This window comes from Camelus ferus, chromosome 1 (genome assembly GCF_009834535.1).
Source record: "Camelus ferus isolate YT-003-E chromosome 1, BCGSAC_Cfer_1.0, whole genome shotgun sequence".
Lineage (NCBI taxonomy): Eukaryota > Metazoa > Chordata > Mammalia > Artiodactyla > Camelidae > Camelus > Camelus ferus.
The window spans coordinates 109459305-109575176 of record NC_045696.1 but is presented as its reverse complement, the minus strand read 5'-3'; the positions used below and the strand labels follow the sequence as shown (position 1 = coordinate 109575176).

Sequence of the window (115872 nt, the reverse complement as noted above, 5' to 3'; positions counted from 1 at the left end):
TGGGACTCTGTCATGATTCTTCAGTTCAAACGACAAAACCCAGCTCCAACCACTTTAAACACAGGGGCATGGGCTGTAGCTGGAGCAAACAGTGGCATGGCTCACAGAATGTGGTCATCGTGCCGTGAGAGTCAGAGTTGGCTCCATGTCCCTTTCTTTCCCCACCTTTTGTCATTACTTGCCTCCCCTGATTTGGGGTCTTATTCTTAACCTGCCCTGAAGAAGACAGGCTTTCTCTAGGTGGCAAAAAGGTGTGAAACGTGGCCACCGTGACACTCAGTTTGGCAACCTTGCTAGAACAAGTTTCTCCCACATGGCATCTTTGTCTTCCATTGTTTGAATTTTTTAAAGCCTCTTTTTGAGGATGTACAATGTATATGTAAATTGTGAAGAAAACCTACAATTCTGAATGCCCATTTACCCTCCCCCAGCTGGAGAAACCAATATTATAAGATTTTGAGGCCTCTGTGGTTCCCTCCACTGCACCCCCTTCCCTGCCCAGTGCAGAAATCCAGACCCCCAGCTGACCCTTCTTTGAGTTTTATCAAATTTGGATGAGTCCTTCAATAACACTTTGTTTTATTTGCATCTTTTGAACTCTATGTAATGGCGTCTTCTTTCCAATGACTTGCATTTTTCTTAATATTAAATCTGTTCATGCATATAGCAGCAGTTTTTAAATTTTTCACTGGGATTTCGTACTCTGTCTTCTGCCCCAATTTTAAAATCATTTTCAGTGAAATGTGTCCAGTTTAAAAATCTGAAATACTTAATGATAATATCTCACATAGCCATAGTACACTGGTAAAACCAGGAGATTAATATTGGAAAAATGTGCCCAGTTTTCTTTCTGCTACTACAAATAATGCTGCTGGGACTATTCTTTACTCCTGCGGGGAGTTGTTCTAAGCTACGTATTGAGGAGATAAACTGAGGCACAGAACCAAGTATATGTTTTATCTTATGCCAAACTGTTTTCCAACTATAGCCCTCAGGTTAAATAGTTCTATGTCTTCACCTGTGTTTTTTATTTTCTTCCATAAAGTCTTGGCTATTCTCAGCTCTTTGCTATTATAAGCACTTTTAAATTAAACTTTTACTTTTGAGATCCTTGTAGATTCACGAGCAGTTATGAAATAAGACAGATCCCACGTATCATTTATCCGGAGTCCCTCAATGGTAACATCCACATCTTGCAAAACTACAGCACAACATCACAACCAGGACCTCGACACTGGTACAGTCAGGGTGCAGAACATTTCCACCTTCACGAGGTCCTTTTATAGCCACAGTCACTTCCTCCTGCCCCGCCCCCATCCTAACCTCTAGCAAACACTGAACCTTTCTTTGTCTCAGTAATTTTGTCATTGTAAGAATGTTATGTAAATGGGCTTATACAGTAGGTAACCGGTAACCTTTTGGGGTTGGCACTTTCCACGCAGCGTAATTCTGCGGAGGTTCATCCAGGTGGTGTGTATGAATAGTTGGGTCCGTTTTACTGCTGGTAGAATTCCATAGGCGGGATTACCTCGGTTTGTTTACCCATTCACCCATTGAAGGGCACCGGGTTATTTCCAGATCGGGGCCATTATAAGGAGAACTGCTATGAACATTCATGTACAGGTTTTCGTGTGAACATAAGATTTTATTTCTCTGGGACAAATGCCAAGGAGTGCAGTTGCTGGGTCGTATGGTAGCTGCATGTTTGTTTTTCAAAGGAACAGTCAAACTGGCTTCCAGAGTGACTGTCCCACTTCTCAGTTCTACCAGCAACGTCTGAGGGGTCCAGGCTCTTCACATCCTCACGAGCATTTGGTTTTGTCACTGTTTCCTTTTCAAGTCTTCTGCGAGGTGTGCATAGTGATATCCCACTGTGGTTTTAATCTGCATTTCCCTCATGGCTAATGACTGTGAACGTCTTTTCACGTGCTTATTTGCCATCTGTATGTCCTCTTTGGTGAAATATCTGTTCATGTCTCTTGTGTACTTTTTGATTGGATTGTTTGGTTTTTGCTGTTGAGTTTTGAGAGTTCTCTATATATTCCAGATACTAGTCCTTTGTCAGATACGTGGTCTGCAAATATTTCCTTCCAGTCTGCGGTTTGTCTTTTCTTCCTCTTAACCAGGATTTTTGCAAAGGAACAGTTTTCAATTTTGCGGAAGCCCACCTATTGATTTCTCTCCTCTTGAGAATTGTGCTTTCACTGCCATGTCTAAGAACTCTTCGTTTTAAGCCCTAAGTCCCAAAGATTTTCTATGTCTTTTTCTAACGGCTTAAAAACAGATTTATGTTCTACATTTCAGTTCCTGATCCCATTTGAGTTCAATTTGTATGAGCAGCGGGACTTAGATTGGAGGTTTGTTTTTAGTTTTTGTTTTGTTTTGGGTTTTTTTGCCTATGAATGCCCAGTTGCTCCAGCATCATTATTGCTCTATCAAATTCCTTTTTGCACTTTGTCAAAGATCAGGTGGGTCTTGTTTCTGTGGGGGAGGGGGTGGATGTCCACTCTTCACGTGGTCTTCGCTGGTGCTGCAGGTGGGAGGCCCCCAGAGCGCCCCGTGGGGACAAAAGGCCCAGCTCCCCTCTTGACCTTCTCTGACACCCCCATCCTAGCCCAAGGGTTGGGGCATGTTGATCTAGCTGTAGATATAATCAGCTGCTTTTGTAAATATTAAAACTAAGCCTTTGTGAATATTAAAACTTAAGAAAATGGCAGGTGATGTTCCTTAAAACACTCAGCTGTTCAGACTGGACATAGTTCTGCCTTTCTCTCTTTAAAAATGATAGGAGCCTTGGGGGTCAGTATTGTTTTTCAGTTTCTAACTTGCTGCTGGTGATGTCTGTGAATCTAACATGGCTGTGTAAGCTGTGTCCTAGTTACTGAGCAGTTTATACAGTGCTGCTTTGCCAAATACAGTCTAAAGGGAAAATAAATGACCATGGTGGAAGTCCAGAGTCACCCTTGGACTTTGGTGGGGTAGGTAGGTGGTGGTGGGGAGACCTCACGGTTTTTTCTGTGGTGTTTGACTTAGAGTTTTCTCCCTTGCTAGGCTGCCTTGTTCCTGGTCCATTGACTACAGAAAATGAGCTATTGTTGGGGCTTTATTTTTGTCCGTGCTTCGTGGTGTTTCTGAGTCACCAGCTTCTTCAGCTCCAAGTCCAGGATATATGAGATAAAAAAGAAAACCCAAGGAACTTAGCACTGTGTCATTCCTCAGATCCCAAGGTCCAAAACTGGTCTACCTTCTTCCCTCCACCCTTTAGAGTTTTCTTATGTTTGTTTTGTATATAATACCTAGTTGTGCTTAGCGGGAAGAATAGGAAAATATGTTTACTCCACCTTTCTGCCTACATTTTTAATGTACATTTTATTGAAATATAACATGCATGCATAAAAGTCCACAAATCACAAGTGTACAGCTTAATGAATTTTTGCTGTGTAACCACCAGTCAGATCAAGAAAAGGAATATTACCTGTACCCCCAGAAGTTTCCATCACACCTGCTCCCAGTCAGTAATCTGCTCCCGCGAAGGAAAGAACTATTCAGATATTTCAGCAAAGATTGGTTTTGCCCAATTTTTTTTAGCATTTTTGATGTTTTTTTTCCCTTTTTAAAATTGAAGTATTGTCAGTTACTATGTTGTGTCAATTTCTGGTGTACAGCATAATGTTTCAGTCATCCATATACATAGATTCCTTTTCATACTCTTTTTTATTATAGATTACTATAAGATATTGAATAGACTTCCCTGTGCTCTACAGTAAAAACTTGTTGTTTATCTATTTTATATATAGTAGTTAGTATCTGCAAATATCAAAGTCCCAATTTATCCCTTCCCACTCCCTTTCCCCACTGTTAACCATAAGTTTGTTTTCTATGTCTGTGAGTCTGTTTCTGTTTTGTAAATTTCTTTTTTCAGCGCAGACAGAAGACAAAATCTTTAGAATGGTCAGCCTCAATTCCTGAGCTCATTCTCTGTCCTTGAAACAGTCATCTCACATCCATGAGGCTTTGGAGGACACTGGGATGGAAAAGTAAACGCCTGGGTATCTGGGCAGCCTGCGTCTGTTTTTGGATCCCAACACAGCAAGGCTCTGATATTACCTTTGCCCCCCTGGAGCAGCCAAGCTGTTGCCGCCGATTCCTTTCCTCCGATGGCAGAGGCCACCCATCATCTTCTGGGAAAGAGGACCGAGAGGAATGACAAGAACGTAACATCTTTCGTCCCACCTCCGTACCTGCCACCCCCACCTCAGACTGCTACTAATTTTCACATTAGTCACCCAGCTTCAGTCTCCCAGGGGTTGGTCACAGTGTTTCTATTAGTTCCTCCATCTCAATTCTGTAATTTCTCTATCGTTGATTTTTTGGGGAGGCAACCAGAAGACCAGGCTAGTTCCCTAACTTGTATTCCTTAGCATTATTATTCATGTCCTCTTCTTCCTCCTTCTTCTTCTTTCTCTTTTTGTTTTTTCAATTTTAGGTTTGATTATAGTTTCCTTTTTTTTTTCTTTGCAAATTATCTGCGAGAGTCTTTCACATTTATTTTTCTTTCTGTGCTCTTTCCTCTTGATTAGTCGTGACTTGTGTTTTTCTTGAATCGCCTTGATCCAATCCTTCTAGCAGTGAATCATTCATCTGAGTGAGGAACTGAGCTTCTCTCCCATCAAGTTCTCGCCACGGTCCATTGAAGTGGTGCTTCCTGGCTGCTTAACCTACAAGGTGGGTGAGGAAAGTGATTTTAAACTATGTATAAATTGGCAAGCACATTCAGTGCTGGGTGGCCAGAGAACTAAGCAGTGGGTGGATTGATGAAAAGTTGTTCCCACAAGGAAAATATCAGGCCAGTGATGGAGGAAGTCTAAATGAGTCCAAATATGGGTAAAATTTCTGCCTCATGGTCTGTGGCTGTCCTGTTTGCTGATTACTCTTCAGTAAAAGGGATTGGTTACTGTAAGAAGATTAGAGGATTCACTTATTGGGAATATAGTTAACAGAGGGCTCCATGTTTAATAGGATACCATAAGACCCACATTCTCTGTTGCAAGAATTTTCATATGGCTGTGAGACAGTTAGGGTGCGGCTCACAGACCTCCTTGTTGTGTCTGTGGAATGCTGCGATCTTCTCTTGATGGATGGGAAATGGAATGAGACTAGAAGAGCATCTTAGAAGGATATGGCTCCCTGTTCTATGGAGGGTCTGAGTTTCAGTGTTATTACTGGTTGGATCAATTGAGAAACTGGTTGGATAAATAGATTAATTAATAGGATAAAAGGATCCAAGGGACATGAGATGGACTGATTTTTGACTGGGTGGCTTTGTGGGTGAATAGATGAATCAATGAAAGTCTGGATGAGTGGATGTAGGTAGGTACATATCCATGTATGGGTGGATGGATGCTGGAGAAAATGAATGTAGATAAATGGATGGATAGGTGACAGGAGGGGTGGCGGGTGGACTGGCAGATGGAATAGGGGAAACATCTGGACAGATAAATGGCTATGTATATACATGTAAGTTTGCATCATGGGTGTGTGAATGGAGTGAAGAAGAAGGAGGTAGATGGATGTTTGATGGGTAGATGGTGTAACAGATGGATAGAGACAGAGCTGCATCAGTGGGATTGATTGGTAACGAACAAGTGTGTAAGTGAATGAGGGCAGTGGGTGACAGAGAGATGACAAGAGGGTGCACTTTGAAATTAGGCCCATGTTTGCCTCTTTGACTTTGCGCCCTTGCTGTGTGACATTGGGGAAAATCTTTTTTATTTCTCGAAATCTTGGGAAACCTTTAAATATTAAGAAACAATAAATCATAGTAAGTTAGAGGAAAAAATTTAAGGGGAAATAGTGTAGTAGATAAGTACTACTGAGAGTAAAAACATCCAAGAAATAAATATTATTAACAGAAAGGGATAAGGGTCTTACTTGAAGTTAAATGTCTGTAAATCAAAGTGAAGATTTCAGGAGTGGAGAAGCTGTGTAAGGAGTTGGAAACATTGAACTCTGACGTAGTAGTAATATAAAACATTTTACAAGTTATAGTTACAGACTAAAATAGAAATACTATTTATAGAAGAATATTATTATCCCAATATGTGATGACGTGGGGGGACAGGAAAGAAAGGCTCTGGATTTGACGTCTTCATCCTTCACGTCAGGGAGTCAAGTGATAATGCCTACACTGAAGGATGAAGTGTAAAAACAATTACTCTCATCTCAGTGTGTTCCCTGCCCCCAAATCTCTTTTCATAATTATAGAAGGATCTTTAAAAAAAAAAAAACTCTCTTGAGGTGAATAAATATTTATGTGAAATTTTACAATTCTTTCATTTTCCTTTTGATTTCTCTTTCATTCAAAATGAAATGAAATGAAATAATGAAATGAAATAATATAACCAGTAATGTACAAAAACAGTCACATATGTATCACCATATTTCAATATATCTTTGTAGTCTTTCTGGAACACATGCATGAAATAATGTCTAGAATGATACCCTCCCAATGTAAATACTAATTATTTATGAGCAGTGACATTTGAATTTTTTTTAACCTCTATGCAGTGCTTGTTGAATAATTTATAATAAGTATGCATTCTTTTTTTCCAAAACTCGTCCTGGTTTTCCTTCATATAAGAGAAAATTTTTAAAAATTAATTCTCTGCTTATTTGAATCTTGTCATCATTACTGTAAGTAGTCTATTAGCAGGAGTGCTCTGCAAACTTCTAAGTTTAACTCTAGGTTTACTGTTACTTCTCTTTGGAACTTAACCCTTAATCTCAGGACATAGAAACATCTGCGCTTGTTTAACTTTGTATATTTGTTAGAGAAAAGTGTCATTATTAAGATGCTTGTTATAAAAAACTATGAATATTTATCTAGAGTCGCAAATCATATTTGTGGTAGGAAAATGAATTTGCTCACAACCCCTTGACAAGTAATCCTTGACCGTGTCCCCTCCAACCTTGCTGTAATTAACCTGAGAGTATTTAAACTAAATAGAGTCTCTGGGCAATAAGAATTTTAATGGTAAGCTTTCTTTTCTAAAAATACTTATGCAAGAACTAGTAGCATATTCACTTTTCGATAAAAACATAGCATCTTTTTTATGACAATTATGGGGTTTGGGGCATAGTGATGCCCAGTTCCCAGCATAGGGTGTCATTTCATGGGGGGGCCGGGTACACAGCAGACCCCACCCCCAGCTCCAGGCTAAGATTGTGCTTTACAACCACAAAGTTGTATAAAGAAAGGAAATCCTTCCTGTCTGCTGGCCAATTGGGTTGAAAACCAAAATTGTAGAAACTGTCAAGGGGAAGTTTTAAGAACATAGGTTTCTGGCTGAGGTGCAGTGTACCAGCTTCCTTCGGCGGCTGTGACAGATGACCACAGAGCTGGTCAACATTTGCTTGCACCAACAGAGAATAACAGCAGTTTCTTCTGACAGTTCGAGACGCAGCACTAGGATCGCTGGGCTGAGATGAAGACATCAGGAGGGCGGCGCTCCGTTGGGAGGCTGCAGGGGAGAATCCTTGCCTCTTCCGGCTTCTGGTGACTGTCCGTGTGACTTGTCTCGCAGCCATTTCAGTCCAGTCTCTCTATGGTCCACCGCCTTCTCCTCGTGTCTCATCTTCCTCTCTCTATCTCTTAGAAGGACACTTGTGGTTGTATTAGGGTCCACCCAGATAATCCCATAGAATCTCTTATGTTCAGATCCTTGATTACTGCTGCATAAAAGTAACCTTCGCAGGTTCTGGGATTAGGGAGAGGATATATTTTTGAGGGCCACTTAGCTAATCCCAGGGCCTACGCTTGGGAAAGAGCTAGCAATGTCTTTCTCTTCTCACACTGCATAAATTAAGATTTCCATCTGAAAGCTGTGAATGTGTGAATTTACTCTGATCCGAGTTGTGAAGCCCTGGCCTGGGAGGTCTCCATCACTGCCCCAGACCAAGGAAGAGCCCGGCTCTGCCCAGCAGCGCTGTGCGGGGCCCACGGCCTCTCTTCCTGAGGCCTCTCTGCAGGGAGAGGGGAAAGCCTCAGCCAGAGAAGATGCCCACACTGGGGGCCTGAGTCTTTGCCCTTTGGGACCCTGGGTGAGGACAGGGAGGCAGAAAGGGACGTACTGATCCACAACTGGCCATGCTGGGCTTTCATGCTTCCAGCCCCGACTTGTTTCCGCCGGAGTCAGTTCTGACCACACGTCTCTCTCCTTTTCCTGACTGTGCCAGGGCCTGGGCGGGCAGCATCGTTCACATTGAAACAATGGGGCCCACAGTTTGTGAGCCAGAACTGAAAGGGGGCGCTCGCTGGGGCTGTGTCAGGGTGTGTAGCCCCTTTCTGGATGTGCGTCCTCTGCTACGCACCCCAGGAAATCTCCATTCTTATTTTTTTTTATAGCCTTCTTTTTTAAATTTTGTTTTTCATTGAAGTGTAGTTGATTCACAATGTTAGTTTCAGGTATACAGCAAAGTGATTCATTTATAGGTATATATACATATATATTTTTCCAATTCGTTTTCATTATATGTTATTACAAGAAATTGAACGTAGTTCCCTATGCTATACAGTAGATCAGTTTTAGTTGTAGTTGTATTTTTTATTTCCTTGATGACTAATGATATAAAGTACATTTTAATATACTTGCTGGCCATTTGGACATCCTCTTTTGGGAGGTACGTGTTCACATTTGCTGTCCATTTCTCTAATGGGTGCATCTTTTTCTTGTTTATATGTATAGGAGTTTTATGCACAGATTCTGGATACAATTTTTTTCCTGTTCTATAAATTGGAAATCTCTTTTTCTTCTCTGTGGCTTCCTGTTTCACTCTTTTAATGGCATTTTTGATGAAAAGAAGTTTGTTTGTTTGTTTATTTATTTAATGCAGGTACTGGGGATCGAACCCAGGACCTCATGCATGCTAAGCATGTGCTGTACCACTGAGCTCTTTCCTTCTCCCAAAGGGTATTTTTTTTTAATGCAGTTCAATTTATCAGTCTTTTTTTTTATTGTTAGTGCTACTTGAACTCTACATGAGAGATCATTACCAGGGTCTTCCACTTCCACTTCCACTTTGGAAAAAGGCAGCTTCTTAGAAAGTTAAACACACACACATGCTATGATCAATTTTTACTACCAGGTATTTCTCCAAGGGAAATGCATCCACGAAAAGACTTGTGCCCAAATGTTCATAGCAGTTTTACTCATAGTAGTGAAAAAAAATGTTAACAACCAAAATACTCAGGTGAATGGGTAAGCAAATTATGGTCTATTCATCCAATGGAATACTAACCAGCAAGAAAAAGGAATAAACTGTTATGTATCCACAATCACATGAATGAATCTCAGAACCATTATGCTAAGCAAAAAAAGCCTGGCACTTAAGAGTATGTATTGTGTGATCCCATTTACATGAAATTCTAAAACAAGTAAAGTTATCTGTAGTGAAATAAAGCATATCAGTGATGGTTTACATGAGGAAGGAGGACGAGGTAAGGAGGTGATGGTAGTATTGACTGCAAAGGGATATCAAAAAATTTCCTGGCGGTCATGGAAATGTTCTATATCTGGATTAAAATGATGGTTGCATGCTTGCAAACACTGGCCAAAACTCACTGAACAGTAAATAGGCTTAAAATTACTGTCTTTTGTTGTATGCAGATTGTATGTCAATAAAGTTGATTATTTTAAAAGCTTATTTTTTATTGTTTCCAAGTTTTTGGTCTGATCAATAGGAGTGCCACTAAGTGAGATGGGAAAGTTGGTGAAAGGAGGTTTGGGGAGCAATATGGGAGTTCTGTTTGGACCAAACCAACCCCCTGCAGTCAACTGTCTCTAGTGGCTTCAACCAGGCAGTCATCCACCTGGCAGTTATTTCTCAAACGCAGCCCTTTGCTCCTTCTCCTGGCCCCAGTTCTGGACCAGTCCTTTCCAACATTCACCTGGATTTCTGGTGGCTTAGCTTGACTCTTTAAGGGTGGGTGTATGCAGGTGATGTGGGGACCGCAGCAACCCTCCGAATAGAGACCACCTGAAAGGGTGGTCTCTACTCAGCTCCAGTCCCTCAGTGTCTGGCTGGAGTGCTGGCCCAGGGTTTTTCCCAGAAAAAAAAAAATACCCAAGATACAAAGTCTCCCAATGTTTGCAGCTAATTAAAAACATAAATGTCATGTGGGCTAATTAGAACCCATGTGTTGGGCCCAGAGACAGCCAGTTTCCAACATCTGCTTCTAACAAGGCACATTCTGGTGCAGGGACCCCACTCCAGCTGGTCTCATGCTAACCCCCAGCACTCTGGGCAGCTCAGCCAGGCCACTGGGAACCTGTGGGTCCTGGAAAGCTCTGGACCCACTGGAGCATCTCAGCTCTGATCTCCTCTAATGCTAGTGCCCCCAGCAGCGACAATGACAAGAAGGAGGCCTCCTTCCTAAGAACCTAGCTTTGTCAGCCAGTCTCCCTTTCCCAAGTACACATCCAGAGCCAGCAGCCTTTTAAACCCAGAAGTCTGGTTGCATCTTGCCTCTTAAAAACCTGTCAGTAGCTTCCTGTCACCCACAGGCAGCACCCAGTTACTAAAAGAGGTGTACATGGTGGGCCCTCCCTCTAGAGTCTGCCTCCTGCTACACTCTGCCTCCTGCAGCTTGTAACTGTGCCACCTACCCCTGCCCTCCAGGCAAACACACCTTAAGCTTCCTCATCTCTGAGTCTTCACTCCTGCAGTCCCCTGTGCCCAGAACACCTTTGCTCTAAGTCCCCTGCTCAACAGACTTGCTCTATCCTTCAAGATTCAGCCGGAGGGGAGCAGCCAAGAAGGCAGAGTAGGACACTCTTAGCTCACCCTCTCCCACAAATACACCAAGAGAGACGTCCACAGACCCACCCGTTCACTCAGAACACCTGCTGAACTTTGACAGCGCATTGCTTTCCTCAAAAGACAAAATTCCTCACAAACCTGGCAGGAGAAAAAAAAAAAGAAGAAAAAGGAAATTAGTGCAGGACTCGCCCTGCAGGGAGAGAGCGGCAAAGCAGGAATAGCTCTCTTTCGCTGGCATGCCCCATCTGCAACGGGGAGGTCAGCGGGGATGGAGCGGGAAGCCGTGAGGCTTGGAGAAGTGCACAGCAGCCTCTTGGCTGACAGAACTAAGAGAAACGGGTACAAAGGTTAAAAAACTAAAAATAGACTTACCATATGATCCAGCAATCCCACTCCTGGGTATGTATCCAAATGGAACTCTAATTCAAAAAGATACATGCACCTCAATGTTCATAGTAGCACTATTTACAACAGCCAAGACATGGAAACAACCTAAATGTCCATTGACAGATGACTGGATAAAGAAGATGTGGTATATTTACACAATGGAATACTACTCAGCCATAAAAAAACAATGCCATTCGCAGCAACATGGATGGACCTGGAGATTGTCATTCTAAGTGAAGTTAAGACAAAAAGAGAAAGAAAAATACCGTGTGATATCACTCATGTGGAATCTGAAAAAGAAAAAGAAAAAAAGAAAGTACACTATGAACTCATCTACAAAACAGAAATAGACTTGCAGACATAGTAAACAATCTTATGGTTACCAGGGGAAAAGCGGGGGGTTGGGAACGGATAAATTTGGGAGTTTGAGATTTGCAAATGTTAGCTACTATATATAAAAATAGATTTAAAAACAAGTGTCTTCTGTATAGCACAGGGAACTGTATTCAATATCTTGTAATAATCTTTAATGAAAAAGAATATGAAAATGAATGTATGTATGTGTATGTATGACTGGGACATTGTGCTGTTCGCCAGAGACCGACACATTGTAACAGACTGTACTTCAATAAAAAAATGAAATAAAATAAAAGCTAATTTAAAAAAGAGAGAGAGAGATTCAGCTAGAGCGCGCCTCCTCAGCTCCTGATCCCCAGTGCCCTTAGGGAACTGGCCTGTATTACCTTCGTGTTACCACCGCATACCCCACCTTCACCCTGCATTTCGATCCACGCATCTGTCTACACTTTTCTTTCGTGGTACTGCTGCACCTGTAATTGATTATTAGCAAACTGCAGCCACACGATTTGTGAACCTTCTTGGTTATGTCAGTCTTCCTTCCCAAAGTGTAAATTGCAGGGGAGAAGGGGTTCTGTTTGTCTTGTTCACCGCCACAAGCCTAGTGCCCAGCACTTGCCTGATGCGACAGGATGGGCGACAGGGTTCGGGATGTAGACTTGGGTTTCACTCTGGTGCCCGCTCCTATCTCAGGGCCCAGGAGGTGCTCTAGGAACGAGAGGAAGGAGGGACCCGAGGATACCTGAGCCCCCTGCAGTGGCGGAACTGTGGTCCCCAGGCGGCGGCGCTGGGGGAGGGACCCCACACGGAGGGCTAGGGTGACCGCCCGCCCTGCCCACGACACGGCGGACAGCATGGAGGAAGCCGGGTGTGTGCCCGCGGGCCCTTTCGCTGCTTCCTGGCATCCTTTTCTCTACTTTTCTCATTCTGTAATGTGTTTATTACACTTTTGTAATATATATATTATATTTTATATATTTATCTGTATACAGATAAACAGACTAAATGGTGCTTTATCGCGGGACAGGAGAGGGAAACCTCAAGGCCACGTCCGGTGGGCAGGCGCAGGCGGGCTCAGACCCGGGCTGCTAGGGGAGGTCAGGATGGGAGGGTGCATGCGGGAGTGGGATGGGCGAGAGGAGCCCAGTAGGCCCGAGGACGCCGGGGCGAGGACGCTGGTTTGAGAGAGGAACGTGGGGCCAGGTGGCGGGGAGCCCACGGCAAGGTGCGCGGTCGGGACGCAGAGCGGGGCTCCCCTGCGTCCGTCCGGCCGGGGGGCGTGGTGCGCCCGCGTGTCGCTGCAGGGCCCCGGCGCGGCGGGCGGCGCCCCCTGGTGGCCACCTGTCGCTCGGCCTGGCTCCCGCGGCTCCGGTCTGGGCTCTGCAGACCCCAGCCGCCTGTCCTGCGCCGCCTGTCTGCGGTGGAAAGGAGAGAAAAGGAACCTGGACTACAGCCCGCTGTGCCTCAGGTTCCTCATGGCAAACGGCCTGATAACTGCATCTCAGTGGACTGTGGTGACGATTAAATGTGCAAACGTATGGGAAGCTCTTAGAACCATGTCTGAGCGCTCAACACACCTGAGCTATTGAAAGGCTGGGCTGCAGGAGCCCTTCTGGAATCTCAGCGTGTCTGGGGAGGCAACCGGGGCGAACGAGCTGGACCGGAACACTGAAACCTGCCTGGGTCTGCTAGTGGGGACCCAAGGGAAAGCTTCTGCCTCATAATGAAGACCAAGGTTTAAGCAAATGTTGGCCCCTATCTGGGACCTCTGAGGTCACGTTTATGGATTTGGTGTCTGTAGAAGGGGACACCCGACGTATCGCACATTTATGGACGACAAAGCAAAGAGAAAGGGGTTGACGACAGACACACCGGGGGCCTGAATGGACACTCCTTTGAATTAGCTGCCCCAGTCTGCCCTGAGACTGTCTTTCCGATTCCCAGCTCCAAGCCTGGACTTTCAGCACCCAGAAGGGAAGAGAGAGGAGGTGGAGGGGGAAGGGAGGGGATAGAGCAGCTTCCATCCCACCAGACCCTGCCAGCCCCTGCCCCGGGGCTGCGGCAGCCCTGGAGCTCCGACCAAGAAGGAGGCTGCAAAGGCGTGGTTCCTCCCAGCACCAGAAGCGGGGACTCCCTGGGAGTGTGCTGGGTGGGCTGGTGTGTGCTGGGGGTACTGGGGGCCCCTCCCTGAGGGATGACATGGCCCATGCAGGAGCCCCTTCCCAGGGTAGCCAGAGTCCAGGAGGTGACCCAAGCTGGAAGCACCTCCCTGGGATCGGTTGGCTGGGGCTTCTAGGCCCTCCTCCCAGGCCCTGAATGGGAAGAGGTGGGCTTGGGCCCTGAGCCAGGAGACAGGACCAGGCTGGCCCCACCACTCATGGTGCAAGGCAGCCCTCAAGACCCTCCAGTTCTAAGCCGGGACATGACCACCTTTCCAGAGATGACCCTGGCTCTCCTTCACACACCCTGTGTCCAGCAAGTTCTCAGAACTGGCACAGGTTTCCTTGCTTCCTGACCTACGCCTGGAATGTCTTCGCCTGCACTTTGAAATCTCTTGGAATCTAGTCTATCCTGCAAGACGAGGATCAAGCCGCTTCTCTGACCTCTCTGAATGAGCTCGCAGCACTTGGCCTTTGCCTTCTGTTAAAGTCTTATTCTTGCTCCTAATTATGTGCCCTTGAAGGTTGGGGACCAGGTGTGTGTTCCCTTTTGTCCTCATGGACATCAGGTACTAAGTGAATAAATGAGGCACAAGTGACAACTCGGAGGGGCTTTGTTTCCTCCATCTGTAGGACAGGACTAGTTGTACCGGCCTCCCCGGGGCTGGGGGAAGATCTGGGTGAGACTCCTCCACTGGGGATCAGCTCACCAACCCCCCTCCTCAGGGCCCTTCTCTTTGACTCCTCAGCCTCCTCGATCCCATGGCCCTTTGCCCCAGCACATCTCTACCATCTCGGGAGAACCCTTCCCTGACCCTCCATCGCCCTCTGCCACCACTCCACTCTGCTTCCTCAGAGCCGGCCTCAGAGTGCAGGCGAGGCGTGTTACTTCTGGGCCAAAACATTTCCTTAGCAGTGCAAGACCTGCGAGGACTTCCTGGCCCTGCCCCGTCACCTGCGGCAGGACGTTATGAAATAAAGGTACTCAGCTACCACATGTCCCGGAGAGTCACCCAGACCCACAGTAGACTTTAGGTGAGCAAGACATGCACTCCCGTTGTGTCACATGACAGATGGATGACGTTTGTTACCACAGCACAGCCAAGCCTATGCTGAGTTACAGTTAAAGGAATTTGTTTAATGAATGGGTGGTTTTGCAAACCGTAAAGGTCCGTGCACTGTTATTGAGTCGGAGCAGGTGCCCGGGGGGCAGGGACGCCAGCAGGCTGCGGTGACACCATGCTGTGTGGCAACAGCACTGCAGGGGCGGGGACGGGGCAGAGAGTGGATGAACGGGCAGGGTGTGTCATGGGAGAAAAACTTTCTCTCCGGTAACGATTTGCCAAGGGCTTGCCCACGACCTGTTCACATATTTAACCTCTGATGGAAGTTTATAGTGAAATCTGTGCTATTAGCAGGAGGTAGACACTTCTCCCAGGTGTGTAGTTCCTGTGGTTGTAAAAGATAAGGTTTTTCTCTTGGATTCACAGGTTTTTGGGTTGTTGTTTTGGGTTTTTTTTCCCTGTTTCTTTCTTTCACACACACACACACAGCACCTGCCAACCCCTCTGGGAATCTGTAATATAATATTTTAATATCAACTTGATACTGACTAGATCCAGCCCCAAACTTAGCTGTATCTCTCCATCTTCGAGGACGGTTGGAGAAAATCACAACGTGGCTTCATGAGAATCTGCCAAGCGAGAATCTGCTAACCCGTCACCAGGTGGAGGTGTCCCCTTGAAGGTCTGTCTGTGTGCAGCCCTCTCGGGGCCTTTTCTCCTGATGGCCTTTTTTCCCTTTGTCCCTTTTCTCTGTGACTTTCTTTTGACTCTGGGTGAGATAGGGCTGACGCTGCCTTGGTTAATGAACAGTTGTAATGTTGTGACCTGAATAGAAGGTGGGTAAGTGAAACACTACCTGGCTCTCTCCACCTCCATCACCCACTTCCCTTCACCCTCAGTAGATGCCCCCACCTGCCCCTGGCGGTCCAGTGAACTCCCGTGGGAACAGAGGCACTTCCACCCGCCTCCAATTTCAGAATAAGCTGGAGCTGGAGCAGACAGACAGGGCTGGACAGCCTGGTTTGAGTCCAGGTCTGGCCAGTTATTTGCACAGAGTTGACCCCAACGGTTATTTCCTTGATTGCAAATTCCTCATCTTCAAATGGGGCTTGAAGACCAGTCTGGCCTCTACCATGGGGCTATGGGAAGGATCACTCCAGAGGGCTTTGGGCCAAAGGATAATTTATGACAATATGGTGTTTAATTATCACTGCATTTTCTCTCTCTGGAGCCAAGAAAGGTCAAGGAAGGATGCAATTAAAAGGTTCCTGCAGACTCTTCCTTTCCTTCCTTTTCGTTCATCCCTTGAGGGACTGGGAGAGGGAGTGAGGCAGAGGGCAGGCTTCCTAGGACTGGACGTGTCATGGAGCATGGCTGGGGTGTGCCCAGGGAGCTGGCCCTAGTCTTGGGATCTGGCCTCTGCAGGGTTTCCAGGCTCTGGGGAGAAGCAGGGCTGACAGGGGGCCTCAGACTGGGAAGGGACCAAAGACCCCCGGTGGCAGGATCCAAGGACCTGTGGATGGCTCTGGGAGCCAGGCCCAAGGCTGGTTGATACTGAATTTCCAGGCAGCCAGCAGCATGAAGGCTTGAAGTCAGACACAACCGATTTAAAGAACTAACTGTGACACATTTCGCACTCCCAGGCTTGAATTCCCCTCTCAGGACTGGTGAGAACCTAATATAAATGTGAGCTCTTGCACCGTCTTCTGAGCCCACTGGCCCCTGATGGCAGCCACCCAGGAGATCAGATTCACCCTGTCCTCTTCCACTCACATCTGAGCTAACCAAAGGCCTACTGAGTGTCAATGTCTCGGTGGTCTAAGCATAAGTGGGCGTCCCTGACGCTCTGAGGACCCACCACACTGGGTTTGACCACCACCCGCATCAGCCTCACACAAGGGGCCGGTGAGAAGTGTCACTCCTGGGTCCCCCTCAGACCTAAATAAATAGCCCTGGAGCTGGGTGGAGAGGGCTGGGAGCCTGCTTTAACAACACCCTCTACGAGAGTCTGACACTCAAGGAGGCTTGTTAAGCTTTGCTCCAGACATGAAATGAAGGTGAGTGTTACGGTCCCTGTTGGCAGTTGGAAAGATTTGCTGCGGAAACAGCAGGATTGGCTGTGACCAAGTGATCGGTGATGATTATGACATTAGTTCTGTTCTGTATCGTGGACTTAGCTGTTCGTGTCCAACCCCACTTCTGCACAGAAACTCAAGGGCAGGGATCAGGTCCCCCAGAGCCCTGCACCGTGGGCATTTGACAGTCCCCTGCAGAGATTCACTGACCAAACAAAAGGTGTCTGCTGCCTGCTCTGTACCAGGCTGATGGGTTGAGTTGTGTTACCTCCCATCCCCCCAGCCGTGGGCCCCTGAGGGTCGTGTCAGGGCATCCCCTCTGGCCAGAGGCACAAGTTCTGTTGGCTCTCTGACAGATATACATGACAATGCAAATTCATGACCAAGTTACATCAGTAGCAAAATTATACTATATTAATAGCAATATCATAATAGAATAAAGGCTTCAGAGGGCAACCATCTTCCAGAATCTAAAGGTTGGCATTCTCTGTTGATGAGCTCAGCTGAAGGCAGCGCCTTCAGAATTTGGTTAAATTGCAGCAAGAAGGACCAGGATTAGTCGCAGGGAATCATTTTCCAAGCAGGACCATTTTAAAGGCTGACACTGGCCCCTGAGGTTGCATAGAGCCTCCCTTCCTGAGTGAGAGCTTAGGAAACAGAGCTGGTGGCTTTGGAATCAGGTTGTCTGTAGCGGTGGCCTTCACAAAGACTTTGGTCCCATGGCAGAGTGGCCATTGACATTCTACCATATGAGGCCTTCCCCAAAGTGGCTTCTGGAAGGGTCTTCCAAGAGGAGAGACACTCAACAGCTCCATTCACCTGTGACCATGACCAACGGCCAGCTGCCCCAGGGGACAGGGTGAGTCAGCTCTCTGTCTCTGAAGGCCAGGTGTGGGCTCAGTCCATCTCTGGTTCCTGCTGTGAATCCCCCGCGTTGCCCAGCAAGCCCTCTCTACAGATGGAGGGCGGGGAGGTGAGACCACAGGGAAGCTCAGGGGAGAACCACACACTAGCGCTGCCTTATACAAAAGTCAGTCTCCAATAAATAAAGTATTTGTGGATGAAAGGCCTCCTTTGTTGGCTTCTAACTCTGAACCTCCACCCCACAGCAGCAGCGCCTCTCTGCCCTGGGGGGTTGAGAAGAGGCTGAGAAATGTTGACGATTATAACAGGCATGTTGGGAACCCGGGAAGTCACCTTCTGAGGCCTGTCCTTTCTGGGCTCAGCTGGCCGTCCAGCTTAGGCAGCTTCTGACAACCTCTCGGTTTCGGCACTTGTTTGGCTGACATCTCTGACCACCTCTTTACTCCACGACCCACAGGCTAAGTCCAGACAGGGGAGCCAGTGTGAAGCCACGGTCATCTGCACCCGAGGAAACTTGGGGAGGGTCTTCCCATCACTTTGAGAGGAGGAGTCTTGTCTTCACACTGTGGGGCGGGGGTGGCATCATGGCCACCCACAGCCTGCCTCGGCTTCCCCAGGATGTGGCTTTCCCAGTTTGAGAAGTACCCCCGGAAAGACAGATAAATGTGCGCAGAGCCGCGCACGGCAGGGTCCAGAGTTCATGGGAACAGCACTTGGATGACCCATTCTCAGGGTGTCTTAGTCCCAGTTCTGGTGCCTGAGTGTGGGTGAGAGAGGGAGCAGCTGGCTGGCCACACTTCCCAACCCGGCAGTTCCCAAAGTGGCCTCTCGGGGCAGGGAGCGAGCATCTGAGGGGAAGGGAGCCAGCCCCTCCTGGGGTCTGTGCTGGTGCTAAACCCAGATGCAGAGGCGGCTGAGCCAGGCTACCCCTAGGCTGGTTCGGGCCAATAATAACTCAGCCCCTCACTTCTTCCTCTGGGCAGAGACCCAGAGGTCTCCCCACTTAGGAAACCATCCCCTGCAGGGTTGGTGGGGGACAGAGCTGCCTCAGTGAGCATCCTCGTCGGGCAGGGTGAGCCTGGGCCTCTGGTTGGGGCCCCTCCCAAGGAGCCAGGGAAGACCCAGCCCTCCAGCTCTGTGCCCACCGGGCCCAGGTGCACAGCAGCCCTAAGGGACCCTAGGGGTGGGGGTTTTGGGAGGAGGGGACAGGGAGGGAAAATGGCAATGGGGTTTTCTTTCTTATTTAGGAAACAAAAAGGAGACGCCATGTTAACATTAGTAATATAGGCAGGTGTGGGGCAGGGTCCGCTCCCGCAAGCAGGGCGCGGGCCGAGGTCACAGTCAGATGAGGCCGGCAGCCTTGTCCTGCACATTGTACTCCTTGTTCTTCTTCACCCGCCAGCTGATGAAGAGGAGCAGCAGCGTGCCCAGGGCCTTGTAGCCCACCTGCAGGCCCAGGTACCTGGGGGCAGGAGACGGGACCGCTGAGGGGTGTGGAGGCCCTGGGGCCTGCATCCCAGGGCCAGGGCCACCAGGAAGAGTGGCATCATTGTCACAGTGGCCTAGACAGTGTGTCGTCACCACCCAGGTAAGGACCCGACCCCAGCCAGGTGGGGACCAGGTGGGGACCGCTTTCCTCATTGTTTTTATCCTCAAGGGTACAAGCCTCCCAGGGACTGGGCGGGGAGTAGACATGGAGCACCCAGTGCTCCTCATCCCTGCCCTGGCGCCCCCCAGAGGGCCAGAGGCAACACTGCAGCCTCAGTCAACCTGCAGGGTCCCAACTTCCCAGCAGAGCCAGAAGGAGAGGGTAGCTTCCCGCTGCCCTCTCGGCCGACCCTCTCCCGGCCTTCTATGCCACTCCTACAGCACTTCCAGACCCCATCCAGCCCCTCGAGCCCACTCTCCCCACGGTTGCTTTTTGTTTGTTTGTTTTCATGTTTTTGTTTTAAGTTTTTTGAGGGGGAGGTAATTAGGTTTGTTTGTTCGTTAATTAATTAATTAATTAATGGAGGTACTGGGAATTGAACCCAGGGCCTTGTGCATGCTAAGCACATGTTCTACAATTGAGCTATACCCCCACCCCCTACCTCACTGCTTCTGTCTGCATGAGGCAGCAGGTGAGGTGGCCAGAAGGGGTGCAGAACTCAGGGTGCACTGCAGCTGGGCTCGGACACCTGAGGCAGGTTGCACCCACCTGCCCTTGGCCTCTGCCAGGAGCCAGGAAGGGCCACCTCTTTCTGAGCAGCAGGAGGCTGGCCTGGCATCATCACTGCACAGCCATGGCTTCTCCCTTGGGCTCCAGCCACCCTCTGTCCCTTTGACAAAACTCTTTCTGCTGCTGTCCCTCCCAAGAGCCAGGGGGGATCACAGACAGGGGGCCACATCGGAGCAGTCCCTGGGGCTTGTTTCTTGGACGGCTCTCTGTGAGCCCCAAAATGCGTGTCACTGGTGGCCCCCGCTCCCTGCCCATGGCAGCACCCCTCTGGTCCTCCCAGTCAGAGGCCTGACAGCTCCCTGACTGCTAGAGCAGACAACTGCCCTCAGCTCGGGCCTGGGGCCTGGCCTGGGCACGCGGGGCCCTCACCTGTCTCGGAGAGCATCGTTGTCGTAGTAGGCGCAGGCCCCTCGCCTCCCTGAGCACTGTGAGCTCCACCGGATGCAGGAGTAGTCGATGGTGAGGCCGTAGAGGGCTGGAGACGGCAGCCAGGCTGGCACCAGCGGGAAGAGAGTTCAGAGAGCCCAGGTCACACGGTGCTGCTGTCGGCGAGCCCCACCCACATCCCTTGGCGCCCCTGCACGGCTCACATGCATGAGGGCAGCTCTGCCCCACCCCAGGATCCACAGCAACTTTGCAAAGCAGAATAGCTTTCCGTGAAGCCTGAATTACTCTCTCACTTGAGTCTTAGGAGAGAAAAGAGACCTGAGCCATCCTTTCAGGGCCATGTGAGTCACAGATGTCACCGTGCGCCAGCTCAGACAAATTACACAGTTCCCCTACTTGGAATCGGCCCAAGTGGAGCCGTGCTGGGCTCCACTGGGTGGCAGGAGGCTCCTGAGGGCACGAGTCCTTAAGGCCTCCCAGCAGCCGGGAGGTGGGTGGGCGCCCTCATTTTAACAGGGAGAAAGGTGGGCTCGGCCGGCTCACCACGGCGTAGCGGGGCGGGATCAGGGCTGGACTTTGAACTCTTGTTTTTGGAAGTTTGAGTCCCATGTTCTTCCACTAGGCCAAGCTGCCCTGCTGGCTTAGACAACACCCTCCGAAGACCCTCAACACCCTGGCTGCTCAGAGCCTCTGCCCCAGGCCCCCTGAACTTCCACACTGCTGAGAGGTGAGACCCAGGCCCTACAGCTGCCAAATACTCACACCAGCCCCTGCATCCTTAGCCACAGTTCTGGGCAGACCCTGGACTGGGGAGCGGCTTGGCTGGATCCGCACCTAGGCCAGGCCACCCCATTCTCAGAACCACTGTGCTGAGAACAGCCTCCCTGATTCTGTTTAGGACCCTGTGAGATGCTGCTTTAGAGGAAAGGAAGAGGCAGTCTTCTGCTGCGGCTCCATCCAGAAATGAGAACCTTCAAGAACCAGCCTCTCTTCTCAGACCCTGCTGATTCCCGAGTCTCCAGGTTAATTAGGGGTAGAAACTGGCCACAAGAACTGACCTTCCTGAATGATGTTCCCTGAATAGAAATAAAGTCCAGAGAAATGTTCAACCACTGAAAAAGCTGGTTCACTCCTCACCCAACACCTTGCACAACCTTGGTTGGAGAGGGCCCCCTGGGGCTTGCATGCAGCAGGCCCCAGGAGAGACGTCTCCCCAGAGCGATCCCGGAAGCCACTGCGGGGTCAAGTGCAGACCAGACTGTGGGCTCCACAGGGATTTCAGCGTTCAAGGTCAGAAAGTGCACCGTGATCGCAACAGAAGTCCCTCCACTGCAGCCACCAGACTCCCCACGGCCATGTGGGCCCCCGGGTCTTTAATAAACGTGTCCAGTCCCTTTACTTTGAGTACCTGTCACTGCAGGGTCTCCACATTAGTGTGCTGTGTTTAATCTGGTGCCTGTAAGTGTCTAGAAGGGACAGTCTAGCATGAGCCATCTGGGAAAGGCCCGCAGTGTCCCCACTCCCAGGGAGGGGACCCCGCACTCAGCTCACACTCCCTTCCACGCACACAGCACCCTTCCTCCGTGGGCTCCAGGCTGCTGGAGAGCATGCAGGGTTGCCGGCAGAGGTCCCCGCTTTGCTGAATTGAGGTGGGAGGAGTGGGTTTTGTAAAATGGAAGGGAAGCCAGGGCAGGGCTCTGCAGCTGTTCTGGCTGGGACAGGAACACGAGGTTTTTGTTCCTACAGCGAATTCTTGGAGAGAGATGAAAAAACACCTGCCTTCAACGTGCTCTTAGACATTCTCCACTGTGTCCACTTTTCCTTTTTCTTACATAATTTAGTTTGGAATTAATGTCTGAGATGGAATCTTTCCTAACCTCAAATGACAGGGAAACCGCCCATACGGGGTTTGGCATTTGCTGTTGCGTTGGTACAGCTTCTCTTTACAACAGAGATGAGATGGGGCTTTCCCCCATCCGCGTCCTGCACTGCACAGCCCTCCGATTTCCCCTCACCTGGGGTCACTCGTCAGGAAGGGCGCGTCTGCAACACTTACCCAGCAGACGCATCAGCAAGAACTGCACCCCGATGGCAAATGACTTCTCCTCCTGGTTCACCACGCTGCCAAGGAAAACAGGCAATCAGCAGCGGGAGGACCCAGAGCTGTGCCTTCCCTCCGTCAGAACCTGCCCTCGCGTGGCCTGTCTGGCTTCCCCTTGGCCAGCGCTTCTGTTTTTGGTTTCAGAGATTCTCAGAGCAGGATGGCTGGACCAGCCACATCTGCATCCCTGGGAACGTGTTGGAGATGAACATTCTCAGGCCTTGCCTCAGAGGACGAATTGGACACTCTGGCGGGGGGCCCGGCAGTCTGTGTCGCGAGGAGCCCTCCGGGAGAGTCTGTGCACACTCAGGTCTGGGAACCACTGGTTGAGGGAAAGCATCTGGGGCTGAGGTGACAGTAAGGAGGGAAACTCAGATCTCGGCGTGGGTTTTGTGTTACTTCCATAGTTCTGCTAGCAAACGGGAAAGGGACCCTCTTTCAGTTTCTCAGAATGCCCACTGGGGTGGAGCAGGGGAGAGGTACCTGCTGGGATCCCCCCAGTGGAAAGCGCCTCAGATCTCAATCTAATGGACGCGCCCTTTACTGCCCACAGACCCCTCCTTTGGCCTAGTCCACAGCAGACCTTCCATGTTGTGGTCCTTAACCCCAGGCAGACTCCCTGCATTCTCAATCAAGTGGGTCTCGGGAACCTCAATTTGGTTCTGATGGAGATCTTGGGCCCCTCCTGGTCTCTGCCCCTTCAGCCCTGAATTAACACTGGCCCGCTGACCACCCCCTCTCCTGACATGTTTCTGGCAAACCTTCACTCCCAACCTGTATTTCTGTGCCTGGCCAGGGACCAGGATGGACACAAAGGAGGCTCCTGTCACAGACAAAGTCATCTTTAAACCTCAGCTTCTCCACATTACACAGCATCCACTCTTTTCTCTTTCTCAGAGGGATTTATCTTTAAACCATTTTGGGATCCTGGGGCCTCTTCTCCAGATTCAGTCCAGCCCCTGACCAGACTTCGAAGGGAGAGGTTTTCCAGAAAAGCCCATCCTGTGCTCTCCCTCCCTCCTTCCCCACCACTGGGGCTTGAGCGTCCTCGGGGAAGTGATCTGACGCACCCCAACCCTCAGCCTCGCTGCTCAGGGATTTCCTTATGAAATCTCTTTCTCCTATTCCCGCTCCTCGTCATGGCCACCCACACACCTGTCTAAGGATTCCTGGGTCCACCATGGTCCATCTGACGCTGGGTGCCAGAAGGGAGCCCCACAGGGGCCTTGGGTGAAGGTGCAGGTACTTGGAATGCGCGGATGGGGGCAGCAGAGGAGAGGCTGAGGTGGTGCTGGGAGAGGAATACTCCCTGGGCTCTGAGCATCCTAGGCGGTCTTGCAGAGTATACTAAGAATGCAGGATCTGACTGCTCGCTTCTGGCTCACTTCTCAGGGTCGTGGTTGCAAGGAGCAACCTCGAGGCCTGAGGACAAAATCTTCCCCTAGACCAGGCGCAAGCTTGCTCTGTACTAGCAGTGGCTCTCCCAGGCTCGGTGCTCCTCAGCTGTGACCTAACCCACTGCAGGTGAAACATACACCTGGGCCCCTCCATGTCACCCAGCAGGACTTGGCGGGGCACAGATAAACGATGCAATAGGGGGTTCACGCTGTTTGCTGTGCTGTGAGCAACAAAGTCCTTCGCCTTTGACCCAGGAGTCTCCTGGCTTCTGCCAGCATCCTTGTGAAGCAGTAACAGAAACAGGAGCTTGGTAGTTTGCAAGTTAACTTGTAAACAGGGTAAAATCTCAGACCCTCCTCATCTTCTAGCCTTCTGGGAAATAGGTCATTGCTACTTAGCTAGCTAGTAATAATAATAATGTTAATAGTGACAATCAATATGCAGAGTACCTTGTCTTTACAAACCATTTTACCATATAAACCCTCACACCCATCTTTTGAGGTCAGTATCATTAACCCACTTTCATAAATGAGAAAACTGAGACCCAGCGAGGCTGGCAACACCCAAGCACATTCCGCCAGCGTAGGGGAGAGATGGGCCTTTGACCCTGGCCCTGGGCTTCCAAATCCTGTGGTTCTCCCTCTCTGCGTGCGTGCGAGGCAGGAGAGGACAGGAGGGAGGCGAGCAGGGGGTGAGTATGCGAACTTGGTTGAAATGTTATTTCCTCCTTCACAGAGTGTGAGGTGAAGGGAGGGTCATTCGCTGTCCAAACCTCAGGGACACCTCTGCCCTCCCCCACTCCTGCCTGGTCAGCCCCGCCCTTCTGACCTGGCTCCTAGCACACTGGACTTTCCTCATTTGCATCCTTCCCATAGTCATCATTCTGCCCCTAGAACCTTCCTCATTTTCCTTCCTTGATTTTGTGCATCCAACTGAAATTCTCCTCCCTCCTCTCAGTTCTTTTAGGACTTAAAGATAAGTGAATCTATAGGCGAGTCCACAGTGTGGAGCCAGGTAGCCTGGCGTGGTCCCTCCACGTGCAGGACAGAAGTGCACGGACGCCGTGAGACGAGTGAGGCTGCAGTGAGGGATGTCACACGGGCCCCTGGCACTGCTGCACCAGCATTATCTCCCTGTATCACCCCAAGACCATCACACATCCGTGTCCGGAGGACTCTGAGGGCCAGGAGAGCCGAGATGGGGGCAGCTGGGTACATACAAAGTGAGGGAAGCACGGGGAAGAAGAGGCACACTCACCGCAGAACCATCATGTAGAGGGGGTTGTGAGAGATGCAGGCTATGAGGGCCACGAAAGAGATGAGGAAGACGGTCGGCAGCAGGAAGTGGGCACAGGGGATGGGGCAAGGGCCGGTCTTTGCTGAAGCCTGATCCCCCGCTCACGCAGCTGCAGTTCAAGTAGGTCTTGGAGGGAGAGGGAGGGAAACGGGAAACCTGCTGTTACTGTTTTGCCTCCCCACACTTCAAATGCCTTCTCACCCCTCTGCCCTGGTGATGCTGGATGCAGAGGCTGAAGAGACCAGGTGAGAGTTTCAGGTGCCCCCTGGAGCCCGCGTCTGACCACTGTTTGGGCAACAGAAATCATCTTCACCAAAAGCAGTTGACCAGGGTGGGCTGGGCTCCTCCCACAGTTCCACCCACAAGGATACACAGGATTCCACCACCAGGCGAGGCCCACCCAGCTAGGGACCAGGAGCTGGGAGGGCTCTCCTCTGGGCCAGGCCATCCTGTGCCCAGCAGTTGTGGTTTTGTGGGTTGTTGTTTTTGTTGTTTGTGTGTTTACTGCAGGGATGGTTAGGAAGATAAAAACAAGAGGACATAGCAGTGGGAACACAGTGGAATCCACTGAGCTTCCTGCCTGAGAGGAATTCCTCCTATCTGTAAAGGATTCTGTTTCTAGTCTGCAAGTCTCACTTCCCTTGGCAGCCACTGCCAGTGTCAGGTGGCCTCAACTTCCCTCTCACAGTGTCTGATGGACCAGCCTACGACTATTCAAGTGTCAAAGCAGTTATAGAGCCAAGATTGGAGCTAATGAGCTGGTATGCTTCCTTCTATCAGACATTGGAACTACATACCCTCTTTACTTTGGCTGCTGGGAAGCTCAGAATTAAGTTATCTACACTGTTGCTGCTACTTCCCTCAGTCTGGATTTTTTTAAACATCGATATTTTTCCTTATAATTTGCTATTCTTTTTTCTTGATATGATGCTAATGGGTTTTGGTCCTGATGTGCTTGTGCTGTTATTGGAAACTTGTCAAGATTATTTCTGGAAGTAGATGAGTCAGAGGTAAGTAAATAAAGATAAGAAAGCCACAAAAGCCACCACAGACTCCTCCGGCAAGGAGGCAGCCGAGGGAGCATCCTGTCCCAATTCTCTGGCCTCCTGCTGCCGAGAACCATGCTCCTCTGCCCACACAGGTGGCTGTGGATGCAGCCTTGCCCTGTCCTCTCAGAGGAGGATAGTAATCCCTGCCTGTGGATGGGCTAGCCTTGCCCCTGCCCTCCACACAGGCTTAAAGGGATAAGACTCAGTCCTCTCCTTGGGGCATCCTCAGGGAGGACAGACTTCCCAGTGCTCACAGGAAAAGGACACCCAAGTCCTAAGCCTGGCCTGCCGGGCTCCGGCCCCTGCCTGTTCCCTGGTCAGAGCACTCTGCCACTGCCCCTCACTCCGCACCAGCCCTGGCCTTCTCTCTCTTCTACACCAGCTCATTCACACCCTGGGGCCTTGTGCTTGCCCTTCCTGCACCTGGAACACTTTACTCCCAGGTCTTCATAACATTGTCTTCTCTTGGTTGTTCAGTTCTTAAAGTCACCTCCTCAGGAAGGCCCCCAGGCACTCTCTGTCCGATTAAGTCTCTTCATGGGATGGGTTACTTTCTAAATTTCCCTTGTGCATTTATTTGGTAGAATGCAAACTCGTGAGGGCAGGGACCTGGTCTGGTGGGTTCCTTGCTGAATCCTCAGCACCGTGGCTGTCTGGTGTTCACTAAGTATTTGTTGAACAACTTGAATTGGCTTGCAGCTGGCTGATCCCAGAAGGCCGGGAGCTGCAGTGCTCAGAAGGCTGGCCAGGACCTTGCCAAGTGAGCGCAGTGAATGTGGGTTGTGTGATCAGAAGACTGGTGGCTGGGAGATACCTGATCTTGAACAGATGTGCCCCAGGCTGAGGCAGGGCCCTGGGTTCTAGTCCCAGATTTGCCCCTGAACAGATGTAGACTTCAGGTCAGCTGCGGAGTGTCAGGAGGGGTGGAACTAAATGCCCTCCGTCACTACTGCCAGCTCTAACCATCCGGGGCCACACTGCAGAGGTCTTCTGCCCTTTATTTATCTGGGCCCACCCATGTGGCTCGGCAGTAAGGCCAGGGTGCAGGACTGCAACATGCCCACTAGCACCCGTCAGGGTGAGACTGGCAGGCCTCCGTGGAAAGAGTGCTCTGGCTCATTTCTGCTCTGAGCACTGTTGGGCCTCAGGAATGTGAATTTTTGGACATCAGCCAATCGTTAATTGACTTTGGGCTGTAGGAATCTGGTCTTGACCTTAAAGGAGGGAGGTGCAGAGAAGATGGGTGTGTCCAGGATGCTGGGAATTAGTTGGGTGGAGCCCCGCCCATCCCCGGAGGAGCAGGCTGCGAGGACACACACTGCCCTGGCCCTTACCGCCTGCTTGGTGGCTATCGAGCTGACATTGATGTAGCTGCAGCCGGCATGGCAAGGGGAGAGGTACTCAACCCCATTGTCTCCGCAGACCGGGTGGAAGATAGAGTCCGGGCACGAGCAGTGCCTGCGGCAGGCGGGAGGCTGTGGATGTATAGAACTTGGTGTCCTGCTAACAAAACAGGAAACGGGAATCAAACAAAGCAAGACCAAAGGAAAACCTCTCCTTTCCAGCCCAGTGTGAGTTCCCCGCCTGTTAGTGTGCCTGTGCGTCTCTGTTTGTCTTGGGCCAGCGCCACCCAGGGATCCGAATTATGCCTCTTGGAGCCAACGGGGAGTTTGACGCTGGCCTGTGCTCAGGGCCCCTCTCCATTTCTTCTACCAGGAGGAGCCTGAACCTATCAACTAGTTGTTGGAAAGTCTCGGTTGACAAACCCCTTACTGTAGAAGGGTCAAGACAGCCAACCAATCAGGACTCTGATGAGACAGATGGCAGGTGCTATGGGAGAGTCATGGGCGATATTTCCCTTCCCTTCTCTTTCATCTGGGCTTGGGCTGCGGCCCCTTGAGGCCATTCAGGGTCTAGATGGCTCCTGCCTCTGGGTCTACGTAGCCAGTGTCCAGGTCACTCCATCCCCCAAGCTTCAACCAAGGGGTTTCACTGGCTGATCTCATCAGTCTCATTGTCCCCCATATCTGAAATTCAGGATCTTCTTTGGGGAAAGTTGGGATAGGAGGCCGATAAACCACAGTTTGGAGCTTTGCTGAAATTATAATAAAATTATACTAATGCCAGTTAACAGTAATGGAGCATCTCTTAATGCCAGGCACTGCGCCCGAGGGCTGTTCATGCACCGTCATCACTGTAAGTCTACAATGAATGACACTCCTTTTGTGAATGAGAAAACTGAAGATCAGATAAGTTAAGAAACTCTCCCCAACTAATAAAGAACAGGGCCAGAACAAGAAGCCAGTCTGATGACAAAGCCCTGGGCTAACCTCCCAGTGAAAGCTTTCTTGGTCTCTCAACTCACAGTCAAAACACCAATACTAACGGGGGGAGGGGGCGTTCTGGGGGACCCTCCCTTCCCTCAAACCCACCAGGGACAGGAGAGGTTCTTTCACAGTGAAAGACAGAGGAAACAACAAGGCTGAAAAGTAAGGCATCTCCAAGTGTTGCCACCTCATTAGGCAAAATCTAAAAGAAGAGGTGTTGAAAGGTGGCTCCCAGTGGAAAAAAAGTTAAGTGCTCCTTCTCAGCACCTCCCCTCCTGGGCCTCAAAGCCCTTCCTGAACACGAAGCCAGACCTAAAACTTAAAACCCTGCTGCCTTGTGCAAACCGACAGGTGTACTTTACCTGCCCTCTTCCTCACCTGTCCTAATTTTTCAAGTCTGCCATCACTTTCATTGTTCTTTCTCAGATCTTTTCAAATCCCCATCTCTCATCTTTCTTTGGCAGTTCAATGAGACCCTGTAATTCTAGCCAGTATAGAGCTGATGCTAAACATAGCTATTTCCTGGTTCCTGAGGCTCACAGCCCTACAGATTTATCCTGAGACCAAACCAGTTCGTTTCTGGTGCTTCTAAAAAAACAGAACCCTAACCCTGATTGCTGGTGGTCCACTAGGACTCTCTGGTTTCTTCTCATAATTGAGCATACTATTCAAGACCTGATTTTCTCTTTCACCACATAAGAGATAAGGTCAAAAGAGGAAAAGAAGAGAGGAGAGTGGAAGAAGCAGAAAGGAAGATGTGTGGCAGCCACATCTGGGTTCTGGCCTCAGCAAAGAGCATCTCCTCACCATTGGCTCCCATTACCTGGGGGGATAGACCTCTGCCACAGTGGGGGTGGAGCACCCCATGAAGAAGAGAGGGGCACAGAGGATCATGGAGATGGTGATGATGGTGGCGGCCACTCGGGGAATGGTTTGCAGAGAGAAAACGAAACGCTTCATGAGGATTCCTCCAAACAGCATCCCCAAGGCTGCAGCAGGGAGGTTCACAGCACCTAGAGATAGAAAGAAGCTGGTCTGGGTGTACAGGCCTCGGAGTGGGTGGGGCTACCCACAAAGCTGGACCACAGAGAAGGGGGCATGGTCTCCTGAAAGGACATTCGGTATGTTTTACTGCAGTAACTGCAAAAACCAGATGTCATTAACTGAGCATCTACTATTTGCACGTTGACAGTTCTCTTGACATGGAGGCTTGCCCTACCTGTGCAAAGAATAAAGAAAGTGGGGCCCTTGCCAGAGGGATGTGGGCAGAATGTGCATTTATGAAGCACCTTTCATTACCTGTCCCCTCACTGCATCCTTACTATGACCACACGGGGTTAGCAAGACACTGGTGGTGCCTCCTGCCTGATGTGCTAGACAGAGGCCAAAGGCTAGAGGGGTGAGGTCACAGCCAGGAGCCACACAAGAGGTCAGAGGACCTTGACCACATCCATATGGTCAAGCTCACCTGTGAACTGGGCCCCTTAATTCACTTGGGCATTTGGTGGGACCACATTAGTGCTTCTAAGCCTCAGCTGCAAAAAACACTGGTGCTGGATGCTGGCCCCCCCACAGAGATTCTGCTTTCACTGATCCAGGGTGGGGCCTGGGTGTCTGCGTGTTTTAAAGCTCTCCAGGGGAGCCTAAAGTGCAGCTGGGGTTGGGAATCACTGGGCCACATACCCCTCATCCAGGTGAATGTCTTCAAATCCTTGGAGAAGAAGGAAAAAAACCCAGAGGCATTTTTCTTAACCCCCAATTCAATCCTCTCTTTCCTCTGTTGCCCCAGTGATGTCAGGCCCTTTGGGAAGCAGTCAGGCCTTCAGCCTCTCTGAGAAAGACAGCCCTCCTCCACCCCAGCCTCCGCCCACTCCTGCCTGGAATGATAGGGACCCAAGAAATCTGCCAAGAACATTCTAGATTGCCAACCAGGAAAAATGTCCTTAAAATTCTTTCTCCTGGGCAAGAACCCTATGGCTCCTGTCTGCGTCCGGTCTGGTCACGCCTGTCTCTGGATGGGCGACAGGAGGGCCCAGAGCCGGCAGTGCCCGGGGGAGCTCACCGATGAGGAGGTTGGCATAGGCTGCAGAGGCACCGTACTGCTTCTCCAGGAACTTGTTGAGGAAGGTGGAGAGGCCGGCAATGACGGAGGAGAATGTGCACTGGGCCAGGACCACCAGCATGAAGAGCGGGTTCACCAGGAGCCGCAGGAAGATGCGGGGAAAGCCTGCCGACAGACTGTCGTCAGGGCCGGGCCTCTGGGCAGCGGTCACCCTGGCCGCCCCCAGGCGGCTCCCCTCTCTCCTTCAGCGCAGAATCCAGCGGCCGGAGCCGTCCAGCGGCCAGTGGGGGGACACGGCCACTCAGACTCGCACTCAGCCTGCTTATGGGCTAAATAAAATGAGGATGGGCCTGGAAGAAATCAGGCGGCGGGTGGATAGAAATAGAACAAACACGGGAACATTCTCCTCATGTGATGGCCGCCTCCACAGGAAGGGAGGAGAGAGGAGAACGTGGGCCAGACCATGGGGCTGGGGCTGCCTCTGCCTGCGTGTGGGTCTCCTGCCCTCGGCAAAGCAGCAGTCACCAGAACCCCCTGAGGGAACGGCCAATTTTAGACCACCCGCTCTTCCTGTGCCTCGCCACACCCTATACCCCACGGGCTGGGCTACCCTTGACCGTCCCCCCCCCCACCCCCAAGCCAGCCGTCACTCAGTTACGTTTAATGAAATCCAGCAGGGAGCTTCTTGACTTGGCCTTCTCCATCTTCCTTGCCTCATCCGTGATGGCAGGAGTCCTCTGAAGGCAGCAAAGGGGCTGAGTGTGAATGGCCCAGGTTCCCTGCAGCCACCCTTCCCTGGGCTCTTGATCTCGCTGGTCTTGGTGGCCCAGGACTGGGCAGCGGTCAGCTACCCCAGGTGGTGGTGGGGGGCACTGAAAGCCATCACCACCTGCATGTCGGTGAGCCTAGTGCTCTGGCTCCGACCAGAACGCATCCACGCCATTGCCTTCCAAGGCAGCCTTGGGCGTATCACTTTGTATCTGGTTGCTGACTGATGCCAAAGGTATCTGAGTGGACCTCACTCCCTGACTGTCTGTCATGGCCACTGACATGTCCTCAGACATGTTCTTCCCTGTCCTCAGATTCCAGGGGCTGCTGGCTTCTGAGACACTTGGGTCTAGAACGACCTCTGTTCCCAGATCTCTCTTTCAGTCTCCCCTGTGGAGTCCCTGCTCCAAAAGTTGAGTCCTGCTCACAGCTCTGACCTGGCTCTAAGCCTGGACTTTATGTGCAGAGCCCCTCAGTGAACTCACCAACCACTTCTGAACTCATCAGCTGCAGCCTGAAGCCCCAGCTCTGAACCACCATACCTGCACTCAGACACCATTAAGAACCCCTGGGGAGACTCATCACAGGCCCAGGAGCTCCCGTTCATTTAGGGCTCACTCCACGGTGGGCACCATGCCTGGTGTCCCACACACATGGTCCCATTCCTCATAGCCTCCTCCAGAGACACGCTGCTCTCCCTCGTATCTTAGAGGAGAGGAAACTTAGGAGCAAGGAAACTTGCCTAAGGTCCCTTAACTAGTTTATAAGTAGCAGGGCTGGATTCAAACTCAGGTTTACTTGACTTCCAAAACCACCATAATATGCTGCCAACCTCTGAAATTCTTCCCTAAGACAAGCCAAGAAGCCCCTCCCCCATCGCCCCTCACCCCCAAGCTGGGTCTGGATCGCACACACCTCACTGCCTAATGTCTAGCTCTGCCCCTGGCTCTAAACTTTGGTACAAACTTTAGCTCCTCTTCTCCAGTCCTGCTCACTGCTCAGTCCTTCTTGGCTCCTCCTCCAAGAACATCTACCCCTGCCTTTGTCTCAGTTGTCTGGGAGCCACTGCCCTGGTCCTCAGCTGCAGCCCCCATCTCTCCACTGGTCTCATCAGACCTCCAGCTTTCATTCCTTCCCGACTGCCTGACCTCAACTCGACCCAGCTGCCATATTGTCACCCAAGTGGTCACCATTCACTGCAGCGCCTCAGAACTTCACAGGATCAGAACAAGGTTTAGAACCATCAGCCTAATGTCAAGACCCCCACCCAGACTTCTCCCTGTTTTCCATTCTCAGCCTTCCCTGATTTTTTTTCCCCAACAGAGATGACTGGAAGATGCATGGTAGGTCAGTCTGCCCAAAATACGTTCCACTCTCACACTCCTCAGCACTCGGAGTCCTCTCCTGACTCAGTCTTTTAGAATTAGACATGATGGGCCCCATTGAATGCAAATGTCAACTGCATGAGGTTACATATTCGGCTTTTATTGGCTCTTAACCCTTTATCCCACTTTAGATGAACTCAGTGGTTCCCAAACTACATTCCCTGGAGCCCTCCTGATCCCTGGGATGCTAACATGGTAAGGGAACACTGATGTGACACCATCTTTTGGAAATTCACAAGCACTCTCACCTCTTAAAGCCTCTGAGAAGTCCTGCATCATGAAACTGCTTTACGTTTTACCGAGAATTTACTTAACTTGCTGTAGCTTCTCAGCTGTGTTTATTTTCTATACATATCTCCCTTTCTTAAACTCCTGTAACAGGTAGAACTGTGGGTTCTCAGAAGCTTACCTCCACTCCTCTGGGTATAGCTCGAGGAAAGAAAAAAAAGGGGCAAGAGGTGAGAACCAAGGAGGCTGAGGAAATGAGTAGGCCCAGCCACCAGGCTCCTATCCAACGAGGATCTCTAGGGCTCAAGTTGACTGCAGCTGAAGAGAAAGCAAAGGACACAGTGTTTGTTGGATGAATGCATGATTTCACGTTACTAGAAAGAGACCCTCTGATCAGGGGGACCTCTCTTCCCACCCTGGAGAAGAGGTGAGCCTTGAGCTAGCACCTTGGTCAAGACAACACTCCTCTCCAGGCCATTCTGGTCTTCCCAGAGAACAGAGGCCACTGGGAAGATCACTGAGGTTAACCTTGGTTTGTCCAAGGTTAAGGCTAGCAAGCGCCCTTCCATTGGTTAATTTCAAACCTATGTCTCCACGGTGTCCAAACCTGCACTCAATCACTGAGTGCTACTGCCTCCCAATTTTATTGCTCCCTAAGAAAGGAGGCTTCATAATCTTCAGATGCTCAAAAAAACCCAACCATCTACAGAGTGGGCTACCAGGCCTCCGAAAGAGATTGCTTTCTCCTGGCAAGTATCCATCCACATCTAAGGGTCTGCCATTGTGTTTCTCTTTGTAAAGAAACTACATGGGCATGGAAGGAGGGAGAAGGTAGCAGAACGGCCCTCAGCCCAGCCCTGTCCTGGGGTACTGTCCCCGGGGGCCCAGGGGCTCCGTTGCTACTCTCTGGGCAACTCAGAGCCAGGTAACAACTCAGGAAGTGCCAGCGAAGGGTGAAGATGGCTTGACCCTGAGCAGAGAGCTGCCCCGTCAGTCCATGCCCTTTCATTTGAACTACAGGTGGATGATGCTGAGTAGGTGAAATCATGGCCAGACAGTGCCAGGGACAGGAGTCTGTGGGCTCTGGCAGCATGACTGGGTTTAAGGCCTGACCACATTCTTTGTGAGATGGGCAGGCTCTGACCTGTGTGCTGGACACTGGAGGCTTCTTACTCCTGAGGGTCTGGCTGAGACCTGCCTTCCAGCCATATCTTCCAGCTGCTGGGAACTTATGAACCCACACCCTCTGCTTGTGATCCCCCTCTTGGCTTTGTCCAGATGGTTTCCCCACCTGGGAAGGCCCCTCTCATCACTACCTGCAGAATTCCCACCCATCCACGGGACTTGATGCAGCCGCGACCTCCCTGGGGGGCCCTCCCTGGTCACCCCACACAGGCATGCTCTTCCCGCCTTGGGGGAGGCTGGGGGTGTCGAACAACCGCTCAGCGGCTCTAAGCCCTTTCAGGATCCATCCTGGGGCGGCTGCCTGAACGGTTAACTCAGCACGTGTGCTCTTGTCTATGGATTCTATTTTCTCATCCTAAGATACACAATGGTTTAATCCATATCATTTTTTGAAGAGCTCACTCCTGTCAACCTCAATATCTATCAGGCATGTTCTAAACATTACAACAACTCTATTTCACTAGCATCAGCTCCATTTTACAGATGAGGAAAACGAGGCACAGAAAGATGAAGATACTTGTCCAAGATCACTCAGCCAGTAAGAGGTCGAACCAGGATTTAGACACAGGCTGTCCACCGCCAGTGTCTACATGGTTAAACATGATGTTATGCCTTTCTGCATTTAAGTCATAGTCTGTGTGCTTCTTCTTTTCCCCAAAAGAGCTCTTATTAAAATTGTTTAAACAATCAAGATCACCTTAAAATCAAAGAACTGTAGAGCTGTCTTTAGTACCACCACCAAGCTGTGGTGGCAACACCTGAAGCCTCTAGGTCTCAAGGTTTGCCGGTATAACCTGGCAGCTCCCAAGGATCAGAAGGAGAGGCTGAATCAGAGGGTTTCAAAGTCCCTTTAGGCTGTCTGAGGGACTGCAGGACTGAGGGAGGGACGGAGGGAGGGAGGGAGGGAGGGAGTGGGCCAGGGAGCAGTGAGCTTCATCCTCTGCCCTGATTGGCTGGGGGTTGGGGAGGCTGCCACATGGACCCGCGGGTGGGACAGGCATCCATGCACACACTCACCTGTATCCACCCTGCCGTAGTCCACAAAGATCTGCAGCATGACAGAGCCCAGCAGGTACCCGAAAGCCGGTCCAAATACAGAAATGGCAAATAAGATGGCTGGAAAGGGGAGAGAGTAAGGAGGCTGAGGGTGATTGAGATGGTGGCAGCTCTGGGCTTTCCCTAGCTGAGGGATTCCTGAGAATCCCTCATGTGTCCTCTGGCCCTGACATGTCCAGAAACACCAGTGGCATTTCCCACAGACAAGGCCAGAGTCGCTCAAGATCCTAAGACATGCAGAACCAAAGTTGTTTCACTCCAGCCAGAAGCCAGAGAGATCCGCTTGCCAGGAGGGCAACAGCCTCACCAGTATTTACAGGTGCCAGCCCGGGAGTGTGCCTGTGGACCAAGCTCCCTGCAGGTAGGATGTGGCAGCCCTGGCGGCAGCTCGTGAAACCACAGAGCCCGTGGGTGTGGTCTGTCTGGTCTGGGGTGTGGGTCCTGAGGGTGTGGCTTGTTCACAGGGAAGGATATGAGCATCTGCTATCTGCTTCGCACGTGTTTCTTTGAGGCCAACTTGTCCCTAAGTGGACAGATCAGAAGACGTGTGTGCCCAGCCTGAGCCTGGAGGACTGTCAGCAGCAGTAGGTACTGTGCCCAGCCCAGGGCCCAGTGGTCACACATATCACCTCAGGCACTCCCACGCCCCCAGCACACAGAGACTGTGGGCCCCGTCCTGCTGGTGAGGAGCCAGGGGCTGGGCTCAGCCACTCAGCCCCGATCACACAGCTAGCAGGTCCCAGAGGCGACACTCAAACCAGGTCTGTGAGATCCCCAAACCTCTGCACGCGGTGGCCGAGCCACATCAGGACCAATCCCCGCCCCACCGCCCTCTTCGAGCCCGACTCACAGATGTACAGGGGCGAGTTGTTGGGCTCCGAGAAGTCGTCCACGTAGGAGATCCCAAACGGCTGGATGGGCACCGTGCCGATGCCAGCCAGCAGCTGGGCCACCACCATGAGACCCCACATGCTGCTGGTCTCCTTCCGGGAGTCCTGCGTGCTGCTGTGGCACTTGCTGGGGGGCTGGTCCTGCCTGGGTTTCTGACAGAGCTCGGCCTGGAGGCGGCTGCTGTTCCCTGCCAAGAGAGAGCACGCGCCAGTCACGCCCCGCCCACCGTGTTGTCCTGGCCTCAACAGCTGGCCTCCAGACCTGGTCTTTCTCCCAGGTCTTCTGGGAGTGGCTCCAGAAACAAAGGTGAGAGGAGGGGAGAGTGTGGGCTCCCTGCTTTGGGGGGGTGCAGTCCTTGTCTGGTGGGAGAGGCACCCTCCTCTCCCGGGGGTCCATTCCTCTCTCCGGGTGCAGGCATGGAGGGATCAGTTCCTTCCTCCCCGGAGGCAGGATGACCCAGCTGGGAAAGGGGGGACCATGATCAACACCCGAGCTTGTCGGCCTTCAGCACCCCTGTGGGCAGCCTCAGGCTCTGGCCCCAAAGGGGTGGTTCTTTTTAGAAGGACAGAGGTCATTCTGTCCCACAGAAGATGGTGTCCCCCTGGCCTGGGATGTCCCCCCAGGGCTATGAATCCCAGAGCCCTCACTACTGGACGAACCCAGCACTGGGTCACGCTGGAGAGCCCTACTGCCAAAGGCACCAACATCTTTACCAAACCTGGCAGCTCCCAAGGATGAGGAATGTGGGAAGATGAAGGGACTCTGAGACCTTCTGGTTCAACCTCTCCTATTACAGAGGGGGAGCTGAGGCTGCACCTTGAGATCCTTCTGTGATGGCCTGTGGGCACCTGTGCCTGTGGCTGTGGGGACCTGGCCAGGCTGGACGCTGCTCCCAGGCCGCTGCTTTTAATTTGGCTCACATAAACAAACAGCACTGTCAGCTCTCCAAGGCCCTTGGGCTCTTGAGGGCTCCTTTCCATAAGATGCCTTCTTTTCCAGCCTTGTAGGGGCCAGCAGAAATCACTGACATCACTGATTCTGCTCCGTGGGGTTCAGTTTCATTCTTATTTGTGGTCCTCCCAGACTGGGTAGACCTCTGAGCTAGGGGGGCCTCAGAGCTCCACAGAGAGGAAAAATGAGGGCTGTGGACTAGATCTGCCTGTCACCCTGGACTCTGTGCAGTGCCGTTAAGCTCAGGGCTTGCCCTGGACAGTGGGGCTGAGGGTGGGGGTCTGCCTTCCTCATGGTCCTCTCCCCTCCCCCAAACACACAGGCTTCGTTCAGTTTGGCTCCACAACTCCTGTCACATACACTGGCCTTTACATAGGACACATTTGAAAACGGCCGGCTTGGGGGCTCCCCATCAATCAGGGAGACCTGTCCCAGGAAAAGCAAAGGGGGCCAAGATGTCTGTCGGGTCAAGGTCAGAGCCGACACCAGCCCTGTGCATGGAAGCTCTGTGCACCCAGCCCCGCTGGTGTCCCTCGGTACCTCCCCCTCTGGCCCCACACCCATTATCCTGCCTTTCAATGCAGGGTTCAGATAGAGTGGTCCACCCACACGGTGAAACAGGAGGCAGCCTCTTAGAATTAGGGTGAGAATGTAGCCTTATTGAAAGGGAAAGACATCTTGTAGATTCAAAAAATAACTAGTAGTTTGGAGAAGAATATGAGCCCTAATTTATAAAACTTATGCAGCCTAATTGAATATCCAGAGAACAAGTCTGGAAGATCATGGCTCCTTCTGGGTGATGGGACTGCAGTGGCCTTTGTGTGTACGTGTGCTCACCTCAGCGTACTTTCTAATTTTTCTATAACGAACACATGATACTTTGGAAATAGAGCAACAGTAAAAGCTTTTAAATTAAAAATATTCTTTCATAAGAAAATATAGCCAAAATTTAACAATGTCTTTCTCGTTTCTTGTTTCTTTGTTCCAGAACCATTGCCCCAGGCCTGCAAAGGTATGCATCACACTAGGGCCATGAATCTTGGCCCACCTCCACCATCTCTCCCTAGGGGAGTGGGGGGTGGCGCTGGGCTTTTCTCAGACTTTTGTGCTCTACTGAAGGGATCCAAGTTCTAGCGCCAGAATTTTTAAACTTCCATCTCCTGCACAGGCAGACTCTGCCAAGGCTGTGGCATACACTGTGTGCTGCTTGCAGAGGTTTCTGGCCCACCCCGCCTAAGTGGCCACTTTGGGGCAGAACTGGTATTTGAATCCATGCGTGCCTGACTCAAAGTCCTTAATGAAACCAAGTCTGAAAGGGCAGCTTTGAAAAGCACAACACACATTTTGCAGGGACGGAGGAGCCAGGCTTGGGGAGATTCCTCTACCCATCCCCAGTTACAGCCAAATGCCTGAGCCCTCTGACCTCTGTAGGTGGCTGGGACCTTACCCCTACTTCCTCCCAGGCAGAGCTGTTCTGGAAAGGGGCGGGCTGGGAGTTTTGCTGAAATCCAAGACGAAGAGATGAAACAAACGCACAGTATAAAGAGTCAAGACGTTGGTTTTGGTGAAATAAGCCAGACACAGAAAGACAAACGCTGTATGATTTCACTTAGATGCAGGATCTAAAAGAGTCAAACACATAGAAGCAGAGAGTAGAATGGTGGCTTGGGGGAGGGGGAAATGGGGAGATGTTGGTCAAAGGGTAAAAGGTTTCAGTTATTCCAGATAAGTTCTGGAGATCTACTAGACAGCATAGTGCCTATAGATAACGATACTGCGTTGTAGACTTAAAATTTGCTAGGAGGGTAGATCTTAAGTGTTCTTAATACACACACACACATACAGACACACACACAGTAATAATAAAGGGGCAGGAGGAAACTTTGGGAGGTGATGTATTATGTCTGTGGCCGTGATGGTAGTGATGGCTTCACAGATGCATACTCATCCCCAAACTCATCAAATTTTATACATTAATATGTACAGCTTTTTACATGTCAATCACACCTCAAAAAAGGCATTTAAAAAAAAATAAATAAATTGGTTTTAGCCCTAGGTAGCTGTGTGACCTTAAGTAAGTTTCTAAACCTCTCTGAGCCTCAGTTTCCCTTGAGGCAGAGACCATAAGGTGAATGGATAGAAAGAGTCCCTGTGGGTCATTAAAGGGCTGGAAGACTGTGGTTCCAGAAAGGGGCACAGGCCTGAGTAACTGGACCCAAGGGTCAGTCAGTGTGGCTGAGGGCTGTCCCTGCCCTCTGGTAGGAAGGCTGGGGTGACTCAGTGATGCTCCAAGGGCCTGATTCTCAGGATCGTCATGTTAGTCTGGAAGCACAAAACTGTTAAATGTTCCTGCTGAGAAAGAGACCATGAGTGGCCCACCCGTCACCACACAGGAACCCTTCCGCCAGCACTGCCCCGGGTCCAGCACTCAGACACAGGGGTGTGGTGCTGGCAGTCTCATGCCCACCCCCAGGGTGGCTGTGGGCAGGCAAGGCCCAGAGATATTGGAAGGGCTGGATTGGGAGCCTGAGACCCAAGTTCTCATCGTGATCTGAGACTCCCATGTCAGTGATCTTGACTTTGAAAGACCTCAGAGGACTTTGGGGAAGGCGTCAAGCACTGCAGAGGGTGGGCGGTTGCCAGAGGGCCAGCGGGCCAGTGTCAGGCTCACAGCTCACGCCGTGCACTCACTTCAGCAGCCACACAGGACACCCCAGAGGCTGAGCGTGCACCCGCCCTGGGCTGTGCCAGACCCAATGGTTCAGGAAGGAGAGCAGAGCAGCTGCGAGGCCTGGGAAACCCCCCCTCCGATCCTCGCTGCCAAGTGCAGCTGCACAGTCCCGCAGCCCGGCTCACTTCCCTCTGCCAATTCTCACTGAGTTGATGCACATCTAAAGGGCTCGTAAATAGAAAAGCTGCTGCCAAGTTTTCAAATGGGCATTTCTTTTTAGAAGAGTCAAACAAATTTCAAGTAGATTTTTCAGCAAAGTTTGAAGCTCCCTAAAACCGTGGGCTGCTGTCACTTGTAAAGGTGCCTGGTTGTGCTGTCTCTGTCCAGGGGGTGACAGCAGTTCCCTGTCGCGTGTCATCTTGTGAGCTACAGGAGGGCAGGGCCAGGTCTACCCTATACGCATGAGAGGCTTAAAGATCACCTGAAGGCAAATGACATCCTGAGAAAGACATGCAAAGAATCGACCCCTGCTTCCAGTTTGGCCAGGGAAGGTCCACACCCAGGCCCGTCAGCTGCCGGGGAGGATGCCTGCTTCACAGGGGGAAAGCTTGGAGGGTGGGTCCTGAAAAGAAACCTGGACCAAATTTGGCTCACTCTCAGCTGTTCAGTTCTTTGGTAGTGGGCTTGGGCGGGCACTCTGCTGGGGTGACTGAGACAGCATAGGTGCTGTCCTTACAAACCCTCGTCTTCTGTGTACGCACATCATCAAAGGAGCCACCGCAGCATTGTCTGGTCAAACCAAAACCTCAGCGAGATACCGCTTCACAGCCATCAGGACAGTTATTATCAAAAAACAGAAAACAACAAGTGTTGGGTAAGATGTGGAGAAACTGGAACCCTTATGTCTTGCTGGTAAGAATGTGAAATGGTGCAGCCACTGTGTAAAACAGTGTGGAAGTTCATCAAAAAAATTAAAAAATAGAACTACTACCTTATCCAGCATTTACACTTCTGGGTATTTACTCAAAAGAATTAAAAGCTGGGACTTGAATGGATATTTGTACACCAGTGTTCACAGTAGGATTATTTACAACAGTCAAAAGATGGAAACAACCCAAATGTCCATCAATGGGTGAATGGATAAACATAATGTGGTATACACATACAATGGGGTATTAGTGAGCCTTGAAAAGGAAGGGACTTCTGAAACACCCTACATACAAAATGAATAAACCTTGAAGATGCTATGCTAAGTGAAATAAGCTTGACACCGAAGTACAAACATTGCATGATTCCATCTATATGTGGAACCCAGAAGAGACAGATTCATAAAGACAGAAAGTAGAATGGTGGCTGCCAGGGGCTGGGGTTAGGAGGAATCGGGAGTTGGTGTTTGATGGGTCCAGTTTCACTTGGGAAAGACAAAAAAGTTCTGGAGATGGACGGTGATAATGGTTGTACAACAGTGTGAATGTACTTACGTAATGCCACTGAACTGGACACTTCCCAGGGGTTACAATGGCAAATTTCATGTTATGTATATTTTACCATGATATAAAAATACAGCCTGGTACCCACTGAGTTGGGAGAGGACAGGGTACCAGAGAGCACGTGGGGAAGGCACCAGACCCAGAGCTGCTGGCGAGAGCATTTGTGAAGGACTCCTGGAGGAAGCGGCTTTTGAGCTGAGAAGATCAACAGGAGGAGACAGCAGATCAGTGGGGAGGAGGGGGGAGGAGCAGCTCACAGGTTCAGTGTGGTTGCTGTGCAGACACAACCAGGGCGAAGTCTGGGCGCCCCTGGGGGCTGGTGCGTCCTGGGAAGGGGCCTGGATTGCATCCTAAGGAGAACTCTGGAGGCTGAAGATCAAAAGCGGGTGGTGTAACAACACACTGAAGGGATTAAGACCGGTTTTCAAGATCTGTGTGTAAAAAGCAGAGTTGACCCAGTCGAGTTTAGGAGTTTGAGGTTTGCAAAGTTTAACCACTATATATAAAAACAGATTTAAAAAAATTCTTCTGTACAGCACAGGGAACCATATCCAATATCTTATAATAACCTTTAATGAAAAAGAATATGAAAATGAATACACGGATGTATCTGCATGACGGGGACATTGTGCTGTACATCAGAAACTGACATGCTGTAACTGACTGTACTTCAATAAATTTTTTAAAAATTTAAAACTTTTTAAGAAGAGCTGCTTCGGTAGTGATAGGTGAGGCTATGCGCTGCAAGAGAGGCGGGCAAGGAGCGCTGGTCTGCTCCACAGCTGTGTGGACAGGGGCGCCCAGCCCAGAGCGGGTGTGTCCAAGATGCCCAAGGCCAGGCTTGCTGTCGGGGAGCAAGAGCCTGAGAAACCAAGGGCCGGAGAGTAAGTAAGTGCTTCTTTTAAGAGTTCTAGTTCTCGATTTTGCTGATTCTTATTATTTTACTAAATTTGCAGTTCTTAGAACATTGTAGTTGACTTGGCTGGCAAAATTATTTTTTGTGAGCCATTTAACAGTCATCAAAGATCGTAAAAATGTTGACTGGCTTATTAAGTCTTCACACGGCACTTTGCATAGTGCACCAGTGCCACAAAAATCCTCATGAAATTTCACGTAGTGAAGTGTCCAGGAGGCAAAACTCTCTGGGGATGGTTTAACTGTTATCATTAACTTTTAGAATGTCAGATTACATGTCAGAAACTGCCTTTATTAAAAATGTGTATTTAAAAAAAATGATCAATGGGCCCCCATTAAATCCCAGTCTCCTGAGTTGTTCTTTGGCTATTCTGCATTCCAAATTGATTCAAGATCTCTCAACACACTCTATTTTTCCTTCTGCCAGCCCTGAATGGGTCCAAATCCACCCTGGACCAGGCTGTGACACTGGTGAAAGGAAAGAGCAGTTACAATCACCCCTGGAAGGCCACCTTCCCCGACTCAGGGAGGGAGGCAGCAGCTGGCTGTCCGTCCTGGAGGAAGGGTGTGGTGATGGTAGGACCTGCTGCTTCCTGGTGTGATGCGGAGACAGGTTTTTGTGTCAGAGGCAGACGGAATGCGGGCTTTCCAAGAACTTGTGCCTGGGACTCCCCGCAGTGGGTAGCCGTAGCCAGCTAATTCTGGTGAAGACAGAGCCTTCTAGAATTTAGATCATCAGGCTCTTTTCTTGAAAGTAAGAGGACAGTGATGGGGGAGTGGGAGGAAAAGATCAGGAGCCTTTGGCAGAACTAGGGGGCTTGGCTTTCTTCAGCCCACTCCACCCCTCCTCCCTGGAGCGGATTCAGAATTTCCGCCCACGTGAAGAAGGAAGAGCGCCCTCTCCCCATCTCCCACGCATTCCAGCAAAGGCCCCAGACCCAGTTCCCTCCAGTGGCTCCAGAGGCTCACCGCCCACCTCCTCCGACCTGCCCACCGTGTCAGATCCTGTGGTAAGGTCAGAGAAATGCCTGCCCAGTCCAGCCACCACAGGCTCGGGGCCGCCTGCCTGTCTGGAGGGGCCTGGGAAAGGGCAGACGGCAGTGTGATCGTTAGCTGGCTGTCAGTCTATGTCTCATCTTTCCCGAGGCCCACTTCTGGAAGGCTCAAGTTTATCAGAGCACATTCTTCTTCCCACAAGACACCAGAGGTCTGGCTGTGCCAGTTTTCACAGGGCTGTGAGAGGCTAACCAGAAACAGGCCGGGACGCCCCCGCACCCCCGGCTACCCCTGCGCCATCCCAGCTACACGCGAGTCAACCCTCTGCCTCATCCCACTATTTAAATAAGAATTTTGGCTCGAATTTCTGGACAGGTTTGGAAGGGCAGGGACACAGTGGCAGGAAGGTCTATCTCCCTGGAATGGAGCCCACGGGGGTGGGGCAGATCTAGGCAGACCAAGGTCTGGCCACTCCATTGTTCAAGGACCCATGCTCCAGGCTGAGGCAGGTGGGAGGCTGTCAAGGGTTCAATAAGAGGTCTCTTCACAAAGATCTAGCACTGAGGCCAAGAGAGGGCCTTGGAAGGGTCGAGCAACATAGGAAGGCCATGGCAAGTGGCTTTGACAAGTCCTTCCTGTCACTCTGGTAGAAGAGAGAATTCTGCCAGGAAGCAGAAGGGCAGCCCCGAGTTCTCCTCCAAGTCATGGTTCTCGAGAGCCACCCACTACCTCTCTGCTCTGAAGGGGGCACGATTTGTGAATGAGCAGAGCCAAAGGAGGAGGAGGTTAGCAAGACCCAAACCTCAGACGCGATCCATAAGAGAACAATAGGGAAAGGCAGCGGTCTTCCGGAGGGTTTTCTGGAAGTGTGGCCAAGGGGCCAAGGCTATCAGCAAACTCCTGGAACTTCATTCAGAATTTCCTCTCTGAAGGACCTATTTCCTCACCCTCCTAAATTCTGCTCTTCCACAGTTCTTCCTGAAACCCTGGCAACACCCACGGCAGGTCTGGAACAGCCTGTCTCAAACTCACTCATGATTGAGATCTCGAAGTCATTTATAAAGTGGATTGTTTGCACATCAGAAGTGATGGAGTTTCCCATGGAGTTCACAGAGCCTTGTTAGTTCATAATGCCCCTGTGATCACGTGTGTTGTCTTCCCATGAGGCTAAGCCTCCACGTATACAATGACTTCTATGTGCATATGCATTTGGAGTTTCATTTTTGGGCAACTAGGAGAACATATTCTTCTGCACCAGCAGAAACTAACAGAGTTGGGGTTGACAGCCTGAGTCACATGGTGAAGCAATGGAAGGATCCATTCAAATCTTGGTTCTACTGCTCACTGGTCAGGGAACGCTCAGAGCCTCAATCTCTTCACCTCCAAAATAGATACAGATATTAATACCTGCCTTGCAATATTCTTATTCAGATTGAAACTAATGACAATATTATAACCTGGATCATCGCAATCCTACAATAAGATCAATTTTTATTCAAAGAGGCCAGAAACTCAGGGAAATTTAAATGAATAAGGGAGATGGCAGAACCCTAGAGACAAGCAATATTGCCCAGGTTTTTAAGAACTTGGGGACTGTGTTCAGAAACAAGAGACAAGTAGGATCAACGCTGGCCACCAGCAATGGATGGATGTAATAAAGGAGTGACAGGGCAAGTGGGCTGCTTGCAAGGCTTCACATTCATGAAGGAAAAGAGTGAGCTCAAGGGAGTGGAAGAAGAGGGTTCCTCGGCTCTGCTCTCAAGACTGAGTTTCCCAACCCAAATGTCCATCAACAGATGACTGGATAGAGAAGATGTGGTGTATATATACAATGGAATATTACTCAGCCATACAAAGAATAAAATAATGCCATTTGCAGCAACATGAATGGATCTGGAGACTGTCATTCCAAGTGCAGTAAGCCAGAAACAGAAGGAAAAAATACCATGTGATATTGCTTATATGTGGAATCTAAAAAAAAGGACACAAATGAACTTATTTACAAAACAGAAACAGACTCATAGATATAGAGGACAAACTTATGGTTACCAGGGGTTAAAGGGGGTGGGAAGGGATAAATTGGGAGTTTGAAAATTGCACTTCTTGGGGAATGATGGAAACGTTAGCTATCTTGATTGTGGTGGTGATTTCATGGGTGTACACATCTATGAAAATTCATCAAATTGTACATTTAAAATATGTGTAGTTTACTGTACAGGAATTATACCACAATAAACGTTAAATAGGTGTTTTAAAAAAAGAGTGAGTTTCCAAGACTAGTTCTGAGGCTGAGGCTGGACGCTCCCTCCCACATGGCCACTCTGGCACTAGAGGGACCGTGGAAAATGCCTATTTGTATTGATGAGGCCATGTGACCAATGAGCTAGGTGCGAGAGGGCAGGTCCACTGTGCGATACAACAGGCTGGGTGCCACATCGCTGGCAAGGGGCTCGCCCCTCCCCCCACCCCCAGCCCTGCACACGCGCCCACCCCTGAGGAATTGCCACCAAGCTGAGGAAAGAGGCATCACCTGGCTTGACTTACCATCAAAACTGTTTCTTAGTGGACAGGAGAGAAAGAAGACATACCTGAGGGAGCAGGATGGCAGCTCAGAGATACTTAATTTTCATGTTCAAAGAGATGTGCACTGTGGGGGAAAGTATAGCTCAGTGGTAGAGCATGTGCTTAGCATGGATGAGGTCCCGGGTTCAATCCCCAGTACCTCCTTGAAAAAAAAAAGAGAGAGATGTGAGCTTAATTTGCACCCCCAATTGGGAGTGAAGCAGAACTTACTTTTCACAAATTTAGTAATAGGCTGATGAGCAACAAGTTGAAGGGGGAGAAAAAGGGGACTAGCCGAGCCAACATGAGTTCATCTAGAGCCAGTCAAGCCGAACCAGCCTCATTTCCTTTGTTAATGGGGCTCCCAGACCAGCAGGAAGCTGTAACACAGTGTTACTCTACTGGAGGAAGCCTTTTGACAAAGTCTGTCGAGATATTCTGACAGATACCCAGACAAGATTCAGACACGTGGCTGGAGAGGCCTCTGGGGACAACCAGCTCAAAGTGTACCCAGGGCCCATGTGACCTGGAAGATGGTGGCCCTTGCAGAACACCATGCAACACCACTGTCCCAGGCTTGGGGGAAAGCTGAGAACAGCTGACAACCTTGAGAATGACATGAATTACACGAAGCCGGCTGGGAGCGATGGCTCAGGAAACAGTCCACAGGCTGAAAATTCAAAATCAGAACCAAGGCTAAAAGGAGGGGCTCCAACCAAAGGGAATGAATCTAATGGAGTCAGCTGGGGTTGCTGGACCAAAGAATCACAGACTGAGCAGCTTACGAACAACAGAGTAAGTCCTCACGGTTCTGGAGGCTGGAAGTCCAAGCTCAGGGAGCCAGCCTGGGCGGGTTCTGGTGGGGGTGGACTGCTGGCTTCCCATTACATCCTCACAGGCCAGCCCTCCAGCCTCTGCTACGAGGGCGCTAATCCCCCCTCGGAGCTCCGCTTCCGCGAGCGCCCCACCTCCAAATACCTGACTTCTCCCTGCAGTTTCCCCGCTATGAGACCTCGGAGCCACACATCCTCTCATGGTGGCTAATCCAAGGTCTGAGCCCTGAAAAGTCCTTTTGTTCCTGAGAGAAAAAAACTACTCCTGCTGGTTTCCTGCGTCCGGGTGGGCAGCTCACGCCCCAAATGTGCCTGGCGGTTCCCACGTCAAGCCTTTGGGCCACAGGAGGCATCTGAGCATATCTGGCAGCTTCGGCTCTACCAAGCACGGCAAGAAGAGCGGAAAGTACCTCCCCGTGTCCTCTGGGATCCTTGGGGAGCCCAAGGCCTCTTGCAGGAGGGATCAATGGTTTCTTCAAACCCCATTCCCCAGCAGGACAGGGGCTGGCATCCTGCTTCTGTGGCGCCATCTGCCACACCCTGATGGTTTTCCTGGGGTGCCCAGAGCCACTCGGATAGTAACCTGCCTTCCTTTTTCACCCTGGGTGCTGCCTCTGTCAAGGAGACCTTCCCCCTGGCCTTGGGTGGGCCTGAGACACACAGTCTGCCAAGGGTCCCCAAGACCCACACTCCCCGGGGAGGGGGCAGGATGCCGTTGGCGCCTAGGCTTCCCCCTCCACCAACCAGACCTGAAGCAGTCCTGCCCCTCAGCCTCAGTCCTCAGCAGGGAAATGAGTAAACCAGCCTCCAGGAGAAGGGGAGTCACGCTCAGGTCCAGGTCCTTACTGGGGCCTGAGCTGGAGACCCAGCAGAACACGGGGATCTTGTTTCCAGGCCAGCTAGGGTAGAGGGGCAGAGTGGCCTCTCCCACAAGTCACATGTTATGAGAGCCTGACAGAGGCAACCCCCGCCAGGCCCGGTGCTGGGGCCATGGCCACAGACATGCCCGGTCTCCCGCGGCCCTGGCTCCTTCCCTGACTGCCCCTGATGTGCCACACAGCAGCCTGGGTTTCCTGTCATTTCTCCACACGCATTTCTGCTCTTTCCTGTATTGTGCATTGGAAATATGTTCCACATCAAGTCTCCGTAGGCTTTGTTGTGCTCATCTGTTTGAGGCTATTTTTCTCTCAGCTGCCTTAATAACACCCATGTGTTTGGTGATTTTTTTTGTCCCCCTCTTATTGTTTTCTCTTCCTTTTCAGGTTAAACAGATCCAACTGGCCGGGCTGTGCAAATCCCCCGTCCCCCACCCAGACCGCCCACCCCCTCTCCCGCCCAACACTTACACACTTAACCCCACACACCCCCACCCTCACACTCCCACCCCAAAACCTGCCACGCTTCCTCTTCACGGTTCCCCCTGCCACTGTCTCCACCCTCACACGTCCACACGGACCTTCGCATACATCCATCTCCACACGTCAACCCGGACCTCACACACGTCCTCACCCCCACCCTCTCCACCTCCACGTACATCCACCTCCCATCCTCTCCCTGCCACCTCCTCACACTCAACCCCTACACACAGCCCCCCACAAACACACTCCTCTCCCTGCGCATGACGTGTCTTTCCCTTCCCCCATGGCTTCGGGTGCACCCCTCTCCCACCACAGCCGGGTGTTCACCACTGAACCGCCCTGAGCTCGTGATCTGGGAGCAGTTCCCTCGGGGGAAGGATGCCGGTTCAGTGGAGTGGGCTCTGCTCTGGCCCTGCGTGTCCTCCACCGAGGAAGGGACTCAGTCACCTCGAAAGCCCGAGGCGTCCCCTCCCCATGCCTTCCTACCCGCTCCTGCTGGTGAATGAGCGTGGGTGAGGCGCTGGCAACCTTAATGATAAAGGAGTAGAAAGGACTCTTCCCTTTCTTTTCTGGACTGCTCCAAAAATACCGCTGACTTGCCCGCCCTGCTTCTACAGGAAGCCCCCTCCTGTGCGCATCCATTGTCTGCGTGGCGCCCGCTTCCCTCTGGACTTGGCTCAAGAGCTCTCCCAAGTTACACCTAGTCCTACCAGACACCGGTTTCCGAAGAACCTCCTCTTATCTCCCAGGAGAACTGGCCTCGTGTTGGCCTGCTTCCCACCCACTCAAACCTCCCCGAGCCTTCAAGAAGTGGTCTTAGAGGCTTTGGCTGGATCTTTGGTCTAAAGGCGCCAGGCACATTTCTGGACCCACTGACATTTGGAAAAGGTAAACATTCATAAATGTCTGCGTGGCCTTTTTAAAATTAGCAATTAGTTGTGAAAGGTCTCCGTGATTCCCACAACGATCAGCCCCTGTTTAATTTTGCTTCCTAAAACACAGAGATACTCTTCATTTCCCACATTCATTTCTGGAGTGGCTTTGCTCCAAGGGGAGGAACTCAGCAGTCAACACGTGATGATAGGTTTGGGGGTCAGGACTTATGAGTGAGAGATTTCAAACACTGCATCAGGACGGGCAAAGAGAAGTGTGAACAGCGGGCATGGGCTAAGCACTTTACTTCCATGATTGTTTTACTTTTGCCCTCAGTGTGTTTTTGAACACGCTGAACGTGGAGGTGTTATTGCTCCTGTTTTACAGATAAAGAAACTGAGGTCCAGAAAGGTGAAGCAGCAGCTTGCCTAAGGAGACTTGGCAAGTAAATGGCTGAGCTGGGATCTGAATGTTGAAGTTCACGCTCTCTCTATCCATCATACCCGGCAGCTCCAACCTGGAGGTCTGGGAGTAGACTAGAACAGCAGCCTAAGTTTCATCTGAGAGGAATCCTGTGGTCTCACAGGTGAGGATGCAGCAAGGGCGACGCCAAGGGAGGGGCGCTGTTCCCTGCTGGAGGTGCAGTGAGGACCAGGGAGAAGCTGCCTTCAGATGTCCCCAGGACACCCCACCTTAGGCCATGAGCTGTCACACTCCTCATAGGAAGCAGGCACTTCCTCATCTGGGACCCTAGTTTACCTGGCATAATACCTGTATTGTTCCCACCACCACTGGTTGTAAAAGCCACGACTTAATTGTTCCTGCACATGCCAGCCACTTGGCTAAATCCTGAGCACGCAGCCTCTCAGCCCGTGCAGCCTTGCGAGGGAGGGTCCATTTCATACAGGGAGGTACTGAGACTCAGGTGTGGAGGCAGAAGCCAAGGCTGTGCCATTAGGAGGTCTCAGAGCCCAGCGTCAGACCCAAGACCACCTGACTCCAGAAGACCTTTCAGATTCATGACACCAGTCAAGGTGGCGCATGTAATGAAAATCGTTTGTTGCCAATGACCTTGCATAATTCAAAACTAAAGTCCCCATAGGAATACATCTGAAGTAAGAGTCGCATTTCAAACTTTTCCCAGGAAGTGAGACTTTACGAATATTTTAATTTGCACCTATCAGCCTAGCACATGCCCACGCTGCACTGGCACCCGCTAGATCCCACTGATGTGGCTCCTGGGTCCAAGTCCTCCTCGTCCCACCCCCGGCACCAGGAAGATGTCCTGAAGGGAGCTCAGCCCTGAGCACGTCCAGCTGCTCCTCTGGTCCCAGCCAGCATGAGGAAGACTGTGTCTTATTGTTGCAAGAAAAAACAACGAAGCTCATTTTCCTGGCCCACGATTCCTCCCTGCAGGCTGAGGGGCAAGCCGTGGTCCCTCTCACAGCCCCCCTTTTAGCTCTCAGGGGAAGTGGGCTGAGAGCACTGAGGCAGAGTATTTCCGTCGGAGCAGGGAGGATGAGGATGGAAATGACCCAAGTTGCCCAACTATCCCTAACAAGGAGCAGAGTGATGGCTCCCAGAGGCCCGTCCATCTCCATCCACCCTCTGTGGTGGCTGCTTTGTGTGAAGCAAATGATGTTGGTTTATGGTCCAGGTTTGGGGAGCCAACCCTCCAGGCTAAGCAGGCCGCAGTGTGTGGTGCCTGGCTGGATGCCCTCCCCGCAGCCTGGCCCCAATGCCCCAGGCTCCCTTGCAGATTTCATTAGCCCAGTCTTCATGCTGATGGAGAAGGGCAGGGACCATGGGTTTGGAGCAAACTTGGCACACGGCTCTCTGAGGGTGGCCAGTACCTCTTGGTTCTCCTTCAGAGCTGGCCTCAGACTCCCTGTCTAGATGGAGGTGGGGGAAGAGCATGTCAGAACGCCTTGGCTTGGGTCTATCTTTCTCTCGGGCCTCTTTGAAGCAAGACTAGGTCCTTAAATAGTCCAAATAGACACAAGGCCACAAGGCATTTAGGAGAAATGATTAGTTCACTGGTGATTTACATGGAGGTGGGGAAAAAATTTGCATGACCAGAACCCAGCAAACATTTCCTCATTACACATCACTGTTCCTGCTCCATTCTTTTTTCATCCCAGCCACCTACATCCCCTCACCGAAGGTCTCACAACCTATGACGGAATCCCTTCTAGCATTCTCAGTGATTCTTCTCTTGAAACTGATCTGCACATAGGACTTTAAAAAAAAAAAAGCCTGGTATTTAAGCAAACGGGAATAAGTTATTCCCTCAGTACACCCTGGGTGGCCCATCCATCCTCAGATACCTTCTACTACAATACAGTGGGCGATGGATGGGTGTTTAGCGTGTCACTTGCTCCTCCCCACAAAACCACCGCCACTTCTTACATCCCTTAAAACAAGTGCAAATTTATCCCAAGCCAATATATTATCATAAAATTAGCTCCAAAGCAGTGGAGCTTCCCAGGGTGCCAAGTAAATGAAAGTCCAAAACCACTCTGTGGGGCTATTCTCCACTCAGACAACACAAAATTTCCACAGAGGGAAAAAAATCCCACTGCCACAGTCAAACATTACAGAATGTACAAGGAAATAATCCAACCACAAACAAGAGCAAGCAGACACAGAATGAGGGAAGATGAGCATTCTTAAAACTTGTGCTAATAGAACAATCTGGAAAAGGCTTTAAAATAAATACATTTAAAATAATTGAAGAGACCAAAATAAAAGTAAAATCATAAGGAAATACCAAGAAATCATGAAAATAGGGCAGAAAAATTTGAAAAACTATCATAATAACTTTTAAAAATTAGCAAAACATGTAGAGACATTCATATGTACAGTGTAAAGTATGGGTTAGACGTCAATGAACAGAGCTGGAGAGAGACTATGTGAACAGAAGGACATAGCTGAGGAAATCACACACAGGAAGCACAGATGAATGCAGCACTGGAAGCTAAGAAAGAGGAGTTAACAGATAAGGAAGCCAGAAATGAAAATGTCCAGTACACGTTAAAAAGGAGTTCCAGAGCAAAGAATGGAGAAAAGAGGAGTATGCAACATCGGGAGCAATTCTGGATAAGAATGTTTCAGAATTAAAGGAAAACCTTAATCTTTAAAAGAAACAGTACACTGAACTTCCAAATAGATAAGTAAAATTAACCCCTACTCGGACACCTTATGGTGGACAGGCAGGACAACAAAGAGTGAAAACCTTAAAGGTACCTGGAGAGAAGAAGGGATGGCAGTTCGACTAATAAAGAAGCACCATCAGGCGAAGCCGGAAAACAGAAGCATGGTACCTTCAAAGTGCTGAGAGGGAATAACTGTGTATTTAAAATCCTCTTCATAGCAAAACTATAATTCAAGAGCCAGGGGAAATTAAGACATTTTCAGACAGAGATTTTCTCACTCATAGGCCCACCTGGAAGTAATGCTGAAGGATGTACTTCAGGAAAAAGGAAATGAAATCAACAAGGGTGGGTGAAATGCAAGAAAGCAACGGTGAGCAAAGAAACCAGTAAACTTGTGGACAAACATAAATAAGCACTGACTTATTTATAAACAACGACTATAATAATTATGATCACGGCAGGGAGGTTAAAGACAGGCAGACCTAAAATACTGGCCAAACAACATGCAAGATGGGAGAGGATGGTGGGCATTCAAACATCCTAGGATCCTTGTTTTGTTCTGTTGGGGAATAGAGATATTCATCAGCTTTAGAGCTTGTTAAATCAGACGTCAATGTTAAAATGGAAGAGAAATGGTGAGGCATACTGTGTTCATGGATTGGCAGATTCAACTTAATAAGCATGCCAGTTATCCCCAAATTGACCTATGAATTTAATGCAAGTCTAATCAAAATTCCGGAAGAATTTGTTAATAGACAGACAAACTGATTATAAAATTTATATGGAATGACAAATGAATAAGAAAGATAAAACAATTTTGAAAAAGAAGAATAAAGTGAGGAATCACACTACTTAATTTTAAGACCTCACTGTAAAGCTGCAGTCATCCCACACAGTGGGGTAGTGGCAAAGGAACAGACACACAGACTAATGAAACAGAAGAGAAGGTCTGGAAAGAGATCCATACAAATATGGCCAATTGATTTTTGATAATTATGCAAAAAATTAATGGAGAAAAGATAGTCTTTTTGACAAATGATGCTAAAACAATTTAACTCCCATATGCTAAAAGAAGAAAAAGAATCTTATAAAAAAAACTAACTCAAAATGTAAATGCAAAACTATAAAACTTTTAGAAAAACACATATGGGGAAAAGGTTTTCTGACTTGGGATTAAGCAAAGAGTTCTTAAATGTGCATTAAAAGCACAGGAGGAATGAGCGGGCATCTCACAAACGTGGTGCGGATGTGACCATGGATGCAACTCTGGGCTATGCTTCCCTCTCCCATCAGAAAGTTTCTTGGCTTTTCTCCCTAGAGTTAATCTGAAGGTCAGAACATACAGAATTATGAATCCTCATCCCCTTGAAGCAGGGATGCAAGGCCACTTACCAATGCTGGTGAAGGTGTATTGGTAAGGCTCTGAGAGGAAGTGTGGGAGGGTGAGGATGAAGGCCCCCGAAGCTAGGAGGAGACCCCCGATGCCAATCAGCCGCGGACGGTGCACCCGGCTGCCAAAGTAGCTGACAAAGATGATGAGAATGGCGTTGCTGATCTGTGGAAAGAGCAGAGGAGCCCAGTGAGATCACAGGCTCCGCCCTCACCCGCCACTGAGGAGACCAGACTGTACCACACAGCACACCCGCAAGAGGCTGCCTGGTGTCACCTAAGGGCCAAAGCAGAGCTGCAGGGTTAGGCTTGCCCAGAGAGCCTCGAAGTGGACCAAGCATGCCGTTTCAGCTTTTCCCTGTTGTCAGAAACCCTCCCCAGCCTCAGCCTTCTAGATCAGAGCAAGGGAAGCTTCTAGAGACCATGAGAGGTTCATAGCCTCAACTTCAACCATCTTAGGACCAACCTTTTGGGGCAAAATTCCAGAAAGCCTCTGATTCTGGCTGGCTCCTGGGAACACACATGTGCCCTAACGAACTGCCTGAGGACTCTGACTTCATCGTCAGAATAACCTCCAAGCACCAGGCACTATCCCATTTCCTCATGCAATAAGTCTCATTTTGCAGACGACACAATTGGGGCTCAGAATATTAAGGAACTTGCCATGTGCATGAGGTTAGGATTGCCACCTGAGTTAAGGGGCCCTGGCTAACTGTCTCTTGGAGAAGTGTGTTTCGGCCCCACAGCTTTGCTACTAATCTGCCCTGGCCCTCCCTGGGCACCTCTGGCAGTGAGGGATGAGGACTAAAGCACCCCTGCCCAGCTGGAAGCACCAGTAAGCACCGGTGCTCCCTGGAAGGTATGCTCTCTGAGCCCCACCCGGAGCCCAGCTTGGGGAGCAGGATGTTAAGTGATAAAAGGGGGGCTGGTAGATCTTCTGACCATGACTACTGGTCAAAAAGAGATGATCCTCTGTCTCAGAATGTAAGTTCACCTGGACCCTGGATGTCAGCACCATAGCCCCGGCCCTGTCCACGCCAGTCTCCTTCCAGCTAGAAAAGCTGGTGCTCACGTCTCAGGAAACAGGGACCAGAGTCTGGGTACGTGGTTCTTGCCAAGATCCCCACTGACTGCCTCATTGCCAAACCCACTGGCCAATTCTTTCTTCTCATTTCACTCGATCTCTCAGCACCATTTGATTCAGTTGATCATTTCTCTCTTCCTGAAACACTTCTTTCGTGAATTTCCTGATATCACCTCCTCCTAGCGTTTTTCCCCTGGCTGACCCTTCCCGATGTCCTTGGCTGGTTCCTCCTCACCTCCCTGATCTCTCAACTCTCAGAACTCAGACCCTCCACCTCTGCTCTTGTCTTGATGAGCTCAGCCAGTCCCATGGCTTTCCTTGTTCTCCATGTGCTTCCATTTCCCACAGGCTCAGCGCACACACCCCAAATCTCATTTCCCATCTTCCATCCCAAAACCTGGTGCGCCCTCCCCAGTCCTCCTCATCTCAGTAAATGGCACCTCATCCTACCAGTGCCTCAAGCAGAACACCTTGACTGCTCTTTCACACCCACATCCAACTGTCAGTAAGTCCCATTGGCTGGACCTTCAACAGCGCCCCCAGAAGCCAACCATGTCTCCCTGCCTCCATCACTACGACCGCCTGGTTTCAGCGACCACCTGGACTTTCCCAGTCACCTTCTACCTGCCTCCACTCCTGCCTCCGTGCAGTCTATTCCCCACCCAGCAGCCAAAATGATCCTGTGGAAATGTCAGACCATGTTCCCTCCACCCAAACCCAATACGGCAAGAAGAACAAAGTCTGTCCCAGAGTCCCCAGAGCCCTGGGAGCCTGCCCGCTTTCCCCGGCACCACTCTGATCAGCTCTCTCGCCTCCCCCTCCCCCGTCCACTCCAGCCACTGTGTCTCTGGCTGTTCTTTGAACACAGCACAGGACCTTTGTCCTTGCTGCTCCTTCCGCCTTACACGTTCACAGGGCTCCTTTCTCATCTGGCCTTCTTTAGATTTCTGCTCAAATTGAAACTTCTCATTCAGGCCTTCTCTGAAAAAGTCGGGGAGTTGGGTGAGTGAAATGGGTGAAGGTGGTCAAAAGGTAGAAACTTCCAGTTATAAAATAAATAAGTACTGGGAATGTAATGTAACTTACAGCATGGCCAATAATACTATATTGTACATTTGCAAGTTGCAAAAAGAGCACATCTTAAAAGTTCTCACCACAAGAAAAAAAATGAACTATTATGAGGTGTGGTGTTAGACGCTGTGGTGATCATTTGGCAATATACACATATCTCGAACCATTATGTTGAACACCCACAAACTAATAAAATGTTAAATGTCAGTGGTAGCTTAACAAAAAAAGAGTTATTTAAATATTACTTATATTTATAATAATTAACAATAATGAATGATAATAATTATATAATAAATTATAGTAATTTATAATTTAAATATAATTTAAAGAATAAAGAGTTATTTAAAATATAACCACCACGCCTCCTCCACGACTTTATTTTTCTTCATGGCACTTACTGTAATCTGATCTACCATGTGTTATTTATTTCTATAAATCAAGGTCATATTTGTCATTTAGAATGAGCACAGATATTTTTTGTCTGTCTGTTCATTCCTGTCTCCCCAGCACCTAGAATGGTGTTTGACATATAGTTAGTGCTCATTAAATATTTGTTGAACAAATGAACGAATGACGGAGTAAGTGGTAGGCTTTTTCAAGAAGGCACAGCTGCCCAGGAGACCCGTCCTGTGTGGCCAAGAGTAACATGGTTTACAATACACAGAGAAAGGGGATGTGAAGACATGAGAAGGCAGCCTAGTCTGATCGGGAAGGTGCTCCAGCTGCTGGCCTGACGTGCTTCTAGGACATTCTGAAACCAGTACCTGGAAACACAGCTTTATTCTTGTGCTTCTTAGATTTTATTCCCTTTTTGTTTCCCCATCATTTTCCAGGAAATGATTGTAAATATCCGACCATATCAGCTAAGCTCACTGAGGCTGACTTCAAAAGGTCCGGGGGAGGGAGGAGGGAGGGCCCTGAAGGGAGACTCGGGGAGGAGGAGCGGTGGGGTGCGGGGTGCCTGGCCCCGCCTGACTGGAGGGGCCCTTTCCTGCAGCTCCCCCACCCCAGCAGGGCCTGGGCAGGCTTCTTGGAGTGAAGTTGGGCCCCCACAGCTGTTACGGCTGATGCTGGCTTAAGACCTTGGTTCCTAAACATTCCTTTGAAAAAAATTATTTTCCCTAAAATTAAAAAAAAAAAAAGAAGCGGCAGCTGTTCTAGCTGAGAAGATGGGGGCCTCTGCAGCCCAGGCCTCAGCCCTTCAGCACCAAAGTGGCCCCTAACAGTGACTGCACAGCCCATCTGTAACAGCCCTGCCGTCAGGCATCCGGGAGGGGCCCAGGGAAGCCCAGGGAGGCACTCAGGGAGGCTCAGCTCGCCCACTCAGCCGCGGCCGCGGGTAGGGGGCAAGAGAAGCCGCTGCCTCTCAGGGCCGGCTGCCCAGCGTCTTCCCTGCCAGCCTGTGACACCAGCCCCCCTTTCTCCTCCATCTCACCAGCCAGCCCCGCAGGCCCGGGCACTCCATGCGCCCAGGTGGGCTCACCTTCCCTCCACCTGGCTGGTCCTTTCCTCACACCCCGTGGGCTTCTGTAGGCGGCAGCCCTGCAGGCTGAGCTGCCTTCCATCTTGCGCTCAAGCAGCCGCCAAACCCTGCCTTTTCCTATTCTGCAGGATCGGCAGGGTCCTCCTCTCCCCTAGCCGCTCAGGCCTGGCTCAGTGCACAGCTTCCCGGCCATCTAACTTGGGGATGCGCTGGCCCCACCTTGGGCATCTCCCAGCAGCCCCCCCAGAGGGCTCTTCTTCACGAGGCTGTGCGTCCTGCCCAGCTCTGCTCGAGAACCAGGCCAGTCCCGTGCCACCTTCCACAGAGGCCGGGAGCCTCGGGTTGGCCACGAAGGCCCCTCCGATTTGGTCACTGCCTCCTGCTCTCCCGGTAAGACCTCAACTTTATTAGCCAGTCCGTTCCCCAATGCCTGGGTCAGTGTCAACGAGACTGTAGAAAGCCCTTTGCCTGAGGTCCTGTCCTACCTTCTCCACACACTCACCCACCCACTCCCCCTGAGCCACACACAAATACACAGACAAATACACACTCACACAGACATACAAGGCAAACAGACACACAGATACACACACAGACACAGACACACAAATACCTACATAGATATACACATAGGTACACAAATACACACACAGATAACATACAGATGTACACAGATACACAAATACCCACAGATACACACAGATACACAAATACACACATACACACATACAGACACAAATACACACACAGATACATACACAGTCTTAGCTCACAGATACACACATAATCATACACACCCACACACATAATTACTCAGACATGCACAGAAACAGACACACATTTTCACACAACACACAGGATTGTTAGGTTCAAGGAATAACTTACGATATTTACCTCAAACCATGTCCACCGGCATGGTCTAAAACCTGACCATGAAAAGCCCATCTGAATTTAGGAAAGAGAAAATTTAATGGGTGAATTATTTTTATTTTTCATTGAACTATAACCTGGGGGAATATTTGGCTTCTTATTTGCCTAATCAGCCTCCTGTTGTGGCCTGTTCCTGTGTCCCAGCTAGCTACTCCCTGCCCCTTGAGAAATCCAGTTGTTCCTGGGCCCACGTTTTCGTCCCGAGCACAGGAAAAACATGACTGAGAATTTAACCATGGAAGGTCGTAGATTCGGCGATCGCCTGGGCTGTGAAGGAAGAGAGGACTACCCAACGTGCCAGCTCTGATACGTGTGTGCCGAGTGGGCGCCAGTAGAGATTCCAGTGGTGTGTCTGAGGACTACATTAGCAGAGGTGTCTAGAACGGTTATTGAGAAGCATTCGGAGTCTGGACTCAGCAGAAAAGCTGTCTGCCAGGGTCATGGGATAGGACTGCGGTGACACAAATGTCAGAGATTTGTTTTCCCTGGGTCCTTCATGAGTGAGGACAACATGTGCTGGAAGCAAAGTCAGAGGCCCACATTTAGGAGGGTGCATTCTGTGTCGGGGTGCACAGCCTACATAGAGAGGCAGACCCCATCACCTGGGCATCACCAGGAAGCGCAAGACACAGATGGACAGTCAGGTAGACAGAGACATACACGCACATACACAGACATTAAAACACCGGGACACAGACACACATTTGGAAAGCAGTGAAGGCATCCACGTGGGCCTGGGAGTTCAGAGAAGGGCGTCTGAGGTCCATCAGACCAGCAGGGATGACCGATGGGCTGTACCAGTGCAAGTACGGGCACCTGTCAGGGTGCAGGAATGGTCCACGCAGGGGGAGTGCGTGCTGAATGGGCACCAGTAGAGATTCCAGTGGTGTGTCTGAGGACTAGATTTTCAGGGCAGGGCTGGTGGACAGGGGCTGGGCACGGGTGGCAGAAGAGGTGGAACGGGGGTCAGAGCGTGGTGGCCATCAGACAGACATAGGCTCCAATCCTGGCCACTCTCCGCCCAGGTGTGGCCACTGGGATGGGGGAGGTAGGCTTTCTGATTCAGGCTTCCCGTCTGGAAGACGTGACTGGGGAGGGGGCCCTCCCCTGAGGACAGCAGAGGGATCTGGCACAGGCGGGGGGGGGCGCTCCTGAGGGGCATGGCTGTGTGGGCGGGGGAGGGCACAGGAGGAGTGAAGGGGAAGGGGTATGTAGAGCGGGAAGCAAGCTGGGGATGGCGCGACTGGGAGGTGGTGGTTGAGGGGCGTTGAGAGACTTCCCACCTTTTCAGCCCATTTCAGAAGCTGCCTAGAGGAGCTCTAGTCTCTAAATGACAGTCTCCGTTGTCAAGTTAGGGGAGGATCTAATTGCATGTGGGCTCCAGGGACGGGGAGACCACAGCTTCCATCCTGGAACAGTGGGCCTTGTGGAAAGAAAAGAGAGGAGCCGGGCCCGGGGCCCGTCTCCTCACCTGAAGCCCCAGTGCTGCAGCCACGACTGAGGGACACTGCTGCCTCCCCTGCCCCTTTCTCCCTGGCTTCCAGTGACTCCTAGCTGACTCTGACCTCTGCCCTCCCACCCTGACCTCTCAGCCCATCCTCTTTTCCTCTACTTTTATGTGCAGCCACTGAGGGACAGTGTAAAATCCATGTTGCTGGAGGTCACAGAGATCTGATCTTGTCTGGGAGTCAAGGCCATTGAGCAGCTCTGGCTTCTGCCACCCTCTTAAGGACAGGAGCTGTCAGCCTGAGGCTGCCTCCCTGCCCACGTGCCTGGGGCTTGTCTCCCCTGAACTGGGGACGGCAGAGGCCGTATGATCTCGCGGGTGGTCACAGAATTCACTTAGAGGTACAGACAGCCCTGCACACCTGAGGCACGTGGCTGCCCTTGCGGAGCCCTGGCGCCCTCACCCGCCAGGTGTGTGTGCAGAGCACCTGCGCGCAGGGCCAGTGAGGAGGTCAGGTGTCCCCGGGGCTCTGAGCTCAGCATCTGGTACAGAACAGCCTCGGGATATTAGCTGCCTCCAGCAGACCCGTGGCATCTGTCCATCCCCGTGGGTCCACCCCTGCCCCTGTTCCTCGGCCCCTCCCGGACCCCATGATCAAGGGTGGTGCACAAGCGGGGCCTGATGGACCGGAATGTCCTGCTTACCTCATTCAAGCTGGAAATGAGGCCCGAGGAGGAACTGGAGAGGCCGAAGCGCTTCTCGATGGTGGTGAGGCTGCTCTTGAAGTAGGCGCTGTACAGGAGCTGGCAGAGCTGCAGGAGGCCGTGGCACAGCACGAACACCTGCGGGGGAGACCCGGACGGTGAAGCCTCTGACAGCGCGCCGCGGCTGCCCACCCTGGCCCTCCACCCCGGGGCCTTGGTGGCATGGACGCCCAGCAGCCTGGCCTGTTTCCTCCCCTGTTACTGGGGAACAGTTACTTCACTGGGGGGCCTGGGGCGAGATGCCATCATCCTTAGACCAGTTTCACCCACAGCCTCAGGCAACGCACGTGAGCCATTCCCACCATTCCTGCCATTCTTATCACCAGCAGTGTCGTAGGCATCCTCAACAGCAAGAAAACCACGGAGCTGGAGAAGCATCTCGGAGAGAAGGGCATGACTCGGCCAGCAGAAGCTGGGGCCCGGGGCCATGAGCGCCTTGAATTGTCTTCTGACAGCTCTGCCCTCCCTTCCATGTCCTGTGAGGGCTGAGGGCTAGGCTGCAGGCCATTTACATCACTCACAGGGGCACAAGCAAGCTCCACTCCCCTTGACCTGTCCTCCACTCCCCTGCCCTTCCTCCCAGGCCCACCTCTAATACCCCAGGATGGGCTCTCAAACAGGCTGGTCCCTCTTAGGAGGGGGGCATGCGATTGTGCTGGTTCCCCCCTCAGAGGAACGACAAGGGCCAGATCACTGACTCTGCATCCCTCCCTGCACCATATGCTTTGTCCTATGGGTATGAGTAAATGTGACAAGTGATGTGGTTGATGGGACAGATACATAGCGGGGAGGGTACAGAGGGGTTGTGGCATCCAGAATCAGTTGCAGGCGGAGCTCTCCTGGGCTCTTGGCTGAGCAGGCTCAGAGCCTGGAGCCCCACATCCCGAGCCCCCTGGAAGGGCCCCTCCAGGGAAGGGTGGGGTGCCATTATGTTTCATAGTCTGCCAAAGCTCTTCCCTTAATTCAAGGGTTGGCATCTCAGGAGAGCAACTGGGCCTCCACCTTCATTTCCGTTTCCTTGCAAAGCCAAGTCTACTCCCTCGGCGAGGACCCCGCTCCAGGCTGCGGGATCAGAGCTGACCTTCCCCCTCCTACCTGCCAAGGCAGAGCCTTTGTGGGGCCAGGGCACAGACCTAGCTGCTTGCCTCCACATTCAAACCCAAGGAGGTCCTCACACCAGGGAAACAGACACCTCTCCAGGCTGCTGCCCACCTGGAGCCACATGGCCAACTCACTCGTCATCAGTGGCAGAAGGAAGCCTGTCAACCTGGAGGCAGAGGCAGCCCTCCATCCCTGTCCCCTGGGGAGGCTCCGCTTGGCCTCATTTCATGTACTGGAATTCTTACTATTTTGTGATAAAGGTGCTTTTGAAAATGATCTAGTCTCTCTTACAAATGGGGAAACTGACGTGCAGAACTTGTCCACTCCAGGCATCTCGTGTGCCCAGCACTGACCATCCCCTAAAGGCTAATGCCCCCCAAACTCTTATCTGTAGTCCCCTTCTCTGGACACGACACTCTTTCTGCACACATTCAGTGGAAATCCCATTTGTGGCACTCACATCTCAGACCCTCATCCAGAACTTCCCCCCGACCTCCACATTCAAGTCTATCCCACCGGGTGCTGGACGTGTCCACCTGGGCACTCTCAGACCCCTCAGACTAATGGCTTCACAGATCAGGCTCAAAGTCCTCTGCCACAAACCCCTCCTGTTTTTCCTTTATCCCCATCACCTTCACTCAGTTCCTTAAGCTGGAAACTGAGAGTCCTGCTGGATGCCTGTTCCTCACCCTCTGGCATCTGGCGCCATTGCTAAGCCCCTTGATCTCTTCTGGGCGCCTCTTGCACTTGACCTGCCCTCAGTCTCCAGGTAATGCCTTGCCTCGGGCTCTCTCCTCTCTCCCCTGGATTCCTTCCGCAACCTCTCACAGATCTCCTGTCTGCCCCCATCAAACCTCCCATCCCACCACTCCAGAAAGAGATTTATCAAACACAGATGTGAGCAGGTTACACCCAAATGAACACCTTTCACTGGCTCCCTGCTTCCTACAAGATAAAAACCAATGCCCTTGGTGTGGTACCCAAGATGCTACAGGTCCTAGACCTTGCCTAACTCTATGGCTCCACACCCTGCTGTGGCGGATCATGTTTTACAAAGATGGCTACACCCATTTTCCTGTCCCACATACACCTCTTACAATGTGACAGTGACATTTGTTCATCAAGAAGTGGGTTGGTGTTCCCTCCCCTTCAGTATGGGCCAATCTTAGTTACTTGCTTCTAGAGAAGAGAAGGAAGCGGAAGTGGTGGTCTGTGACCTTGAGGACACGTCCTGAAAGTCCATAGCGAATCCCCCTGGCTCTTTCTCTCTAGGGACCCTTAGACCCCAGACATCACACTATAAGGAATCCCAGCCTTCTCTACTCACAGGGAATCCACAGGCTGGGGATTCAGACAACTCTAGCTGAAGTTTCAGCCTGCAGCCAGTGTCAAGGGCCAGACGTGCTGCTAAGAGAGCCTTCAATGCTGAGTGCAGCAGAAATGGGCGATCCTCACCAAGCCTTCTATAGACGGCAGATCCCTGACCAAACTAAATGTTGCCGCTGTGTTAAGCACTAAGTTCAGGGCTGCTCTGTTCTGCAACACTATCACTAAAACATCTCGCCCTTCAAACTCCATCAAGGTCATACCACCCCACAGCATGCATTCACCATCTGCGTCTTTGCTTACGATCCTCACAGAAACATCTTCCTCTTCTTTATCTGGATAACTGCCTCACCCTTCAGTGGCCCCCTGACCCAGCATGGGGCCCAGGGATGCATCTAGTTCAAGGTAGCTTCTGAAAATTCGGGCACTTGTCACTGAACTCTGCGCAGAGGCATCTTGCCAGCTGGGCACACGGCTAGCATTTGGGGCAGAAGCCAGCAGAGGAGTGAGGGCTGCCTGACAGCCCGGGGGAGAGACAGAGAGGGCCGGACCAAAGTCCAGGGCAGTGGCGAAGTGGGGAGGGACCAGTTCAGGGGCTCCTGCAGAGGCTGAGTTGACAAGTCTGTCCCTGATTCAAGGTGGAAGAAAAGGGGCGGAATTTCCAGCCTGAGGGCCAGGAAGGGGGCAAGGTCACGTGTGGAGACAGGGGGCCCAGGAGGAAGAGGGTATATGGAGAGGAGGGCAATGAGTTCCGTTTGGGAAAACCCGAGTGTCTGAACATAAAGCTCAGAAAAGACCAGTCTCCCTCGAACCAAATTAGTAATGAATTAACAGGAGTGACTCATCTCTACCCAATTCTCTCGCAGTCTCATGAGAGGAAGGCGAGGAGAGTGGGAGAAAAAAAACTCTGTCTCAGATCTTTTCCTGAAAGATATGCCTTTGCTCTTTCCAGTAAATACAAAAATCCCTTCAGATACGAGGTGGAAGACTCCACCGAGAGCCAGCTGGCTCGCCCCTCGCTCCCCACCCACCGCCACAGAGCCAGGCACACCATCAGCTGTGGGGTCCCGTAGCCCTGTGAGGTCGGGGTCCCTTATGGGTGCCCCCACAGAAATGTTGGCAGATATCTGGGCCCCAGGTTCCAGCGGATTCAGCAGATGAAGAAGAATGAGATCTGTGGCTGCAGGGGAGGGAAAGGTGGGCAGGAGATGCCAGGAGAAGAGAAAGAAGTGGATGGAGGGTTCCAGCAGAGCTTTCTGGCCCGGGGCTGCTCAGGGTCATATCATAGCCATCTGGTCCCCCCTACTGAGCTTATGAGGACAGGACCCAGGCTGCTCAAAGTTACTGGGGACTCACTCCATGGCCGGCATGACATGGAGCAGCAAACACTGCAGATACAAGGCAGGACAAACAGGAATCCATCCCTCTCAGAGAACATGAGGTTTATGAGTGTAAGCAGATGGACTGACAGGAGAAGGAAAGGTTTGCCGGTTGGGTTGCAACCCACCGCCACCATTATGTAGACAACATAGTGTTACGGGATTTGATGGTTTGGGTTTGAGAATCAAACAAGCCGAGGTTCAAATCCTGAGTCTGTAAGGAATGGTGTGACCTTTGGTTCTGTATTTGACCCTCTGAAAGCAGTCTCCCGTGATAATACCGCTGCCTTGGGAGGCTTGCACAAGAGAGAGGCTGTGTTTAAAGTGCCTGGCACTCTGCCTGGCCCACAGTGAGGGCTCTGCCTTCTAGAGGGATATTTAGTAAGTCCAGGCTTTCTCCACTCCCTCCTCTTGCCCAAGTAATTGAACCTCTCTGTCGCTTTCAAGTCTCCTATGGCATGAAAACTCTAGGACAGAATCTCCCAAGATGTGTTACGCAGAGCACCACTTGCTGGAGATGCTCCAAGCTGAAAGGATTCCCAGAAGAAAAAAGTCTGAAAAATTTTGCACGCTATGATCCTCCCTTGTGAATATTTACAACTCACATGAGCATATTAAAGGCTCTAAGAAAACCTTCGTTAAAGAGTGGCTTAACTCTGTTTTACCTAACCTTCTCCATTGCTTCTTTAGTCATGGAACCCCTCTTCCCCTCCATATACACTAAAAAAAAAAAAAAAAAAAAAAAAAAATACACACACACACACACACACACACATATATATGTATATGTATATATATAAAACAGATACCAGCATTCTGCAGAATATACTTTAGGGAAAGATTCCATTTTAAAAGTAGCTTATGGTAGAATATGAGTCTTGAGATTTCTTCACAAAAGGACAAGAAAATAAAGACATATTACATGGACTGTATGATCTTTTTAAAACTAGCACACCAGCATTTTCTACCTCCTCACTCTACTTTTTTTCCCTTTTTATAACACTTATTGCTTCCTAAAATTACATCATGCCTTTGACTTCTCACTTACGGATACCCACCTCCACCAAAATGCAGACTTCACCCAGGAAAGATGAAATGTGTTTTTTTTTTTTTTTTTAGGATGCCACAGCCCTGTAGTCTGAAATAATGCCTAGTCCTTAATTAGTGCTCAACATTGTCAAGTACATGAATACGTCTTTCAATATTCTAACTGATGAACCCTCATCCAGAATGTACAGCCATCGGAGTAGCCATTCGGGAAGCTGCAGATTTGTTCCAATGATCTGTCCTCAATCATTATAAATTCCCCCTTCAGCATTGCTTTTCATCAGTCTACGAGCCACAAAATCTATAAGGCACAAAACATCATTTGTCAGTTTAACTGCCCCACTTATTTACTTGGCTCAATTCTAAATCATTTTTGGCTATTTCTAAACTCAGACTAAAAAGTTAAAGATTTGCATTTGTGTATGAAAAGACTTCCTGGGGTGGTGGAAATATTTTATATTTTGATTATGGCAGTATTTACACAGATGTATACATCTGTCAAAACTCATCAATCATTTAAAATCTGTGCACTTTATTATATGTAAACTCTACCTCAATACTAACTGATTTAAGGAAAAATTAATTTAAAAAAGATTTGCAACCAGGAAGGTATTCAAAATAATGTTCTGAGGCCTTGAAGGGAATTCCACAAATAGTTTTAAAAAACGTATTATGAGCATTGGCAATGTCACTGAAATAGATCTGTTTTTCCAAGGGGCTCACTTTGAAACCGTCAAAACCCGTGTAAATATCCAAGTGTGTATGTGTATGTGTGTGCTAATGTAAACATCTAGGTTTTCACCTGTGTGTGTTAAAAGGATACATGTCTTTAGGCACATCTTGCAGAAGGAAGCTGGCAGGGAAAGCTAATGTAAGGGGACGACATTCTTGCAGGGTGTGGTGGGCAGGAAGCTCTAAGACTTGTAACGTAACTGCTCATGCTCACGGCTCCATTCTTTTTCCAATCTTAACAAACATAAGGAGGAAGTTCAGGGAGGAAGGAAGCAGGAAAATTTGAGTGCTCCTGAAGATCTTTCTTCTAATAAAGAGGAGTCTTTTCACCACTGGTGCCAAAGAGCTAAAAAAAAGTCGAAAAGATGCTGAGATGCCAAGTGAAAAGCTGTAAGTGAGTAATCGGGCCAGAAGGTGATCAGTCAGGGCAAGGAGGGAAAGGCTCGCAGCTCAGATCAAAGTCAAGCCTAGCTGTGCTCTCCTATGCGCACATGGTCATGGCCCCCTTTTCCAAACTAAACACTGGAACTATGATCTGTGGCATCTTATCAGAGTCAAAGGGACACTTGGAAAAAGTTCTGAAATTGCATCCCCATCAGGTTATGACCCGTTTAACCACTGACCCTGCGGCCAACCAACTCTGATTTGGTCCAGACGCATCCTGATGAAGGCAAAACTCTAGAAACCTCACCTAATGCCTTAGGTCCACTGGGATGTGATGTCTCAGAGATAGTTTAATATACTGAGAGAGCCCTGGAGTGGGAAGAAGGCCCTTCAGGGACAGGAGATGGGGCTGGACTGGGACACAGGCTGTGACCTCCCAGTTTGGAACAACTGCTTTGATCCATAAACAGCAGCTGTCAGCCGTCTAAATGGAACCATTCTTCGGAAAGAAGGAAAGAAGGAAGGGAAAAAAGAAGAGAGAGAGAAGAAAGAGAAAACAAGAACTCAGTGATGCTTTATTCTCGCCCTCTCCCCACCAGCAGAGCAGGGAGAGCTCAGCGGCGTGCTGAGGGCCACTCTGCAGTTCTTTCTGAGTCAGTGAGGAGACTCCGAGGTGCCGCTTGCTTTGGCTCCTCCCAACTCTGTGGGTCAAAATCTGGCCCCAGAGTCCACACTACTCCTCCTCTCTCCAGGCTGGAGTGGACTCCTCGCCCCCGACAGGGAGGAACAGCTCTGAGGCTCCTGCATCTCTTGGGCAGCAGCAGAACTGCCCAGCCATGCCAACGACCCAACTGGGAGTGAGCGGCACCTGGCATCCAGAAGCTCCCTTTACAGTCAGCGGGAAACCCTCCGACATAATCATTTATTTTTGTTCTTTCATATTTTTCCCTTTATTTTGGATCAATGTTTTACAGGCACATGTTTTAAAAATCAAGTTACATGGAAGGGCTTAGAATGACGAGGCCAACCCTGCGCTCAGCTCAAGCCACCGCCACGACAGAAGAGGAGTTAGCGCACTTATTTTTACACCTCCCACCCCTCTCCCTATTGCTCCCAACTTTCAATAGTTTTATCAGGATTTGTACACTTATTGGATCATTTCACTTTGTGGCAAGCGAGCTGGGGGCCAGGAGCGGGTTTCCCTCCTGGGCACGCACATCCGCACTAGCTGATGGTCCCTCGGTTCCTGGAGAGAAGGTTGCTTGTAATTTTCTCGGAGTAAAGGGCCACTCTGTATTAACCCCTCGGGTTCAGCTCCACTGGTCACCTCTGCCTTCTGCCACACCTGCCCACTCTGAATTTGCTGCCCTCCAGGGCTGTGCCAAGTCCCAAGTCCAAGGGCTCCCCCACTGTCAGCCCCACGCAGGCAGGTACTTAAGAGCCTGCCTCCTCTACTCTATTTCATCCCTCATCACTTCCCAACCACCTCCCATCTTGCTGAGATTATTGAAATGTTTCATCCACTCATAATCCCTCTCCCTTTCTTTTTTCTGTTATTGGCTTTCACCATTTTTGAATCCATTGCTTTCACCATCATGAGACGAGGGGAGATAAACATGAGGGGAACCTACCTGCCATCTTGAATTATGAACACACTACTTCCTGATGTGAGATCTAGCAGACAAATTAAAAATTCTGTCCCTACTTTTTCAATGGGAAAAAAAAGGAGTATGTACTGTCAGGGAGCTAAGTAGTCAAACCAAAAAGTACACCCAGGTCCTTCTCTACAACCATCCCTCCCTCACCCCCCACGTTCATGCATCCTGGTACCTCATTTATTTAATCTTCCATAGTGGTTGCTGTGTCTCCAACAGGAGGCTCATAGCCCAAGAGAAGTACTGGCTTTGGGTGTCTGCCAATCTCCACTTAAATCTTTCTATTTTTTTTTTTTAGTGTCTCTACCCTCGTGGCCAATTCTGAGTCCTGGTTGGAAGTTTACCGAATGGGTAAGACCTGGGAGGTAAAGCTCAGGGCTCAAGGGGTCCTAATGCAATGGGGGCAAAGAAGGAAACTCAGAAAGGGTGACTTCTGGCTGTTTCCCAATGACCTCGGAGATGCAGCATCTGACAGGGGAGGAGGGTCTGTGGTTTGGCACCTCTGAGGCCCAAGTGAGAGGTCCCTCAGAGCTGGAGACGTGAGGGGATCCTTCCAAAAGAAGAAGGAAGCAAAGCAAAGATGCGCCCTGGAATGGTCCTCCGTCAGCCAGTCAGCCTGCTTACCCTCCTGTATCTTCAGCAGGGTGTGATTTTGGAACCAAACCATGGCCCAGTGGCCCCAAAGGGGGAATGTCTCTTTTGAGAAGTGATTCAGGAAATCAAGTGTGTTCCCATGCAGGAAGAACGTCTGAACAAGATAAAGTTCAGAGAGTCAGAACAGCCAGTCGAGGGTCCGCGTTGGTGGCAGTCACAGCAGTGGTAACAGAAGGCAGCTTCGGTATTACTCGTATTCCTATGATCTAGAAACAGCCTTTGGAAAGACACAGCCCTGGGGCCCTTAGAAGTATAAAAATCAGAACACCGTAAAAAGAAAAACAGGTTTCCCTCGCAGCTTCCTTGTTCCTTAAGAGGGAAGCGCCCAGACTGGGGAGTTGGAACAAAAATCGCGCCTGTGCGGGAAGCCCTCTGGGCCAGACCCCTGACAGTTTCTCTGCTCAGTGCAATTTTTCTCCCCAGCACCCCCTTGCCAGCCTCTGCTGTCCACACAGTGGCCTTACTGTCTGGCAGGGTTCTTCCAATACAACCGAGAAAGGCCATGTCCATGGGAGCTGCTCCAGGGAGGACTGGAGCCTCAGTGGAGCCCAGGAGCCACTGGGAACCACAACAAGCCCAGAGGAGCCGTGCCCCGACGTGGACTCCGCCTGGGGATGGGGCGGGGCTGGTCAAAGCACCTCTCAGAGCCGGGTCTCAAAGGTCAGATCAGGAGCTTTCGGCCATTTTTAGTGAAGTCCACATGGCTTAGATAAAATCTCACCCAAAGGCCTCTATGTAAGAGATAACGGAATTGGACACTGGAAGTCCCAGTCTGCATAATTGTGTAGTTCTTGTGGTTATCATGAGCTAGGAAAGGCCTTTGATAAAACAGAGTCCCCAGGGCCCTTGGAAGTATAAAGATCAGAACTATCTGTAAAGAAACACGTGGGTTTCCATGGCAGCATCCCTGCTGGAAGGGACACTGGCACGGAGAGGGGAGGCAGACAAGCTTCCCCACTCTTAATACTGGTAATCCTCAAACATTTTTGGCCTTCGGCTGTGGTGGTTTTGTTTTCTTTTTAGCCTGGCGGTGCTAGTCTGGAGTTTCGCCCCAAGGATGAGAAAGGCAGATGGTTGGATTGACCAGGGACGTTTGTGAGGGAAGATAAAAGAGCAAAGGTCAAGAGACTGCCCGAGGTACAGGACCTGTGGTTGGGGCTTTAGAAATCACAGATTACCAAAAAAAAAAAAAAAAAAAAAAAAAAAAAATTCTGGAAGAGATGAAACATGATCACATGAGACCAGATGAATTTATCAGATTAGCTAGAAGCGTGGTGCTTGAGCGTTCCCAGAAAAACAAAAACTCTGAAACAAACTTATCATTGACATTTATGCAAAGATGTGTCCAAATTCTTCAGAGACTCCCAAAGTCACTTTTTTTTCAAGTCAAAAAGCTTTCCTTCATGGAAAACAAGTGCCACTCGTCTTTTTTGGCAGTTGCCACGAGAGAAATTTGTTAGGTGCAACAAGGTGCCATTAGGGAAACTGCTTTGAATCCATTTGTGGCAGGAAATGAACATTGAGACTGTATTAATATGGGGACTTCACCTATTTTATGCGCTTCCTATTCTCTGCACAACAAGATGGGAGGCTAATATTTTCCCCTCACCTCCCTGAAGGGTTTGCAGTTAAGCCCTTCCCTTCCTGACCTCAAGGAAGGGGAAGTTAGTGTTTCAGATAGAAAGTGGGGTGTGGGGTGTGGTATCAGAAGAGCACAGGACCCTGGGAGCTGATCCCAGGAAGCTGGCCAGGAAGGGGGGACCCCACTGCCTTCGTGGCTGGCTTAAGGCCACAGGGAAGCACCAAGGAGTTATCCATTTTCTTCATATTGTCTGGATTCTTTGTTTACTTACTAATTTCTGTCTCCCCATTGGTCGGTCACCCTGTCTACATCTGGCCAACTCTCGGGCATGTAACAAATGTCCAGTGAATGCCTGCTGCATAAAGTGAATCCTCATACCGCCCTGAGAGGCGGCATGATTCCGCTGGTTTATGGATGAGGAAACTGAGGTTCAGGGAAGCTTAAAAAATTGTCTCATCACACAGTTTGTAAATGGTAGCAGCCGTTGGATACCAAGTCACACCCTCTTTCTGCTCCACCCAGTGGCCCAATCGTAAGAGTTTGGGGGAAGGAGGCTTCACTAAACCTGCTTTCACCAAGATTGCCAGGTACCTAATTGCCAAATCCAGCAGACTCCCCAACGGCTTTACCTAAGTTCTGCAGCGTCTGACATTCTCGTTTCCCCTGCATCTGTGATGTCATTGGCATGCCTGAATCTTGCTGTCTCTCTAAGTGGTCTTCCTTAGAAACCCTTGGGGAGCTCTTTTCTGCCTCCCCACCCCATGTGCATGGTGCCCAGATTCTGTCCTCAGCCCTTTGGCCCATCTCTCTCTGCACACGCTAGCCCTAGGCAATTGCTCACCCACCCAAAATGTCATCCTCGGCGGAATTCCAGAGCCTCCAGTCCACAGCTGGGGTACAGACCTCCCTCCTCAACGCCCTGCTTCCCACACATTTCAACTTTGACTTCAGACCAGTAACTGAAATACATGCCCCAAACCATATTGTCATTCCGCACTGCCTCCTCTGGCTTCAAGTGCTCACCCTGGTGCTTCAACCTCCAAGCCAAGGCTCGACCCCGTGCCATGTCTCTACCTCTACTGCCACCCTCCTTCCGCGCCACCTTCAGATGCCACCCAGGCCACTGCCACAAGTTCCCACCCTTTTCCAAACCCACTCCTTCCTCCTTCTAATCTAGTCTTTAACCAGCAGCCAGAGAAATCTTTTAAGAAACTTTCTATGTATAGCACTCATCAAAAAAGGCACACGTCTTAAGGGTACAGCTTGATAAATTTCACACACGGAGGACACGTGAAGGACCAGGACCCAGATGGAGAAACAGAACACTTCCAGCTTCCCAGAAGCCACTGAGCGCCCCTCTCAGTCACCACCCATCGCCAAGGTAACGACTCCCCCCACACCTAGCAGCGTGGGTCAGTTTGCCTGATTCGTACATTACAGAAATTCCATCATATCGTAGGTCAGCATTGAGCTTCTGAAAATGGAGATCAGAGCCTGTCATGACCCTGTTGAAAAACCCTCCAATGCATTCCCATCAGCTCTGATTAAAATCAGAAAGCAGCCCAGCCTACAGGGCCCTCCCTGCTCCATCTCCCACCCACCGCTGATCTCGCCAAGTTTCCCACCGCAATGGCCTCTCCTCGGGTGCATTCCTGGAAAATCCTTGGCCCCTGTGAGATGATGTGCTGCCCCAGAGTCTTTGGGGGTGGGGGCCATTCTCTCTACCGGGGGGGGGGGCTCTCCATTCCCACCCCCTCCATTGGCTGGCTTCTATTCACCTGTCTGTATGGTGGCAAAGAATGTCCCTCCCGTTACACATTCTGCATTGTTCCTTCGTGGCACTGAGCCCAGGCTGCAATTACAAGCACCTCAAGTGTTCGGGGCCCCGCGGCAGTCCTGGCACCCAGCACTTAGCTGCCGCTAGCCAGCGGGGCAGAGTAGGGGAGTGACCACAGACATGCTGCTGCTACTTTATGAGGAGGAGGCAGTCCTTCGGCAGACATCTGATGATGTGCACATCGATGGGAAGGAATACATTTCAGTGACTGACACTGCCAGTTATGTAGGCACCCGTAAGCCGTTAAGTAAGCGGATATAAAATTATCAAAATGGACTGTAAATTCCTTGAAGAAACAGGTATTATTTTTCCTTCTATTGTACCCATTTATCCCCTAAGGAGATAAATCAGTTACTTAATAAGCCCTTGTAAATTCTTTCATTGTCATCAGAAAGACACTCAGGGCCAGCTGCACATCAGAGCTCCCAAACATCTCCACTTGGAGAAATAAAACCCTGGGCTTGTATTCGCCTCTTGGTCCTGCCAGGATTTTTTAGCAGACAAGAGACTGCAGACTCAGGCTGAGCAGTAAGGAGGTGGATGTCTGGGTGTTCTCCCAAGGCCGCCAGGTGAGGAGCCTGAGGTTCCATTGGGAGCAGTGAGTACCCTGGCGGGCTGAGGAAGGAGCCTTTGCCCAGGGATGCCCCTGCCTGGGTAGCCTGTGCCCACCTACCCCAGCCATCCCATCACCCCACAGAGGCTGCTGAGCTCCTGATGAACCACGTCATGACCAGCCCCATCAAAGCCACCATGGAGGTCTGAGAACCAAGCTTCCAGAACCTGTAACAGAGTTGAAGATAGCAGACGCTTGAGATAAGAGGCTGCCCCCCCCCCAACCACAAGAGACCAAGACACGGACAGGCATGGACACCACGATGCTGGGCCTACTAATCATCACACTGTCCCCTCTCACTGCTCAGTGTCAGAGCTTTCCCTAAGGCTAAGGCATTCCGGAGTCACATACACGCAACAGACAGGCGTGCCCGGCCGCCACCCCCACCACATGTACTCACAGAGGCTGGGACTTCCTTGTCACAGGCTTGTCACTGGAGAGATGCTTTCCTGCATGGAAGGTTTCTCACACCCCATCCTGGTCACCCTGGCATTCCTCTGCCTGCTGGGGATCGATCCAACTGCTGATCTCATAGGTGCCCACTTCCTTCTAAGACACCATCATTCCAAAACCAACAGCAGCTCCCTTAAAACTCTGTCCCTTGGCAGCCAGGCTAAGATGTTCAGAGCAGATTGCCTCTACACAAGATAACTGTCACACTTTTGTGGTCACACTCTCTGCTTTTCTTTTGGCAGGTGGAAGGACAGCGAGAGGGAAAAGGCTTTTTGTCCAACATTCAAGCCTCTCTATCCCATCAGATGCCTCAAGAGGATGAAATGTCCCTCCTAAGCACTGTGCTATGTCCCAACACTTGACCTCCTGGAGATGGCTGAAGGGACATGGAACCTGGTGCTCTTGGTTTCCCACTGACCAATGACAGTCCAAATACCAAGGAAATGAACCCAAAGGACTACACCACCTGCAGATGCCCCAGGCAGGGAAACCGTAATATTTTTCGCCACCATGCCCCATGAGCCTCCACTTCACCTCCCCTGCAGCCCCCCAGCATCTCTGCTATGATCCTCACAACTGAGCTCACCCCTCCATCCAACTCCCTCTGTCTCTGTTAAAGATATTCTCTGCCGCCCATGCTGCCCCCAGCCTCCTTGCTGGGTGTTATGGGTTGAACTGTGTTCTGCAAAAAGATATGTCAGAGGCCTAACCCCTGGTACCTGTGAATGGGACGTTATTTAGGGTCTTTGCAGATCTAATCAAGTTATGAGGAGGTCAGACTGGAGTAGGGTGGGCCTTAATCTAATGACTGGTGTCCTTATGAGGAGAGCAACTTTGGATACAGAGACGCAGGACAATGGAGGCAGAGAACGGAGATATGTGGTTACAGGCCAAGGAACACTGAGGATTTCTGGCAATCACCAGAGGCACTGGGGCATGCCCTGCGACTCCCTTGGTCCCCTTCCCTCATTCAGTGACAGAATCCTGTCCCTCTGGCCCAGATGTCCTTAGCTGACCCTGCTAGAAACCTGGGCCCCTTTTCCTGGGCCCCTCACACTTCCTCCTCCAGCTCTATCAGGAGTCTGTGCTCACCTGCTTTCCAGGTGACTGAGTGGCTTTATTTTTCAATTGTTCAAAATCTCTCCAAATTTACCCAGCTATTTTCTTAATTCCTCTATTACTCATTATTGTCCATTCTGGGCAAACACCCTGACAGCCAAGGCCTCCTAGGCAGGTGTCCGTTCCCTGCCTCAGCCCCTCTCATCCTCGATTTGACCAGCTCTGGGCTCCACTCCCGTGCCCTGGGGCCCCCTTTTTCATTCCCAGGTTCTTCTGCCTTCCAGCCACACCTGGAGGGTCCTGACTGCTCACAGTCCATGAGTATTTCCCCCAAATGCACAGATCTCTCCTCTGTGTGAGCCAGAGTCCAGGATGCCCACATGGGATGGAGGGGCCTTCCTTCTCTCCACAAGTGGAAACTGCTCCCCCTCCTTTCTTTCCAAGCTGTCTTGGAATGCCCTGCCTTCCCGGCTGATGGCAAGTTCTCACAAGGACCAGAGAGTCACTCTGCAGGCGTTTCTCCCCAGGATGGAGAATGGCAACTCACCAGTTTTTCTAGAACTTATAAAAGGCAGAACTCCAGACTGATTGGCTTTTCCAGACTCACTCAAACCCTGAGCCTGCAGCACGCTGACCTGTAAGGGGCTCCTGACCTCGCACGGCTGGCCTGCTGGGGAGGCAGCAGCAGCCCCTTCACACTGAACTTCTGTCAACTCCTTGAACTTGGCCCTCTTCATCTGGGGTCCAACTCCTTGTGCGTGCTGCCCTCGGCCCTCTTCTTGTCCCCCTACCCGCCCTGTGCCTCCTTGCCGGCCTGACTCTGTCTCCCCTGTCAAGCTGTTTGAACATCACTTCCCCAGCAAGCGTAGCCGGTCCCTTCTTTAGGCTGCTCCCCTGCTGACACATACTCCCACAGGAGCCTGTGGACCCTCCCTCTGACGCCATCACACTTGTGATTCCAGGGCAGTCATGGTTATACGGGGGATCCCCTCCTCCCTGAAGACTCATCCTTCACTCGATGCCATGTTTCCCTGTGAAGACTGAAACAGGCCCCCCCCCCACCCCCGGCAAAGGTGCAGACACAGTTCACAATTCCCTTGGCCTGCCAGCTCTGACAGGTCTATTGGGGGCTGGGGGCATGGTGGGCAGGGGGTACATCATTGCTAGTTTTGCCCAAAAGGAACACTTGAAGTCATGTGATAAGCAAATATTTATTGAATATCAGTAGGCCAAACATATTCTCGGGGAGGCCAAGGGTCAAGCAGAGCTAGACCCCTCTGGGGCGATGTGTTAATGAGATGAGGTGTGCACACAACAGCAGCAATTATTCTCAAGGCTGAGGCCAGAGGAGCCAAGTACAAGTAATGATGTCAGAGGGGCTCGGAATACAAGAGGGTGCGGGAGTGCTCCCTGAAGAAAGTGAGGTTGGACCTAGGTTTTTGAGATCAAAGAGTGGAGAGGAGAAAAGGGGCCGCCCGAGGCCCAGGAGACAAGATGAGGAGTGGAAAAACACAAGTGTGAATTGGGGTCAGAGGATGATCTGGTTCATCTGAGAAAGCTCTGGCTAGGTCAGAGAAGGACACCAAGTTAAGCAAGAGGATGGATGCCTGAGAGGAGCCACAGAATTTTCTCTCTGGCCATCACCGAGGACTTCTGAGCAAGGATGACACATGTTAAACATTTTTTAGGAAGGTTAACCTCTAACCAAGTGAGGGAAAGAGGAGAGGGAAGACAGCCTAGAGGCAGGGAGGCCAGTGAAAGGTCTTGGGACAAGGTCAAAGAAGCCTCTAGTCAGGGATGGCAGGGGAACAGGGGATGTCAGCAGGGGAGAAGGTCATGACCTGATGGCTAAGGAGAGGTGGGGGATGGTGAGCAAGCATCTCAAGACCAAGGACGTGGACGCAAGGAGCTCAAGAGACAATGAGGAGCAGGGGGAGGGGTAGGAGGCAGAAGTGGACTCTTCTAAGGCTGGGGAGACCCAAGTGGACATCCAGGAGGCCACCCCTGGGGTTCAGGCTTCGTCGGCAGCTGCCTCTCGGGAAAGAGATCCTCACTTCTGACAGCTATTTAACCCCACACCCAAGGACCATATGGACCCCAAGGACTCATCACCAAATTAAAATGGGGACTCAGCAGCTACTATCTGGGGTCTTGAAGCAAATCCCCTTTGGGCTTTATGCGGGCACTCTGAGTGAGACAGCACTGTGGGAAGATACCTGGTCCCATTCTGTTACTTCTTGTTCCTTCTCCCTGAGGCCAGAGCCCCATGCCACGTTAGACTTCACACAAATGCAAGTCACCATCTAAGATGGGGGGGTTTGTCCCAAATGGGGTATCTCCTCGTAGAACCTCATTTGCTAAATTTGCAAAGAATCAGGAAGACAAGTGGACTTGAGATGAGGCCCTCTGGGACACGAGAATTCTGACTTGAAAGATAATGGATCTGGAGCCTGACAGAGGCTATTTGATTCCTAACAATATATATGATTTGGTCCAAGCTGAGTCTTTTGTCTAGTCTTTAAATGGGTAGAAGTCTGCCCATCTGGTCCCTACTCTGCCCTTTCTCCAGTGGTGGGTGGCTCAGTCACTTCAGGCTGTACCAGGATGCAGGTTGTCAGGCCATCTGCTTGGTCTTCTGCAGTCATCCCCGGGCAGCACATTGGCCGGGGGCATCTTTGCCCCAAGGAGCCTCTATTCCAGTTCTCCTCTCTCCAACACTTCAACTTATATCTGAACTTTTCTGGACTGAGGGCTGCTCCTTCCACGGCCTCAAGTCTTGGACTCTCCCATGTGCCTCCCAAGGAGTTCCCCTTGCCTTCTCCTCCATCTGCCTTCCTCCCCTCTCCACTCTGCAGATCAGCAAGCACAAGGGAAGAGGGAGAAACATTTGCAGGGCGTGGACAGGGAAAGATAGAAGAAATTGCGTGGGATCCAGCCTTCAAGCAGACAGAGAGAGAGGGTTTTAATCAGCACCGCAGAAAATGCCCAAAGTCTTTCTCGGAAAAGTTTCCTCAGGTCCCAGACTTGTGTGAGAAAAGAAAGGAAACTGTTACAGGAGAGGTCATGGCAGGGGGCCAAGCAAGGCATGCTAGCCTCTTTCCCATCTGAAAGCCATGTTTACATAAAAGCAACCAGAACATCCTTTCCTGGTACCCACACCCTCTGTCCCTCCCTCCCAGGCCACCACCCAGGGGAGTGGGGAGTGGGCCGCAGTGATCCCCATTGTTGCCGGAGGGGTCCTCCAGGGCGTCAAGGTCTTCTCTGTGCCGTGAAATGTCCAGTCTAAACACAGGATATGAGGGCAGGAGTGGGAGCAAGGGGGAAAGCAAGCCAATTTCTCAAATTCCCTGTTTACCTACAGTATTTAACTTGAAGCTATAATTATCATTAGTTAGAGCACCCCCTGACCTTGGCCTCCAAAAGCATTTGTTATTTTCCAACTACCTATGGGAAAAAAGAGATTGAAATGGAATTCAGCTCAGCACTGCAAGCCTGTGTGCCCAGAGCTCTCCTGGAGATTCTCCGAATTCCAACACGTGACCACCAGGCTCCTTGAGGCTAAGAAAGCTCTGTCCCACCCCCACCCTCACCACACTCCCTGCTGCACACGGAGCTCTGGGAGGCCTTCGCTGGCCAGTCTAGGATGCTCCCCAAAGTTCCTCCCATCAACTACAGCTCTATATCAGAGACTCATGTTTCCTGGGAACCTTTTCAGTTTAACGTGATTATTTCCTATTAATCACTCTGATGACTCCCTCGGGGACAAGAATATCACAGCCACCTCACTGGGGACATTCTGCTTGTGAATCAGCGCTCCGATATGCGCCTGAGAGCAGAGGTTCTCGAACCCAGGGTGCATCAGAATTGCCTAGAGGGTGTGTTGAAACAGCATGCCAGGCTCCACCTCCAGTTCGGGTTCAGTAGATGTGGGAGAGGGCATGAGAATCCGTCTTTCTACCAAGCTCCCGTGTGATGCCAATGCTGCTGGTACAGGGACCACCGCCCAGACACCAGTAGGTCCCCTTGAACTCTAACCCAAATCCTTCCTTCTAGCACCTCTTTCCTGGAGACAAGACCCAACCTCTGTGAAAACCCATTACAAAGGAATGGGGATAAAACAGAGACATTCCCTTGATTTCTCGGCACTCCCCTTGGCCATCTGCCCATCTGGGTATGGGGTCTGCTCACACAATGGGAGTCTGTCTGTGCTGTCGTGTGGGCCGGGAGTACCCCACAATGAGCTCTGACTGTGGGCTTCCGTTCACCTCCCAACTCCTTTGAACATCCACGCTGCCTTGCCTGGAGCTCTTGAAGGCAAGTGCAAGGGAATGTGGTTTCATCACCCCCATGGCTTGTTTGGCTGGGCTCTCTACCTGCAGGTTTCAGGACTCCTGAAGTCATCAGTAAGCATCTTTAGATGGGGAAAGATTAGCTAAGCAAATACTTGCCGCCTACCAGCTGCAGCCCTCGGAGCAGCAGACGTGAGCTCACCTACCTTTCCAACGCTGCTGCCGATTCATATTTGCAGCCCAGGGGTCTGTGACCTGCTGCTGCGGTCACAGAACAAACGATGGCAGGCAGCGTAGGAAGGGGCATTGAGATGCTGGTGATATGCTGAGCATCAGCTCTGTGTGCAGGAGGGAAGCACACCGGATCATGGGACTTTCAAACTGTGGTGAGAAGAGGGTGCAATGCCTCCTTTCAGGCCTCCTTGCAGAAGCTCGGCCCTAAGCACAGCTCCCTCCCATCAGTGACTTCAGCAAAGCCCCCAAGCCCCCACACCCCTCCTTGTGGGGATACCTATTACCTATTGTTCTATATTTGCCCTGGATGTCACTGCCCTTTGCTCCTGTGACAGTGTTTTTGAGGTGTGAATGTGGCCAGGCTACAGTCCCCAGTTATTCAATCAAACACTAATCTAGGTGTTGGCTGTGAAGGAAGTTTGTGGCTGTAATTAAAATATACATAATGAGTTGACTTCTTTAAGGAAGATTATCCTAGATAATCTGGGTGGGCATGATTCAATTAATCAGAAGTCCTTAAAAGCAGGGTGGAGAGAGAGAGAGATTAATTCCCCTGAACAGAAGCTTCGGCCCAAAGCCTGTAATCATCCTTGACTGACAGCCTGCTCTATGAATTCTGGATGTGCTTATTCAGCTATCGCAATTGTATAAATCAATTCTTTGAAATAAATTGCTTAATATATACATATACATATACATATACATATACATATACATATATGTATCTGTGTGTATCTTATGTTGGCTCTGGTTTGACTGAACCCTGAAGTAGATAAAATAGTGGCCTCTCCAATGCCTGTGTCCTAATACTCAGAACCCACGAATACGTTGCCTTACACGGCAAAAGGAATTCAGCAGATAAGATTCTAAGAATAGGGAGATTCTCCTGGATTATATGAGTGGGCCCAATGTATTTACAAGGGCCCTTATAAGAGAGGCAGGAGGGTCAGAGTCAGAAAAAAAAATTAGGTGAGAAGGGGAGAGATTTCAAGATGCTAAGCTGCTGACTTTGAGGATGGAGGAAGGGGCCACAAGCCAAGGAATGTCAGTGGCCTTTAGAAGCTCAGAAAGGCAAGGAAACAGATTCTCCTCTAGAGCTCCCAGAAGGAGCACAGCCCTACAAACATCTCAATTTTAGGTCTTCTGTCCTCCAGAACCATCAAAGGGCATTTGTGTTTGAAGCCACTAGGTTTATGGTGATTTGTTACAGCAGCAGTAGACCCTAATCCAAGCCCGAGTTCATACAGCTTTCTTCCCCATCATCAATGCCCTCATTCAGCTTGCTTCTTTTCCCTCAGCAGGACCAAACCTCTTCCTTTCTGATGTCTCCTCTCCACAGAAGTCTTAATGGTCTTGTCTGCTCAGCCCCTCTCCTGAGAACAGCGCTCCCCCTTGTTTCAGAAAAGGGCCCCTATTCAAACACGTGGCTCCAGGAGAAGCCCCCCCCACCCAGAGACCCTGCCCTGCCTCTGGGCACATGACCCAGTGGAACCATCAGAGTCCTGCTCCAGGAGTTTTTCAAGTTGGAACTAAATGAAGGGCAGCAGGTGGGCTGATTGCTGACCATGACTCAGCCATGAAGAGGACAGAGGTTTACAAGGGAAGACAATGGCAGTGACATTCAGAGAAAAGGAGAGGAGACAGAGCCTGCTGGCACTGCAGGCCACCTGCCCAGACCCTCACACATTTTTCTGTTGTGTTTCTGATCTTTTTTCTTGTTGATTAGCAGAAGATCTTTGTATAGTCTAGATATTCGTTCCTAGTCAGCTGTAGACGTTGCCAGCATCTCGCAATCTGTTGTGCTCTTTGCCGTAAACATTTTTCTCTGTTTTTAAAATAGAGGATTCTTTCTTTTATTTGGCATTCTTCCAATACACATTCTTTTTGCCCCTGGATTTTCAGCTTTTACCTTTAAGGAACATGGAACCAGATTTTCTCTCTCTCTTTTTAATCCAATCTGAGATTCTCTAGCTTTGATGTGGTGAGAATAGTCCATCTTTGATAAATCTAGATTCATATCTACCTCATTTTGTGGTGCTTCTATCTACCGTAATGTTTTTTGTTTGTTTTCTTTCTTTCTTCCTTTCTTTCTTGCTTTCTTGCTTTTCCAGCCTTCTCTGGGTTAATGCGTTTTCTACTTCTTACTCTCTTCCACTTTGGAAGGTACGCACTCAATGTCTTTTTTCTGAATGATTACCCATACGTTTTAACAAACATGACTGACTTACTTAACAAAGACTAAAGTTAATTAATTCTTCCACTCTCCCTGCAAGCAAACCAAGGACCGAAGATTTTAAAGCCAAAATTTCCCTTCCAATTCTTCACATTATCAGTGCGTCTTACTCTGATTCCTTCTTTTCTGCCCTCCACAATCAACAATTACCACCACTCTTCGTATTGTTTGCATCTGTGTTTGGCTTCTTGCTTTATGAACTTCATCCTTCAGTGGTGTATTTTAGTGAGGATTCGTGATTACTAAATTTGAAAATCTCTATTTGCCCTCTTGAATTACCATTTAGTTACAAAATTTGAATTCGGTGGTAATTTTCTTTCAGCATTTTGAAAACTATTCCATTGTTTTCAAGTATATCTATTATTTACTTAGAGATGACTCTTCTTGGTCTAGTTTTTGACTTTTATAGGTAATCTGTAATTGGACTCTAGAAGTAGCTCTGAGAATTTCTCTTTCTTTTCTGTTCTGCAGTTTCAGTGTGATATGTACAGCTGTACTTTTTTTTGTAAATTCCTATAAGAACTTACTGTGCTGTCTTTATTTTGAGATACTATATGTCGTTAATTCTGGAAACTCTCTATCATTTTTTTCCTATATTATCTATCATGTATTCATTCTGTTCTCTTTTTTGGTATTCACTTCAGACTTATATTGGACTTTATTTTTACTGTCTGTTCATACGTTTGTTTTTATTTTGTTTGGCTTTTAGTCTCTCTTTTCCAGCCTCCTCTGGGTTAATGAGGTTTCTACTTTTTACCCTCTTAACCTGCCTTTCACAGTCTCCACTTCTTCATTCCTCTGTGCTGCATTCAAGTGACTTCTTCAACCCTATCTCTCACTTACAAATTATCATCAGATGTCATTAAGTTAAGCACCTCAAGTCGGGAAATTATCTAATCTGTTAATTAACCAGTCATTGCATCTAATCTGCCATTTAACCATTCCCTGAATTTTTACTCTCGATATCTATATTTGTCATTTCTAGAATTCCCATGTGTTTCTCAAATCTGTTCCTTTTTCATGGTGTTTGTTCTTTCCTGGTGTTTTGTGATTCTTCTTACACTTCCTGAAACATTTCAATATATTTTTATAGCCTCTTTCGGAATGTTCCATTACCTCAGAATCTTGAGGTGCTAATCTTCCTCATTGCTGCCTGTTGCCCATGGTGGGTCATTTCCTTGTGTTGCTGTTTATCGTAAGCTCCTCTCCCACCGGCATTGTCTTCTCCTGGGGATTCCGGTTGCTCTGGATTGTAGAAGCATCCCCCTAGCGTGGTTTTACTAGAGTCTACCAGATGGCAAAGAGTTACCACCAGCCCAGAACCAACTGTTATGCTAATTTGTTTAGAGATTCTCATATCACATGGATAGTATACACTCTGTTTCCAATTCCAAGTGGCACAGGCTTGGGGCTTTGACTTCTCAGAGGAGTTATTTCACCCAGAGGTCCTTTTAGAGACAGACCTCTCTGCTGTCCCTAGGGTGGTGGCCAGAGTTTTACTGGTTCCCTTCTCACCAAGGGGCCCAACTTCTTGTGTGCCAAGTTTGCACGTCATCATTGGTGCCTGTGTGATCACTAACACCCAATCTCCAGTAGGAGTTCCTTGGGGACTTCCTTTCTGACCCGTGCTGCAGGGCCAGCTGGCACACTCCTTGTTTGGATGTTCTACTCATTCATCACTTCCTGTACCTGAAGACTTCACTTTCTTTCTCGCCAGCTCAGCTCTGTGTATTTTAATATTTGGTGGTGTTCTATTTGACGCAGCATCTCTAGGTATTTGTAGTAGGAGGGTCCCATGTTATGTAAACCTGTCATGTTGATGAAAACCACAGTTCACTATAGTTCTTTAAGATCCATCTTATCCCAGCTAACCAGAGCCTTTGGAAGCCAGGGACCTTGTCTGATTCAGGTTTGTTCCCCATGCAGAGGTCACACAGCAGAAGCATGAAGGTGGCTTGTTGAGGTCAGAGACCCTGGGCCCAGAGGTGGCGAGCAGAGCCGTGTTCTGTGTCTCCCCGCCTTCTCCCTCATAAAATTCAGTTCTTTCCTCTCTAATTTGTCACGTCTTATAACTTTGCATCTATCTGTGCATCTGCCCACTGTTTATGTCCCTCATGAGGGCATGGCCCACTCTTTTTTGTTCATCATTGTAAATCCAGTGGTTGACAGAGGTGATCAACCATGACGTGCTACAAGAATGAATGAACGAATGAATGCGTCTCAGGCAGCTGGCCTGACACTGGTCCTGGTCTCAGAGTTCTGAAACCCCTGCTGTTTATGACACGAGCAAAGTGCTGCCTTACAAACAGCACGTCACCAAATGACTCAAGGCCCACCAAAATGACCGGGGGAAAGCCCCCTCTGGGCTGCTACCACACCCTCCTGGGTGTAAAGCTCCAGGCCAAGGACCCGACTCCAGGAGGCACTCGGCAGATCCTGTGCCAGCCCCTGCCCTCGCTGCCTCCCCTTCAGGCTCGCTCTTCCCACCTGGCTCGGAGCCCATCGGGTACACTCACTTCCTTCAGACGCTTGGCCAGCCCTTAGGGCTGGATGCCTGAGCTCTGAGCCAGCCCTTAGGAGTGGGCGTCAGGACAGCAAAGAGGCCCTCCTGGACAGAAGCGCCTCTCAATCTTCCCAGGAAGGAAAACGTTCTATAGTTTTACCTCTCTTTAAGAGTTAAAGTATTGTTACCTGACTTCACCTCCATCGCTGAGGAGCCCGAAGACTCAAATGAAATAATGGATGTAAAAATGCAGTGGGAACAGTGATGGGCACAGGAATGGTCCTTCCAAAAACTCCATCCCCTCACTGCCCTCCTGGCTGCATCCTTGGTCCACCCTCAAGGACCTGGAGACCAGCCTTCTCCCACCTCATGTCTTAATTTCATGTACCACAATAAGAGATCTCGCTGCCCTGGACAAAGATGGGTGCAGGGGGTCATCACAGACTTCGGGGCTTTTTTTTTTTAGGTTTCTTTGGAAATGTATGTATGTATTTATTTATTTAGAAGTATTTTTGATCTACAATGTTGTGTTGCTTTCTGGTGTTCAGCATAGTGACTCAGTTATATGTACCTTTTTTTTCGTATTCTTTTTCATTATAGGCTATTACAAGATACTGAATACAGTTCCCTGTGCTCTCTAGTAGGTCCTTGTTGTTTATCTATTTAGTTGGTAATTTTTTTTTCGAATTGTAAATGCAGGGTGTGTTTACTGTAGAAGTATAGAAAACACAGAACATCACAAAAAAAGAAAACCAAAACCATTTAGAGGCTGTCCACTCAGAGAACTATCTCTGGTTAGGTGTAACGGCTTCAAGTCTTGCGACTTTTAAAAATCTGGACCACCTCTGCGTAGGGCTGTCCATCCCACAGCCTCTACTGAACATCACGGAACGAACACTTGCCCCAAGTTGAAACTATTCACAATAAAACTTAACAAAATGATTTGCAAATACCTCACAGATGGATGTCCCATGATTTATTTATTGCCTCTCCAGTTGCTAGATATACAAGTCGCTTCCTCACCTTAAGTTCCTGAGCAGGTAAGTTACACGATAAAAAGTGGTTCAGCGGACTAGGTTTCCATGTATTCTTTCTGGGAGTGTGTGTAAGCCACCTGATTGCCGCCCCCACCCCATGCTGGGCTGCTGGTCTAACTGCTGGTGCTGTTCAGCTGGGGTATCAGTCTTGCCTTATGACCGATGGGGAGGGAACGTGCAGTAAGAGAGGAAAACTGAGGAACAAGGCCTTTCGGGGCCACCAGGGTCAAATCTGGCTCGGGAAGATAAAACAATAAATATAAATAAGCAGCCTGCTGTCTGTCGGCATGGAGACTGAAGTAACAGAGCCCTGGCGGGGCTGGTCGGGGACTGCGGTGGGACACAGGGAGCAGCCACAGAGGATGAGCCCCCACATCCCAGCTCTGTCACCAGGCAATGTGGCAACTTCCACAAGCTGCCCGCCAATCTCCTCCACTATACATAATGCGGACAACACGCACCTCGTAACACCGACAGCGTTTCTGAAAGGACCTGACCTTGTTATTTCACGAAATCGGCCACATCTGGGTGCTCCCAATGCATTTGCATTCACAGCAAAGTATCTTCCAGCTCCCTGTGCTCTCTAGTAGGCCCTTGTTGTTTATCTATTTAATTGGTAGTTTTTTTCGAGTTGTGTTTTACCACACATACACGTTCTAATAAAATGTATCCGTCTTTGTGAGGATAGCTCACAAAATCATAATTGCTGCTAAAAATATGCTGGGGCTGAGGACGGGAATTCTGAATCTTTGTGACTTTAAGGCAACCCAAACAGGCTTGACTATCGCTTGTCCCCAGTCCTTGTTAAGTGTACGCATTTATGGATTTCATTTACACGTCGATTCAGTGGGTCCATGAAGGAGGAGGCACTGAGTCCTGAAGGAGGAGGCAGCTGGAGCAGCAGTGAGCCCAGGAGGAGCGCCTCCTGACAACAAGGGCAGTTTGAAAATGAAACGGCAGCCACAAGGCCCTGAGGCTCACTTTCCAAGCCAGTGACAAGGTCCAGGGGTGGAGACAGCCCACTAAACAAGGCTGATTCTACATCAGTTTGACTCTACCAGTCCGGGTGAGTGGGATCGGCGGTTGTGGCCCTGGGGTACAGACCGGGACCCACAAGAACATCCCACTGGCATAAGGCCAGATGCCCTCCATAAGGGTCTCTGTTGGGCCCCCTAGTGATAAAGTCAGGGGCTGTGGTCCCCAGTGAGCCCCCTGTCTACTTGCTCCAGAGAGATGTCATCCAGCTGGAGGCTGGAGGGTGGACCGTCTGGGGCTCTTCCAGGCTTGGCATGAATACGTCCTGAAAGCTCCCAAAGTCAGGGAGAAGTGAGGGGCAGCAGGAGCAGGCCTTTGGCTCACGGGGGCATAACAAACTTGCAGGGCCTGATGTGGGGGAGTTCCCATCATGGGAAGGCCTCTGCTGGTTCCAGGAATCCCTGGGCCTACTACCCTCCACAAAGCCTGAGGCCCCCACATGAATGATAACGAGAACCAGCAAGGAAACCTTTGTGATCTGGGATGAGAGTCAGGGGGTCACAGGGGCTTCTCAGTAACGCCCACCTTCAGAGCCTGGCAGGGCTATTTAGAAGAGGGTAGCCCAGGCCACTTGGCTTTCTACTTTCACTCAGTTAAAGGGACTTTTGGGAGAGGGGAGACTGCCTTCTACCAGAAACAGGGAGGAGAGTGACCAGGAAGGCAGGGGTTCTGCCAGCTCCGCTCGGGGGGATGTGCATGGAAGCGCAGGGGCAGACTCAGCTCAGAGGAGAAACTTGCCAAAAGCCTGAGGTGCTACCATGGCTTGGCCTGCCTTGTGAGGTGGTGAGTTCTCCATCACTGGGGCTATGCAAGCAGAGGCAAGGACATCATCAAGAGGCTTCCTGCCTCTGAGCACATGAGCTTTCTCATCACTTTCAATTCTGAAATTCAGTAATTCTCCAAGCCAGGAGCACCGTGTTTCTACAGCTCAGTTTTATCATTACACATCTGGATGCTATACAGTGAGAAGTTAAAAATGCTGTACAAATCCTGACAAGTAATGAAGGCAGGACTTCCGCATACTAACCAGAGGAGAAATAGGCCCTGCTCTTGTCGGAAGCCTCCAGTTCCTTCCTGCCAGGGGTCCCTGAGGCTGATGTCCATTGCTGGGCACCATCCCTGACCCTCCATCAGTGCCTCCCCTGCCCCGCAGTCAGTGGGTGGAAGTCCATTCTTATAAAAGGTCACGGCAAGGGAAGGGGTGGGGTGACCAACTCATCCCAACCTGCCCAGAACTTTTCCAGTTTTCAAACTGAAAATCCTGTGTCCCGGGAACCCCCTCAGTCATTGGCAAATTGAAACAGTTGGTCCCACTGGGAAGTAGACACTACAGACAATTGTTTCTTGGAAACTTGGGGGCCTCTTAGGGAGCCAAGAGCAAACAGGGAAGCCTGGGGAAGAGCCTCCCCCAAGCAGACACTCAGTCAAGGCTTATAAACAAGTGAGGCCCAGGCAACTGCACCAACGCTCAGCTCCCTGCCACTTCCCTCAGCCGCACTGCGAATCCAAGGCAAAGCAGGTCAACTTCAGAAGGGCCTGACGCGCAGGCAGGAATGACTTGTAAGACAGACCAAGAACGTGGTCAGTTTAATCCCATCCTGCAATCTCTCTGGTAGCCAACTGGGCAGGACAAGGGTGGCTCTGGAAGCCTGCTGGCCCCCCTCCCCTTCCCCTCCGCCACTACCCCTTTTCCCCAGGCCCACAGGGGTCTCACTGCATTCTCTGGCCAGCTCCTCTCCCGGAATGTTCCATGGGCTCCGCCCAGGAATTGTCTGCCATCCACACCCCACACCAGTCTCACTTACAGTTTCTAGATACCGTTCCCTCTGTGCCCAAAAAGCTGGCTGGGTGAATTAACCAGATAAACTAGCTCTGACTAGAGGTCTGCTGTGTTGTTTCCCAAACTTGTTATGTTCCACCTGGGAGTCACATTTGGGAGACGTGAGTTAGCCACAGCAGAGCTTCCTGGAGCATCAGTGTTACTCCAAGATTTGGGGGAAAATACAGCATATTATTTAGAAAAACATATATATTGTGGAGGAAACTATAAAATTCAGTTGATTTTAGGATAAAACATAAAATACCATGGAAATGTAATATTCACGGTTGGTCAAAACACATCTCCAAACCCTTCCTTCATCCCCTTGTCTTACCCCGTTTGGAAACCCGCTCACTCCCTTCTAGAATTCAGGGCATCTGGGTGGGGCAGCTTGACAAGCACTAGCTTACTACAGCCCTCTCTGGTACCAGCTGCCTTTTAACGGAGGCCTTCTGTGCTCCTAAGGGTGTTGGATGGAGCGGCCTTCAGAGCATAAAAAGTTACGGCAGATGTCTGGGTAAATAAAATGAAATTTGTCATCAAGGGCTTAAGTATACACTCAATCTCTAAGAAAGGGTTAGTCTGCCCACATTTCTAGAGGCAGGGGCACCAGTGCCAATGCTGACAAGATTGAGTGTCCCAAAGGTCACAAGCTCTGGGGTTACTGCCCGGGGCTGGAACCCTTCCCCCAAGCCAGAGCCTCCATGGCATCTCCACCAACAAGGGAAACAAAGAAGCTAAGAAGACGGCTCTGGAAGAGGGCTGCTCACTGGAAGGTACCCTCCCATCCATCACCCCACAGTATAGCCTGAGACTCCTTGCTTTGGTTTCATCCTCTGCCCCTGATCAAATTTAAGCCATCCCAGGGAATCAAGAAGGACATACCCAGGGAATGAAGGTCCTCTAAACTGAGAGAGCTGGGATCGATCCAAGACAAGCCAGCCAGCCCACACCCTCCACTCTTGCCAGGTTTCGGAGCAGGTCTCCCATCACAGCTCAGACCCAACTGGCCCTGCTCCTAATCTCATCTCAGTCGGCAATTTAACTATATGAAACTGAGAATCTGAGAACCTGAAAGGACCTCAGAGATCTCTGGGCTCAGGCCCAGATATTCACAGATGAGAGAATCCAGAACTGAGAGGCATCTGTGTTTGTGGGAAGTAGGGGGCTGGGAGTGAGAGGACCCCGGTGGGAACTCCTGCTTTGCCGTGTACTGGATATGTGGTCTTGGACACGCCTCGATTTCAAGTGTGAAATGGAGATGCTGATACCTCCCTTGCAGGGCTGTCATTAAGAACAGAAAAAGTTCAGGAACATAGATTAAAAAATCAAGTTCAAGGGAAAGGACAACCATTCAGCTAAGGCCAGAACAAAAGCTGGAGCACATGAATACATAAGACCCCAACCAGTTACTAAAAGCAAACTTTCAGTCTATCCTTAAATCTTCCTAAAAGGCAGAGTAGAAGGGAAACTGAATGCGTTGTAAGATTTGGTAACCATACCACTGCAGAATAAAAATCAAGCTTTTACCCAATAGCAAGACTTGCTGCTAAGCTACACTAATCAAGACATTGTGGTATTGGCAGAGAGACATACACATACATCAGTGAAACAGGATAGAAAACACAGAATGGACCCACACAAGTATGGCCAACTGATTTTCAACAAAAGTGCAAAAGTGATTCAATATAGAAAGGATAGTCTTTTCAACAAATGGTGCAGGAGCGATTGCATAACCACAAGCAAAGGCAGCAAACTTTTTTTTTTTTAACATTTTTTATTGATTTATAATCATTTTACAATGTTGTGTCAAATTCCAGTGTAGAGCACAATTTTACAATTATACATGAACATATATATATTCATTGTCACATTCCTTTCTCTGTGAGCTACCATAAGATCTTGTGTATATTTCCCTGTGCTATACAGTATAATCTTGTTTATCTAAAAGACAGCAAACTTTGTGGTAGCTCACAGCGAAAAAAGAAATGGGACAATGAATATATGTATGTTCATGTATAACTGAAAAATTGTGCCCTACACTGGAATTTGACACAACATTGTAAAATGACTGTAACTCAATAAAAAAATGTTAAAAAATTAAAAATTAAAAAAAAAAAGACAACAAACTTTGACCTAAACCTCACACCTGTACAAAAATGAACTCAAAATGGATCATAGATTTAAATGTAAAATTACAACTCTTATACAAGAAAACACAGGAGAACACCTTCCGGAGCCAGGATTTGGTGAAGGGTTTTTAGACATGACACCAAAAGCAGGATCGAGAAAATTAAAAATTGATCAATTGGACTTCCTCAGAATCGAAACCTTTTTCTCCACAAAAGATCCTATTAAGAGGCTGAAAAGATAAGCTATGGACTGGGAAAAAGTATGTATAAGCCACATGCCCAACAAAGGACTTGTATCTTACATACACAAAGAATTCTCAAAACAGTAATTTAAAAATCCAACTAGAAAATGGACAAAATATACGACATATTTCAGTGAAGAGGATATACACATGGCAAATAAACACATAAAAAGATGTTCAACCTCACCAGCCGTTGGGGAAATGCAAATTAAGACCATGATGAGATATCACCACACATTTATTAGAATAGCCGAAATAAAAAGCAGTAACTACACCAATTGCTGGCAAGGATGTAAAGGAACTAATGTTATGGCACCTCTGGAAAACAGTTTGGCAGTTTCTTTTTAAAAATCAACGTGCAACTACCATATGACCTAGCAAATGAACTCCTGGGCATTTACTCCAGAGAAATGAGAATGTATGTCCACACAAAAACAGGTACATGACTGTTTATTGTAGCTTCATCTGTAATAGCCCCAAACTGGAAGCAACCCAAACGTCCCTCAGTAGGTGAATGGTTGGACAGATCACAATACTCCCATGCCATGGACACAGTACACAGCCATTGAGAGGAATAAACTATTGATACACGGAACAACCTGGATGGGTCTCGAAGGCATTGAGCTCAATGGAAAAGAGCCAATCTCAAAAGGTCACATAGTGCATGACTCCACTTATACAATGTTCTCAAAATGACAAAAATACAGTGATAGAGAGCAGATTAGGGATAGTAGTAGGAAGGAAGTCTTTGTGGCGATGGGACAGTTCTCTTGAAGCGGTTGGGTGGTGGTTCCCTAATCTGTGATCAGCACTCACATTGCAATGTCAATTTTCCTGCCTTTGGTATTCTACTGTAGTTAGGTAAGACGGAACTATTGGGAGGAACCAGGACCTCTTAAAACTATTTTTCCTAGGAATCTATAATTATTTCACAGTAAATCATTCTTCCAATTGTTCTGTGGCAGCACAGGTCACAAATTCATCACCAGGATGCAAAATGAAAGCTAGGAAGGGCTCTGGGCACAGTCACAGGAGGAAAGGGTCTGAGTGACCTTTGACCCACCCGACTCCATCCCACCCATTTCCATTATTCTCCCTCCCCATTCCCTCAAACCATCCCTGAAACCTGTCCCCACAACACACATGCAAGCAGGGCATGTGATGGAGAGGGCTGGGCTGCACAGCAGTTAGGGGCCCTGACTCTAGAGGCTCACATTCCTGGCTCCTCAACACTCCACCCTTTCTGGCTGTATCCACCCCCAAAGATCAGCCTCACCAAGCCTTGTTTTCCTCATCAATAACAAGGTAACGGACAGTAACAGTATCCAGTTGATAGAGGTGTAATGTGGATCACACAGGGGTAAAATACTTCCACAGTTACCAGTACCTGCAGGCAGGCCTGTTGCTGCTAGCTACTCTTGCCATTTGGGGACATTATTTTTTTTTAAGCTTTTATTTTTATTTTATTTATTTTTTTGTTGACGTATAGTCAGTTACAGTGGCAATTTCTGGTGTACAGCATAATGTCTCAGTCGCGTATATATATATGTATATTCATTTTCATATTCTTTTTCATTAAAGGTTATTACAAGATATTGAATAGAGTTCCCTGTGCTGTACAGAAGAAATTTGTTATTTATCTATTTTTATATATAGTGGTCAACATTTGCAAATCTCAGACTTCCAAATTTATCCCTTCCCGCCCCTTTTCCCCTGGTAACCATAAGATTGTTTACTATGTTTGTGAGTCTGTTTCTGTTTTGCGGATGAGTTCATTATGGACATTATTATTATTAACTGTAGTTTCTCTTAACTATTAACTTCGACTCATAAAATGTAATTGGCAGAGTAACAGATCTTAAATGACGTTTGAACGTGCAGTCCTATGTGTTGAGGCAAGAACTGACCTCACGATGATGCCAATCCCAGAGAGCCCAGCATGGCTTACAAAGCCCCCTTCTTATGCCTCATTCCGGGGAATCCTTAGGAAGCCTGCCGTCCATGGGGAACTGTTCATATTACCCGTTTTTTCACTTAAGGACCCTGAGGCTCAGGAAAGGCAAGAAATGCTTCCCTGTATCACAGAGTTAGCAAGAGGCTGGCATGGGACTTGGATCTCAGTCCCATGGTTGCATCCCCTTTCCCTAAATCATATGGTACATGGGGTTTTGCAGGAATGTCATTAAGCAATCAGTTAAGTTTGTCCCAACAACAAGGAACCTGGAAAAATGGTGGGTCCTCAGGTTGGGTGGCCCCTGTTCCTCCTCACATTGTAAGACATGTATAGTCTGTACCCAACTAGAAGGGGAGGGTGCAGAGCAGCCAGGGAACCTCCCATTGGGAGGAGGAAACCTCTCATCAAATAGCAAAGCCCCCAAAAGCCAGCACCACCTGCTGGAAGAAGAGGCTTCAGGGAGTTTAACTAATGGAATTCCAGTCCTCAGATTTGCCTTGAGATAGTCAATCTCCTACCTGGTTTCGGGCTGATAAGCAAAACTAATTGTAAGTTGCTCCTAACCCTGGTCCTAGAATTACTACGGATCAACAGAGGTAATGATGAAAAGAATCTGGTTTTTAGACTCAAGAAAAAGTCTCAACTCGTGTGAGCCTTCAGGAGGCCAACTGGCGTGGGCCCAGGCCTCAGGCATGTGTGGCTAAATCATCAGCATGTGATAAATTATCTTATTTTTATAGATCTTCAAAGAAACTGCTGCCATAAACTCATTTATTTTAGGGACTCAGGGCAGGTCTGAATGGATCAATCTCACCTGGGGTTGCCCTCGCTGTCAGCTGCCCCTCCTGCCCCCAACCCCAAGAATGGTGAAAACGGAAGGAGCTGCCCCACCCTCGCTCCATCCTGAGACTTTCTCTCTTCAGACCACCCAACAGTTGCTCCTACCTTTTGCTCCCAATTCCAGACAAACACCAAATTTTTAACAGCTCTCTGCTGAAACTTCCCTAAGCTCTTTTAAATGGTGGGACCAGAACCACACACAGTGTTCTTAGCAGGGTCTGGCCAAGGGTGAGGAGATTTGAAGATTATTTTAAGCTATCTCAAAATTTCTGTCTTATTTCTATCCAATCATAGAATCAATTCAGCCTTTGCTTACTGAGGTGTGGGGAAAGAGCAGAAGCAGGAGTGGCGATCCCAGCTCTACTGCTAATAATCTGAGTAAGTACATAGGTGGGCTGCACTGTGACATCCAGATCCCTTTCTTTTGGACACACATAACCAGCCCACAGAGACCCCCATTTTTCCTTTGTGTGATCTGGGTTCCCCTTAACTGCACCACTGCAGGCTTTACCTAGCCCCATCTGATGGCATGGTTGTGGGAAATAGCTTTTCTGCACCATAATCACCTGCCTCGACTCCAAGGAGCCCTGACATGAGCTCAACAACCTCCCACATCCTCACCACAGGGAGAACATTAGGCAACAAAACCCGAGTGTGGACTCAACCAGTCGGGTCCTCCTGGACCTGTGAGGGGATGGAAAGCAGTCCTGACCCCGTGGGAGGAAAGCATCCTCAACATACAGCTGCCTACCCCATCTTTTCTTCACCAACTCCCCATACCCTGCCACACAAGAGGCACCTGCCTAGACTTTACTGAATCTACTGTGAGGGCCCGCTGCCTTTCGGGGTCCAGTTCTGGACCAGGAAGGCTGGTCCCAGCGCTGCAGGGATGGTTGCCAGCCTCCGGGGAATTTTCAACATTGCAGGTGGCAGCGTGTCCAAGTAGCAAAGCCCACGCGATGCTGCCCTTGGGGAAGACAAAAGCCTGGGGAAGGAGAACAGCCCTTCTGGCACCTACCCAGGATGAGATGGGCTCTAATCTCCTTCATCTGGGAGGGACCACAGCCCGTCCGCTAAAGGGCGCCAGACCAGGCGTCCCCAAGCCCACTCCCTTAACGAAGTTAACTGCCCACAGCAGACCAAAAAAGGTGCCCGCCAGATGTTCTTTTTCAATCAAAGAACAGGACTCGGCTAGTGCCAGAACTATCTGAATAGAGTTGGCCCAGTAAGCAGGTACTTTCATCGCTCTGTTTATTCCCCTGACACGGGCGTGTGAACGCGCGCACACAGTCGCGCACGCACAGACACACACAAGCACACATGCACATACACAGGCACTCGCACACGCCCAGCACGCGCTTGCCTGTCCAAGCACCCCTCTCCCGCGGTGCGGGGCCGGCGGGGACGCGTCCTGGAGCGCCGCACCGACGGACGGACCGCAAGGGTGGAAGCCCGCGCCCCCAGCGCTTCTTGAGCACCCTCAGCAGACGCCGGGGCTCCTCCGAAGGTGCGCCCGGAGCGACTCCTGCCCAGATGGCCCGGGTTCTCCGCTCACCTTAATGTTGCTGAAGATAGAGCGGGGACAGCGGCCGGCTCGGTCCGCAGAGGCGCCGCCGCTGCCCTGGCGCTCGCTGGACTCGGGCAGTAGCCCCATGGTGGTGGCGGCAGCGCGGGGCAGGAGGCTAGGCGAGCGGGGCCGGGGCGCTTGGCTGGGCGGGCAGCCGGCGGGTGGCGGGCGCAGCGGCGGTGGCTGGAGGAGGCACGCAGCGCGGAGTCTGAGCGCGAGGGTGCGCGCCCAGAAGTTTTATAAGTGGCCGCCGCCGCCGCCGCCGATGATGAAACGCGGGCTCCCTCCTCCCTCTTTTCCTCGGGTGTCAAGGGCGCTGCGAGCCCCCGCCCCGCCGTCACCGCCGCCGCCACCGCCGCCCCCTCAGACAGGTGTGACGCTGCGGCCCGCCGCGCTTGACCTCGTTCCGGCCGGGGTAGTCTCCGCGCCCGCACCCCGCTGGGACCTGCAGGGCTCGACCGCCGCGGGAGAAGGTCCCGCCCGCCGGAGGGTGGGGGCGGGAGGTGGCGGGCCCGGGGAGGGGACGGCCTGTGGGAGGGGGCGGTCTGTGGGAGGGGGCGGGAGGGGGCGGGAGACTGAAGAGCAAAGGGGCGCCAGAGGCGCCGGCGGGGCGGGGTGGCTGCAGCGTGTCGGGAGACTCGAGGGGACCGGAGCAGGGATCGGCACAGGGCTTCGGCTGCGGGAGCAATAGGGAGGGGAGCGAGGGACGCTGGAGGGGCCAACGGGAGCCCGGAGGGTTGAAGAAGAACCGACGATTCTGAAGGGAAGGGGAGCCTCCGCGCCCCTCCCGACGCGCCCTGGGAGATTTACGGAGCCGGTCTCTGCTTGTTTGCACTCGCCGAAAACCTGGGCTCTCAGTTCCGGTGATGGCTTTGAGACTCGAGGAGGCTCTGTGTCGAGGACTGATTTATATTTAAACTGCTCTTTGCGCTGGAGAGGGGCTGGGTAACAAAGGTGGAGAGGTGGGGGCCTGCCCGGGGCTGGGTCTGAACTCTCTGGACCAGAGCCAAGGTAAACTGGAGGTGCTGTCAAGTGTCAGCGTGGCTGGGTCTGGCCTGGAGTGTTGTGGTGGGGAGGAAGGGGGAGAGGAAAGAGGGGGAGGGAGGCCCCCGTGAAAAAACGGGATCTACCCCTACCCCCGCCTCCCACCCCACTGATCTGATCTCCTTCTCAGGGCTGGAATAGAATAGCCCCTTAATTTTTTTCCCCAAGATTTTTTTCCACCAGGATTCGTAGTGCAGAAAAGAGAAGGAAGGTGAGACTTTTGAGAGAAGGATAAAAACTTTCTGCCAAAAGCAGTTGCAATAAGAAATCCAGTTCTGGACATAGTTTTCCATCTCCCTAATTCCTGCAATTCCCTGCAGAGCCAACCGCTGCAAGCCCCCGCCCCTCTGCTATTCCCAGGAAAAGATGCCCCTCCATACTCAGGAAGATTTGGCTAAGACGGGGCCACAAAACAGATGGACCACGTAGGTTTCTTATTTCTACCCATGGTGTGATGCCTTTCCAGGCCTATGCTGGGCTGTCCAGGGGCTTCTCCTTTCTACCCTGTGTCCAAGGAGTCTTAACAGCATGCAGTGCTGGAGGAAAAGCCATTGGACACTGGGTGGCCTTAGGCCGCTCCACCCACCCACAGAGCAAGGGGCATCCAGAGAGGCTTTCCAGAGCCCTGTAGCAGCCACAAATCTAGAGTAGGCGTGCAACTGCAGGCACCAGTGTGCCATCTTAGAGGACTTACACACAAGGGTGGCTGCCCCCGCAGAGCACGCGGTGCGCGCTGGGCACTAGGCTGTAACAGCCATGGCGGGTCGTGCCAGGCAGTCTGCTGGAACGCGCATGCGTGATTCCACAGAACCCCAGTGTTAGCCCAACAGTTATAGGCACTATTACAATCTGGATTTTACAGATGATGATGAAGTCAACCAAAAACAGCGACTGAAAGCCACACAGCTAGTAAGTGATGGAGCTGGAACACGAACCCAGCTTCACCTGACTCCAAAGCCCAAATTTGCAGCCCTGTGCTCTTTGAAAAGTTATCTATTCCAGCAGCCTCATTTCACAAGTGAAACTAAGTAGAGACCAGAGAACACCCAGGCCAAGGTCATGGTCACATTAGAGCCACTGTGACTGGAGCCTCCCTCAAACTCTGCATGAGGCCTGGCTGTGGTCCTCTGATAGAACCCCAGGGAGGATCAGCCTCTCCAGCCCTCACCTTGTCCTGCCCCATGAACCTTGCCCAGTGTCAGGACCAGTATCATCTTTAAAGGAAAGGCCTATTCACAAATGCTCACAGATGGTTATCTACCATCCTCTGCCTTTTCTAGGGGCAGTTCAGCTAAATGCAATGGAGGATCAACCAAAGCTGGGGCTTTAATGAGACTTAACTTGTCTTTTTATAGTAAGAAGCCTGCTAGTCGGTAGTGCAGGTGTCAGGACCTAGGTCCCTTCAGGATTCCTTAGTGTGTGGCTCTGGTCCTCATGGCTGGCTCTTCATCACAAGATGGCTACTCCGCCGCCAGCCTCCTCTCCTAATTCCAGGGGGGGAGTGGAAGACAGGAAACAGGAAGCGCCATGCTCACATTAGGGAAGCAGATCTCTCCCGTGCATGCTCAGCAACTTTTCCTTGAGCCTTGTTGGCCCAAACTGGGTCACCGGGCTACCCTCCATGAAGGAGGCTAAGAAGTGGAGTTAACCCTCTGGCTGCTCCCTCTCACTGTCTGCACGTAGAGTAACCCATTTCGGGGAAGGAGCACCCCCACAATCTGTTTCCAAGACTCTCCCCAGATCCTTTGATTTCAACAAATGTTTCTCAGCACCCTAGAAAAACAAAGCACCAGGACAGCCCCTGACTTCAAAGACTCTATGGTCTCAAAGTCTTCAAAGACTCTATGGGGAGCTAGGAGACAAAGCGTCGGTGTGCTATTGTGCGTGCCTGTTATGGGAACACAGAAGAGGGGTCCCAACTTATCCTGGGGCAGCAGGAAGACCTCCTGGAGGAGGTGAGTTTTAAAGTGAGCTCTAGGACCTAGAAGGATTAGAAGGATTAGGGTAAAAGAGGGTAAATCTGCTCCAATTTCATTCTGGCTGGAGCATAAGACCTGGGGACAGTGGGAAGGTCTGCGGTGAAGAAATTGGAATACTGAGTAGCACGCAAAGTGTAGGTCTTATCCCCAACATAATGGAGAGCCTTTAAAGGCTTCCGAACAGAGGGTGACCTGGGCCGGTTTGTATTTTATGTGGGCCTCTCTGGCAGCTGGGCCAGAGTACAGGGGGGCAGTCGGGGGAAGGAATCCCAGGAGCTCTGCGGCAGTGAGGATGGTTCTGGGGAGGAGAGGAAGGCCCAAGAGACATTGAAAGGAAATGGCCTCCCAGTGTCAGTGGGGGAGATGTTAGGGATGACTCCCAGGGTCTAACTTGGGCAACCTGCATTGGTGACGCCAACTACTGGCTGAGGGGACCCAGGGAACGCAGTGAGTCCCCCTAGGTGCATTCTGAGTTCAGACTACCTAGAGCACATGCAGGCAGCGCATCCAGCAGGCAGATTAGTGTCGGGGATCCAGTTCAGGGCAGATGCTGGGCTGGAGATCGGGGCTCCAACCTCTTACATGAAGGCAATGGGTAAGCCTCGAGAACGGAGGAATGTCCCAACAAGAATGAGTTGGAGAAGTTGGTCCAGGACCAGCCACAACAACACCCAGGTGGCACAGGGCTTGGAGCCAACAGACGAGACAGAGGGGAAGAGTCCAGCACGGAGGGAAGTAATCCCGGGAGTGGGTGTCGATAGAGCCCAGGGCAGTGTTTCAAGGAGGAGGTCAGAAGCACCCTAGGATGCTGAGGAAGGCTGGCAGTGAGAACCTTGGCAAGAGTGTTTCCAGTGGGTGATGTGAGCAGAGGCCAGACTACATGGGCTAAGGAGGAGCTGGAAGGGAGAAAGTGCAAACAGAGGCCAGCAGTAACTTGCCCATTGGGTGCAGAAGGAAGGAGGAAGGTAAAGGAGCTGAGCAGCTCTGGCCCTCCCCAAACTTCCCAGGCTTCCTTTTGGCCTGAAGCTGGAGCAGCTGCAAAGCCCTCCAGGCTTTTGCTCACGCTGGCCCCCTCCTGTGCTGCCTGCCTCCTAGCACTTGATTTCTACCCTTCAAGAGCAGCTCCTGTTACTACATCTGTTCTGGGCCCCCAGAACAACAGTAGAACCTATCACGTACGGTATCCCTTGTCACTCAGGAAACAGAGATCATTATGCCCATGTTACAGATGAATAAACTAAGACTCGAGGCTCTTGGCTAACACGCACCATGCATTCCTGCCCTTATTATTACCAGTCTCAGTGAAGACCATACATGTTGCTAAGGACACAGACCCCGGAATCAGACACAGATGCCACCACCTTCACGTCATCTGTGTCACTTTATCTGGTCTGTTTAACCTCTCAGCATCTCTGTTTCTTCTCATTAAGTCAGAGATACCAGCGTCCCCCTCCTGGGGCGGCTATGAAGTGTGTGTGAGGTGGTGCCTAGAGTTCCTAGTACATCAGAGGTCTTGGTGTGGGGAGCTGCCCTTGCCCTGGTGGTTGTCAGGATTGATGGTGGTAAGGACACCCATGTCTCTTCCTCCAAGTCAGCTGTGAGCTCCCTGGGATAAAGATTCTGTGCTGATTCTCTTTGTGTTCCCCACTTGGCCCAGCATATCCTGTTGCTTTAAAAAATGCTTATGAAATGGAATTGAGCTAAAATGAATTCCAGAAAGACCCAGTGACTAGGGAAGGCCTCACTGCTCCTGAGGCCTCCAGGCTCTCACGGTCTCTGTCAACCCCCGATGCCTGCATTCCATGGTGGGGGGAAGGGGGAGAACCCTCCCTTCTGCCCCCTGGAGTCTTCACATGGCCAGTCTTGCCGTCACTAGGGCCCCCTCTGTGTGTTTATCAGTCCCTGGACCACACCCACCACTCCTGCAGCAGCTGATGAAGGTCTGCTGACAATTGGAACTCATGTGTGATCATGAATTAACTGTGGTCACCCAGCTCCTAGTGTGCCAAGGTTGTGGGGGGAGGGCCTGGCCAACGTGACCAATACACCCCACCAGAGGTGGAGGGCACCTCTGCAGCCACATGCTCCACCACTTTGTCACTGTCACTGGTGGAACAGCCTGCTCTCCTGTGGGCCACCCTGGGCACTAGTTTATATCTTTATTGCACAAACACACAGTGTTGACAGTCCTTTCCTGGCACTGGCACAGTGCTGATTCACTTAATCCTCAAAACAACCCAGTGAGAAGGGTTCCTTTGATTAGTGCCATTTTATATTTGGAGACACTGAGGCACAGAGAGGTGAAGTAACTTGCTCAAGGCCACACAGCTACAGTGGTAGAGCCAGGATTTAAACCTCCTGCGTCCTGGTGCAGAATCTCAGCTCCTGGGAACCTCTACTCAGAGATGGCACCGCAGCATGTAGGAAGCCAAGTGCGCCCTCCACCACATTGCCCTTCAGGGGTCTGAAGCCCACCTTGAGCCTCACACGTCCCTTACCCCTGGAGCCTCCACTGCCAGCAGCACACCCAGCCTGGAGTGCTCTCCCCAAGTGGGGTCTGCACACAGCCTGGAGCCGCCGGGACCCTCCCGGATCCTGCTCTGACAGCCCTCTGTCACACTCTGCCCTCTCGAGCACCTTCCCTCCTGTTGCACCTGCTGCGCGTCCTCCTCTCAGCCACTGGGATGCTGGGCCCCCCGCGGGGCTGACTGTGCCCTCTTCTCCCCTGGAGAAAAGGCGGCGAGGAGGGGGAGGGGCAGAACCCCAGCTTCTCAGCACGTAACTCGAGGTACAGAGGGCGGGGCGCACAGATGGGATGTCCACGCTCTTCCAGAAAGGACTTCTCAAGGCCTGGTGTCCTCTTCCAGCTCCGGGTCTCATCTAGGGCAGGCCACTCACTGCTTTGACAGGAGGCATAGCAGGGGCAGGAAAAGGAGAGATCCCCACACATCTGGCCCTGCGCCCCTCCAACGTCGGGCCCCTCAGCTGCCGGCCTCCTCTCCGGGATTGAGGGGCCCCCCGCCCTGCCCCACCTCTACACTCCACCCGCCTGGGGTTCGGGTTGTATCTGCGGTGCTTATCCCAGGCCATCTGCCTGTGTGGCCGTCGGCCACCCCTGCAGGGCTGGGCCCTCACCTGGGGTCACGCATTGGGCAAGCACCGCTGGCTTCCTTGGCCACGTGTGGGCCCGGGGCACCATGGGTCCTGTCATTTGGATGTTGCCAAGTAACCAGAAAACCAGTGCTTTGTCTCTTTGCCATGACGCTTGTTTTTGAACCGTTCGTTAATCTTTGTATTATAGTCTTTCAAAAATAATTTAACTGTGTTTGAACTCTACTCCACCCGTCATTCCACACACTAGTAAAACTTTACCGAGTTTTCTATTTTTCCTATTTCTTTTCCATAAGCCTGTATTTCACTTGGAAAAATCTCAGTATAGCATTTGTCTCCTACTCTTTGCAATTAGTACCTTTTCACGTTGAGAAGGGCTTGTCACCATCTCTCAGAGTGGCTGCAAGGGCGACCAGGAGTTATTTAAGTCCTCTGCTGCTCTTGAATGTCAGGGATGTCTCTAACTTTTGTCTTTTATCGACAGGGACTTGACGGATAACCTTCTGCCAACAGTTCTTTGCTTGGGGACTGACTGCCAGCAGTGTAATTTGAACACCTTTAGGTATTTTTCTCTACGATGTTCAAAATCATTCCTCGAGCTGTATTTCTCCCACTTGGTCCCTTCTTCCTCACCGGTGACATCACCCACCCCCCCGCCCTCCACCCCTGTAGAGGAAGGCTGGCCCCAGGGGGAAGAGCATGACTATTGGGCTGTAAAGCACCCCCAGGCTCTGGGGACTCCCTGGGGTCTTCCTGGTCCCCAACTACCCAGACAAAGCCCTGGAACTCAGTCAGCTCAGGGCTGATCCAAGCGTGCCATGCAGTGTGGCTGCCTCGATCTGAAACTCTGTCCTTCCCCGCCCCCAAGTTCTGCAGGAGGAACCGTAGATCAGAGGCCTTGTGTGGGCACCTTCCTGGGGACAGCTGGATTCCTCACCTGTAGGGTCGAGGCCTCAGACTTCACAGTCCAAAGAGGGCTTATCTTCTTTCACTCTTCCTGCTCTGTCAGCTTAGGCTGTGTCACCTAAGGCAAGTTGCTTAACCTCTCTGTGCAGCACTTGCCTCTTAGAGCCGTGTCAAGAGTGGGTTGGGCTCACTCGATAATGGTCACATTATTACTGTTGTTTTCTGCAAGCTCAGCAGTGGTCCCCTGTTCCCTCCTCAGCTGTTCCCTGCTTTTCTCCTTAGAAGGCCTACTTCTCCATCAATGTCTCCCCAGAGGCTTCTGCTCAGTGGAGACTGGCAGACACTGAATCCAGCCCCCTCTAAGGAAGCTGAGTCTGGGACGCTGTCACCTGTGACCCCAGGCCAGAGGTGGCTTGAAGGAATGAGGGGCACCGCGGGGTGGCGGCAAGCAGGGCCCAAGCCTACCTGTCCCCAAGGAAGCTTAGCTGGAGCCACATCCTCCCTAATGTTGAGGTGTAGGAGGGGAACTGCAGGCTTAGGCCTCCTCCCAGGCCCCATCTCCCCTCTCCTCCCCGAGACTTTCTCTGTGTGCACCAGGAGAGGCTGGGCGTCCCAGTCCCAGCCCTAGAACTCTACCCCCTTGCCTGGGAGCCCACAGCCTGGGCCCTGTCATGGCTGCTGCACACACACACACACACACACACACACACACACGCACACACCACCCAGGCATTTCCTGCTCAGAGGTGCCCCTCCCTCCCCCTGCCCTCTCCTGAACCTTCACACCTGTCCATGGCAGGGTCAGCCCACAGAAGCCCCAATGACGAGGGTGAGCTAAGCACCTTTTCCTTGTCCTAAAGTTCCCACGTGGCCTGTATGCCTGTGATCACCCCTCTGGGGCACCTGGAACCTGCCCTGTGCCCTATCTCCCTGGCTGTGGGTCAAGGTCTAGCTCCATGCTCTCACCTCGCTTCTGGAAGGAATCTACTGTTTCATCAGTCTTGCTTCTTGACCCATATCTCCACCTCCTGCATTTGTTCAGGTCTGTGGCCTCCTCACCGGGAAGGCCTCGGGCTCCCTGTTTCCTTCCCTCTCACTCTGCACAGCTCCCAAGGGTTTTCTGGGTCCTGCCTGGCTGCGCACACACCCTCCGGCACTGTTTGGAGTGACCCCGTATCAGGTGGACTGTGAGCCTTCGGGGCAGGGAACAAGTACAAACACAAGCGCAGATAGCAGGATGCCACCTGGGAGACAGCAGGAGCAGAGCCGCCCCTCCCCACTCAGGCCTGAGGAACTGGTGGGAGGCGCTTCGTAGGACAGAGCTTGGCCTCCCCAGCTCCCGGACCTGAGCCTATGGCGGCCAGTGGCTGCTCTGACAGTCACCCATTCCGCCTCTGCCCCGGCCCTGCCCCAAAGCATCAGCACCTCTGCTTCCGAAGCTGTAAACTTTGGGGCCTCGAAAGCGCTGTGGGGCCCTTTGCCTGAGCTGGGGTCCCTAACACGCCCTGGGCCATGATGAGTCACCTGATGAGGTCACTGGAAGTCAGGCCTCCTCCCTGTTCATGGGTCACAGGGCGGGAGGGCCGGGGGGTGTGGCCCCTTGCTGGGGAATCAGAAGAGATATTGACTCTCTTTACTGCCCAGTAAAGCCGTGAATGCATTCCTGCGCAGCCAGCAGGGGAAGGCCGAGGACGCTGGCCAGGGGGATTCGAACCCAACGCTGGGGAGTCCACAGCTCCCTCACCGAGGTGTAGTGGGGACTGTCTCACAGGGACTTCTGCTCTGAGAACCTCGCTCTGGCCACAGCAGTAAGAATGATGGCCTCTCTCTGGATTTGTCCTGACCTTCCTTTGGGGTACCACCCCTCCTTGCTCTTAGGCTATATGGTTGGGGGGCTGACCCCCCAGAGTGGGAGGACATGGGGCCAGGTACTCTGCTGGGGCACAGTCAGGACAGCATGCTCTCTCCCTCCCAGGAGGCTGCCACAGTTGGAGAATCTCCCTCAGTGTGGGGGTCTCCGGCATCTTGGGACAATCTGCACCAGGGAGCAGGATTGTGGGACAGAGGTCACTGAGGCCGGTGACTGTGCCCTTCCGGCCTCAGCATCTGGCCTTTGCAATTCCATGAGCCAATTTCAGTTTTGTTGGGCTGGATTTCCTGTTGCTGGCATGTGAAGGGCCCTGATGAATCCAATAAACTGAGGTTTGGACAACACCGGGCAATTCCCAGAGCGGCCTCAGAGCCAGGCTCTCACTTCACCTCAAAGCTGCTGTACCAGGCAGGCCTGATTGTTACTACCCTCTTTAAAGACGAGGAACTAAGGTGAGAGGTGAGCATGGCCCGGCACCCGCGTCTTCTGAGCACAGATCTTGTCCTTCTGCTGGGTCTCACGTGCCAAGGAGCCACGAATGCTGTGCTGGACTTGGGCCTTGGCGGCTGGACACAAGGGCGGAGGCAGGACTGACCAGCACCCCGGGGAGATGGCCAAGCTGCAGAGGGCTCCGAAAACATGTGGAGAAATAGCTCCATGGGTGTGATGGTCACTAAAAATCATGCTCCCAAAGAATCTGTAATCATGAGGGAAATGGAGGGAGGGTACAGCTCAGTGGTAGAGCACATGCCTAGCATGCACGAGATCCCGGGTTCAATTCCTGGTACCTCCATTAAATAAATAAAAATCTAATCCTTCCCCCCCGAAAAAAACAAACAAACAAAATTAATGAGGAAAACACTATGTCATGATGTGAAATAGAAAGTAGGACAAACAAACTCATAGATCACACACACACACACAAAATACTTGCAATTATGTTTTTCCAAAATCTGATGCATAGAATTTTTTTAAGACTAAGAGAAAATATAATAAAAAGAATCCTTTCTGTGGTAGAAATGTGAGAGGTTTTTTAATCTCATCTTTTCCTACATTTTTTGCACTACTATGATAAACATTACTGTAGGATGGAGCAAATACAATAAACTTTCTGGAAAAAGAAAGAAGGAATCATTTGGTCACATAGCAGTTTTCCCCAAGTACCATGTTCAGAATTGAGACCAAACCAATCCCTGGAAGGGTGTCGGGGAGGCTGCTCCTGGTCAAGTCCTGCCCTGACCACTGTACCTGGATCTCACAGCTCTGACCTCGGCTGAAGTTCACACACACCCTATTCCACCTTGGAGCCTCAAAACACAGCAAAGGCTGCTGCTTGGCCGTGGCCCCCCCTTACGCTGAACTCCGGCCTCACAGCAGCCTGCGGGGAGCTGTGGGCATTGTGCCCCTTTCATTGGGGAGAAAACCGAGGTTCAGCAAACCAAGGAATATGCCCTCAGTCACAGGCTGGTGAGGGACAGAGCTGGAACTTGCACTGCGACCCATCTGGTTCCAAAGTCCGAGCCACTGGCCGTGCTGTGACGTGGCTTCTATTCTAAAACCTCCCAGGCTGACTTATTATTGTCCCTTTCACAAATATTTACTGAGCATCCAATATACCTATGACATGATTCTTATTCACAAAGGCAACCTGGAGCAAATCTGAGACACCAGCACACCTCCAGCAGCTCTGATGCAACCCAGCCATCACAAAAGGGAGCGTATACAGCTGGTGGGAGTTCAGGACCATCTCTCGGGGGCAGTGGGCAGAATACATCACAGCTTATACTTAGAGCTGTTTTCTGTCTCATATTTTTTCATTTCTATTTTTAAACATTTATGATATGCATAATACACTGATACAATAACATCCACATAAAACGTATGTGCTAAATCTTTGATTGGCATATAATCAGAAAAGACCCACCAATTTTGTTTATATGTCTATGTACATGAGCCTGTATATCAGGATGCTCAGGAAAGTGGTGGAGAAGGTGAGAGCTGCACTAGGATGGGCTTTATCCAGGCAGAGTGAGAGGAGGGCATCAAAGGCAATAAGAGAACATCACCAACCGCAGCTGGTTGGGAATGTTTCCACCATAATTCAGGGAACGGATTTCAGACCCCTGACCCCAGCCTCCTCCCTCAGACTTGGAGCCTACAGTGTTTGGGCTGGACCCCTGGGCCTCTGTGGTTCAGCCTGTGCCCACGCAGTCCACCAGCTAGGCTCCTGCCCTGGCCTGGGACATGGCCCCAACTCAGGGTCTTTGGATCCACATCCTCTGTCTCTTCCACCTCCAGGTCCCTCTAGGCTTCCTTCTTCCCATACCCAGCTGCAACCACTGCCCTGCCCCTTCCAGCTCAGCCCACCTCGAATCCGGGTCTATGGTCCCATCCCCCACCACCTCAGCCTCTGCCCCTCTGCGCCCTCCACCTGCATCTCAGGTGACCCGGCAGCCCTCAGGGCCTGCTGCCCTGCACCTTCCTGAGCAGAGCTGCTCCTGGCATCCAGGCTCAGGCAGTGGCTGTGGGGCTGACCCGGGGCTTTCTCCCAGGTCCCTGTGGCCACTTTCAAGCCTCTGCTCCTTGAGCCCTGCCTCCTGCAAAGCTCAGACATCCAGCCTAGGCCCCCTCAGCCCTTCCTCATTTCTGTCTCCCATCCCTCACCAGGGCTCTGTCCAAGGCCGTCGCCTTGACCCAGAGTTTTTCCTCTGGGCCTCCACACCACCACCAGGCTGGACAGCTTCCATGTACACATGGGCCAGTCCTATGCCCTCAGTTATTGACCTTTTCCACTTTGAGGCCTTGACCTCCCAGCACATCAGTCACCTGCACCCACACCCCAGGCGCCTCCTTCCACCGGGAACGGCTCCACCCGGAACACCTGCATTCTACTGCGGCCACATCCCACTGCAGCTGGCCTTGCGCTTCACAGAGTCACACGGGGCTTTAGTGCCTTCAGGTCTCCCATCTGTCTGTCCCCACCTATTTTCACTTCCTTGCAGCCTAGAACCCCCAGAATTCCCCGGAAGTGTTGTCTTTCTTCTTGATCAAGAGTGACCATCCCTCGGGCTGTGCCCTCGGTCCATCCCCTCCTGCTTTCTTGGGTAGTAATTTACTGCTTCAAATTTCCTCCACCTCCCCCGACCCAACCCCACAGCGTCATCTCTCTCTCTGTCTGTCTCTCTCTTTCCTGAACCTCTTTCTACAGCAAATTTGCTTATGTTTTCACGTTCCCCCACATTAATAACAGAGCAACTGCCCACTCCTTGGCTTCTTCCTACCACTGTCTTTTTTTTTTTTTTTTTTTTTTGTCCTCTTTTATGGACAAGCTTCCTGAGATTGTCTCTATTTTTCTCACTTGCTATTCATGGCTCAACCCACTGCAAACTGGCCTGGGGTTCTCACAATCATGATGGATTGCTCTTGACCGGATCACCATGGAGGGGCCTTGTTAATTTATCCCCCAACACCTGGGTTCTGCTCCCGGTGGGTTCTCTGCAGCCTCAGACATGCCCTAGCCTAGCAGGAGCTCTCTCCGGGCTTGGTCTACACACCGCCCCCTCTTGCTTCCCCTGCCCCGACTCCGGCTGCTTGTGGCACCCAGGAGCTTCTGATGCAGCGGGTCTGGGAGGGACCAAGAATTTGCATTTCTTACGTGTTCCTAAGTGATGCTGCTGCTGGTGGTCCATGGACCAGGCTTTGAGAACCACCACATTAGAGAAAAGTGCCTTGTCCCGAGCCCCTCAGTGAATATGGCCAGCTCAGTGGGCCCCTGCCACCCAAGCTTGGGGAAGGTTCTGCTCCATTTGGGCTTGGCTCACAATGGTGAGGCCCTTAACCTTGGCTTGGACTCACTCTTGGCTCATTTTCCAACTTGCTCTTGGTCATTGTTGCTGTGGCTGAAGAACAGAAATAGGTATTAAAATGGTCATTAATGGTGCTCGAGGCGGAGGTAAGTGGCAGTGATGGCCATCAGAGGGTGCTCTGCCTGCTTTCAGATTAGACTCAGACCTTCCTTTCTAACCGTGCAGTTTCTCTATGCTCTGTTCTTTGTGTTTTAAAAGCACACAAAGCCGTGCTTCAGCAAAGACCTAAAAATATTATCTAATAAGGGCACTCGGAATTCTTTCTTGGTTTCCTCTAAGGCCCCTAAGCTCCTTCCCAGCACCCACTTCTGGGCTGAGAGTCAGAGGACCCTCCACGAAGGGCCGCTGCCCCCCTGAAGAGGAAATGGACTGAATGAATGTGCTGCTGCAGAACCGTGAAGACAGCCCAAGGCTAGCATCGCTCCCCCGGGGGGGAGAGCCTCAGCGCTGCCCTCTCCTTCCTCTCTGCCCTCATCTGCTCAAAGGGCTAAATATACAGCCTTCACCTTGAGCCCCTGCCAAGGGTCTGCCCTGTTTCCCACAGCCAACAAGGGCTGATCTATCTGCATAGGAAGGAGGAGCTTCTGCTCGGAGGGCTGGCACATTTGTGTTCATGATCACATGAAGCTGCTGAGGCCGGGACTGAGTTTCTTTGCATGAAGCCCAAGAGTGTTTGATACTTTCTTTGGTAGGCACTGTAATAACACGATACTCCCTTCCTTACCGAGACCCAGGTCTGACTCAGTCATTCGAAACAGCCACAATTTAATAGAGCCCAGGGAGAGGTGCCTGGATCCCTGCCAGGCAGTCAAAAGATGCTCAGTAAACATCTGTTGAGTGAATGAATGGGTTCACTCCAGGAAAATCTGTCCATTCCAGAAGATCTGATGTGATCCTGGCTACCCTCATCTAAACTGAGTTTTTTCTGTTTCTTTTCATCCTTCCCTTTTTAAAGTTCTCAGATGGGGCATAAAACACATCCTTCTTCATCCTGCCAGGGAACATGGAGCAGTCATCAGCAACACATGAAAATCCCAGGCCACAGGCTCCCCGTGCACTCAGCCAGCCCAGCCCTCCCTCCCGCCCCAGGAGTCCCTGACTACCCCCTGATGGCCCCAACTGGACGAAGGGCTGTGTCCCCTTCTCTGGAGATTTAAAGCTTCAGGAATCTTCAAGGGAAGGTGTCCTCTGGTGACAGGGGTCCCTCCCCTTGTGGATTCCTCATGAAGTGGTGCCCCTACCCCATTCCCAGACCTCAGGAGATCTGGGGCCTCAAAGGAGAATTAAAGAACAAAGAAGGGCCAGGGATGGGAGCCAAAGGTCACTACAAGGTAGATGGAAGATGTTTTTAAAGAATTGATTTGGTGGCCAACTTGTAAAATAAACTTGCTTTTTGGAGCCAGGAGTTGGGAAGATGGTACACATCCCTGCCTCTCCTTGTGCCTGGTTCCAACAATGACCAAGACCAATGACCCACAGCAAGCCAGGCACAGCTGTCCCCTTAAGGAAGTCACAATCTCGCCAGGCAGACAAAGCCATCTTTATCAAAATGGCCACACACTGTGCCGCTGAGGCAGAGGTTAAAAGAATCACTCTGCAGTGTGCCATGGCATAGTAAATGGTTCTTGGCAAGTTTGGTGTCACATTTTTCTAGTTTTGAACGAACTAGGAAAACATTCGTAATCATTTCCCAGAATGCTAAAGTTTTGGGTACTTAAACTCATGTCAAGTACCGCCCCCCTCCCCCAACATTCTCCTTTCTTTGGACAGTGTTGCCCCAGGTCCCAGCCTTAGGAGACTCCACGTGTGCTGCTCCAGCAAATGGCTGTTGTCCCCCAACCCTCGCCTCCAGCCAGCCAGGCAGGCACGGCTCATGCTGGACGGGGTTGGGCAACACTGCCCAGTGGGGCCACGTGGCCCAAAGTCGGAGCCCCAGGCTTCCCTCTCTGGGCTGGGATGCCTAAGTGTCTTCCCGGAGAGGAGCCCCTGGAGCGGGCAAGCAGGAAGTCCACCCATCCGTCAGCCGAGGCCGGGGTCTGCACCCTCCCATCCTGGCCCTTTGCCTCCACAAATAAAAGACAGTGCAGCAACCCTCTCTCCCACTCGTCTGTCAACATCCAATGCAGCTCGTGACCTGGCATCTTCAGGGAAACCACGATGAGAAGAAATAGGAGTTTCTAGCAGGTTTCTGAGTCAATCTGCCAACGATTTCAGCCCAGGCTGATGTCAAAGGAAATGTGGCTGCCGCCCCCTCCAAGCTGGGAAGCGGGCAGGAACCCAGGCCACGACCCCCTCCGGAGCCGACCAGAACCCCGTGCAGGGAAGTGGAACAGAGCCTGCCACAGACATGTCTTTTGGAGCAATCATCCCAGAACATTTCACAAGCACAGGAGTAAACACATCAGCCTAAAAATGTGATACTTCACGGGAAAAAATGAATACGATTAATCTAAGTTTTTAAATATTGAATATTTTTCAATAAATGTTTATTTCATTTGAGTATCTTCAATCCACAAGTATTGCTAAGAAGGTTTGGAAATGTTATGGAGTAAAAAACCCCTTATTTATTATTTAACTAACAGATGTGTACAGTGGTGTCATTCACCAGGATAACGCCCAGCTCGGAGCTCTCGTGGGAATCGGTCACGAAGACTCTCAGGCATCCTCCACACCCAAGTGCGATGTCAATCCGGCTGGGAGCTCTTGTTACACCACCTTCTTCCTTTCCAAGAATGTATTTGGCCTGCGATAACAAAATGCTGTTGCCTGGGTGGCTTATAAGCAACAGAAATGTACTTCTCTCACTTCTGGAGTCTGAAAGTCCAAGATCAAGGCTCCAACAGATTTGGTGTCTGGTGAGAACCTGCTTCACAGTTCACAGATAGCATCCTTTCACTGTGTCCTTACATAGCAGAAGGGGAGAGGGAGGTCTTTGGGGTCCCTTTCATAAGGGCACTAATCCCATTCTTGAGGGCTCCACCCTCACAACCTCATCCTTCCCAAAGGCCCCACCTCCAAATACCATCTACCTTGGGGATGAGATTTCAACATATGAACTTGGGAGGCGAAAACATTTAGCCTATAGCAATGGACAAAGAAGAGAAAGTAAAGCAAGAGAGATTGTGGAGGCATGAATCCAAGCACTGTGCCTCTGTGACCGCTGCATGAACTGACGTGCTGGAGTGACCTCTGAGGGGCCGGAGGGGCTGGGCATCAGTAAGTTTGGCCAGAGGCTGAATGCACTTTCTAGAACCTGAGAGCAGGGCATTACGGCAGGAGAGGCCCAAGCCTGCCCTCACACGTAGATCATTGACAAATTTCAGTTTTTTTACCGCTAGTAACAAGTTGCTTATAGAGCCTCTGAAACCAGATGGCAGACACCAGTGAATGCAGGCGCTGGGTCAGGGTCACCAAGTGAAATAACAGATGCTCAGTTCACTTTGAATTTCCAACAAACAACAAATTTTTTGTTTAGTATAAGCATGTCCCCAAATTGCATGGGACATGCTTATACTCAAAAAAAAAATTGTTTCCTGGAAATTCACACTGAACTAGATGTCCTGTATTCTGACTTGCTAAATTTAACAACTAGCCTCACTAGGTGGTGGAGGGCCGTTCAGGGTGCTGGTGACAAGCCTCCAGGCTGGTCCCCAGACACTCAAGAGGCAGGGGATGCCCCCTGGTCAGGTGACTGCAAAGCCACTCTTAAGGGACCTCCCAGAGAATGGGCCCATTTAATCCATTCCACAAGCGAGGGTCTTCATGCAAGTATTTCGTCTTAGACACACGAAACATGCCAGTGGGGTAAAAATAAACCGTAGCCAAATTTAATGTGAAGCCCGAGAGTGACAAACTGAACCTAGGTGCTTCATATCAAACGTCTTATGGTGTCTCATTTTGAGGTCACAGATGTCTAAAGTTTAATGAAAGAAGGGCTTAAAATATAGTTTGTACTCAGCTGTTTCTGTGAATTGGGAAAAGACTACCATTATTTTATTTGAAATGCGGAGCGTACTTATTTCAGGCTGAGGACACAGCTTGTTAACACAGATGGAGACCCAGGGGGTGATGGGAGAGGGAGCCCAGAGAGCAAGCCTCAGGCAGAGCTGGACTGGGTCGTGCAGGCCAGGAGAGGGCAGCTTGCCTGCAGGTTTTGGGGATGCACAGTGTCTGTGGGGACACACGGTGGCCGGGGGGTCATGTGTTGTTGTTGTAGTTGGGGACACTCTGGAGAATGCAGAGGCTAGATGACCTTCCAAAGGAGCCCCAGGCTCTGGGAGGCAATGGGCAAGCGTAAGTCGGGCATCGTCCAGATGGGAGGGGGCTTGGGGAGCTGGGGACCCAGAGAGAGCGGGTCTGCTCACGGCCTGTCCCACAAAGGGGCCCTCCTGGGAGCAAGGGGTGGCTGTCTCAAGGGTGGGTGACTAGGGCTGAGAAGCCCAAGTTTATTACCCTGGGAGAAGTGCTGGGGGGACCCCAGGCCTGTTGAGTGAGTGTGGCCTGCCTGGCCCTAATCCAGCAGGAGCGGACAGTGAGGGCAGTAACAAAGTGGCCATGGGGGTAGGCTTGGGTGGACAGAGGTGTAGGGAGCCACACAGTCTGGTAGAGACTGTTAGCACCCAGGTCAGGGGTTCAGCGCCTGCCTTTACCTGCTGTTGGCCAATCAGCCAGATGTCTTCCACCAATACCAGGCCTGACAGCTGGGTCTGCTCCCAGCTCTGGCCCCGCGTCTCTGCGTTGCTTTGGACAAACCACGCCTCCTCTCCAGAGCTGTTTCTTTAGCAGCACAAGGAGGCCCGAGGTCCGTGTGCTCTGGGAAGTCGAGCCTCTCTCATCAGGTCAGCCGGGCCAGCCCAGCACAGCCATGGGTCTGGAACAAGCTGGTTCATGAACCTGCTGCCTCCGCGCAGGAGGGCCCACCTTGGCCAGGACCCTCTCGAAGGCACCTGAGCCGGGCACCCATCTCCATCGCTGCCCCACCTTTCTAGGTGTTTAATCAAGAGAGTCAAAGTGAAAACAACAGGAAGAAAAGTGAAACTGGTCTCCCCTCCCTGGGGAGGGGCAGAGCAGCAGCAGCCCAAGTGGCACAGGCAAAGGTTACTTTGTGTCCCTTGAAATGAAAACCCAGAGGAACCTTTGGGACTTCCTCATTCCTGCCTTCCATCAGCAGTGCCTGAAGGGCTCCGGTTCCCAGGACGCCACAGGCCCTACAGAGGCTGGCAGTGCAGCCCGTGAGCCGGGTGACGAGGTGGCTGCCCCACCCCACCCTGCACTAGCGCCAGCTGAGCCACTGAAGACAAAGGGTCGTCTCCCCACAGGCCCCGCCACGCACAGAATTGCACACATGCTTGGACACGCACAGCCATCTGCACGTAGGACCACACACATCTGTGCACGGGACCCATCCTCGGGTTCCCCCCTCAGCACTCCCCAAATACAAGCTGCACACACTCCCCTCCCCCAGCTCCACCCTCGCACACCGGTCCTGGCAGGAGCCCACACGCACGCACGGACATGGATCAGCCTGCACTCTCGCATGTCCACCCTCCTTATGTGCGCGTGCACACACACTCACACACACAAAGTGCACGGCCTCGGTGTGGATGGACACCAAGCCCCTGGGGCTGCCATTCCTCCTCTGGATGGGAGGGGACACCTGCTCCCTCCCACCGCTCCAGTCTTGGAACGGCCTCCAGCACCTTCCTGAGCTCCACCAGGTAGGGCCCCACAATTGCATTTTGCTCTGTTTGCACTGACCCAAAGGGCACTGGAGACCCAGCCCTTCAAAGGCTAGGCCACCACCTGCCAGCTGCTTGTCCCACACGTTTAACACAGAGTGCTGCAGGAGGCGGGCCTCCTGGCCTCCTGGGTTCTCGGGCAAATCGATATGGTTCTTTTTATTTCCATGTTAGAGAGACTCTTCCAAGCTGCCAAGAATACAGACACACTCAATTTAGTTGGAAAGGGAGAAAGGAAGGACAGAGAGAAATACACAAGCAGGGACGCCTGCAGTGCCTGCTGTCAGGACTCGGGTTTGGGTTTAACACTAAGAACAGCAAGTGCTTGTTGAGCATCTGCCTGGCCCGGGTCCCAGGCCCAGCACCAGATGCTCCGGGCGCATTATCACATCATGCTCACAGCAGCCCCATGAAATAGTTCCCATTTGAGGGGGAGGATGGCGAGGCTTAGAGAGTCTGAGACTTGCCCGAAGTCCTACAGCTTGTAAGTGCAGGGCTGGGATGTATGTCCATGCGGTCAGGGGCCCATCCATGTGTCCAGGAGACCCACTCTGCCAAGGTGACCCCTCATCTGCCACTCCCCGAAGCTGACATCTGTGGCTCTTGCCCTGGTGGATGTGCCACTCTCTCAGGATGACTTCCTCACACCTCCACGTGTCCGTCTGTCTTACTGCTTCTTGCTCTGCATGTCCCGAGTCAAAACTCCCTGAGAGAGGACCTCCAGCATCAGCCAGATTCCAGCCCATGTGGAACCACTCTGAAACCAAAGGCAGCCAGGCACTGGCCAGACTGGACCCACACTCCGGCTCTCTTTTTTCCCACCAGCGAGCAGCTGCCTTGGGGCGGAACACGCAGCTGTGGTCAGGACAGTGGGTCATAGTCGGTCAGATCAGAGCCCCTGGGGGTGGGGTGGACACTCCAACGACCACAGATTGCCCAGCGTGGTTTCAAATGCTGTTACTGAAAATCTTTCCTGAACATATTTCTCATTTTCCTGACTTGGTAAGATTCCTCTAGTAAGCATGATTGAATAGCCACAACAATTAGTCAGGATTTTCTGATTCCTGGGGCATCCTTCTAAATTCCAACTGCATCAGGCAGCCGAAGCGGGAGGTATGGAGAGCTAATGTGTGGTGACGACCAGGAAACTCCCTAAACATCTTATAAAACATTCCTGTTGGGTTATGGGTTATTTGCCTTCACGTTAATGTGGAGGCAAAGGCAAGGAGGAAACTCCCTGGCAGTGGGTCCACTGAGCTCAGGCGTCACAGTTATCAGTTGCAAATGCAGGCAGGGCCCCGGAGTGAGGCAGCTTCCTTCCCCGGGGAGCTTCCAGCCCAGGCTGCAGAGGGCCACCGGCACCGAGGGGCCTCTGGGGATGCCTAGACGTGTGGGGACCCAGACCAGCTCCTCGGTGACCCCAGGAGCCTCCCCCGCTGATGGAGGACAAAAGGTGGGGTCTCAGGTCACTCAGCCCCGCACCTCCCTCCCCCAAGCACAGGATGCTAATCCACCCTTGGAACTGTCAGGAAAAGCCCATTTTAATTTGATCCTTTGCACAGATAGATTAGAAGCCACGGATCTTGACAACTTCTGTTAGTCCCTAGTTATGGAAAGGCAGGAAGGAAGGAACAGAAGTCTTGAGCCCTGCACTGAAAATAATTCAGCAGGATGGAATACTCACACCCAAAGCTACAGCCTGAGTTCTGGACCCCGTCCCATGGCAAACAGGATTCCCTGTGGAGCTGCAGCCCCGAGTGCCAGCAGCTACCACAGAGGCAAGGCTTTTACAGAACAGCCTGCCCCTTGGGGGCTGTGCTCAGCTGACCCAGGCTGGCTGGTCTTGAGGGTCTCCTTCACCCCTCGCGGCAGCTGGGAGCAAGGTTGTGGGGCGGGGATTCAGACCTCTGTCCCCACATCCCCTGGGGGGTGGGTGTGGGCTGCCGGGGGATGTTGGCCTGTCCCTTGGACTCCTGTTTTCAAAGTCAGGAGCCAGTCAAATGAAGAGATTGCCTGAGACCGCGTGCGGCAGCCAGACAGTTCCACAAGAAACCAACGCTCACAGTTACGCCTAGATTTTTTAAAAAGAGTGTACGTGGGTGGCCTTGTTTTGCCAAGAAAAGCCTCGTTTTGTTGATCTTTTCCCTTACTCAGCAGAAGAAATAGGAGACTTTCCACCAAGGTTTCACAGGATTGCTACCCCAGCACCTGAGCCGGCAACTTCCAAGAGGGCCCGCAGACACAGCACTGATGCGTGGGCCTCCTGCCCCTGACCGCTAGCCTGTATTGTTGACCGAAGCAGTTTAAAGGGGTGTGTGACCTGAAAGAGGGGCAGGGCTGGGTCTGGGGGAGGCGAGTGGGCCTGCCACGAGCTGTGACCACAGAAACCCAGTGCAGGAGGTGAGCTGCCTCGTGGAAGTGATCCCTGAGCTGCACTCCCCCCACCTGTGCTCTCACAGGTGGGATCTGAAATGCCACCACCCAGGGGCAGTCACTCCACACGGCAGACCTCCCAACCCCAGAGGTCCCATGCCCCAGATCGGGCCTTGGAGAACTTGGGGAGACCAAGGGGTTGGGCCCAGGCCCTGGCTGTGTGCCAGCCCTATCCAGAGAAAACAGATTTCTCTCCTCGGACTGCCAACAGGAAAAAGGTGAGCAGAGGCTGCACTTTCCTTCTCAATCAACATGACCAAGAACCTTCCAGAAACCCCCACCTTGTGGAATCTCAGCAGTCTGTGCTCCTGAGGGTCTTGGCCCAGAGACGGCCCCCGTGGTGCCACCGACACTCCTCTTGAGCTACGGGACCTTTCAGGCTGAGAGACCCAGTAGGACCCCAGGACCAGGGAGGCAGGGGGTGAACGCAGGGCCCTGGGGGACTGAGGTTTGGGGTCAGTGTGTGTGTTTGGGGAGGGGGTTCTGAGCAGGAGAGGAGGCGAGCTCCATTCTCTGGGCTTCCTAGCCTTCCATCAGTCTCATCCGTAACTGCTCTCTTTGCTTCCTGGGGCTCCTGGGATGACAGCTCCACAGACTCCGCAGGCTGGGGGCTCACACGACAGGAAACGAATGTCCCAGAGCTCTGGAGCCTGAAAGTCCAAAGTCAAGATGTCGGCAGGGCCGGTTTCTTCTGAGGCCGTCTTCTCCCTGCCTTCGCATCATCTTCCTCTGTGTGTGTCCATGTTCCCTGTTCCTCTTCTTATAAGGCACCGCCCGTATGGGATGAAAGTGACCCTCAGGACTTCATTTTAATCTAATTACCTCTCTACGGCCCCTGTCTCACATTCTGTGGGCAGAACATGTGAATTTGGGAGGACACAAGCCGACCCGTGACACCTGCAGAAGCAGCAGGCACCTTACCCTGGGGGGCAGCCGGGCCCCCCACCCATGAGGGCAATCCCATGTTGCCCACAAAGCATTTCATGCACGCTTTCTCCTTCAATCCCTTTAACCCCTTCCTCTGAAGTCAACAGAGACAGCATCCTTCTCTGATTTCACAGATGAGGAAACAGAGGTCCAGGGAGGTGAATTTGGTGGCCCTGAGCCTCCCGCCAGGAAGTGAACAAGCTGGGCTGAGACCAGGCCCCCTCAGTCCTCCCCGCTGTTCTCG

General features: G+C 50.9%; 1 protein-coding gene across 1 annotated transcript; it reads right to left on the bottom strand.

Moving 5' to 3' along the window:
- Window positions 1-17247: 17247 nt before the first annotated feature.
- SLCO2A1 (solute carrier organic anion transporter family member 2A1) lies at window positions 17248-93841 on the bottom strand. Its single transcript, XM_006179712.3, is given in 15 exon segments — window positions 17248-19186; window positions 20312-20435; window positions 22386-22450; window positions 25086-25213; window positions 25215-25250; window positions 27508-27673; window positions 29324-29513; window positions 30563-30727; window positions 31221-31299; window positions 33125-33261; window positions 35146-35244; window positions 36035-36262; window positions 53272-53434; window positions 59988-60125; window positions 93743-93841. Coding segments are annotated over 15 exon segments (1938 nt in total). The 3' UTR covers window positions 17248-19065.
- Window positions 93842-115872: the final 22031 nt, after the last annotated feature.